At 45.5% G+C, this 144,179-nt stretch overlaps 2 protein-coding genes across 4 annotated transcripts; one reads left to right on the top strand and one right to left on the bottom strand.

Annotated features, from left to right (window-relative positions):
* The first annotated feature begins 12,457 nt into the window (after positions 1–12,457).
* Positions 12,458–120,756, top strand: LOC146178078 (reticulocalbin-2). 3 transcript variants are annotated; one of them, XM_084577926.1, is made up of 8 exons: positions 12,458–12,625; positions 13,725–13,845; positions 92,371–92,518; positions 92,813–92,960; positions 99,049–99,132; positions 100,356–100,472; positions 109,144–109,352; positions 120,307–120,756. In XM_084577926.1, the coding sequence occupies exons 3-8, from the start codon at positions 92,451–92,453 to the stop codon at positions 120,476–120,478; spliced, it is 798 nt and encodes a 265-aa protein (XP_084434052.1). In that variant the 5' UTR covers positions 12,458–12,625; positions 13,725–13,845; positions 92,371–92,450; the 3' UTR covers positions 120,479–120,756. The 3 variants fall into 3 exon arrangements, with proteins under 3 accessions (XP_084434052.1, XP_084434049.1, XP_084434050.1); XM_084577923.1 differs by lacking the exons at positions 12,458–12,625; positions 13,725–13,845 and adding an exon at positions 91,680–92,092; XM_084577924.1 differs by lacking the exons at positions 12,458–12,625; positions 13,725–13,845; positions 99,049–99,132 and adding an exon at positions 91,684–92,092.
* LOC146178079 (omega-amidase NIT2) lies at positions 57,712–60,121 on the bottom strand. The gene has a single exon (XM_084577927.1). The coding sequence runs from the start codon at positions 59,748–59,750 to the stop codon at positions 58,890–58,892; it is 861 nt and encodes a 286-aa protein (XP_084434053.1). The 5' UTR covers positions 59,751–60,121; the 3' UTR covers positions 57,712–58,889.
* Positions 120,757–144,179: the final 23,423 nt, after the last annotated feature.

Consider the following 144,179-nt stretch of genomic DNA (forward strand, 5'->3'; position numbering starts at 1 on the left):
CCTAAGTGATGTCCAAGTCTTGGGCAGACACTAATCGACGCAGCTCACAAAGCAACATTCCTGCCAAGGTGGTTGCTTACCATAAAAACCACATGCCATAGCTGCCATTCATGGCAGCCCAGAAGTAATGAAGTGCTGACGAAACATATTTCAGATGTTCAGTGAGTTTACACAAGAGGGAGTTGTTAATATGGTTAATTAGTCACCAGTGAAATTTACACTGTATTTATTTTGTTAAACAAAGCTCCTTTTGTGGAGTAAAACAAGCTAAAATTAGCCACAGGCACAAAGTAGGCAAATGGCAATACATATTGAAATACTTATTGTGAATTGTGTTCTATTGTCGGATTCCTTTGAAGGGACACTAAGGAGGATGGAAAGCAGTTTTCCTGTATTGCTAAGATACAGTGTTCTAATCTTAAAGAGACCACACGAGTCGCTTTGGGACATTAAACCCCACAAACCATTAAAGAGACCACTTAAAATGAAAGCAGAGGTTTTAAAAGGATGGAAAGACCAAGAAACAGAACAAAGATGCTGCCATTACCGGCCAATTTTGCAAGTAAAATGCATGCTTCCACACAGAAGTTTTGGTGCAGATTACTGCAAGATATATTGTGTCGTGAGCCACTCTAATGTGGCAGTGACACGTCCTTTTCAGCAAGGTCATCATGAATCGACTCATGGGAAGGCTTCCAATTTAAATTTTCTCACCAATAAATACTATATGCCACAATTGCTGCCGGACAACACAGCCATAATGAGTGAAATAATCAAATATTTACTGAGACCAATGACTCAATGGAGTTGTCCTCAGTGTCACTTTAAAAGGGTGAACTGAAGCATTCAAGCAAAGTATGCACTGATGCATGTGAGAAAATATTCTGAGGTAACACAATCTTTGCTCCAACAGAAGACTCGCAACTTCGCCACAAAGAGGAAAAACAGCTGCCCAGGTACACTGGTACAACACATACAGGAATCGCAATAATTAGCAGACATGCATTGCAATTCACAGAATGTCACGAAATGTGGTCGCTAGGTTAAATGTAATAGCATTAAATGTGCAAGCATATTTTGCAGATTGTCGAGATTTATGTTGCTTCAATTATTTATTTCATATATACGGCAACACCTTTGGTCAACAAAAAAAAGGGCGTGTAGGTGCCAGGAAAGGGGTCAGATTAGATGTGCTAGGTTTTTCTCCTGGAGGAGCAGCAAGGAGAGAATCATTCTCCTGTAACCAGTTGACGGTGGATTCATCCAAATGTGAAGGTCCGATGTTCGACGACCCAAAAGTTACCTAAACGGGCATCTCTGTCAGCCGTCGACCAGAGCATATGCAACAGAGGTGGTCATGTGTAGCCTAAGCACGGACATCTGCACGAAAGAAGGAAAAAAAAAAAAAAAAAAAAAAAAAAAAGAGCTCACATTTTGGGTATCGCATCAAAAATATGTGTAAGCCCACACAGCAACCAAAAATGACATACGACGCATGAATATGTCAGCGCAACTTAACAGTGTTGGCCGTTTATGTCATATCGTAATTATGGTGCAGTGAGGCTTGCTGATGAATTAAACAGGATCTGCTCATTACAAACCTCTCAGCAGCACCTTCCCACAATCAGTGTCCTGACCTTTCAATAAGACAGCTTTCTCGTCCTCGCAGTGCTAGAATGCATCAGAACGTTCTTGCTCACAGCATATAAATATGATCAATATGATAAAGCTCACCATGAATGTCATTACGGTTTCTTCCCCTTCCTCCTTATCATCTGCCTGTACTGTATGCACAGCTCTCTTGACCTATCCACATCCAAATGAGAACAACTTAAGGGAATAGTGAGGGCAAAATGAACTTGGTCTGTACCAATAAATTACTGTGTTCTAATAATGAAACACAGGCTTTTTCTATGGTAAAAGTTTTATAGATTACAAAAGTATGGAAACTAAAATACAGCTAAGCCACCAATGGCCACTTTTGTAAGTAAACCGCGGTGACGTTACTTAATGTTTACTCCGGCAGATCTCCAATGCACGACTACACAGCCGTTCACTACTGATTGATGATAAGTGTGTTTTGCAGCATGAGCTGCATCTCGTAAGGATTAAGGGGACTCTCCTGGAGAAATTTGTGATGGCTACATGACATTTTCTGAATTGTGACCATGTGCATGTACAACAGTATGGTGCATGCGCAGAAATAAAAATTGCCTGCAAGCAAATTTCTGGTCTGAAGCCCTGAGGCACTAAAGCCACTCTCTTGTCGTCGGAGTGTGACGCCACGCACCATGTGATGGGTGCATAATAAAAAGCATATAAATGGCACACGGCTACGAATGTGATTTGAACCCATGGCAAGCTATACAGGTCAGATTCTCTGGGCGCTGCATTAAACAACTAAGCTATAGCTTCACCTTGACATTGCACGCATTATACAGCCACTTTCTCATGCTGCGCATCACTGTCTTCATCAACTTCCACTTGTGCACAGTTTAGTCACAAAGCAAGACCATGCAGACAGAAAACATTTCAACATGTGGTTACTGAAAAAAAAAAATCGTCTAATGCTCATTTCATATGCCTTAGGGAAACCCTCCAAGGTTAAGCAGACTTGCAATAAAAAGTGATTACTCATTGCCATCCAACCGATGGCAGCCCTATTGCTACAAGAAAAGATATGCAGCTTTTTCAACCAAAGAGGTTTTGATAAAGCTGCATAGCTTTCCCTTGCAGCCTTATCGCTGTGCTTTGGTGGATGCTTATGAGTAATTACTCCCTTATTCCACTAGTCTTGTAGGTCAGAGGGGAAGGGGGTAGTTTGGTAACGCTGGGGGCTTCCATCGGCCGAGTCCGTAACTCTGTCTTCTTGGGCAGCCATGCTGTGCTACAGGCCACAACAATTTTTCAGACTGTTCTACGCCATTTCTGTGAGAGCAAAGCTTACTGCCTTCTTGTCGTTGTTTTATTCGTGCTGCGAATGGGTTTTACTCTAAAAGTAGTTCTTTTGGTCATGACACCACAGGTGCAAATCAAATGTTGCATTTTGATTGTTTTCGGAGTAATAAATGCACCTCTTGCTGCCAAAAAAATATCAACCTACCTGGAAGAATCCACATAACGATTTTGTTTAGATGAGTAGGATGAAGCTGACTGCAGCGTCCCTTTAGGGAAGCAGCAGTGCAAAACTTAAATAACTGGAAGGATGTAAAAGCTGAGAAGCTATTCTATATCTAATCGATAACTTAGACAAAAAAATTGAGTTGCTGCACATTAGTCCCACAGGCATCTGTACTTCGGTGAACCTCCGAAGTTTACTACTTTCTTTCTTTCTTTTTTTTTTTTTTTTTTACATACTGCCCATCGAAATTTCTCAGCTGTGTACAGCCCAGCCAAGGAACTGAGTGAAGGCATTCTTTTCATTACAATTTCTCAAGAAATGCAACTGTGGGTGTGTTTTCTCTAATTCTGCCTGCTTTCTTACTAAACATATGAAATTTCTAATAGTACTTAGCCATACAACAAGGGGAAGTTTGCTGCTGGAGAAGAGTAAAAATAATGGCATATTTCTGTAGATCTTTCCCTGTGATGACAATAGTAACAGAATATCTGTTTTGCAGGAATTTATATTTTCTCTAAGCTGGGGATGGTGGCGGCATTGCTATGGGCAAAATATTTTTCTTAGCTGTGGTAGATATGACCAGCCTTATTTAACTAATAGCTATTTTTAAATTAGTAACTGAGTGCTTTAAACTATAGCTGTAATGAAACATTATTCGTCTTATTTAAATCACCTTCAGGGGCTCCCCCACGCACTAACATTAGAGGAGAGGAGAGGTGTCAAAACCTGGGAATTCACGAAGTGCTTGCAAGAGTATGGACGGAGGTCTGGTTCCACCTGGAGCGGGCATGTCGCCTCTTTAGCGAGCAGTTCTCAGAGCTGTGGTGTCGGCCGCCTGTTATTTCTTTTTTTTATTTTTATTTTATTTTAAATATCTAGGTTTGGGGGTGTGACATGGATGGTATAAGTAGGATAGAACTTAAAGAAAACAGCAGTTGCTAACAATGACCAATGAATGTTTCCCGGCATGTGTTTTACTCCACTGAACGGTAAACAGTCAGTTTTTGATGTGTAAGTACACCAAACAAGCAAGAAGCATTGATGGTATTCTTCAGCTGGAGACTATTTTCTGTGACGAAGAAATTGTGCATGGCAGTTACTGCAGACTTAAGTTGTATCCGAGACTATAGAGGGGAAGCAGTTGTTATATTTATTTTTGTTGATGTGTCGCATAGGACAAGCAATATTTATGACTCCGACATTGATGAGAAATTGCAAATGAACACTTTACACAAGGGCAGAGGTCGTACTTATGAAAAAAAAAAAAAAGAAACTAAAGAACAAGGACTACATAAAATGTGTTGAGAAACTATATGCCATTTCAGGTTACTAGCAAACCTAAGAATGCTGCAAAACATGTGCACCTTTGCACCATGATATAACAGATCAACATAAAGCTATACACGTGCAGCCTTTTATGCAATGCACACAGAAATTCCCAGTGCTCCTGCTGCTGTTGGAATAAACGGTAGAATTTCACCTCTGGTGGGCACTTCACGCAGGTGCATTGAGCATCCAATGATGCAATATTGTATGCATGACATTGCAAAATCCTTACAACTGCAAACATACTGCCTTATGCCGCCGTGAAACAGCAAGGCATAGGCTTCCACTGGGGATCACATAGCGTCGCTTCCATCTTGTGGCATGATAGTTATACTTGCACCGTGGCTCTGTCGCTTTGAAGTTAGGATTGTTATTGTATTCGCCGTACTCTCTTTCATGAGGAAGTCATAGTTTCTTCCACCATAAGCCAGCTAAAGACAATGTGTCCCTTTGCATACATGCTCGTCTCCCAGCGCTATTAATAAAATTCTCAGTAGTGTGCAAAAAAAAAATAACAAAATATCTTAGAAAAACAAGGGGGCTGTACATACCCCTTAGGTTGAGTGTTGGGCATCACTGCATCACTGACCTTCATTTTAATGGTGGGCTCGTTACTGCCCGCTATCTAGGCAGCGGGCAGTTACATCATCTTTTACTGTCAAGTTTCAAAGATATTCAAAGCAACATTCCTATTTCGAAAATTTACATTTTAAAATGTCCTGCCGTGTTTCTTACCCCTAAAGCTAGGTATACTTTTTTTATCTGGACGCGGAGTGTTCGACTGCCACAAAGAAAATATAGTTGAAAAAAGTCAGCAGACTGTCCTTCAGATGTGAAGCATTTGCTACATTGTACAGAAAATGCTTTGGACTTCTGCACACTATGCCATTTCATACACAACATGCAATGCTGCCAAAGGCAGTATGCCTGAGTACCGACTGCATTCGTGCCTGAGGAACAGTATGTCCTACATCCAAGTCCAAAGTGCAGACATGGATCGTCCAACTGAGCTATGGAGACATCTATCTTAACACTGAGCGTATTCATCAGTGCCACCCTTGACTACAGCAACGGATGCAGAATTACCAGCATTACCGTATCTGTCATGTGGAATGTGATGAAACAGTGAAGCAGTGTGAGAACCTCCTTATAGTGCCAATGGCATCAAGACTACCAGAACAGAAGCTGTCATTAAGTTACTGGCCAGACAACAGAAAGGAAATCAGCCCTTTATGTAGCCAACAGCCACTGTGACTAAACAATGTTGAGGAGAATGTTTTCTCTTCTTAGTTCGTAGTTCTGGTAAGTGGAGAATGAGGTGTGCATTTTTTTTTCTTTTTTTACCAGACAGACTATTTGAGAGAAAATAAAACAATCCTACTCACTGAAAATGAGGTTCAGTCATTTATTCGTCTTAATAAGCTTTGGCGGGTCGCGATGGTTCGGTACATACATCGCCACTAACTGCTCAGATGCTTTAAACTGAAGGAGGAGTCAAGAAAATGTGCAATAAGGAACTGTTGGTTGGTTGGTTTGTGGGGTTTAACGTCCCAAAGCAACTCAGGCTATGAGAGACGCCGCAGTGGAGGACTTCGGAAATTTCGACCACCTGGGGTTCTTTAACGTGCACTGACATCGCACAGCACACACACGGGCGCCTTGCTTTTCGCCTCCACCGAAAAGCGGCCGCCGAGGCCGGGATTCGATCCCGCGTCCTTGGGAACAGTAGTCGAGCGCCGTAACCACTGCGCCACCCCGGCGGGGCGCAATAAGGAACTGTGGCATCAAAGTTACACAGGCCTACGCGAATGGTATATAACAACACGAGCCCTTTCAAAGCAGTTATTTTTATAGCTGCAAATAGATCAGGTCATAAATTAACGGCACTGCAGTGTTCTAAAAGGTGAGAGAATTGTGAATCTATGGAGCACTGACCTGTAGTAGATGATTTTGGTGCGCGAAATGCTGTTTTAAATACAAGAAAGGTTATACGCATATATTTCATGCAGAACTTTACAACGAACAAAACATTTTAGAAATGTTGCAAACAAGGTCCAGCCATATGTATACATTGAGCATTATCGGCAGGTGGCCAGCTTCCACGATACACACGTCTTAGGATCCGGGATTTAGAACTGACATGAAGAGTCGTTCCTTCAAGAAGAACGTTAGTCAAGTAGTGACTAACGTTCTTCCTGAAGGAACACCAACCGGAACGACGCCCCTTTTTATACTGGTATTTCGAGGTGATTAAAGTTTACCACTGCTACTAAATAGTGGTGTCGAAGTCGAGGACAACGATAAAAATGACAGCGAGATTCCATTCGACTACGCACTCGACCGGAGACGAGTTTGTCGCATCCCATGTGTTGCGCTACTTGCGCTGTACACCTTACTTCCGGATGATCCAAAGGCAGTGACTCTCGTAAATTTCGGGAAATGCAAGTAAGTACTTGACTTGCGACATACTGCAGGCATGTTCCATCGACAAGAGCGGGCTGACACGCATTGCAGAACTAGCGTCGCAGAATCCACAGGTCGGAGATGGTGCTATCTGTAACTAAGAGAACGCATGGGAATATCACAGCATGCTGCTTGACGAACAGCAGGCCGAAGCTCAAGGAGTATTATAACAAGTGGAAAGGAACACGTACGGCCACACGGCTACGATATTCAAACTACAATGCCAAGAAACCCGTCCGCCACCATCGCCACAGCCATGTCCGGCTCAGGGTTGCCAGGTCCAAAAAACGAAAAGTCGCCACAAAAATGGAAAAAGTAGCCAGAAAGTAGCCAACCAGAGGAAGAGCAATAAAAAGTAGCCAAAAAGGAGCCATGGGTACCATGGGGCCATGCATGGGGCAGTAAATAGAGCGCTCACTGCAAAAAGACAACCAAAAACATTCGTTTAATAGTCGTTTTATTCCAACGCTCGTGAAGAAACAAATGCCAGTTGCGTCTTATAGCAACTAAATCCCATAGAAAAGTTTTCCGAAAAAAAAAACTGGCTGCGTATTATATAAACATTATATAATATTGCGATATTATATAAACAGACATAAAACTAAACTGACCAGATAAACACACATGTTATCAGAAACTTCTCTGTGATCATTATAGAAACAGTATAAAATGCATAAAATTATGTCCACGAAAATGTAAGTATAAAATGTTAGTGGAGTTGGACGTCTCAAACAATGACTACAAAAGGAGAACACGACGAAACGAAACTGCAACCACTCAGGTGCGATGTTCAGGCCTGCCGTAAATAGTTGAGTTGACCTTCTCAATCATGGTTTGGGATTATCAAGGATACGGCCAATGTGCAGGGGGTGTTCACATGTTTACACACACTTCTTTTTGATCATGACTACTAGGCGTTGGACGGGAACCTTCGGTTTCTCAAGTATAATATTACATTATCGGGAGGCGTTTACCTTGCCTAGAGATATAGAAATCATTCTTTCATAGGTATACCAAGTATATTCGTAAGCTTTCTTGACACCAGTGCCCAATAATGTTCGGCGAATTGCGGTCAATGAATGGTTGTCCGCGCTGCTTGATCGCATTGAAAGTGCGCAACTGTTTTATTCACTGAACAAACTAGAGTGCAAAAGCCACTTTCACACTGATGTGACAAACCCATGGACGGAAGATGCACTCATGACTAATTTATTGTCAGCGGGTGCACGCTAAATAAGACCTACTGCACGCAAATATGCACGGGCAAAGAAAAACATTTCGAAGCAGTTCGTGGTAAGCCTAGTTAGTGTGTTAGCTCTGTTGTGATGTTTATCTAAGTTTGGCTAGCTAGCATAATGCGTTTACACTTGCCCTTTGTTGGCCATCTGTAATGCAAAATTTGGCTTTAAGTGCAGTTAAATAATTAACACTAATTAATTCGGTTCGATAACTAGCACAACTCATTTGCATTCAACCTAAGATTTCGAAAGGTCTATGACTCGGTATATGAAAGGTATACGGTTTTGATTGCATATAGCTCACTAACGCTAATATGGATCGCTAATTCAGAGCATTTAGATTCATCCTAAGCTTTTCAATGGTATGACTTGATCGTCTAGCTCAAAGTTAGGTTTTATACAAAATAAATATTTAACGCAGATTAATGAGGATCGCTAACTACCACAGTGTCATTACACTTGGCCTAAGCTTTCCAACGGTATATGACTCGATGCTGCAGTGCAAATTTGGGTTTCAAGTGCGGTTTACTAAATATCATTTAATTTGGCCCGTAGTTGGTCAAAGTAAGTGTATATTTACCAATGATCCAAACTAAAGGTTTATTACGTGACATACACTATGCTTACCCAAGATAGCTTGAAAGTAGCGAAATAGACTAAGCGGCCGCTTTGACTTTCTCTGATCTTAAAGTTCAAAGCACCAGCCTGGGTCGTTTTCTCGTTTTGCGAAAAAAAAAAAAGAAAGCGAAATTGACTAAGCAGCCGCTTTGACTTTCTCTGATCTTAAAGTTCAAAGCACCAGCCTGGGTCGTTTTCTCGTTTTGCGAAGTTTTACCGCGGTGACAGAGTTCACGCTAAAAAAAAAACAAAAAAAAAAAACAAACGGACAAAGTCAGAGGCAGTACTAGATCCTGGAGCGCAGACTTGGACCAAAAACGCGCGCTTCACTGACTGCTGCGGCCGGCCGGCGGGCACCAGGTAGAAAAAGCGTGTCGTGCGCAGAGCTCGCAGCCGCCCCGCGCTAGGAGAATTGAGGAGGAAAGCGCGGCGCGGGGGAGAGTGTCGCTACTTTCAAATTATCAAGGGGTTTTATTGGATGGATGTTAAGAGCGTCCCCTTTGAAACTGGATGGGGACAGCCGTTACCATGCACAGTTGGTTGTATTGCAGCGCTACCGTTATTTGCTATCTGTCTATCTATAAAAATGAGCATCCTGAACAGCGCGCAAACGGGCTCGTTGGAATAGGCGAAAATTTTTCAAAGTAGCCAGAAAGTAGCCAAGTAGCCAACCCAAAATTTTTGTCGCCAGGCGGCTCAGAAAGTAGCCAATTTGGCATAAAGTAGCCAAATCTGGCAACCCTGGTCCGGCTTGCGAGCGATCACGGAGCCGGCGACCAGCTATCGACCTATCGCTTGAAACGGCGACGAGAAGCAGCAGACATTTTACAAACAAAACAAAACAAGGCTACGTCACATCCGGCAAGTTATTCCTCCTCACTTTTTTCAGCTGGCGCATGCGCAGAAGCGACGGAGCATTCCAATAAAGAAGGTCTGGTCATACTGGAATCTCTCCGCGGCAAGTTCTAGCCACCCTACCGCGGCGGTCTTTTGGAAGCAGTGTTGCCAATTTAGCGGTTTTCCGGCTAAATGTAGCGGGTTTTTACACTATTTAGCTAGCAAAAATCATGTATTGCGGGAGGCGGAACTTTTAGCGATCTTTAAGAATTTCTGGCTGTTTTTTTGGCGGTTTTTGGTAGTTAAATGTATTTTATTTCTGAACAGAAAACATGTCTTAAAATTCCAGTCTCGTCTGCAAGAAAACGTCACCATGTCGCTGTGAGCGCATGACGTCGCTGAAATGCCGCTATACAACTGTGGGGAACATCGCAACACGCCTTGAATCGATTTCTGCGGCACTTTTGAACCTAGTCTTCGAACCTGCCGGGAGAAATGGGACCTGTAAAGTATGCACAGAAGTTCAGGAGAGAGTGGCTGCAGGACCCTAAGCTTAGAGACTGGTTACTGGAAGTTCCAAATGATTCCAGACGAGCGCGATGCCGTTACTGCAAGACTGAGCTTTCTGCCAAACGTGTGGATTTGGCCGCGCACACCACAACGAAGAAGCACCTCTCGGCTACAGCGCCGTTTTCGTCCGGAAGGCAGACGACTCTAGGAGTTGTAAGTCGCAAGTGTGACAAGTCACGCACTGCCGAAGGGTCCCCTGCTTTATTCGTATGCGCGCACTCCGAAGTTATTGCTTCAGATCACCTTAGTGAGCTGTGCTGTAGCCAGTTTCGCGACAGCGAGGAAGCTAAGCATCTCCAGCTTCACCGATCAAAGTGCAGCGCTTTGACCATACCCTAACTTCATTGAACATTTGCTGTCCGACTTAGGCTCTGGGCGATACAGCCTGATTCTTGATGAATCAACGGATATTTCTGTGACCAAGCAATTGGGAGTCGTCATTGTGTACTACAGCGAAACGATGGGCAAAGTAGTGTCGACCTTTATAAGTTTTGTCGAGCTCGACGACTCGAAAGCTCGGTCAATCATTGATGCAGTGAAAACATGCCTGGCTCATTTTGGAATTGACTTGCGTAGAATGATGGGAATAGGGACAGACAACGCCAGTGTGATGGTAGGTGTCAATAACGGAGTGTATCAGAAGCTTAAGATGGATGTTCCTCATCTCTTGTTGGTCAGGTGCGTTTGCCATTCGGTGCACTTGGCGGTTTCGAGTGCCGTGGCGGAAGCACTTCCCAGAAATCTTGAATATTTGGTGAGCGAAATTTACAACTGGTTTTCTCGGTCACCATCAAGACAGCTGTCTTACCGGGAACTCTATCGAAGACTCAACGACGTACACGATCCGCTTAAGATAATGCAGTCTTGTCAAACCAGATGGCTGTCGGTTGAAACAGCGGTCGGTAGAGTGTTGGAGCAATGGGAGGAATTGTCACACTTTGCAGCTGCAAGGATAACTGAGAAGTGTTACACAGCAGAACTCCTACATTCGATGAGGTGCGACACGACGAACTTGGTTTACCTTGTTTTTGTAAAGCCGATACTTGCAGAAGTACAAAGTGTGAACAAGGCGTTTGAGTCCAGCTCGGCTGACAGCCTAAAGCTGCTAAGTGACCTAACATTACTAATTGAAGGGCTGTCAAAAAAGCTCGTCGTGCCTACGTGCCGTGCAGACCCACTCAGTTCAAGCGTCGACGGCTATGTTAATATGACGTCGGACCTCGGCTACGAGACTCAAAAAAAGCTGCAAGAGCTGAGAAAGGGTGGTTTTTCGAGAAAGGCCGAGCTCGTATTTAGACAGCGGTGTGTCGGAGTTTTGTCTCATCTGCTGAAACAGCTCCAGCAAAGATTACCTGACTACGTGCGAATACTCAGACAAGTTTCCCTGCTGTCAGTTGGGGATGCACTTCGTGTAGTTAAAGACTCGTTGGTGCCCCTTAGCAATTCCTGGATCTGCCACAAGGAAAAATCGCTGCCATTAAACTGCAATGGGAGAAGCTCACTCTAGTCAGCTGGAATAACCGTGCGAGCACAGTTGCATTCTGGGACGAAGTCAACAAATACAGGGACGCTTCCGACAAAAATCCCTTCTCCGAATTGGCCGAGTTTGCTCTTGCCATGCTGGTTCTGCCCTGGTCCAACGCAGAAGTTGAACGCCTGTTCAGTCAGCTGAACGTTATCAAATGTAAACAGAGGAACATTGTCAACACATATGATGAATGCCATCTTGACTATTCGAGCCGGACTCCGGAGGCAGGGTAAATGCAGACTACGAACTGCCGCCAAATTTAGTTCAAAAGATCGGCACGATGGAAGCGTACGCTGCCAACAGAGCTGGAAGCCCACCTGGACCTGGGACCAGCGGTACGAGTGGACAGTCGCTTGTAGATGAAGCAGACATCTTTCTGTGATTGTGCCTGTAGTCAGTCAGGACTCATCAGTGTCTATTCAGTACTTTCCATTTCTGAAACTTAAAAAAAAAAAATATTTTTGAACTTTAGCGTAAAGTACGCAGTCTCTAGTCGATAAATACTATAGTCGACGGTTTTTAGTCGAAGAAGAAAAAGTTCTTTCTTTCTTTTTTATATTATTAGTTATATTTATTTACAAACATAATAAAATGTATAAAAATGAAATTTTTTGGCAAAAAAATACATTTAGCGGTATTTAGCGGGTTTTGGGAGTTCCTGTTGCGGGTTTTTAATTTTTGAGTTGGCAACACTGTTTGGAAGCCTGCTACCATAGAGTTAATACTCTATGCCTGCTACAGCTGGCGGCGCCTCAGTGCAACGTGAGATCGACTGTGATCCACGTAGTTACTTTTCTTTTTTTTTTTTTTTTCACATCCGACAGGGCAACGTCACGGAACTAGTTCCTGGCTCAGTTGTCACGAACAACGTCTGGTCCACCGTGGTTTGGTCATGGAGGAAGCTCCATGGGTTTGGTCACAAAGGTATACATTCGATCTCGCTGTATTCACTGTCGGCTGCCGCGCGGGGGACGACGGGAAAAATGACTTCCCGCTTTCGGTCCGCCATAGCCTTTGTCATCGTCGTCGTCTGTTGAGGTTCCGTTTGGGTAGTTCGGACGATCCAAGGTGCTGTGAACACTGTAATTTGCTACAGTAATGGTCAATTGCGCTGTCTACGGAGGCGGCAATAGGTCACGAGGGTGTGAAAACTCCGAGAACAGCACAGCTGTCAACTTTTTGGGGTAGACGCCTGCTGTGGCGGGTCTTGCACTGTTGCTTCTGCTACGTCGTTTTGATAAAGCATTGCTGGGCTGACTGTCCCGCTCGATGTGATATAAACGCGGTTGTGTATGTGCAGATGATCGCGCTTACTCAATGACAACTTCACCCCGCCGGGGTGGCGCAGTGGTTACGGCGCTCGACTACAGTTCCCAAGGACGCGGGATCGGATCCCGGCCTCGGCGGCCGCTATTCGATGGAGGCGAAAAGCAAGGCGCCCATGTGCTCTACGATGTCAGTGCACGTTAAAGAATCCCAGGTGGTCGAAATTACCCGTGTCCTCCACTACTGCGTCTCTCATAGCCTGAGTTGCTTTGGGACGTTATATACACAGTGTTCTGCAACTTTATCGGGCACCCTTCTGAAAAATTCTGCCGCTTCAACCGGAGGCTTATTTACGGCGAAACAGCGCGCAAAACTTGCTTGTTGTTGACCCTTTTGATGCGTATTAAGTTGGGCAATGGTGCTTGGCTGCACATGATGAAAAACCAGATCTCTCTGTGTAGAGTTTTTTTGGATGGTGAAGGGTGGCAGTTCCTGGCCCTACGGGGCTGGGACGGTAGATCAACGCCGCTTGCGGCGGGGGCTAGCCAGCCACTGATTTTTATCTGCTGTAGGCCGTCATTGCACCCGCCACCGCTTCGGTGGTGGCGGACGACAGCTGTTGTAGCGGCGCGCGGCTTTCTCTCCCTCTTCTTTTTTTCTTATCAATTTTCTCTTCTGTCCGCACGAGGCAGCGGAGGTGGCTCAGCTACAGAGCCAGTAGCAGGCCCGTGCATTTTATTTTCTTTTTTTCCTACAGCCACAACAACAACTACGTACGTAGAGTTTGAGGCGGCGAAAGACGCCAGCAGCGACTTTTCGGCGAGAATAACTGCTGGCGCCATCTGTCTTTGCTGGAGGAAAGTGCTACAACCACTGAGGTGAGCAATGCGCGTGGCTAGCTTTGAACGCAACGTTCCGGTCGAAAAGCCTATATATACATATATATATATATATATATATATACCTGTTCCCACTCGTGAAGCACTATTCGCAACTAGGCGCGGATGCCTTAACAGCCCAACTCTGCAATTGCTACATTCCTCCTCCCCTACCTAGTATTTATCCTCCGTACACTGGGGCTTCCAATACAGAACTCGATGAGCCGTTTACCCTCTGGGATCTTGACTGGGCACTAGAACAGCTAAAGCGAAAGTCAGTCCCAGGTGATGACCAGATTACACACTCACTCATTCGAAAAAAGAATATTATCTGAGCATTATAAACTTGCATTGGGAAGAAAGCACACTCCCAGCATTTTGGAAACAATCATTTATAACCCTACTTCCAAAGCCAGGCAAAAAAACTGTGCTTCGAAACCTCCACCCAGTTTCTTTAACATCATGTCTGGGAAAGACCATGGAACGGATGGTGCTCAGTCGGCTCGAGGCTCATCTTGAATCCACAGATTTCTTTTCCCCTCAACAAATTGGCTTCCGAAAAGGTGTGTCTACTCAGGACCTTTTTTCTCCTCACGCATAAATTTGACCCTCCGCCCTCTTCCCAGATCCAAGCCATAGTGGCCCTTGATGTGCGTAAGGCTTTTGATAACCTTGCCCACGATCCTCTATTAAAAATCCTTGCCTCTACTGGCTGTGGTCCAAAGATCTACGGCTACCTCGCGGCATTTCTCCGCGACCGCACGGCCAAGTACTGTCTCCTCGTTTCTATATCTGATCTTTTCCCCCTCACACGTGATACTCCTCAGGGCGCTATTCTGTCGCCCACCCTTTTTAACCTTGGAATGGCTCCCCTATCTCGTATTCTAGCGTCTATCCCAAACCTAAAACATACAATATTCTATGCAGATGACCTTACTCTTTGGTGCACTTCTGGGTCTCCTGGAGCAGTAGAGGAGACCCTACAGCAAGGTATCGATGTGGTCGTTAGCTATCTTGTTAAAGTAGGGTTATTTCCAGGACCTGAAAAATCCAAATTGCTGCTGATTGCAAAAACTCGCTATCAACGCCAACATAACCAGCTAATCAATCTCGCAATGGCAGGGTACCCCATTCCTCGCGTATCGTCCTGCTGGATCCCTGGACTTCATATCCATGAGTCAACTAATCAGGCCAATGTATCTACAACCGTTAAAGTGTGCAATCAGCTTACGCATCTAGTTCGCCGCATAGTCAATAAGTACGCTGGGCTACGTAAGGGTCAAGTCAGGCAGCTTGTCCACGCATTAGCACTTAGCAAAATTTTATATACAATTCCTTACCTCACTCTAACCTGTCGCCAACGATGTAAGATTGAGGTTGCGCTTCATGTATTGTACAAGGCTGCACTTAACGTCCCTGTACATACGTCCACGGAGCGCCTATACTCTACGGGGCTGTTCTTATCCCTGGGAGACCTCATACAGCAACATTGAGACCGGCAAATGGCACGTCTTTCTAGCACCAAACAAGGACATTGGATACTACAGCAGGTTGCACTCAAACCTATCGACCTCCCTATAAAAACCCCTCCTTCTTCGTTCCAGCATAACCTCAAAATAACCCCCATTCCAAAAAACGTTGCGCCCGATTCTAACCCAGGCAGACAATCCGCTCGCGTTGCAAATCATGTTCACCCTACAGATTCCACGATCGTCTACACAGATTCATCCCGAACTGACGTCGGAGCGGCTGCTTGCTCAATTGAGAGCTGTAGCTATGTAGTGACGCATGCCCTCGGTTCTTACATAGATCCTCCTCCTACAGCGACTCTCGAGACACTGCCAATAGTCGCTAGTATTCAAGACCTCGCACAAACACCCCCCATAACCCGTCGGGATATATCACATACACTGATTCAATACAGGCTATATGCGCCATTCATACGGGTCGCATTCCTGAAGAACTGCAGGATGATCTGCACAGAGCTCTAACCAAACTACGTGCCAACACTTGTCACGCTGAGGTGAATTCCTAGTCACGCTGGAATCCCAGGCAATGAGGTAGTGCATCGCCTCGCCCGCGAACTTCAACACCGGGCGCCTGGGATTCCCTGGCCTTGTCCACTCACGTGGGACCACTACTCTTCACTACAAAAAAGAAATCAACATTCACTATGACAACTATGACGAGAGAAAGGTACAAGGTTCTCGATGCGGATTTTCAGAGAATAGCAAGGAGAGATAAGAATGCCTTCCTGAACATACAGTGCCAAGCAGTTGAGGACAACAGCCAATTGAGGAACACAAGAGCTCTGTATAAGACAATCATAGATATCAAATGAAGCTTCTGTGCTAAGCTGGGCGTGATAAAGGACAAGCGAGGCAGGGATCTCACTGAAGCGTCAGAGATAAAGAAGAGGTGGCGAGAATGCATGGAAGAACTGTACAAGAAGGACCCAGGTGTGCAAACCCAACATAAGATGGTTGTGATCACTGATCTCGAGCCAGGCAACCTGAAGAGTGAAGTTGAATGGGCCTTAGCCAGCCTTGCTAAGAACAAAGCTAGTGGAATTGATGGCATTCTAGCTGAGTTGCTTCAAAACCTTAACTATGACGCTGTTAACGTTCTGTATACCTTATGTCAGCAAATTTGGGCAACCCTGCAGTGGCCACAAGATTGGAGGAGGTCAGTTTACATCCCCATTCCAAAGAAAGGCAGTGCCAAAGATTGTTCTAACTACCGCATGATCGCGCTTATTTCGCATGCCAGCAAGGTGATGTTGAAAATTCTCCAAGGTAGGCTGCAGCAGTATGTGGATCGGGAGCTTCCGGACTTGTAAGCTGGGTTTCGCAAGGGAAGAGGAACTAGAGACCAGTTTGCCAACCTTTGCTGGATCATGGAAAAAGCTAGAGAGTTCCAGAAATCCATCTACGTCTGCTTAATTGATTATGCGAAAGCGTTTGACTGCATAGATCACATCAGATTGTGGCAAGCTCTCCAAGAGATGGGAGTTCCAATTCACCTCATCTGTCTTCTCAGGAACCTATATGAAAGACAAGAGGCCACAGTCAGAATTGAGCATGGTCTTACTGATTGGTTCCCGATTGAGAAAGGAGTGATACAAGGCTGCATACTGTCACCCTGCCTATTTAACCTATATGCTGAGTGCATCATGAGGAAGGCCAGGCTGGACGAGTCTTCAGCTGGAGTGAAGATTGCTGGAAAACGTATCAACAACCTTGGATATGCAGTGGATACCACTTTAATGGCAGAAAGTGAAGTGGAAGTCAAGATACTTCTGATGCGCGTACAAGAAGAGAGTGAGAAGACATTAAGAAGACAAAGATCATGGCGTCTTGCCCTATCAAGGCCTGGAGCATCAAGGGACAAGAAGTGGAAGCCGTGACAGATTTTCTCTTCTTGGGCTCCAAGATTACCCCGGAAGGTGACTGCAGCCATGAAATTAGGAGACGCCAGCTTTTGGGAAAGAGAGCCATGACTAGCCTTGACCGCCTAGTAAAGAGCAGAGACATCAGACTGCCAACCAAGATCCGTATAACTCGTGCTATAGTCTTTCCAGTTGTGATGTATGGATGCGAGAGTTGGGCTGTGAAGAAGGCTGACCACCGAAGAGTTGACGCATTTGAATTGTGGTGCTGGCGGAGACTCTTGAGAGTTCCTTGGACTGCCAGAAGATCAAATCAGTTGATATTGTCGGCCATAAACCCAGCCTGCTCATTGGAGCTTCAAATTCTAAAGTTAAAGCTTAACTACTTTGGTCATCTGATGAGAAGAGAGGAGTCGCTGGAGAAAGCTTTGATGTTGGGAAAAGTTGGGAACCTCCCATGTGACGTCGCATGGGTACCGTAGCATGGGCTCGCTAGGCGTGCTCACTCATTGGACATTTCCAAGTTACGCGGGCAGGACGAGCTGTGTTGAGGCGCTGAGGCGCCGTCACGACTTTACTTTTTTTTTCTTGAGCTTTGGCATGGGCTTAGTTGAGGTATGTTGAGAGGGGAGAGCAGAAGCATCATTTTCGATCGCCCATATCTTTGGACCTAATAAAGGTAGCTTAATTTTTTTCTTTTTGCTTTGCGGTGACAACTGATGGCATACTTATAAACAAGCGTCAGCTCATGACATCAGTGGAGATGCAGCGGCGCTGGCGACAGAAGTGACTTGTGGTGTAGGCAGAAGCCCGAACTGTCTGCATTGGATGCGGGGCGCTTGCTGCGTTTTCGGGCATAATTACCGGTATTTCCGCAAGCTGTGGTGCGGTTGGTTGCGCCACGAGGCACAAAAAACAAAATGGCACTTGTTTTAACATGTTTTTTGCGGTCGGATAAAGATGAGAGCGAAGGGCAGCGGCATTGAGCGCGACAAGTAGACTTCGGTGACGGATTACCTTCGCGGCTAACGTGCGTTGCACTTCTGCACTGCAATTAGATGAGTTCGTTTGCAACCCTTAATTGTCGTGATTACTTTTCGGTGGCACGACGAAGAGTGCAATAACAATAAACGCCTGCAGCTCATGCCCATTTTGATATACTATTAAGTCATAATTAAGAATTTTAGACGCAATATTCCGTGTGCGTATGATCCCGCAGGAAAGCTGCACTACTTTCATTCACCTGCAGTATTGCCCGTCCATATTCAAACAGAAAAAGAGACAAAAGCTGCTGCGAAGGTAACTGCAATTACCTTGAGCGGTCACTCCAGCGCGATATTGCCGATATAACAGGCCCGCGGACTTAATTGTAAAGTAGCTTTTTCTTTCTATGTACTTTCGCGAGTTTCGGGTGACTCTTCATCACCGATTCTATACCAACATCGTTATGATCCGAGCAGTCCCGCACCGTTATTTCTCATTGAAGGTCATTAAGATGCAGACAAACATACAATATCTATGTAAAACCAGAATATTTAAGTATATATGGTACATGGAGTTTAATGTCCCAAAGTTAAATTGGCTATGAGGGGTGTGAAATGAGCATAATAGATGACGCGCATTCGAATAAAAAAAGCATCAGCAGATCGCGCAAATTTCGCTGCAAGCGATCGTGGAGAACATTAATTTGCATCTGCACTCATGCGTCTCTCCTAGAGAGCAAAGGGAAAAGAAATGAGAACATTCTCACAGGCCTTCATGTATATATTAACCTGTGAATGACCTTGGCTACGTATAAGATGAGACAGACGTCAAACGTCTTTTTTATCGAGCAGGCGAAAACAAGTTGGCAGCGCAATATGCGAACATGTTAATTACTAAAAAACTGAGTTCTTATTAAATATGAAATTTTATGACTTAAGTTGGCGGTAAAGCGAGCTAGAAATGTAATTTCTAGTTCACTATATATAGTTGCCGATAATATTGTTCCTTAAGAGAAAGTGCTTGAAGCAGCTACAAAGGCGCGCAGTCAAAAGAGTCGGCATTTGAAAACGCACTTCCAGTCATTCGCATCGTCGTCCTCCTTGCATGCGCTAGGAATAGGCCCGGGAGTTGAGCAATGTGGACTATTAGTCTTTCTCGTACATTGCGCTTGCTCGTTTTAATTTAACTTAATCACTCACTGCAGTCGCCGCACGCTGTTGAGGCCACGGATAAGGAAGCAAATGCAGCGCTCTTCGCCAGGTAATTCCAGCAGTAATCGGCTGATAACGTGCTGAAATACTCTCCAGCCATAAACCGAACTATTTCTACGCAGAAGCGAAGCTTACGCTTCAGAATATTCGCACGCGCAAACTCATTTCGAAGGCAACGTCGCTTGGCGCAGTGTAGGTGGTATAAGCACGCTGCTCTTTTGCCTACACCCCATGTCGCTGCCGATCGCAGTGCCACCTTTGTTTACAAACTTGCGCGTTTTCTTGTTTTCGTAATCAGCTTTTCATGGACCCTTTAAAGAACCTATTCGACCTATTCGCACCATATGTAATAAAACTGCTATTTACAGTTACAATAAACTAATTTTCCTGATAAACAGCATTTCTTCCAAGCAACTTATCCCCATTGTTCACAGAGGATAAGTTGTCTTCACAGCACAATGTAAACGAGAGTAAATTGAACACAATTGAACACCAACGGACAATTGAACACCAACGGAAAGGGGAAGAATGTCAGGGCCTTACCACAGCGAAACAAAACACACTGCGGAGCGAATAAAACGAGCAATGGGGCCAAAGCGCTAACGGCGACACAAGAAAGATTGCTCCTCGCGGGACAGCAACTCACAGGAATACGCCTAGGCTGTACCTGCAGGCACTGCTTCCATCTTCGTGTCGGCGATCTTCTTTTAGTCGTCCGTGCACACCCTGCTGGCCCATGACGCTCGCCGGTTGCTCCGCGCCGGCCTCTCCGCCGGGGCAAAAAAGCCCGGCGCCTACCCTCTACCCTCGTCTGTCGCCGCTAACATCACGCCCCCCAAGATTATCTGCTTGCTCATGCACACTCGCGCTGCCCGTGCAAACACAATACAAATAGAAAGACGCACGCGCGGTTTAAAACACATAAAGGGGCTGCGGAGCCCTACACAGTTTAGTGCAAAAACAGTGATCCAGCCATGCCTCTCCTCAACGTCATTACGTGTGATCGGTGCCGAGCCGCCAGTGGAAAGTGCAAAGTCCCAAGTTGACCAGGTCGATGATCTCGAAGAGGGAATTTTGCACGTGACTTTTCAGTCACGAGCCACAATCTTAATTGTATTGGAGCCGGCTGGATGCGACGGATTCACAGCCTCGGCCGTGAAAATGAGAGTCTAGGCAGAAAACCTTGAGACAATGCATTAATGGAATTTCTCGTTCGGATGTCGGGTCCTCTTTCTCGTCGCGCCCATAACAGCTCGACCATGCTAGCGATTGGTGTGTCAACCTTACAAGACAGGTTCATTAGCTTCGATCCACGCAGCGAGAACCAAGGCATTGGCGGTCACGGAGTTTTGTCTGGCGGGCGGCGAAAGGCAGAGGCACATTGTAATATTCTTAAGCCGTGGACAGAGTTGTTGCTTAACAGTGCCACATTCCGCTGAAATAGGAGCTGGCCGTGGAGCTGCCACTGCCGCTTCATCATCGTCCCTTGATTGAATCATATGATCGCTTGGAAGGGCGCTGTACCTTAGAACTGCATATTTTTATTTATTTATTTAGCAAATACTGCCGTCCTGTATCACAGGCCTTAGGCAGGAGTGGGGTACAAACATCCTTGTAAAAACAAGATGAACATTACAACAGAAGCAGGAAACAGTCAGAATCAAAACCAGAGCATGCCACACAAAACCGAGTGCAGAGGCAAGAGAGTTGACAAACGATGTCTAAGTTGACAATGAACAAAGGCATTAAACTTGGCCCAAAATGGGGAAACATAAGAGCCCTATGCTTCATTAAGAGCTTGTAAAAATAGATTCACGGATTCGCAATTGACAATGTCGGTGGTTAAACCATTCCATTTAGTGATGGTGTGGGGAAAGAAGGAGTATTTAAAAACATTTGTTTTACACGAAAACGTGGCGACTCTTTCAGAGTGGTAGGAGCGTGTAGGGTGACGAGATGTGTGCTCAACTAAAATTCCTACCTCTATTTTTATTTTAGTGTGATAAAATAAGTAGAACAACTTTACTTTTTCGCTATGACGACTCAAGGCCAGTTCTTCAAGACCTGCGGTTTTCAGTAGGGCTGTTGGAGAAACTTTCCAACTGTAACAATTAAATATAAACCTGGCTGCTTTGCGTTGGACATTTTCTAATTTAAGTTTGTTAGTTTCGGTCCAAGGGTCCCACACTGCTACAGCATATTCTAATATTGGCCTAACAAATGTTTTATAAGCTAAAAGCTTTATTTCTTGTGTGGATTGTGCCAGCGTTCTTCTCAGATAGTGTAGTTGTCGTAAAGCTTTTTTTTCTATACACGATATGTGCTCGTTCCATCGAAGATCAGAGGTTATGTGGATTCCTAAGTACTTAAAAGTGCTTACAACTAAGAGGGGTTCATTGGCTATGTGGTATGTAAAACTTAAAGGATTCTTTTTACGTGTCACAGTCATTGCTACTGTCTTCTTGGAATTTAGGGTCATTTGCCACGTGGAGCACCATTTTTCTATTGCAGATAAAGAATCGTTTAAGAGGAGTTGGTCGTCAGGGCTACTAATTCCTTGATAAATTATGCAATCATCTGCGATTAGTCATATTGTAACATGCACATTTTGAACTATGTCATTAATAAATACTAAAAAGAAAAGGGGCCCTAAGACTGAGCCCTGCGGAATACCGGATTCTACTGGAACAGCATCAGAAAGGATACCATCAATAACCACACTTTGACGTCTCTGCGAAAGATAGGCTTCAGTCCATGAGAGAAGACAATCATATTTGAGTATAGGTTTTAACTTCTGCAGTAATTTCTGGTGAGACACACTGTCAAACGCGGTCTCGAAATCAAGAAAAACAATATCAACTTGATTATGCCTATCTAGTGCTGCCGCTAAATCGTGAACTGTTGCAATAAGCTGTGTTATTGTGGACAGACCGCGGCGGAACCCGTGCTGATCATTAGGAAGGACGTGGTTCTCCTTGAAAAAGAGTGCTTGCTGATGATATGTTCAAGCAGTTTTACTGAAGTGCACAAAAGGGAAATCGGCCGGAAGGAAGAAGGTGCTGATTTGTTTTGTTCTTTAGGAATCGGAGTGATATTGCAAGTTTCCAATCACACGGCAATCCAGAGCGTTCTAGTGATTTTCTAAACATTAAAGTTAAGTATTTTGCACACCATTCCGCATATACTAGAAGGTGTTGGGTATTTCGTCAATCCCTGGCGACTTCTTTACGTCTAAGTTAAGCAAGAGAACTAGCACACCTTCCTCTGTTATACAAATGTTACTGATTGGAGACAAATTGTCAAAAGAAGAACATTGTGGGATGCAGCCGTCATCGTGCATAAATACGGAGCTTAAGTACTGATTGAGTGCCTGTGCTCTTTCTAACTTATCGTCCATAATTGCAGTATCTGCAGAAAGACCAAGAATCGATTTTTTGCGTGGCGCGAGATATCGCCAAAACTTGCTTGGAGAAGAAAGAAGGAGGTTTTTCAAACGAACTGTGTAGTAATGGTGTTTAGCCTTACTGATAGCGTTTCGCAACGACAGGTGTAGCACGGAAATCTTACCGGCAGTCCGCAAAGAAGGACGTCTTGAGTGTTGCTGTCTCGCTTTCTTTACTTTACGTCGAAGAAGCGCGATATCATTTGTCATCCATGGATTGCTACTGTGCAAAATTTCCCATTTTCTTGGAACAAACTCACGTATACATTGGTGAACTAAGTTTTTGAAGAATCGTCACATGCGCTCAACTGAGATGCTCTGTAGTTCGTACAAGCGGGAAAAAGAAGAGAATGAACTGTCTAGTAGATCTAAGACATCGACATCGCTTGCATGTGAGAATATCGGGATAATAGAGGCTTTACAAAAGTTATCGCCATCTAGTGAAAGAAACAGAAACTGTGCGCAGCGGCCATGTTTTGTTCAATCCGCCCGCGCCTCCCATCGAGTACGCTGCCAACGTGCGCCTTTGTAGAACCCGTGCATGCACCGAAAGGTGCATTGGAATGCTCACAAGCGATTGTTTCATCTTTTAACATCACAGCAGTCGCTGTTAGCTCCAAGCCCTATTCGGAACGATGCCAGTATGTTGTTGCGTCCCCTTCTGCAGCCAGCACACCGTCATAGACGCGCACGGAATCAAGGTATACGCGTGTATGCGACCGTTTGTTTGCAGTCCTAATCGGCTTTACAAGGGTCACTTACTGCACGTCCCTCTGACTGGGAGCTAGCTCACAGAATGGGCTATCACTTAAAACAGCAAGGTTGTTTTGCGCGCTATGGAGCCTTGTGAACTTGAAGGATAAGCTTATGCTGCGATGGAGGACACGGGAGAAGGAGCAATGCATGCATAACGAACGCTATTGTGCCAATATGTTCTTTAAAACATTTTGTACGTAGGTTGCATTTACCATTGTGGATTTAAGACATGGGCCTGATTACCAAAACTACTTTTCACAGTCGTACGAAATGGTAGTGCTTGGTGCAGAGAGCAATACGGTTGTCTAGTGCGCCCGAGATGCGTGTTTCACGCTGCAAAATCAAGCGGCTGCCAAACCCGCGACGCCTAGAAAAGCAGGAAAAAATGACATCCCACTAGTGTGTTGTAACATGCTCACGTGTAGCCTGTTTCGATCGGTCCACGTCCAGAGCGCTCAGCTCAGGTTTTATACCTGCCAGCGCGGCCGATAAAATAACGAAGCGTGCGCTTCACTTTTGTGTGTTTTTTCGAGTCACCCGATGGTTCACTAATTCACAGCTACCTGAAATTCACTGCAATTTTTAAATATGTCGATTTCTTGTTTACTCCCTTTGTTAGAAAGTAAACCTTTGAAGCCGTAATCTCATATGAAAGCGCTGACATTGGAAGCTTCGAGGAACTCGGAGGAGGAGGAACTCAGCTGAAACGAAAAGAAATTTGAAAAGTCAACTCACATCACTGCGAAGTGTTTGTGCTTTGTGCAACTGGCAGTGTTCATAAAATCAGATTTATATTATATCATATCGTTATAGAAAAATTAGGGGGTCACTTAAGCTCCGCCGTTAAAGGTATAACGCGATAGTGGCTCTCTCTCATACACACACACGCACGACGTTTTCTTTCTTCACATGTTATATTTTAGCTCTTTTATTTATTTATTTATTTCATTTACCAAATACTGCAGGCCCTAATTGGGCCCTAGCAGGAGGGGCGAAAAGAATACAATGCAGTGAAATATGAATTCATCAAAAGTAACATACTACACACAAGTGTAGTATGTTATGTATGTTATGTTATATTACTATCATTTCTTTATTTATTTTTATTTTATTTGACGTTTTATATTTTTATACACCAATACGCATGCGTCAGCAACAATCTGCTTTTGAACACATTCTTCAATTATTTCAATTAATCAATTACACATTCTAAATTTTCTTCCTTCGCATCACCAAGCACCGGTTTTTTATTCTGACACCTTTAAATCCTTACTTTCCATTTTTTTCCTTTTTTTTGCGTTTCTTTATTTCATCAATTGATCAATTCATTACAAAGATTTTATTAACTCGTCATCGCCTATCGCACACCAATCAATATTCAATCATAGGAAGCACAAATTACCATGGCACTTTTTTTTTAGCAGCCCCTGATTATTTCCGAGACTAATGCCAACTACTGCGTCAACGGCATGGGAAGGAAAGTGCTAAGCGCCAGTCCAACTTACGTCAAATTACGCACGATCCTTTCATCATAAAATAAAATGTATCCTCGCTCATTTCACCAACCAAGTATCTTCCAGTAGGATGAGCCACGGTGATTGCGCAAACCAAGCAAACAAACTCGCGATGATCTCTCATAAGCGTTTAAGTAAACAGCAAAGGTGCACAGCCAAAAAAAATCCTCATTACAGAACTCTGGATACTGTACCTGGATAGGGGTGACGCTGCGGATTGCTGAGGGGCACATGCACGACTCGTAGAGCAATTTGTAACTGCGCTCGACAGTGCGGCCGGTGGGCCCCGCCACGTCTTGGCTGTCAAAATATGCTTCTAGGCGTCGCTAACAGAAACCGCCAGGGACCGAAGAGAGGTTTAAGCACAGCACACTAGGTTAAAACGTGAAAAGCGCAAACAGAACGGCAAGCGCTGACGGACGGACACAAAGCGAACGGATGGAGCGAACAAAATATGGCGGCCAGCGCGGGATCAGCGTGCCGCTTACGGTTGCCAGACGTACTTTTGTAAACCCTCTATTACTTCTCTCTGCAGAAGCTTTGATGTAGGGTGTAGTTCCAAAGTTAGATGTAGCATTTTGTGGTCTGATATCCCCTCAAAGACAGTCACACGAGGCGTTCGGTGTAGCAGGTTGCCAGAAACAAGAAAAAGATCCAGAATTGACTGTGAGTCATCTTGTACACGGGTAGGCTCGGTGACTAGCTGAGTCAAGTTATGAAAAACACTACGTCGGGAAACAGTTGGGAGGCACCAGTAAGAGCCACTGGAGTATCAGGCAACCAATTATTGATGGAAAGTTGAAATCACCTGTTAACAACAAATTGGCTGAGCAGATTTCGTTCCGACATAAGAAATCATTAAGCTTTTCTGGGAATATGTTATGAGAATTCGGGGGGCGGTAGAATCCCGCAATAATTAAATGAAATTTCTCAAGGAATACTTTGAGTATAACACTTTCTATCCCGCCAATGCTTGGCAACCTTGACACCCGCAGTGACTCTTTGTACATAATGGCGACGCCACCACCGCGGCCATTTCTGTCACTCCGGAAAATATTATAACCACATGGTGTTATTTCACAGTCGCCAATATCGGGGTGCAGCCACGTTTCCGTCACGACCACAATGTGGGGATTATGCGCAAGGACCATGCTCTCTAAATCAGTTACTTTATTCAGTATGCTTCGGGCATTGACGTTGATACAACGGAAGGTCTCTTTAGAGCAGTCATCTCTTCATTGTGACCTTTTTGGACTGCGGCGTTCTTCAGTTACAGGAACCCTTTTCTTCAGAGTACTGTCTCACTGAAAGACATCATTTATTTTAACCTTATCATATAGAAGAGATACTTTCTTGCCTTCTTTCCTTTCCTGAGCTGTACTATCCCAAAGGTGCTTCGAATAGTTCTTGTAGCAGTGGAGAAGTCTTCAGATACAGAGATGCTCTCTCCTTTGAATTTGTGGCAATTCTTAAATATGCTCACTTTTTCGCAGTGATCAAATAATTTAAGGATTACTGGTCGTAATTTGTTAGCTTGTTTACGCCCTGTTCGGTGAATTCTCTCTATCGAAGAGACCTCCACCCCTAGTTTTTCCTGAAATAAGTTGGTTACAGTCTCTGAGAGTGATTCAGAAGTCTCATCGTCCTTTTCGATCATGCCATATAGAATAACATTGTTGCGGCGACTTCTGTCCTTGAGATCAACCAGTTTCTTTTCTAGGCTTTGAATAGTAAGTATTGAGTAAAATTTGTCGGGCTAGTTGGTTCATAGTTCAATGCAATAAAAAGCTGCGCTAATCAGACACGGACGAAGGAAAGGTAGGACACACACAAACGCAGACTGACAACCTTTATTTCGTGAAGAAAACCAAGGCATATATACGCGATCTCCGCTACTATCTAACCACAAAAAACAGCAAGCGAAAAAGTGACGTGCACTAAAAACACAACATATCAAATTCTGCTGCAGAGATGATAAACATAACTAGGGCCGGCCCGCTAAAAAAAACAAAAATCTTCCAGTCTAATTGATTATCAGCACAACCATCAAATGGTAATGCACAGTGGCTTGTTTAAGCTGCTTGTGTGACCTGGTTTTATACCATGCTTCGTTGTCCAGCCTGAAGAAGGTGGTATGTTGTACTATGGGTTTTGACTTGCATCACTGTGCATTACCATTTGATGGTTGTGCTGATAATCAATTAGACTGGAAGATTTTTGGTTTACTTAGCGGGCCGGCCCTAGTTATGTTTATCATCTCTGCAGCAGAATTTGATATGTTGTGTTTTTAGTGCACGTCACTTTTTCGCTTGCTGTTTTTTGTGATTAGATAGTAGCGGAGATCGCGTATATATGCCTTGGTTTTCTTCACGAAATAAAGTTGTCAGTCTGCGTTTGTGTGCGTCCTACCTTTCCTTCGTCCGTGTCTGATTAGCGCAGCTTTTTATTGCTTTGAATAGTGCTTTCTAAGTCAGTGATTTTGCCGCCTAGTTCCTTTATCGCTGATACAGAGTCTTCTACCTGCTTTAGCTTCGCATCTATGCCATCCAACCGGTTATGGATAGTTTTCTGTCTTTCGAGTAACTGCTGGAGCAGCTCTGTCGTATTACCAGGCCCAGGATTACGCTCGACATCACCGCAAAGCATGAGAAGAGCAACAAAAACATTGCGGATGCACAAAAATAATGTATACACACTGTGGGGGCACACCAGCTGGACGAAGCGACGATCACTCGTTCTAATAGAACCATATTTAATACTGACCTGCATAAAAGCAGAAAGGGATTCATGGTGATGTTGTTGGACGGCCAGCCGATGTGCCCATTAAAGGAATCCCAGATCGGACCGCTCCTTAAGTAGGGAAGTCGATAAGATTTGGTACACTGCTTCATCCGTCGAACTGTCCGTCACTGCAGTTCCAAACATCAATATCTGCATAAAAAGCAGAAAGGGATTCATGGTGATGTTGTCGGACGGCCAGCTGATGTGCCCACTGAGTGAACACTGTGTCCATTGTGTGTAGTGAACTGTGTGTAGTGAACAATGTGTCCATTTTCGGTTTTCTCAAGAAGCTTAACATTCTCCGTGTGCACAGGGCAGCGTATGGGGGGTATTTAGGCCCACGTGCACGACTGCACACGAAGAAAAGAAACAAAAATGAGCGCGTACGTGCGACGCACAAGCACGAGGATCGCACCTCTGCAGTGTACCCTGCAGCCAAAAACAGTGCAGCAACTTGTTCTCGTTTCGGAACACTTAAGAAATGAAGAAATGCTAGCGTATAATCAATGAACCTGAATGACTAAACAAATGGTTTGCTCTAAATTGACCTCGTCTTATTTCTTCAATCAGCCTTCGCTATAGCTATCAGCTCGCACTCTGAATGTGACACTAATTTTTCGCTTTGGCAGGTTTAAATAATGTTTTAAACATAAATGTTATCTACCACTTGATATCATTTGGTTTGTTATCTTCTAGGCCAGTCACTAAAAATATAGTGCGCTGTTAAGCGTCAAGTGGCCAGCATGTCACTGCTACTCCGTCAACCTGGTTGCTCTACTGAGCATCTTCATTGCTGTTGTGCAGAAATATTCAGTTCATTTCGTGTGCCATTAGCAGCACCCACTGGGACTAAGAAACAAGTGTAATAATTAAACAATGTACACCTAGTCAGACACAACAGCACTCAAAACAACGAGGGGCGGCCTTAAAATGCATCGTGTGGAAAGTAGTACAGGGAGAAGCACAGAAATAAATACAAAAAATGTGTAACATATGAAAGAGTTTTCTTCAGAAATGAACACTTTCAAAGCTTACAGAGAAGTGACAAAATTGGCAAGGGTTATTCCTGTTAGCAGGGGGCGGCAGAAAGTTAGGTGGGCGGATGAGGTTAAGAAGTTCGCAGGGGTCAAGTGGATGCAGCTAGCAGAACCAGGTTAATTGGAGAAATATGGGAGAGGCCTTCGCTTTACAGTGGGTATAGTCAGGCTGATGACGATAATTCCTGTTAAACCGGTTACAGTGCGAAAGCACTTTCTTTTTTCTTTTAGAATGACCCTGGTTAAATTTTTGCCCATGGCCGAATTTAGAGGTTGCTATTGTTTCGGGCACAGTCAATAATTATTAGGCATTGTTTTTGGTGCAAATTAGCCCGGTCAAACTTCGCAGGTGGCCCAGGCCAAATTTTGGAAATGAAGATTTGGAGGTTGCAAACATTGTGTCGGGGATGTTCAGTTATGGATGGACAGATTTTGGTGCAAATTGACCAAATTCAAATTTCTGGGATGGGTGGGCTAAACTGGGGTGTGGCCTGGGGCAAATTTGGTGGCAGCAAGTCATCGTGTTCGCCGTGGTTTTATGGTGTTGGACATCGATTTTGGCCCAAATCGGCCAAGGTCAGATTTTGGGTGTGGGTGGCTCCGATTTGCGGTGGCCTGGGCCAAATTTGGATGTCGTCATCGCGTTTGTTGTAGTCGCATTAGGTTGATCATCGTTTTTGGACCAGATAGATTGATGTCTAATTTCTGCTGTACCGGACTGAGTTTGAATTACCCGTGCAAAATCACGCGGGTGTGACCTCACCAAAATTTAGCCAAAAAGAAAGATTGGACCAGATTCTTAGACTGTGGTGGTGAGCGTAACTTTAAAAAAAATTAATGGTGGCTTAGCTTGGTTAAGGCTGGATATAAGAAGCGAAAAGCTTCGGCGATGCCATGGCTTAGCTTGTGGTTCCTTGGCGTAGTTATGGCTTACCTTGTTGCTCGCGGTTGCACCTTATACATGGCTTATCATCACGGTGAAACATTGATTACAGCTGTACATCATATAAGATTAAACTTTATTCCGATTCCACATCATCATCACCGTTACACTTCTGTATAGATATAAACACAGCCCGGTGAAAGCGCGTGGCACCGGCTAAAGGTCAACCGGTGGGGTCACGGCGGCGGCAGCGGCGGCTCCGACCACCTGCGCCTCTCCTGTGACGTCATGTGGTTTGCGCATGTGCAGCTGTGGCTTTTATTGCGAAAGCAATACTACGCCAGGTCTAACCGCTCGTCGCTGTGTGCCATGACCGTGGTCCCCTGGCAGGAAATGCCAACTTGGGTCTCTCGTTTCACATGGGACGTTAACTTATGTCAGACTCAACCTGCCAGGACACTTGCATTCACGTTACCCCTATAGGCCACTAAGGCACATTCATATGGCTTGGTTAAAGCGGGGCTTTATATGTGTTTCTAACGACGGAGAACACGCGAGACTCAGAGTTGACTAGCCTAGTGAAGCTTTTCGCTTCAAAATTATAGCTGTGGTTGAGCTTGTGGTTAAACCTGGAGTTACGCGCGAGCTATATGCATGGCTACGCTAGGGTCCCTAGAAATATTGCTAGTCTGTCGTCCGCCGGCCGCGGCGGGGGCTGCCGCTGAATGATCGCCACGGTGGCGCTGCGGTGAACCGGAGTGCGCCACTGCTGACGGAGCAGACGACGCGCGCGCCCGTGCGCTTCGAAATGCATTCGCTGCATGCTCATTGTCAGGTGCCTTGTACATGCGATGCCGCTCTTTAGTCTTTGATTTCAGTTTAGTCGTAATATTGAACTCGTAGCCGAGTTGTTGGCATAACCACGGATGCGACTTTTTTTTTCGTGAGCGAAGTTTTGCGCGCATGCCCCTGAGCCGATGTAGAAACGAAGCTGCTTTTTATACCCTATTATCCTGCTGAAGCTGCCGCCATGCCATATTGTAATGAAGACTTCTGAGGATTTTGTGCAAGCAATTGCGCTTGCATAGAGAACTATACTAGACGCACATTCTAGGCTCCAAGGACCATGTGTGCGAGCAACAGAGCGCTGTCGCCGGCGTTTTCATTCACGCTATAGTTTCATCTTAACTTCTTCGGACGTTTAGCTAAGTCATAACACGTATGTAGAACTAGAAACTTTCGGATGCATGCACAATTAAAGCACGCAAGATGGGAACCCGAGCCCTTCAAATCGCACCGCGCTTCAGGCAAACTGCTGATATGCATTCTTTGGTACTTAGGAAGCCTAGTAGCCACTCATCAGAATATGCCATCACTTTTGTTGACTTCCGTTTTGCAACCTCTAAAACATATTTTAACAGCCAGCTGTTAGTTGAGAGGAAGGGCACTAACACTCCTTTCAAACTCTGTCCTTGAAGGTGTTCATTTTCATTTTTCATTTCACCGAGAGCTTTTACCAGCTTTGCTACCTTGTCCTTCGTACGACAAACTGCTCGAGACATAGAAGTCTGTTTCTTAATTTCTTTTTCTTCTTGACAGGGTGTTCTGAGTTAACTTTCGCAAGTATTTGCAGGCTATATGCATGTTGCATCAGAAATAATGGTACAGTTCGTCGCAAATTAAGCAACGCCCATTGTAGGTGGGAAAGGTCTTGGTAATAGGCTTCAATCCGCTGCCAGGACACAAGCTGAGTTTCGCAATGTCCTGAATAAGATTAATTTCCTCTTCTGTCGACTTTGCAGCTATCTCCTTGACTTTGTTTCCTCGAATGCACACAGCAGCATTCATGGTAGCTTCACCACTGCGATGGAACAGAACTCGCCGATGGCAATTGCCTCCGGAGATTCGTCCTCGCTTGAGTGGAACTATGCGAATGTTCATTGTTCAACATCAGAAAGATCGACATTTGTCCCCAGTGGCGGTGGCATGCAGCTTTCTGCATTCCTGGAGCAGGCTCACGTCACACGATCCACCACCGCTGTATTCTTCAACTGGCTCCACTGATGCTTCAGGATCAGTGCACTTTTTTTCTTTCTCTGCAGGTCTCCCTGCTGACTGTTTTTGCTCGTACAAGTTGCGCTCCTTTCTCTTGAGAGGCAGGGGTTTCAACAAGTATTTTGGAGTGTCCGGAAACAGCGTTGAGATGGCATCCTTCGTTAGTTGCGTAACATCCCGTGGAATCTCAATTACCTTTACCTGTCTTAAAACTTCGCTCAATAAAGCAGGGTTTGAAGTGTCGCTCACAAACATCGACACTAGCTTATTCGTGTAACAGTAATGTGAGGGCAACCCCGATCCGGATCATCCGATATTTATATATACCGATATTTATATCAACGTCCAGGATTTCCCGTCTGCAACTCACAAAATAATGAGGAAGATATTCACCACTTGTGGGTTTGCCCGCCACTGAAGCCGACAATATCGGCACCTGACGGCAGTTGGGCCTTTCACCGAGCAACCCATCTTCGTACATTGCTTGCACGCAAGGGCCTTATCATCGTTCTCTCTCGAATTTTATTAGAACACAGCCAGTCTATTTTCTTTCATTTATTACGCATTTTAATTTTCGTTTTGCATATTCCTTTATGCCCTAGCTGAGACAATAAACAATGTTATTGCCTTTGCAGCCGCGCTTGATGGTGCGCTCCCACTCTTGCCTCTTCCCTGCGTCTTTCGGTGTCCTGAAGAGAGAACATTTCACCTTGCACGAGCACTACCCGGTCTTGCACCCGGGCAAGAAACACGTGCTATCACGCTTACTCCGTTTTCTGGACATGACGCGATCACATATCCATAAAAAAGGCACACTTGCACACATGCTAGCTAATTTGCGCGCATTCCGGCTCGCGAGCGAAAAAAAGTGCACGTGGTGCACGAGCCTTAATTGTCACGGCACCTACGGATCAGCGCGGCGCAGATTCGCAGTACGGCACAACCGCCGCAGCACCACGTACACAACGCGACCACGCTCCGAATGCGTACAGCGCCCCCTGCGCTTTCATCCGGGAAGCGGCCAACCGGTTCCATAGGGAACCCCGCTCGGACGGCAGACTAGCAAATACTTCTAGGGACTCTAGCTACGCTTAGGTTCGGTTTGAAAGTAGACATGGCTCTTAGACTTGCACATAGTAGTTTACTCTATGGTTTCAGCTTTATTTATGTCATAGGGAACGCTTTTGACCACTAAAGTGCAATGAGGCGAAAGCCTCTATCGCGCGGTGGTATGAAACCCTTCAATACGGCAGCTCTTTCTCTCTGTTTTCACTCCCACCTTTGCGATGACGCGATAGCGTAAGCTACCATACAATATATAAAGCGCCACTTTAACCCAGACGTATGAACGTGCCTGCGTGGCCTAAAGATAATGTGAATTCAATGGTTTTGACAGGCTGATTGTGATATATCACCTCCCCTATAAAAGGACAGACTCGAGTTGGCAGCTCCTGCCAAACGCAATTTCAGAAAGCCCTACTTCCAGTTAGCGCTCGGCCATGTCATCTGCCAGCTACCGCCTCCCCCAACTTCTTTCTTGGATCTTCGGACAGGCATGGACAGGCATGGCGAAACGGCGAGAATGTGGTCAATGTAGCTCTTGCTACAAAAACATTAAAAATAAGGTGACATGATGGGTTCTAATATCATTAGCCTGACACCATTACTAGCTGTGCATAGCTAGCCTTGCTCGTTCGGATAGCTTTGGACCAAGGAGCAGCTAACCCATGAAAGCATTCGTGAAACGTTATGAAATAAAGAAACAGCAAAGGCAGAGCCACGAAGCCGCAACAAAAGAGCGCACTAACGAGAACAAATGCTGCGATTAACCAGTGTACAGTGTCATAGCCAAAATAATTACTTACTAGGGAAAGAGTGAAACTGCTGATGTCATTGACTCCTTCAGGTGCTTATTCAGTATTAGAAGTGCACGGGCAACTCGTGTCCGCTAGGATGGTTTGGTTTGGTTCGGGGTTTAACATAAAGCGACTCAGGCTATGAGAGACGCCGTATTGGAGGACTCCGGAAATTTCGACCACCTGGTGTTCTTTAGCGGGCACTGACATCGCACAGCACACGGGCGCCTAGCTTTTCGCCTCCGTCGAAAAGCGGGCGCCGAAGCCGGAATTCGGTCCCGCGTCCTTTGGCACAGTATAGTCGAGCGCCCTAACCACTGCGCTACCCTGGCAGGGCTGTCCGCTAGGATGTATAGTTTCGCCCGATCGCTCAGAGTCATGACTGTTCAACCTCCAACCAAGTATTCACCTGATTTCTTAGGGACTTACTATTTCGGTCTTATGATGACTCAGATTATGAACTGAATGCGAGTCTAAACTCACGACTCATATCACAATCTAAATGCGAGTCCGGACTCACATTTAGATCATGACCTGAAGTGAGTCCGGACTCACTCACGGTTCAGATCATGATCTTAATGCAAGTTCGGACTCACTCACGGTTCAGATCACGATCTTAATGTGAGTTTGGAACTCACTCACGACCCAGATCACGATTTGAATGTATAGGTCCGGATTCACAGCTCAGGCAGACTCACTCACGACTCGGATCATGAGCTGAATGTGAGTTCGGACTCACTCACTACTCGGATCACGATCTGAATGTGAGCCCGGACTCACTACTTGAAACAAGATTTGAATGGAAGCCCGGACTGCTTCAAAACTCAGACCACGAACTGAATGTGAGCCCGGACTCATGACTTAGATCTGGATCTGGTCCCGGACTCACTCACTGCTCAGATCATAATCTGAATGTCAGTCTGGACTCGTTGAGGACTCAGATCATGATCCGAATGTGAGTCTGGACTCACTGATCACTACTCAGATCACAATCTGAATGCGACTCCGAACTTAAGCACGACTTAGATCACGATCTGAATGTCAGTCCGGACTCACTGCTCGGATAACATTCTGAATGAGCGTGAGCGAGCCCGAGTTAGTCGACTCATGAGTTCGCCGGTCTATGGTTGTAGAATACATGGCCGGGCACTGAATACCACTGATCCAGTTGCACGATGTCATGAGACAACATGAGATGGCCGAGTTGGCTGGAGCTGCCTAACTTCAAGCCTTCCGGTGTCCGATCACGCCAACACCAACGCGGAGTTTCCCGAAAAACAGGGCCGTTAACTCTGTTCCCTTCTTGCTGTGGCTGTTAATAGGGAGTATTAGAATAGGATAACCTACCGGTTAGGGGGATAAGGCAATTGCGCGTGCGCATTGTCGCCCCGCAATTACCCTACCTCACTATCCAATAGGGTCACCTTATTCTAAATCTCTCTAGTGTCCCCCTGTTCTAAAAAAACGGGAGGTCAGTGTGTGCATGCCTGCAATTTTCCTCACTTTATACAAGCATTGAAGAATAACCAGTATGCCATTATACACAAATGCACGCGAACAAGAATAAAATTTAACCTGACAGGATTTTGTTACTTTGAGGGAGTTCAATAGGAGTTTTTAGCTTGTTCTGGTGGGCTACATCTGCAAGTGCTGAGCCGTGGCGGAGTTTCCTGTCCTTCGCTAGAGCCCAGCCGAACGGCGCTCAGCGCTTGACGCCGCCTTTGGGCAACACGGACACAGCCTCGCTTTGAAGCTGGAGCGTTAACCGATTATCTGGTCAATGGTCGAGATATCTCGAGCGTTCACATTGAGTTTAAATTTTGTGCATATTGCTAATAGACGAACGGTCTTAATACATCTAAATGCATACTCTGGGCACATATTCATCCTTTTGGCAAGAATATAGAGTGTTGAAGAGCACGATTTCAGGCAATACCCAACTTGTAGTTTAATTATGCACTTTTAGAATGAATTATGGGGTTCACAAATAGTGTTACATAGCCAAATCGTTTATGAAATAGGAACACGCAAACGGCTGACCGGTTTGTCGACACGTTCGACCCGATACGGAGAGTCTGAAGAATACGAGCAAATAAGCTAGTTGGCTAAATCCATCATTTTGCCCAACCAGCATATATGCTATACGCGTTCAAGCGATGCTTCTTTTTGTTGTTGTTATTATTTGCGACCTCATATCGCTCACAGGAAGAGCGGGAACAAGGCCTTGTAGCCAGCGCGCCGGCAGCTGTCGAAGTGAGAAGGCCCGAAGGCCGGCGATGGCGGAATATATTATCACACGACTAAATATTGTCACCAACACACGTAGCAAGCAGCACAACAACCGAGCTGGCCCTTTTAGAGCGCAGCTCTTTGGCGCTCGTTCCTGGGTTTCGCGTCGGCGTCGGCCTCGTAACCAGCGCCTCCCCACTTTCATCCCCCCAGTTCGAGCCGGCACTTGGCAACCGAAGCCTCGCAGGAAGCGCGGAGCAGCCGGAGAACACAAGGAAAGGAAGGGGGTTTAGGGGGGGGGGGAGGGGTCGCCGGAGGAAGCGCTAGCAGCGACTGTCTGATGCCGCTGCCGCCGCTAGCGAGTCAAGACGTGACCGCGTAGATAATAATAGTTGGTTCACAGGAAGGGAAAGGCGCAGTATCTGTCACACAAGTTTGTGGACACCTGAACCGCGCCGTAAGGGAAGGGAGGAAGGTGCGAGTTAAAGTGTAAAGAGAGAAAGAGGAGCCGTAGCGGAGGGCTACGGAGTAATTTCGACCACTTGGGGATCTTTAATGTGCGCTGACATCGCACAGCACAAGGACGCCTCTTCGTTTCACCTCCATCGAAACGCAGCCGCCGAGGACGGGTTCGAGCCCGGGTATTCCGGACAGTAGTTGGGAGTCTTACCACTGTACCACCCCGGTGGGGCATGACCGCGTAGAAAAACTGATTTATTTTGTATAGGAAGGGAAAGGCGCGGTAACTGTCTCACTTGTTTTCTGTGGACACCGCAACCAAGCCATAAGGGAAGGGAGGAAGGCGAGAGTGAAAGTGGAAAGAGAGAAAGAGGAGTCGAAGTGGAGGGCTACGGAGTAATTTCGACCACCTGGGGATCTTTAACGTGCGCTGACATCGCACAGCACACGGACGCCTCTTCGTATCCCGTTCCTCTTGCTCGTAACGCGTCCCACGGCTGTGACAACCTTGCGAGGCACTTGTATAGATCTCGTCTGAGAATCAAGCATTGGTGTACCAAGTCGAACATATATCAGTCTATTTCTCCGACCACAAAGCTTCCTTCATGACTGTCAAGAACTGTTAGTGGAGTCTTTGTTAAAGGAATACGTGTGAAAAATAAAAAAAAATTCTGTGATAGCGCATACATGTGTTGCTCGATTTCTTTGCCTCAATCTATCGAAAAGGTGAAACAGCTTATTTGCTGCGCTCATATTTCGCATTAGGAAGTAACGTAATCGTCGGTAATTTTTTTTTCTTTTTAATCAAGCGAAAACCTGAGAGAGACGAGGATGACGCTTAGCCACGTGCCAAGACATTCGGCCACTTGGTGGCGCCAGAAGATGGTCAGCGGTAGTGTTCCTGTATACAGGAACACTAGTCAGCGGTGTGGCATTGCCCCCCTTCCAAGGGGCATCGACCCGATGCCGCAAGCGTAGGGGAATAGTCGAAAAGCGGGGCAAGTTATACGGGAAAGCCTCTGGCTCTGGTTTGGACCCTGAAATGGTTTAACGATTGTAATATGGCTTCATTCTGGCAATGTGAACTATTTCAGATTTCGGCTGCCGAGAGGAGCGTACAGTGCCTTGTGGCAGCACCTCGTAGTTCACTGCGCTGAGGCAGCGGAGCACCTCGTAAGGCCCAAAGTATCGCCGCAGAAGCTTTTCAGAGCGCCCTCGCAACCCTATTGGGTTCCATACCCCGACTTGGTCGCCGGGCGTGTAAGTCACCTCTCGGTGTCGCAGATTGTAGCGCTGGGCGTCGTGTACTTGTTGGTGCCGAATTCGCTGGCGTGCAGCTTCTGCGTCACGAATAAATTGGTCAGCCCCCACGATAGTGGAGGGAGCAGAATCTGGAAGAAGCATGGCATCCAGCATAGTCAAGGGTTTGCGTCCATGAACCAAATGAAATGGAGTGAAGCGTGTTGTTTCCTGGAGTGCAGTGTTGTATGCGAACGTGATGTACGGCAGAATTTGGTCCCAGTTCCCATGATCGTCATCTACATACATAGAAATCATGTCTGCAATTGTCTTGTTAAGCCGCTCAGTCAGTCCATTAGTTTGAGGATGATAGGCTGTTGTCCTGCGGTGGGTGGTGCCACTGAGTCGAAGTACCTCACTCGTGAGTGCCGACGTAAACGAGGTTCCTCTGTCAGTTAAGACGACTGTTGGCGCACCATGACGGAGTACAATGTTGTGAGTGAAGAAATGCGCAACTTCATCTGCGGTACCATGGGGAATAGCCTTGGTCTCACAGTAGCGGCTAAGGTAGTCAGTGGCAACCGCTATATACCTGTTCCCATGGAGGACTTCGGAAATGGGCCCAGTAAGTCCATGTCGACCTGTTGAAATGGGAATTTCGGGGGATTGATAGGCTGTAAGAGCCCAGCTGGTTTAATGGGTGGTGTTTTCCGCCGCTGGCACTCACGGCAGGTACGGACGTAGCGGTGCACAACGGCAGCTAGCCAGCCTGGGCCAATAGTACTTTCGGCGTATCTGTGCCAATGTGCGAGAAAACCCGAGATGGCCGGAAGAAAGGTCATCGTGGCACGCACAAAGAACTTCGTCATGTAGCGTTGTGGGTACTACAAGCAGATAAGCAGTTTCAGTTGGACCGTAGTTCTTCTTGTAGAGCACACCATCACGCAGGTAAAGTGACGACAGTCCGCGCCTGAAGAGCTGAGGAGGAGATAGCACGGTTCCTTTGAGGTATTCAATGAGGCGCAAAAGTTCAGAGTCAGCCCGCTGCTTTCGGGATAAGGTGGACGTCGCGATAACACCAAGGAAAACGGAATCGTCGTCGGAGCCGTCCGCGTGGCAGGGAGTAGGGGCGCGGGACAGACAGTCAGCATCACTGTGTTCCTTGCCGGACTTGTGCACGCTTGTAACGTCAAATTCTTGCAACCGAAGGCTCCATCGAGCAAGCCGACCCGATGGATCTTTCAGGTTTGCCAGCCAACACAGAGAGTGATGGTCGCTCACGACACGAAACGGACGACCGTACAAATACGGATGAAATTTCATGACAGCCCACACAACAGCGAGGCACTACTTTTCGGTAGTTGAATAATTAACTTCGGAACAGGAAAAAGTGCGACTGGCGTAAGCAATGACACGTTCTGCACCGTCCTGCCACTGAACAAGGACCGCACCGAGGCCAACGTTACTGGCATCCGTGTGCAGTTCCGTGTCGGCCTCTTCGTCGAAGTGGCCAAGTATTGGCGTACATTGGAGACGGGACTTAAGTTCCGTGAAAGCGTTTTCCTGGTCGGGGCCCCAAAAGAACGGCTCAGCGTCTTTTATCAGGCGGGTCAGAGGCTCAGCGATCTTGGAGAAATTGTTAACAAAGCGATGATAGTACGCGCAGAGGCCGAGAAATCGACGCAAGCTTCGTTTATCCGCCGGTTTGGGGAATGAAGAGACAGCGGCCGTCTTCTCTGGGTCTGGGCTAACGCCTCGAGCGCTGACAATGTGGCCGAGAAATTTCAGCTCGTTAAAAGCAAAGTGGCATTTTTCGGGTTTTAGAGAGAGACTGGCAGATCGGATGGCCTCGAAGACAGCGCGCAAACGTTTCAGGTGCTCGTCGAACGTGTCCGAGAAAATCACAACGTCGTCGAGATATACGAGGCATGACTGCCACTTCAGACCAGAGAGTACAGTGTCCATCATTTGCTGAAATGTGGCAGGGGCCGAACACAGGCCAAACGGGAGCACTTTAAATTCATACAAACCGTCCGGCGTAATAAAAGCGGTCTTCTCACGGTCTCGCTCGTCAACCTCTATTTGCCAATATCCACTGCGGAGGTCAAGGGACGAAAAGTAAGTGGCATGGCGAAGGCGATCGAGGGAATCGTCTATGCGTGGCAGGGGGTACACATCCTTTTTCGTGACGTTGTTGAGGCGTCTGTAATCCACGCAAAACCTCAAGGTTCCATCCTTCTTTGCGACGAGGACAACAGGCGAAGACCAGGGGCTCGTCGACGGTTGGATAACGTCGTCCTGGAGCATTTCTGTTACTTGGCGGCAGATGGCATCACGTTCTTTTGAAGACACCCAGTAAGGTCATCGGCAACTATAATTCGGTGCTTCGTTAGTGGCGTCTGTCGGACCTTGGAGGTTGATGCAAAACAATCTCGGAACGAATTGACAAGATTCACTATGCAGCGTTTCTCACTGGGCAAGAGGTTCGGGTTCACATCAGTCTGAATGGCTGTAGGCACCGCATTATCAGGGTCTGCCGTGTTGGATAAAGCGTACTGGCCTGTACATTCTCCAAGTTCTTCAAAATAAGCGACCGTCGTGTTCGCCGTCACATGTTGGGGTTCACATGTGAAGTTTGTCACTAGCACGTTGGCTTGGCCACGGACAAGTTCGACAAGGCCCCGAGCTACACAAACTTGTCGAGTTAGAAGCAGTGACATGTTAGCTTCAGCAATGCCACACGTGCCAGTGCTGTGATCACATTCGACTGTGACGAACTTGCTCGCACGCGGAGGGATCGTTATGTGGTCGTCACAGATGCACAACATCGTTTTCCGGAAGTCCGTGTTGCTATCAACGGCTCGCTTGGTTGAAAACGATACCATGAACTGCTCCCAAAGGTCTATAACAGCACCATACTCTTGAAGAAAATCCATGCTGAGAATCAGATCTTTGCAGCACTCTTGTAATACGGCAAATGTTCCAGTGAAAGTAAAACCGCAGATCTCTATGCGGCAAGTGCACATACCAATCGGCGTCATTACATGACCACCGGCGGTACGCAGCATTGGCCCAGACCAAGACGTCAGAACCTTACGGAGTGCCGTGGCTAGCTGGCTGCTCATGACGGAGAAATCGGCGCCGGTTTCCACAAGTGCGGTCACATCACAACTGTCGGCGGTTACAAAAATTTCCCCGGAAACAATGCGTTCGCAGCACGTCGGTAAGTTCATCGGATCGGGTCGTCGCGTTGAATCGTCGGGTGGAGGCTGTTTAATCTGAAATGTAGCGGCGGCCCCACCCCCGGAGGTCGCCGTGTTTAGTTTTCCCGGTGAGAGGACGTGCCTCTGATTGCCCAGAGGAAAAGTACCGACTGGGCGAAGCAAAACGCCTCGGAGATTTCGATCGCGGCCGCCGTTGTGGTGACGTTGGCTGCATCTCGTTAGCAGCCAGGTACTCCTCAATCTCCTGTGGTCTTTCGCCATAGCGGGGTCAAGGCGCGTTTAGTGGAAATCCTCTCAGGCCTATTCTCCGGTATGGGCAATTGTGAAGAATGTGACCAGGTTCGCCGTAGTGATAACGGAGCGGCCGTCTGTTGGGCGTGCGCCACAAGTGCGCCTTGCTGATAGCGGGACGCTGGTATTGCTGTGGCTCGACGGGGCGCAGATCTTGTTGCTGCTCGACGGGGCGCATGTAGCGAGGCGGTGGTCCGACAACGGGACGGAATGGATTTGGCTCGGGAGCAGGTCGACGCAAGACATCACTATAAGTCATGATGCATGGCTCCGGTTGTGGTGCTGGTGGTGGTGGTGGCTGCACCGCTCGCCGAATTTCGTCACGGATGATGTCCACAGTAGAATAATTCTTTGCAGAGGGAGCATTCAAGTGGAGGTTTTGCAGCTCTTCGCGGACAATGCTCCTCACAAGCTCCCGCAATGCCTCGTCCCTGGCTGCTGGCATGGACGCGCAGCAGGGTGTGGCCGCTACGCTTGCCTGGCGGCTGTATTGGGTACTCCTTTCTTGCAGGGAACGTTCCATGCTGGTAGCTTTTCTCGCGAAATCTGCGACAGTTCTTGGGGGGTCGCGAATGAGGCCAGCGAACAACTGCTCCTTCACCCCGCGCATGAGGTGCCGTACCTTCGTTGCCTCAGGCATGGTAGGGGCGGCCCGATTGAAAAGCCGCGTCATATCCTCGACAAACATGGCCACACTCTCATTTGACTGTTGAGACATTGAACGAATTGCAATCTCTGCATTTTCTTTGCACGCACTCGAGCTGAATGTTGTAACTCACGGCGAAAGGCTGCCCAGTTGACAAAGGACGCCTCGTGGTTCTCGAACCACGTCTTGGCCGAGTCTTGCAGCGCGAAGTACACATTCATTAGCTTCCGCTCGTCGTCCCATTGGTTAAATGCAGCCACACGGTCAAAACTGGCCAACCAGTCTTCCACATCCTCTAACCGGTCACCATGAAATGATGGTGGTGATCGCGGTGCGAGAAGGACGAACGGTGGGGCGTTGCTGGAAGGCTGGCTTGTCTGGCTGCTCGTCGTGGATGTCATGGTTCGTAGCGGTGTGGACAGCGGTTCAAACTCATGTTGTAGGCCTCGCAGGCGACGGCTGGCTTTATGGACAGGAGTCGCGTCCACGCGTTGATGAGCAGCGTCACTGACGTCTTCGGGGGCAACGTACATGGGATCTTATCCTGCACAATCCACCAAATGTCACCAACACACGTAGCAAGCAGCACAACAACGGAGCTGGCCCTTTTTAATCAAGCGAAAACGTGAGAGAGACGAGGATGACGCTTAGCCACGTGCCAAGACATTTGGCCACTTGGTGGCGCCAGAAAATGGTCAGCGGTGTGGCAATATGTCGATGCTCATGTTTCGCACTGTAAAGCGTCTATAGTTATGGAATCTTCCAGTAGTGTAACGACCTCATTTGTTGGTCATTTGTAGCCCACAAAATCCCCCTTTTCGAGTGCAAGTGACATTATTTGCCGTTAAAAGGGCAATCAGCCGATGGTCAATGGCTTCAGTTTTGTCCTTAGCGTTCCTTTCAGATGATGTCCACACTTTGCACTGTATTGTTCAAGATGGGCTACAAGTGGTATGCAGATAAGGCTTTTAATGATTACAAAGCACCAGGCTTAAGATGGCGACAACACGATCGGGTATATGCTCGAGGCGCATATATCTGTCGCACTCCTCGGTGAACACTTGATCCGAGCCGTAAGGGAAGGGAGGGAGGTGGGAGTCAGAGAAGACGTGCCGTAGTGAAGGGCTCCGGAAGAATTTCGATGCCCTGGGGATCTTTAACGTGCACTCTGACGTCCCCACGGATGGACGCCTTAGCGTTCCGCCTCCATTGAAAGGCGGCCTCCGCGGTTAGGATCACACCCGAGTACTGTGGTTCAGTAGCCGAGCGCCTTAACCACTGAGCCAGCTTAGCGGGTATGGCGGCTGAACCAATAGCAGGAGGAGGACGCGGGTGGCACAAAATGAATCGTCGTTATGTGCTCATCTTATTGATACCCGAATTTGGAACTTAGGAGTGCAATTCAAACATGCCTACCACTCAGTGGCGAACCGTTTTGGACCACTAATGCTCTTCAATCGAACGGCGATCGGTGGTGCGCTCAAATTTATATATTATGTGAGGGCAACTGGTGAGGACTGTAAATAGCACAGGGATATGGCGGTCGGCAATGGTGATTCTCGCAGTACACATACCAATCACAGTAGCTGTGTTGCCATCAGCAACACGAACGGTAGATGAGGGAGCGGGTGTGAGGACTTTGTTGAGGCGTTGACAGAGCGAGGAACTGAGGACGGAAATGTGGGCGCCAGTGTCAATAAGGGCACAAACTGAGACTCCGTCCACAAGAATGTCAATGAGATTACGTCTGGGTGCGAGGGTCAGTTCCAAGTTGACAGTCCGGGTCGGTAATGCAGCGTCACTTCCGGGCGCTGCATTCGCTAGTTTCCCGAGTAGGTGCCGGCGTATGATTGAGAGGAGCCGCGACCAGGTAGCGGTGAACGGGATCGATGAGCCCGGGGAGATGGAGATCGGCTGTAGCGACGAGCAGTTGGGACGGTTTCGGTGCGAGGTTCATCTGGTTGAGGAGGAGAGTGTGTAGGTCGATCATAGGTGGAGCGGGGCTCCTCTGGTGGGGCGACAAAGCGTCGAGGTCCATAGTAATACCGACGGTCAGTGTTGTAATAAAAGCGAGGGGTGGGGAAAGTACGGCTACGGCAATGAAGTGTGGCCGGCTCGACAGCAAATGAAGCAGATTGGCCTGTCGTCTGAGGTGTGCCACTCTGCAGGGTTGTGACCAAGGTAGCGACGTGGGGAGGCTGTGCTGGCGGTTGTAGCAGCCACTAAAGGAACAGGGTGCGGTGGTGGCGGGGGCGGCACGGAGCTAGGGGAGAGGCCGATGTTTGCAAGTTCCTGGCGGACAACGGCCTGTATCATGGCAACGGTGTCGGGCAGCGGAGACGAGAGTGGTGCAGGAGTTAGGGCCTCAAGTTCTCTGCGGACGATCCGAGTCACTGTCGTGGGATGGGAGGGTTGGTGCAAAGGGGCCAGGTCATCGCAGGATGAGGTAGCCGCCGTGTTCGGAGGACGCTCAAAGCGATGTACGAGACGTCTTTGTTTAGCCTGCTCGAATTTTCAGCAGACTTGGAGCACCAAGTCGACGGTAGAGCAATCCATTCAGAATAGGATGTGGAATGCATCATCCGCGATACCCTTGAGGATATGCCCTACCTTGTCACTTTCCGGCATGGAGGTGTTAATCTTGCGACACAGCGCAAGCACATCCTGAATGTAGGCGAGGTAGGACTCCGTGGGGGATTGAACATGAGAAGAAAGTTCTGTTTTTGCAGCCAGAGCGCGTCCAATTGGTTTCCCGAACAAGTCCTTAAGCTTGCGCTTGCAGGTATCCCAGGTAACGAGCTCTTGTTCGTGGTTTTGAAACCATGTTCGAGCTGTTCCCGCCAAATAAAATATGATGTTAGCGAGCATGATGGTGGCGTCCAGTGCTCATACTCATCGAGCCAATTGTCAACGTCTGGATTGTCGTCGCCGTTGAAGACGGGAGGGTGGCGTATTTTCGTTAGAACAACTGGCTGAGCCGATGTTCCCGCGGTGGTAGGGGCTGTTTCGGAGGTCATCGTGGCTGTTTGAGACGTGGTTGTGATCTCAGGTAGGTGGCGGCCGCTTCGTAAATCCAGCTTTTGGCAGCATAAATGGACTAATCGGCGCGTACGGGGATCTTGATTCACCTCCACCAAGATGATACGTAGCAAGGCTAGTCCACGAAGGTTAGTCCAGGCTGGCACCGCACACAGAACACAGAAACACAGCGTCGACCTTATTCTAGCATCAATCGTTGCTACCACCTTGTCTTCTTCTGTGTCACTGTTGCTGATCGTTTTCATCTTCAACTTCCAGCGATGCAGGACATATATGTCACAATATAAATATGTCATTACGCTAAAATTGTTACCCTGTGGAGGTTGATACAGAGACCGGAGTGGTGTCAATAATTAGTTGGGTTCATACGTGAAAAATTGCAATTATAAATCTTCTCTCATTTTGATGGGGGAGTTGCACCATAGGCTTTGGGTGTCAAAATGGTCAAAATTAAGGGGTCTCTCAGATATCTCAGATGTTAGAGATTAGAAAAGCGAAAGCCTAGCATTTCTATCCTATCATCTTCCTTTCATCATTTGCCTCATTTCCCTCATTCTCTAGTTCTACCTTGAAAGCCATGATGAGCCATGCTTAGTCACTGCAGTCATTATTACCATAATTAAGAAATTTACTCATTTCCAGTCAGTTGCAGTTATTCAAGTTGTCGTTTGACATACTGGTCTTATGTAGTCATTATCAGTCACGATGAGTCATGCCTAGTCATTGTAGTCATATCACGATCATTGCCAAGCATTTTTACTTCTTTCCAGGCAATTACGGTCATTTCAAGCCGTCGTTCGACACACTGGTTGTTTTGTAGTCATGATGAGTCATGCCGAGTCACTGTAATCGTTATCACTTATCGCTAAGCATTTTGATTCGTTTCCAGTCAGTAGCTGTCATTCAAGTCGTCGCTTGGCATATTTGTTGTTTCGTAATCATGATGAGCCATGCCTAGTCACTGCTATCATTACAAGTCATAGTTAAGCATTTTTACTCATTTCCAATTAGTTGCAGTCATTACAAGTTGCACTTTGGCATATTGGTCATTACAAGTCATTTTAGTCATTAACCATCAATATCACTCATTATGAGTTTGAAAGGCATGTGCGACGACTTACCATCTTGTTCACCTCGAAAATACAATCTGAGAGGCCTTTATACACAGACAGCACTGTCTTGCAGTATTTTTTGCTCTCGAAAAAGCCTATGACACTACATGGAGGTTTGGAATTTTACGCGAGCTTGGGGATTTTCCAATTAGTTGCAGTCATTACAAGTTGCACTTTGGCATATTGGTCATTACAAGTCATTTTAGTCATTAACCATCAGTATCACTCATTATGAGTTTGAAAGGCATGTGCGACGACTTACCATCTTGTTCACCTAGAAAATACAATCTGAGAGGCCTTTATACACAGACAGCACTGTCTTGCAGTATTTTTTGCTCTCGAAAAAGCCTATGACACTACATGGAGGTTTGGAATTTTATGCGAGCTTGGGGATTTTCCAATTAGTTGCAGTCATTACAAGTTGCACTTTGGCATATTGGTCATTACAAGTCATTTTAGTCATTAACCATCAGTATCACTCATTATGAGTTTGAAAGGCATGTGCGACGACTTACCATCTTGTTCACCTAGAAAATACAATCTGAGAGGCCTTTATACACAGACAGCACTGTCTTGCAGTATTTTTTGCTCTCGAAAAAGCCTATGACACTACATGGAGGTTTGGAATTTTACGCGAGCTTGGGGATCTCGACATTCATGGCAGAATGCTAAAATGTCTAAACGACTTTTTATTTGAACATTCTTTTCAAATACATCTCGGAACAACCTTTTCGAAAAACTTCATGCAAGAAAATGGTGTGCCTCAGGGGTGCATTTTGAGCATTATACTCTTCAACGTAAAAAACTCCACAGCAAATGTAATTCCAAAGTCCATTATGTGCTCTATGTTGATGACCTCCAAATTTCATTCACATCATCCGGCGTAGCAACTTGCGAGAGACAAACTCAGCTGACAGTAAATAAGCTAGCAACATGGGCAGATAGAAACGAATTCAAATTCTCTACTCAGAAATCAGTAGCTATGCTGTTCTTGGTAAGGCGAGGCCTTCAAATAGACCCCACCCGCTATCTGAATGATGTGGTGCTACCAGTAAAACATGAACATAAATTTTTAGGTGTTACTTTCGGGAGAAAACTCACATTCCTTCCCCAGATCGAAACACTCAAAAAGAAAGCCTCTCAGCCTTCGAACATACTAAAACTGCTGTCACGAAAACGCTAGGAATCCAACAGGACATGCCTTTTGCAGATTTATCGTTTCGTAGTACGCTCAAGCTTAGACTATGGTTGCATAGTGTCTTGGTCTGCAAGACCCTCGTATGTGAAACGACTGGGCCCAGTCCACAACCTAGGTTTGCGTCTATCAACTGGTGCCTACAGGACGTCACCAATAAACAGCCTTCAAGTGAATACAAATGAGCCGTCGCTTGCACACAAAAGAACCATGCTCACGGTTTCTTCATCCTGAAACTTAATTCACTACCGAAACACGTTTGCTACACAATTGTAACAAAATGACCATCCAGGACACTGTTTAATAATAATCCCCAAGTAGTCAAGCCACTCCTGCTTCGTTTTGAAGAGAAGTGTAGCGAATTAAACATACTCAATGCTGCACGTTGTCCCCACCCTCCGCCATCTTGGTACTGTTTTCCCGGTGTATGTGACTTCATGCTCACAAATTTTGACAAAAACCAAGCATCACATGAATACTTATTACAGGAATTCTCCCTCGACGGAAAATGCAGAATTTATAGAACATTTTATACTGACGGTTCTAAAACAGCATTTTAAGCAGGCAGTGCCATAGTAGAAGACAAACAAGAAAAAACAGTAAGGTTGCCTTAGTGGATTTCCATTTTCATTGCAGAGCGTTATGCAGTCTCTGTGGCAGTAGAAACCGCATTAAATGAGAATGTGGAGAGCAGTATCATTTACATAGATTCCCTAAGCGTACTCACCACCCTTCACCCTTGAAATGCAGTTATACCATTAACAGGCGATATCACATATAACATAACAAAAGCCACAATACGAAGACATATAAAATTGTGCTGGGTTCCAAGCCACGCCGGAATTAAAGGAAACGAGAATGCAGATTTGAGTGCTGCACAAGCTCAACACCAAGAAATTAAGAAAGTATCCATTCCCTACAAGGACAGCCTGAAGCTAGTACACTAGTCAGAATGGAATACTGAAGTAAAAAATAAGCTACACCTCCTAAAACCCATAATAGGAGGACAGAAGCCACGCTCTCCCCAAGAATGTTTCACTGAAGTCATTTTATATTGCTTGTGCATTGAACACACACACCTTATGCACAGCTTTATTATAGCGAAATAGGTCAAACCAGCATGCAGATTAAGCTGAGAAAAGTGACAGTAATAAACATTTTTATGCTCATGCAAAAAAGTCGACAAACTGAGAAAAGAAAACATTGCCCACAATTCTTCGATGTATATCTTCCTTTACATCCCAGCCTGCTCATAGAACAAGATTCACTGGTCAGTACGTCATGTGTTATGTCATTCTTAACGGTAGCAAAGGTTTTAAACCTGTTATAGTACTTTAAAACTATTTAGATGTCTCCTACATATATAACACAAAACCTTGATTTTGGCACATGGTGGCCTTAGTAGCCTATGTACCCTTAAACCCAACTCAACTCTACTGATTTGATGGAGCTCATACCAAATTATTTTCTTTCTCCCTCTGGTAATCGCAGCTCAAGTGTATCAAGCATAAATATTAACCTTGGCTTTAGGTCTGTCATACAGCAGTAGATGTTCTTGCTCAGCTCTGTCTCGTAAAATGCATGACTTCCTCTAGGTAGAACCAGAGGAAGAAGATGGGTAGCACACTATGAAAGAGCAGGAGGGGGGGGGAGGGGTTCTCAAGTTGAGCCAAAATTTCAACAAGTGGAAACAAACAATTATGATTTTCTCTAGTGTGACAAACCTGCTTCCCAAGAACATGATGCATGAAGTTGGAATAAAGTAATGCCACAGTCTTTTCTTGTTAATGTTTCCCTTACACATATACTGACTGGAACCGCCTTCCAGTTAGGAGCTGCATCAGTGACCTTAACTAATAATGCTATTATTCATGTCTTGATGATTTACAAAGCATGACCTAGCAGTATATGATGGGAAACTACTGCATCATTTATTGCTTGCATTACATAGTTTTGTATTTTTTAATATGCTTTTAACCATTCCTATTTGAATGTCTCTAGCCCTTAAGATATTATAAGCGGTAAATATATGACCAGGGGGCAAAAGCTTCAGAAATGTGACCTAGAGCAAAAACACTATGAATGTTCATAATAACCCTATAGAGAATGTGAACCCTCCTACTGGCACCCTCTGATGTAGCAGCATCCGTAAATAAACAACAACAAGGCCAAAAGTAACGCTACCAAAATGCCAAGCTTTATTTGGATAAATGGCAAGTATGTTGTGCTGAGCTCCCCTCAAAAGAGGGCCTCCAGCCAATGTTGTTGACCAGATGTCATGATGATTAGTCCCGTAGCGTGAAATCATAGGTGAATGACAGAGCAATCCATGAACTGGGATTAATCATGACTTTATGACAATCGGTTGATGGAATTAGCTGGCGGGACTTTCTTGAGTGGTGTTTGCCCCTGCATTATTGACTACCACCCAGTTATATAGCTGAAATAAGCATGTACTTTAGTATGTCAATAAATTGGTTGGCCCACTTTGACAGCAAAATGAGGAAGTAATGAAAAAAGAACATAAAAACGCAGTGGTCATGAAGTGCCATGATTTTCGGGCACATAAACAGCAAACAATCTGGGGAATTTAGTGGGTCTTCTATTCGCAAATAATTACAAGTGTGCCAACAGCACTTTTTTTTTGCTACTGAAGCAAACAAGAAACAAACAATTATAGAACTGGAATTCAACAATCCTTTGCTCCTAGAGCGAATGCTAACGAGAAACTAATTATTAATCGCACTGCTATACAACTCTACAACTAACTGAGTTAGGGTAATAGCTGTCAATAGATGCACCACTGATCTCCACTAGAGAGTATGCAGTGCTAAGTCTGTATAACATGACTAACAGGTTATTCTTATGAAACTTCATGGTCATCATGTAAACAAAATTTTCCCTTTTCCCGCAGGGGGCATCTGCTAAAGCAGATGTTTGGTGTACCGTGCGACACCACGGACCCCAGCACCCACGCTTAGCCGTGCGTGTCATCGCCGTGTCCGGGGAAAAGGGGATCCTGGTGGTTGAGCCGATGCCGAGTGTTCGGACCTTTAAGGCCCCTCGACGGAGGCAACACACCACTTTGGCCCCAGCTTCACGTAGACGGCACCTCCGGGCTGACCCACCCGGGGGAAATCGGCAGTCGCCTTTTCCTGTTCTCCCCTCCATCTTTCACTTTCCTATTTTCTTTCTTAGAACTGTCCGGTCCTCTCTTACCTTCTTCATTTCTTCCTACTTCCAGGCGGCGAGGGTTAACCTTGTGTGGCTAGCTACCCTGAGTTACGCCATATTGGGTTATAGTTACGGTGTACAGCTGGCGTGGGCAGGAATTGACAATTTCTGTCCCGTCCCCTCGTTGGGCTCCATGGTGGGTGGCTGGCACTGCAGCCGAACAATATACTTTTTTATGGCATCTAAACTCCTTAACCCCGATCGTCCTCCTTCTAAAAGGGGGCGCACTGAGACCACCATGTTTTTCTCAAAGAACATAAACAACTTTCCTCGTTTCCACGTGGTCCACAGTGACCACGAGGAAATCACTGCACGACTTGTGTCCCCATTTGTTGTTTCCCAAACATTGACTGAGGCCATTGGCCAGGGCTATAAGATAAAGAAACTTGGAAACGGTGACCTGCTACTAGAATTAATATACAATCATCAGTATCAGAAGCTAAGTGCAGTCGAATCATTTGGAGAAATACCGGTACAGATTAGCCCGCACCGATCACTAAACACTGACCGAGGAGTCATCTCTGATGATGACCTTAGGTACGTGAGTGAACAAGAACTTCTTGAAGGCCTGAAGGAACAAAATGTCACAGATGTTTACCGGATAAAGATCAGACGAGATAACAAAGAGATAGAAACAAAGCACATTGTACTCACCTTTGCTGCAAGCACTCTCCCAGAATCTGTCGAAGTAGGCTACACGAAGATAAAACTGAGGCCCTACATCCCTAACCCACGCCGTTGCTTCAAATGTCAGAAATATGGCCATGGCTCTCAGAGTTGCCGTGGCCAACTCACATGTGCAAAGTGTGCCTCGCACAAACACCCTACAGACAACTGCGAAGAACAGCCGCTTCTCTGCTTAAACTGTGAAGGTAACCACCCAGCTTATTCACGCTCATGCCCGTACTGGAAAAAAGAAAAAGAAATAATTACACTGAAAGTCACCGAAAACATATCTTACGGAGAGGCACGAAAGCGGCTTTCTCTTCCTCAAAAGCCACACTACTCCGTTGTGACGCAGAAGGGCGCGGCATCACAGCGGTCGTCGGCACCTGCCCAGGAAGCACACAGTTCTTCCAGGGCAGCGCCACCTGCGCCCTCGGTGGAGTCAGCTAGCGCTACTCCACCACCACCCGCAAAGCTGGCTGCGCGGACCCCCAGGTCAGCCGGCCCAAAGGCCTCGACCCATGAGTCGAGGCCTAAAACTGACAATCCTGTGCTTTCTGCACAGTCGTCCACCGCATCTGAAGATGCGATGGACACAACTTCTTCACCCCAGCTGCTTAGGCGGCAAAGCTCACTGGAGCGAAAAAGAAGGGGAAAAGTCCCAATAACAGGTCCCAAGGACCTACAAACCTAAGTTTAAACTTGTCCCCTAAATAACTTTTAATTATGGCGCTCCTCATTTATTGGAACTGCTGAGGACTCTTTAAAAATTTAGATGATATATATGAAATTCTTGCGGACTATCAACCAAACATACTTTGTCTGCAAGAAACCCATTTAAAACCAGCAGACTCAAATTTCCTTAAGCAATATAATGTATTCAGGAACGACAGGCAAGGCAGCTCTCACTCCTCTGGTGGCGTTGCCATTGTAACACAAAAATCAATCCCCTCTCGAAACATCTCACTCAACACAGACTTAGAGGCAGTGGCAATCAGAAGCTTAGTTTATGGTAAAATAACGGTATGTTCCCTGTATATTGCTCCAACTTATAAGCTAAGTAGCGAAAGTTCTGAAAAATTGATTGATCAACTTCCGGAACCTTGGTTGCTGGTCGGAGACTTTAATGCTCACCACCCATTATGGGGATGTACAAGAACGGACTCCCGAGGTGTTCTAATCGAAAAATTCTTATTGTCCTCGGGATCATGCTTACTAAACACGAAACAGCCAACTTACTACAATATAGCACATAACTCTTACACATCCATAGATCTAGCCATTGGCTCCTCGATGTTCCTGGCAGCTAGAGAGTGGACTGTCATTAACAATCTATACGGAAGTGACCATTTTCCGATCTTAATAAAATATACTGGGAATGGAAATGAAAATGTGTCGAATCCCAGAAAATTCAAAGAAAATGCAGCCAACTGGAAGATGTTCAGGGAACACTCATCACTGCCTTGTTCATCCATTAGCGGTCTAGATGTAGATGAAACTCAGCGCTTGATCACACTGCACATTATAGAAGCTGCAGAAGAATGCATCCCACAAACGTCAAGTAAGCCACGAAACAAACGAAGACCCTGGTGGACTGCAGAATGTAAGACTGCTCGTGAAGCTGGCATGGTCAGAACAAGGCATGGTCGAACTTGCGACGACACCCCACAGCCTTTAAGCGGCAAAGGCAAATGGCAGGTGTGTTCGACGCATCTCCAAGCGAGAAAGCTGGGCCTCGTTCCTTTCGTCTGTGAACTCTTATACTGACGCACACAAAGTCTACAACAGAATAAGAGCACTCAAAGGATATAACACTCTCACAACACCTCTTGTCAGCACCAGTGGCGACACACTAGAACATCAAGCAGACACACTAGGGAAACACTTTGAATACATATTTAGCTCGGCACACTATACAGATTCCTTTCTGCGGCACAAGGTGACCGAAGAGAGTAAACCTATACATGATAAGAGACCATGCACAGGAGGGTACAATGGCCCGTTCACACTACAGGAGCTGAAGAGTGCACTAGACACATGCAAGAACACAGCAGCTGGTGCTGACAGGATCACATATGCAATGCTCAGGCACCTCCATGTGGACACCCTCGAAACCCTACTCTGCCTGTATAATAAAATATGGGCCACAGGACGCTTTCCTCAAGCATGGAAGGAAGCAATCATTGTCCCGATATTAAAACCTGGCAAAGAACCCACACTTGCAGCGAGCTATCGGCCAATCGCCCTAACCAGTTGCTTATGCAAGCTTTTCGAAAAAATGGTAAACCGTCGTCTTGTTCACTTACTAGAATACAATGGCCTTCTTGACACAAACCAAGCTGGTTTTAGGGCTGGGCGATCAACAGACGATCAGCTCATTGCATTTGAGTCCTATGCAAGGGATGCTTTTGTACACAAACAACACTGTCTATCTGTCTTTTTCGATCTTGAAAAAGCATATGATACCACATGGCGCTATGGTATCATCCACGACCTCTTCTCTCGGTATCACAGGGAACGTGTTGAACACGTTAAAAAGCTACTTGTCTGAACGAACCTTCAAAGTTCGTGTTGGCAATACATACTCGAAGCTGTTTATACAGGAAAATGGTGTCCCTCAAGGTGGTGTCCTCAGCTGCACGCTTTTTATTGTCAAAATGAACTCGCTAAAAGGCGTGCTGCCAAGAACCATCTCTTATTCTTTATATGTCGATGACGTCCAGATAAGTTTCAAATCTTGCAACCTGGCCATCTGTGAACGCCAGATTCAACTAGGCGTCAACAAACTGTCTAGGTGGGCTGACGACAATGGGTTTAAGTTTAACTCTGCAAACACCGTCTACGTGCTTTTCACTAAGCAGCGTGGCATTAGACCTGAGCCCAACATTACACTGAGTGGTCAGAGCCTTGCAGTTCAAAAAGAACATAAATTTCTCGGTGTAGTTTTTGATGAAAAGCTTTCCTTCATATCACACATAAAACAGCTGAGATTAAAATGTCTGAAGGCAATGAACCTGCTAAAAATTCTGTCCCACCAGTCCTGGGGCACAGATCGTGACTGCCTCTTGAGCCTTCTGAATAGCGTAGTTTTGTCTCGTATTGAGTATGGCTCAATGGTTTACGGGTCAGCATCACCTTCTGCCCTAAAAATGCTCGATCCAGTGCACCACCTTGGCCTTCACCTTGCCACAGGTGCTTTTCGAACTAGCCCAATTGCTAGCCTCCTATGTTGAGGCTAACCGATGGTCATTACAGCGAAGAAGACAATTTACTGCTGTAAGATATGCTACCAAAATATTGTCTCAACTGGACCATCCTTGTCGCCGGCTCCTGCTTGACACAGCTAACACAGAACTTTTCACAAGAAAACCGTCACTAACACCACCATACCCAATAAGACTAGCCACTCATATTGAATATCTGGACATCCCGGTTGGCAGCCTCCATACAACTTCCATAAAAGACTTCATCGCTCCGTGGGAAATGCACGCTGTTAATTGCGACCTAACATTCCTTCAAGTCGGAAAACATGCCCTTCCTATAGCCATACAACAGCACTTCATGTCTCTGCAGCCAAAATACATTTGTAATGAGTATTACACTGATGCTTCAAAGTCGACTCAAGTCTCATGTGCCGCACATGGACCACAATTTTCACTAACAAAAACACTGAACAGACATACAAGTATATTTACTGCAGAATCCCACGGTATCCTGTTAGCTGTGAGACACATTATAGAAAACAAAATACAGTCATCGGTCATCTACACAGACTCCCTTAGTGTTTTAACCTCCCTAACTACTTGGAAACGGCACAATAAGAACCCAGTCCTGAATACTCTATTTAACAACCTTATGACTGCCCATAAATTACAACTTGAAATTACACTTTGCTGGGTGCCAGGCCACCGTAGCATACCAGGTAACGAGGCGGCTGATAGGCTTGCTGTGTCAGCTGCCTGTCGAAATACTACAGAAATCGACAAAATAATATACCAGGACCTCAAGCCACACATTAAAAACAAAATTCGACAACAGTGGCAAGAGGAATGGGACACAGCGACTGAAAATAAACTACACACTATAAAACCTATCATAGGCAGGTACACTACAGACAAAAGAGACAGATTCAAAGAAGTAGCCTTGTGCAGGCTGAGAATAGGTCACACACATACCTTTTAACGAACTCTCCTGCACCACGCTGCTCGAGATGTGGTGGTCATCTTACAGTAATACATATTTTAATTGAATGTCCAACACTTGAAAAACAAAGGCGACATCATTTTCCCGAAATACACAAAAAATATATACCGAAACATCCGTGCATATTTCTCGGCGATGACCCAATGTTCTCACCCGAAAGAGTTCTTAAATATTTTTCAAAGGTAGGCTTTTTATGTCAAATTTTTTATCAACGTGGGCTTCAACCCGTCCCTCTTACTTAGATAACTAGCGTTTTAACATTTACATTTCTTCTTTTAATATTTTACTCAGACCACTATACATCTCGGAACGTTTTAGGCTCTATACACCACTGTTTTTAGAGATCATACACTGCAAACGAACTTTTAGGCCCTATACACCATAGCTTTTAGCACATCATCATCATAATCGCCAAAGCTATCACATCAACCGGAGATGGCATTTCACCTTGTGTTTGGCGCTCTTTGGCCATAGATGCCCTTGCGCCAGAAAAAATCAGTTCATCATCATCAATTTTTTCTTTGTTCCTTTATAATGACAGCAAATAAACTATTGTAGGATAAAGCATTAAAAAAAAAACAGCAATTGCAAACTATGGGCAATGGTACATGGCGTGTCTGCTGAACAGCAAACAAATTCATTTTCTGCAAATTGACCACAAAAAAAAGAAAGCCAGAGGCATTAAAATTCTTGAGCTTGTAATCTAGTCAAATGCATAGCAAGATATGCTTGAACAGCGCACTACCGTCTGTCACGGAGAAATTGTGTTTGACGGCTACTGTAGACTTCAGTTGTATCCGACTAATGGCCGTCAAGACATAATGAAGCGCTACCTCTAACGCCAATAACGCCAGCATGACACACTAAGTGGGATGAAACTCGTTGAACTGCTGTTATGTGACACTTTCCTAGGCAGTTTAGCTCAGCGTTACCATTTCATTTATATACTTATTTATTATACACATAGCCCATGCCTGTTTAAGCTTAATTTGGGGTATAAGACCCACTCATTTGGCAACAAAGCACTTCAATGAGTCAGCGAGCTGCCAAAGCATAGCCCGGCAAGTTTTGGCTTTGATGATAGCACCAGCCGATGTTATTGTAGCTGTTAAAAGAGCTGAAGCGAATACACAACCAGCCGGAGGTAAGTGGTCATTGAATCTAAGTAATATGACTCCTCTGCAAGAGGATCTGAGTTGTCAGGTGCCCAACAGGTGCGGAGCGCCCTCGGACAGCGCAGGCATGCGTGGTGCCGTTCAGCTGCTCCCTTGAACGCTGTAGGGCAGACAAATTAGAAAACGAGGATGACGTAGAGAAATTATTTAATGCAGCTGTGTAGAGCAGCTGTGTTCCATGCTGAGAATTCTTGTGCACTGACTGCGATCATTGCCACTCGGACTTTGGCAAATGTTTGTCTTCCCTGCACAGAGTAGTTTTCTTGACCCTTAACACAGCAAATCACGACTTGTATTCTTCTTGGTCATGTTTATTTGCTTTCTCGGTCATTTTAAATGCCTATTTCACAATTGCTGAAGCTGCCTAACACCACTCATCATGCGTACTGCTGCACATGAAAGGAGGATCATTTAGGTCGTTTCAGTAAACCTTTTGTTGTCAGGCATGAATACCTTATTGTGATGAAATTTCAGATCTCCCAGTTTTCGGACGAGCCTCCCTTGCTTTTGGAAGGTATGGCACCATGAAAAAATAAGCATACCTTCCATACTGCCAGCAATAACACTTTGTTACCTTCTCAAATGACAAGCGCAAGAACATAAACATGCGTGCTAGTCCTTCAGAGCTACTCGCCGAACTATTCAGCGTCGACTCGACAAATAAAATTTTGCTCGCTGAAATGCTTGCTGCAAGACATGAGAACGAACATTCACTTCTTTGTCCATTCACAGCTTGATTAACCGAGCTAGAAATGGGCGCATACTCTGTGTTCTGTAGTGTACATCCAGCATTGAGGTCCCAAGCAGTAACAGACCACAGCAGCAGCTTATGTAAACTGCGACGAACCAAGATCAAAATTTACAATGGTTGCCTGCTGCAGCAGCAGTAAGAGTAGTTATATGAACCCACTTGTTCCTCTAGGTCGACGCCGTTCTCTCCAGTGAAGCAGCTCGCACCCAATAGCACATCACAGAAGATTGACAGAAACAAGTGCTACATAAAAGCCATCGCCTACAAGTTTGCATAATAATGGTAAACCTACGCTAATTTGCAAAACCTGATTGTGCACTGCAGTGGTGTATAATCTAGTGGTCATCCATGAGCATTCTGCATTCAGCACACAAACACATCGTACAGCTGAGTGCTTTTTTTCTCCATGCAGACTAAACGAGGCAGCATGCTGCATGGCTTACATTATTCGAACCTCGTGCCAATCATCTGCAAACTATTCAGGAACTTCAATGCATTTTGATTTGTTTAAAAAAATTTTGAATTAGCACTATTTTATTGATTCACTAAAATAAAGAGGTAGATATTCAATTTTCAATCCAAATCCAAAATCCAATCCAAAAATCCAAGGAGTGTTTCAGAATCCGGGCCGCCTACAAAGGCTGCTGTAAACAAGTGATCTGGTGCCTAAATGTTAAGTAGAGGACTGTCATTAGTATTGCAAGTATATTAGCACATTGGCATTATGTGCCCATGGAGGTCAACATTTTTATCATGGGAAGCAAAAGGTATGATCCAGTGTGGCTCAGGCAGCTGAAAGGGAAGGAATTGCTGATGACAGCTTTCAGGCATGAACATCACTGTAGCGCTACAAAGACACTAAATGAGGACGTAATGGCCACGGCACGGGACAAGAAGAAAATGAAGATCTTAAAAATGAAACTAACAAATTCAGAAAGAGTTTACCAGGGAGAATGCTTAACAAACTGATTTATGAACTTTGTAAAGATGCCAAAGTTGAAGTAAATTAATCACTCTTCTTAAATGAGGAAGGGATACATGTGCACATGTTTATCAACGCTATGGTAAGGCTCTCAGGGCCAAATACTATAAAAGAATGTTTGACAACATTCACTATAGTTAAACTGTTTGCTGTATGGAACACAGTGAGATGGCACAGCATAGTAATTTGATGCTACTTTGTGCAGACAAAAAAAAGTGGATATAAGTGACAAATTAAGACAAGAGATATGCTGCCAGTTAGAGATATGTCAGTTCCCCGAGTATGTCGTCAGCATGCTGTGCTTGGTCAACACTCAGTGAATGGCAAATAGCAAAGGCACTATCTAAATCTGAAATATAAAATTTCGGTCACAAACTCTATACTCGCTCATGTTGCTACCACTCGACCTTGGAAGACGGACAAGGCTGCAAATATAGCCGAGGTAACATCGTGCCACAATAGCTTGCATGGCATTCAAAACAGCAATATGAACTCAAATTACCCTTTATTTTTTAAAAAAAGTGCGAAATTCATTATCGCAAGAACTGCTAACTTCTCAAACACAAGGTAAAATAGCGCAAAACCACACACAGGACGCAGAAAGGTGAGACGAGCACAGGCACTAAAAAGACAACTAAAAAAAGTCTCCTAAAGCAAAAGCACAGTTAATAGCACCTGACCGTACTATTCACTCAGGGTGCACGGTTACCATCACCCGCACAGTCCACACTCACTATGTCATAGATGTCATCTCTCTTCTGCTTTGTAATCGGTATCTGATTCCTTACGGATTCCAAGTGCTCGAGGTCGACATCACCTATGACCAGCTCTTCCGCGGCGACCGCCGAAGCGACGACTTTGCCCAGGGGGTCCACCAGCATGCTGTGACCCCAAGCGACGTAAGACGCGCCATCGTCTCTCGCCGGCGAAGCACTGGCCACATAAAGCTGGTTGTCGACGGCCCTACCGCGCTGAAGCAGCTCCCAGTGAAGAGGTCCCGTCGTCATGTTGAAGGCGCCGGGATAGAAGAGAAGCTTGCAGCCCTGCTTGGCGTAGAGCTGCGCCAGTTGTGCGAAGCGCAGGTCGTAGCAGATTCCGAGGCCCACCTTGCAGTAAGGAGTGTCGAAAGTCGCCAGACTGTTACCTGCCGTGAAGCAGTCCGACTCCTTGAACGTTATCTTGCCTGGAATGTCGATGTCGAAGAGATGCAGCTTGCGGTACTTGGCGAGCAGATTGCCATCGGGACCGTAGACGAGGCACGTGTTATAGAGTTTGCCGTCTTCAGTTTCGGCCATGGAGCCGCCAATTAGGTAAACGTCATTTTCCTTCGCCGCCTTTGACAGCATTTCGCTCGTCTCGCCCGGGATCGACTCGGCGTACTTCGGAAAGTACTGAACGCCGTACGGGAAGCCAAAACATTCCGGTAGGCATACAACCTTAGCACCGCTCGCTGCCGCCTTCTGGATTTGATCACCGGCCCTAGCGAGGTTCTCGGCTTTGGTCGCCTTTACAGCGAGCTGGATGAGAGCGACACGAAATGTGGACGCGGCCATGCCTGATAAGCAAACGCAACTTGTCGGCGATGCGAGGAGCGCGCTGACTAACTGATCATGTGCGCTTGTACACCAGAACAGAACAGACAGATGGAAACTACCGAGGTCACTGCCTTAATCTGCAGGTGTGGGCTCACCTGCGTGGATCATACAGAGGTTTAAAACCGAACCACCAAACGTCAACGAAACAGCTGTGCCGCTTTTCACAAAGGTAGATAACGCGAGCGGGCCGAGAGCGCCGCTCCCATAGAGAAAGAGATTGGCCGTTCCTACGTTTCATGCCTCGCGTAGGTGGCGCTGAGGGGCGTTGCAGTCGAAGATTACAGAGAATGCAGTTGACATGCGATTATTTAACGTGCGGTTACGTCGCACTATGCGTCGCACACGCAGAACCGAGAGAAACGGCGACAACGCTCTGTTATAGTGTTCTAGAATTGAGAAGTGTGCCGTCTGCCGCCGGCGAGCTGGTCGTTTCAGCGATGACAGGAGAGAGGGCGCTGTGTGCAGGAGGAGCGCAGTGAGCGCGGAGCAGACAGCTGGGTGAACCGCCTTCGTCACCGCTAGTTCAAACGGACTCCGAAGGGGCGTAGCAATAAATTGTGTCGCTTTAGCTCCCACACGCTTGTCTAAATGTATTAAAACGGTTATGTTCATGAACAAAACAACTAGTTCCCTATAAAATAAGCGGCCGTCGTCAGGGAACGGCAATACAAATACAGGCAATGTAAGATACAGGTTGCCGACGAACTGACAAGCAACGGCAAGATATATTTCCTGAACGTATTGGGTGCTCTATTTCTCGAACACTAGCGGGAGGTTCAATGACGAATGTCAAACGTATTTCTATGATCATGTAAATTTTTTATATTGGATGCACCGGTTTATGCGGGCTAGACTGAAGTCTTCCATCGACGCTCACACGTACTGAAAACGCAGTGAATGGTGTTTTAGGCTAGGCTAGCGTGCTTTTTGCGCCACATGTAAATAGAGGTATGCGAAGATTGCTTGAAGACAGAAATTATGGTAGCGCTTACCGATGACTTTATTTAAATGTGGGCGCATACATATGAACTGGCAGTCCTACTCAAAACGATATGAATGAATGAGAGCACATAGCAATTGAACGAAACCACATAATGGACGACGTGAAAAAAAAAAAAGTCGCGACTTAGTGCAAGAATATGGTACAAACGTATAAAACTGTACACAACTATATGAGAATTAATGAACTGTACTAGGCCGTGAATAAATTAAGCTGCCAAATTTGAAAACACACAAGAGAAAGGCAGAATGATTCAAGTCCTCAAACACGATTACTTGCACCTCCTCAGGTGCTTTACCTTCTCTGCTTTAGAGGTCTGCTCTTGGTTTAGCGACTTGGCATAAAAACGCAATCGCATGAGGACGTAGAACTAGTGTGTTAAGTGTCATTTCGTTGTCATGAGTAGGGCAACCAAACTTGGAAACCTCTGCGCTTTGCAAACACAAAGCAAATTCACGCATGCTATTTGCGTTAATCTTTCTTGAACTGAAAAAAAAAAAAAAAAAACCGTGAAAGACTCTTCCAGCGTGTGCACGAGCTTTGCAAGCTCCGAGGACGGATAAAGAAGACCTCCGTGGTCGAAGTTTGAGATATTGATTTTCTTTACAACGAGGGAGAAGAAGAAGAAGAAGATTTTCTTCTTTTTGTGCCGCGCACGATTTGCTTGAAATGAGATGAGCGGAGCAAGTACTGCATTTTGACTTCTTCATGAACTTTCTAGCGACGTATTCTGCAATATAAGCTATGAGACGGCTAGAACTGTGCCTAGTGACGTATCTGTGGTCATCTGAAAGAAGGGTATTCAAAGTAGCTTCGACGTCCTCGAGCCTTCCCTCGTCAACCAAACGGTCAAGCTCATCAACAGGATTTGAAAGAAGCTGGGTAGGTTTCTCGCTTATACGGCTAATTCCAAGTAAGGCATTTACAATTTCAGCATTACAATTTCCTGTCTTTTGGGGGCCTCGCTAAGTTATTAACTGTCACTAAACATTGATCCGGCGTGGGATGATCGTTGCAGCCATTAAATTGCCTCACGATGCCGAAGAGGTTTTCTAGTTTGTCTTGGCTTAGTCTCGATGCGATAATGTATGCAAAACCGCATTTTGCAGATAAGTAGTCAACGAGATTGACTGTGGACTGCAAAGTTACCCGAAGGCCTTCCGCGGTGCTGTTGCTTAGAAAACCATGCTTTTAGTGTATTTCGAGAAAGGAAGGGTTCGAATAGGGAAGGCAGCAGAAAGAGCGCGCAATGAGCAAGAAGAAAGAACGAAAGGAAGGATAAGAGCATTCAGTAAAAGAAGGGGGGGGGGGGGGGGGCGAAAGTCATACGAGACGGACGGAACTGTTACTGTGCTCTCTGCAAACATGTGTTTTCCTGCTTGACCAATCATTGCTCTTCGCTCAACAACGCGTCATAGTACAACAGCCAGAGAAGCAACGCGATGCAACAAAATTCACGCAGGAAACGAGCTGCAGAAGCAGACGCCCCAAGCGTTTCCTCTGCGGTGCGCGCGCTTGTGATGCGCTCCTACGGCTGACAGCGCCACCTACGCTTTTCATCGCTCCGGCGACCACGTCGCTCCCATTGCCGCGCGCCGAAGACGGCACACTTCCCAATTCTAGAACACTATAGCTCTGTGTTGTGTGGCTGGCATTTGGCTGGCATATGGCTGGCATAGTGGCTTAGTGCACCGCAAAACTATTGCCAAATCCAACAACAGTCATAACGATTGCAAGTATTAAAGTTATTTTGCGACAACATGGCAAAGTAAAATGTATTTACAGCAAACCGTATCGAATGGGTGTGAACTTGCACTGTAATCAGCACGAATAGTCACGTGACCCCTTGCTTCTATTGTTGTTTCGGTTGCGATTAGACGTTCTTTGAATCCTTGGCTATCCACCGTTGTTCGTACAAAGCGAAATGTTTACGCGATAATGCACAATCACAATGCAGCACAGCAAAATAAAGAAAGCATGCGAAATGAGCGGCAGTGACGTACGGTTACTTCCGGGCGAACGAGCGAAATTTTCTATTTCGGCTGATCCGAGCGACGAGCCAAGCGACGCATGCATTTCTGTTCGCGCGAAACGCGTGCCGCCGTCGCGTTCGCGTGAGTTTTCGCGTGCATGCGATTCAGCCTTGACTGGCTGAATTGACTGGCCTTTTGCCTGACAACGATGCTTTCTTTTTTTGTTGTTTAGCAATTGAAGGTAATTTTGCCTGACAACTGTTCTTTCACTTTTTTTTTTTTTTTAACGGGGGGTTTCTGAACGCAAGAGAAACAGAAAAGTACGCACATGTACTACTTATTCGCACTAGCACCTCGGCAAGAAAAACTACATAGGCACCAACAAAACAGGATAAACTGAGCTAGGGCAAAACCGAATGAAAAATAGCACAACAGCTCAAGCAGCATCCTGCAGCAAACTACATAGGCACCAACAAAACAGGATAAACTGAGCTAGGGCAAAACCGAACGAAAAATAGCACAACAGCTCAAGCAGCATCCTGCAGCATCTACAGGCAAACAAAAACGAACGCGCCGGCGTGCGCCGGAGAGAATGCATCCGGGATGGATGAAATATAGGAACGTCCCCTTTGAAACGGGGTGGTAGCAGTAGCTATCATGCTCATTTTTCTCCCTATATCATAATTATTGACTTAGAATGGTTAACTAAACCATCATTCTGTTTATTAAATTTTATTCCTACATTACTAACATTATGTCACTTCTGTGCTTTTAAGCCACCAATCTTCCAGTCGTTTTTTGCTAGTTTCCACCGCCGGTTTATTCACCCGGCCACTGTTATCTCTAAACCCCAGAGCTTCAGGAACAGTGATTGTGCCTGCACCAACTTCTGGATGGATACCATTACATTCGAGTATAATATGGTCAATTGTTTCACTGGAGTTTCCACATACAGCACATGCGTCATCTCCATTGTTAAATTTCTTTTTGTAGCTGCGTGTTCTAAGGCACCCTGATCTAGCTTCAAAAAGTAGGGCACTGCCTCTTGAGTTATCAAAGAAATCTTCCTTCCTGATCTGCATTTTCCACTTTCGGTATAATTCCACACTCTGTTTCTTTTCCATCGAATTTATCCAATTTTTACCTTCTGTGTTTTTCACCTGTTGCTTAATGCTCTTTATTTCTCCGTCCTTGTTACTAGCATACTTACTAGTTAGTTTCCTAGTTCTTTTCCTCCATTGTGAGTCAACGCTTTTTAGGTACAGGTATTTAAATACTTTAGCTGCCCATCGGTTACTGTCCAATTTCCTCAGGCGTTCCTCATATAATATTTTACTCTGAGCTTCCTGTACTTCGAAAGATGCCCAGCCCATATCTCCCTGTACCGCCTCATTTGTAGTTTTGCCGTGGGCACCTAGTGCTAATCGTCCAACGGATCTCTGATTTTGTCGACTGTACCTCTGATTTTAGGCACAAAACCGCATTTCCGAAGTCCGGGCACCATAATTCCTTTCCCAATACCCCTCAAAACCTCATACCTATTGTATCCCCACAATGCCTTATGCTTCATTAACCCGGCATTCCTTCGCCCTTTTAAGTAATTGCTCATGCTTTCCAATGTATGCCAATCCTTCGTTTACCCATACCCCCAGATATTTATATTCTGCTACTCTAGGTATTTCAAGGCCTTGTATTTTAAGACCTTGATCAGTTGAGCCGTTGAAAATCATCACACCCAACTTAACTGCGCTGAAATTGAAGCCTAGAGCGTCCCCTTCGTCTCCGCAATACTTAACTAGAGTTTGCAATTCTTCCAGACTCTCAGCTAGCAGCACAATATCGTCTGCATACATCAAACCGGGGAGGCGCTGCTCTACCGCCTTTTCACCTAATCTATATGACAGGTTAAAACCTAGGTTACTGTCTTGTATATCCTCCGTTCCAGGTTTATCATATAAAGCATGAACAGCACCGGTGATAGAGGACAGCCTTGTCTTAATCCTTTGCATACTTTGACATCCTCCGTACTTCTTATCCCTTCCCACGTAATTTCTACTTTGTTATCCCGGTATATTTCCTGTAGGAACTCTATTACCTCATAACCGATACCTTCTTGTTTTAATATGTTCCACAGGAGTTCCCTGCTTACGTTGTCGTACGCCCCGTTTATGTCCAGGAAGGCCAAATACAAAGGTCTATTTTCCGCTCTAGATATTTCGATGCATTGGGTAAGCACGAACAGGCTATCATCTAAGCGCCTACCATTTCTAAAGCCGTTCTGAAGTTCTCCGAGTATCTTGTTACTTTCAACCCATGCTTGCACCTTTAATTTCACCGCCTGCATGGCTAACCTGTACATAACGCATGTTATGGTAATTGGCCTGTAGGATTTTATGTGCATCCTGTCTCCTTTCCCTTTATAAATCAAATTCATTTTACTCTGCCGCCAGCTGTCCGGAATTTGCTTATTCGTTATGACAGTTTCCAGAGCTTTTAACAATGTTTCCTTACTTTTTGGACCGAGTTCATTAATCAGCTTGATCGGAATTCCATCTATTCCTGTAGATGTGTTTTTAGGAATATTTTTTCTGCCTTTTTCCAGTTTAGATTGGTCAGTTCTAAGCTGCTTTGTATTCTGCTACCTTTTGTTGCTTCCTGATTTGCGGAGATTACCCTATCGTCAGTTAGGGATAAGGGTAGATAAGGGTAGTTAGGGGAGCAGTTAGGGATAAGGGTAGATGGAGAATACCTCAGTAATCTGCGATTTGCTGATGACATTGCCTTGCTAAGCAACTCGGGGGATGAACTGCAAATAATGATTGATGACCTAGACAGTAAAAGTAGAAAGGTAGGCTTGAAAATCAATATGCAGAAGACTAAGGTAATGTTGAACAGCCTCGGGAAGGAACAGCAGTTTACATTAGGTAGCGAAATACTGGAAGTAGTAGGCGAATATGTCTACTTAGGACAGGTAGTAACCGCAGATCGGGACCACGAAAAGGAAATAACAAGAAGAATAAGATTGGGATGGAGCGCATTTGGCAAGCACTCGCAGATTATGACTAGCAGCTTACCGGTATCGCTCAAGAGGAAAGTATACAACAGTTGCATCTTGCCTGTACTCACCTATGGGGCTGAAACGTGGAGGCTAACCAAGAGAGTTCTACTTAAGTTGAGGACAACCCAGAGGGCTATGGAACGAAAAATGGTAGGGGTAACTTTAAGAGATAGGAAGTTTGCAGAGTGGGTCAGAGAAATAACTCAAGTTACCGACATTCTAGTAGAAATTAAGAAGAAGAAATGGACATGGGCAGGACATGTAGTGCGAAGAGAGGATAACCGATGGTCGCTGAGGGTAACAAATTGGATTCCAAGGGAAGGAAAGCGTAGCAGGGGGCGGCAGAAAGTTAGGTGGGCGGATGAAATTAAGAAGTTCGCAGGGGTCAAGTGGATGCAGCTAGCACAGAACCGGGTTAAGTGGAGAAATATGGGAGAGGCCTTCGCCCTGCAGTGGGTATAATCAGGCTGATGATGATGATGTTGATTACCCTATCGTCGCTTTTAAATGACTCGGCTATAACTGATGTAATGTAGTTCACTGCGTTATCTCCCTTTAAAAAATTTCCCTTGTTATCTTGAATCCGATCCTGCTTTCTTTGATTCTTCTTTCCTAGCCAGCTTATATGGTTCCAGAATTTTCTTGCTCCGCCTCTCAAGGCATCGTGTATATCAGCCATCCAGCGGTCGGTGGACTGTCTTATTTTACTTTGGACGAGGGCCTGCACTTGAAGTTTCTTTTGTCGATATGATTCCCATTTTTGGTCGATTTCCTCCTGAGATACCTGTGCTTTCTTTGCCATTTGGTGGTCCCTTGAAGCAGCCCGTCGTTGTTCAATAGCTTCTCTGATTTCCTTATTCCACCAGCTCCGTGGCTTCTTCTTTCCATTCCAGCGGTTTGCTACTTTAACCTCCTGAATTTTCCTCCTTATGAGTAGTTCTACCTGTTCATAATCCCAGTCTTCCATGAGGCTTTTCTCTATTGCTTCCTCTATGTCTGCTGCTATTTGATCGTCTAATTTTGCGTTTACGTTTTGTCTAAGTTCCATTTCTCTTTTCATCAAGGGCCCCATCGGCAGACTAATACGTTTATGATCACTTCCCAGTCTACACTCCTCTTCTTCGTCTATTTCCATTTTTGTGACCTTGCTATAAATTTCCTGCGACATTCGACAATAGTCAGTGGTCGTCTGCCTGTTGCGGAATTCCCACGTGATTTGGCCTTCACATTTTGTTTCTCTATTTACTAGAACTAGATCGTGTCGCTCACAGAAATCTAACATTAGCTTGCCGTTACAATCCGTGTATCCATCCAGATCGTCGATGTGGCCGTTCATGTGCCCCAGTAGAATAATAGTATTGGCCCCGTTTCCAAACTGGCTTATATCGTCACTGAGACATTCAACAAGATCCCTGTTCTCTTGCCTGCATTGATGTCCTGTTCCTAAATAAACTACCCCTAGCCATGTCCTTATGCCAGCAATTGTTCCTGAAACCCAGATATGTTCTTTACAAGATGATTTAATTCTTTGCCAATTTGTTCCCTGGTGTATCAACATACCTACCCTCCACCCTTTTTTTCCGTTCTCGTTCTGCTGCACCCTTCCCAGACGTAGCCTTCTATAAACGGCGGATCTTCTAGATCCTTGAGATGAGTCTCGCAAAGAGCGTACACACCTATTGTGTCATCCTTCAACTGCTGTTCTATCTCTAGCCATTTCGCTCTTTTTCTACCTCCTTGCATGTTTATGTAGCTGATCCTAGTGTTAAATTTCTTTTTTGTACTTTTCTTTCTCGACCTACTCTTTGCCATTTTTGGGGGCTCAGCCTCCATTATTACACTTTCTTCTGCTTTACTTCTAACTGCCTCTGTGCACGGAGTCCTCGCGGACCCCCTAGAAAAGCTACAGCCCTGCCTGCCAGGCGCCAGCCGATCTCTGCTCCCACCCTTCTGTTAAAATGAATGCCATCTCGCAGCCCTACCAAAACCTACTTTATGTACCTCCCTGTTTACCTCAACCACTTCCAACCGTACCCAAGAGCTGACAGCAGCGCCACAGCGGCGACCAGTGGCGGCGGCTTGAACCGAAGGCGCGTTTTCTGCAAGCGGCGGAATGCGCGGTCGCGGTACACTGTACTAGAATACACTGTAGTCGCGGCGCCGGTATGATAGCGTGGCGTTCCAAAGCGTTCAACTAACACTATTCTGACGGATCCCAGCCGAGCGCTTTACCAACTGCGCCACGCCCCGGATTTGTTTTTTTTATATTGCTTGGCTTTGGCACAAGACAACACGAAAGGAAACTCCGATCAAAATATGAAAAAAGGACACAAAAGGCAATATAAATGAATGAATGTCATAATCACCAGTGTTAGGCTGTCCTAGCGACAACAAAGGCTCTACTTTTGAGAGCCATTCGGGAGGTTCTGCAGCCACTTTTCGAATGGCAATAAACCACTCCATACTCTCTGGAAAATAAATTCGAGCAGGTCTGGCATCCCTTTCACAGTGGTAGTCTGCCATTCTGGAGCGCCATATACAGTGGAGGCCCATAAGCATAATTACGTCAAATGGAACCCCATCCTTATTCTCTTTGCTTAAATACCAAATGCCGTGCGAGTCTAATGGAAAATCCTTCTTTGCGGTCCATTGAAATACATCCCTAAAATATACCCCTTCCCCAATGTAAAAAAAAACATGATCTATTGTTTCCGGCCGCTTAAGATTAAACAATGTGCTCCCCACGTTAAAAAAAGGCCCCTTCCTTCCAAAAATTTCTTTACTGGTAATGTCCTGGTATGTATTTAAAAAAAAGGGGGAGGGGGGGTCTTAGCTCCTGGCGGAACTTGCATTTTATTGACTCTCTTTAATACATCTGTGCCAGGACCTCCACTGTATATGGCCCTGTACAAGGGTCTTGGGAAGACAAATTACACACATCGCGGTACAACTTTTTCCTGTTGTGTTTGTTGTTGCGACAGAAGGAAGAAGGAAAATAAAATGCACGGGCCTGCTACTAGCTCTGTAGCTGAGCTATGGTGGCTAGCTGAGCCACCTCTGCAGCCAGAGAGAAGAAACCTTTATTTAGCCGGAGCCTGTTGGCGACCTCATAGACACGCTTGAGGATCCGGTCTTGTATGCCCGGGCGCGAGCTGTGCAGCAGAGGAGAAAATAGACAAGAAAAAGAAGAGGGAGAGAGAAAGTCGCGCGTCCTAACAACCGTCATCCGCCACCGAAGCGATTACGGATGCAATGACGGCCTATAACAGCTAGGTACAACCGCCTGGAGCCCTCGCTGCTTGCGGCAGGGGCCTACCATTTCCAACCCGGTAGGGCCAGGAGCAGTCACCGCCTCCCCCAGCTTCAGTACGAACATGTATGAGCCAAGGTCAACCTGTCTGGCCGCTTGAGCTTCAAAAAGGTGGTGTGGCCTTAACCTGATTAAGTGTAGGTGCCGACCATTCCAGTGTCCATCCTAAAATATCCAGCGCCTTCCTTTCCCCAAAACCTAATTTAAAGAAGAAAAAAATCGCTGATTACAACGGGGGCTATCGCACCTACTGTCAAGGCGAACCTTGTTCATCCCCCTATACAAACCGTCAAACTACTCGTAAGCATGCTGAAAACAGCTTTTGCTCGCATCACTAGCTCCAAGTAATGCTTAACTCTTAAATCTTTCACGATAACCATGCAAGTGCTGTATACACACGTTTCTTCCTCTTACGTCACGCAGACGCTGTTTTTGTCGCTTACATGTGTGGCCAGTCATCCTCGTAAAAGAGAGAGAGTTGGGGGGGGGGGGTTGCGGTGCTGGAAGGCTGAATTCCAATCTCACCCTTCCGCCTCAGCGGCGAAGCCCGCGTCGTAAAGAAGTCACCTGCCGACCACCACCTGCCAGCGACATCCTGGCTCTTCAAACTACCACCATGTTTCAAGCAGCTGTGCTGTTTATGTTCCATGTCGAGGGTACTGATTATCTATAACTGGAGGTTTGTCCAATAGCTAGGTTGCTGTCTTTCAAAACACAAGCCGAAACGAATAACATCTGGGCATAGTTTTGGGGCTGATGTGGGGTCTGGTTTAGCCATGAATTGTGGCTCACAGGGTGAGAGTTCATGAGGAGTGCTGAAGGGTTGCCCGAAAGGAATCCATGTGCTGCTGGAGGCCATGATTGTATTGTGGGCATCTCAGCAGGATGAGTTCTGTATCAGCCAGGACCCTGCAGGAGCAGCAAGACACAGGGAGAGAAGGTTGAAGGGATGGGTGCAGGGCTGAAGGTGCAGGAAAAGAAATGTGTGATTTTGGAGATGTGTAATGGCCGAAGCGCGGGTTTTCGAGGTGTCTCTGGGCGAGGGAACTGGATTATCAGAGACTGAGAACAAGCTTCACATTGGCGGGCTCTTCTCTTTCGCTCTTTCTGTCTTCATAAGTGAAGTCACTAGAGAGCTAGTGAGCGTGTAAGGGTGGGCTAAGGGTCCTCGGTCCTGGGCCTGCCTTTGCAGGGCTTGGAAGTTCGGTTGGTAACTTCAAGAGGCAACTGGTGTTTTTTTTTTATGCGCGTATATGTTAGTATAAGGCAACTGGGGTTTTGAGTAAGACAGTGTGAAAAGCAATAATTATTGGTGGGAAAATATTCGCAAGCGGTTTAGCTTGGAGCTAATGAATTATTGTGTGCTAGCAATTATTGTGGGGATTCGCAGCCACAACTGCACATGTGTAACTCGTGTCCTTTGCTGTTATAGATCGGCGTACCTTGCCTTGTGCCAGCCAAGCCCTATTGATTCATCTTTGCTATCTACCGAGGACCAGCTCGCCATCTTATCTGGCTCTCAGGTGTGCCAGCTGAGGACCGGCGATCATCCTGCATCGCACCGTGACTAGGGACGCCGGCCAACCACGAGAGGTCGCCACGCCATCAAACCCTATAAAAACCACCGCCTGGCATCATCGCCCTGGGATTCGCAGCCACAACTGCACATATGTAACTCGTGTCCTTTGCTGTTATAGATCGGCGTACCTTGCCTCGTGCCAGCCAAGCCCTATTGATTCATCTTTGCTATCTACCGAGCACCAGCTCGCCATCTTATCTGGCTCCCAGGTGTGCCAGCTGAGGACCGGCAATAATCCTGCACCGCACCGTGACTAGGGACGCCGGCCAACCACGAGAGGTCGCCGCACCATCAAACCCTATAAAAACCACCGCCTGGCATCATCGCCCTGGGATTCGCAGCCACAACTGCACATGTGTAACTCGTGTCCTTTGCTGTTATAGGTAGGCATTTTGTTTCTTTGTTCTTTCAAAGTTCCTGACCACAGTGGCTGCCAATCCCTATTACTGTGTCTTGATATTTGCTTAAATGGGTATTGACGTGTGTACGTACCGTGCTCGCATTGGTTCATTTTTTGCTCGTCGGTCAATTCACTGCTCCCGTAGTGAGCGTTTCGCATCAGAATGTGGCCTTCTATGTATGCTGTGCTCTTCGCTTATGTTATCTATGTGTATTGCAATGCTCTTACTCTGTGCGGGCGACGTAGAGGCTAACCCAGGTCCTAAGATTGACGATGTACTCACGCTGCTAAAAGAGTGCCACGCTGAAACCACTACGTCGTTGAGAGAAATCAATCAGCAGATCAACTCCATAAATGCGCGAGTGTCCTCTATTGAACAATGTCTAACTGGTGTATCGGGGCTCAAAAACGGCTTTGTCACAATGAGCGACTCTGTGCAGGAATGCAAGGTGAACATTAACAAAACAAACAGTGAATTGATTGGTGTGGTAGAGGACATGAACAACCGCATGCGAAGAAATAATTTGATCATCAAAGGCCTTCCTGAAGTCGAACAAGAAGGATATGCTGAATCCGAGCGCATTGTCAAAGAATTTATAGGTACCTATCTTGGTATTCAAGTCGGCGACATCGAAAGAGCCCACCAGTTAGGACAGCGTCGTGCTGATAGTCACCGGCCAATCATTGTTAAATTCCTTAACTTTAAGTCTAAAACCGAAGTTCTAAGTAATGCATTCAAGTTAAAGGATGTCAAAACACCAAAAGTATGGTTGGATGAGGATTTTTCTCCTAAAGTTCTTTACGAAAGAAAAAGGCTACGCGACTTCGCCAAGGATCAACGCAGTGCAAACGAGCGTTTCAGTGTACGCTACAACAAACTACACATGAGGGGCGGCATTTATCGCTATGGTTCAGCCTCAGACTGTGTTATTCGTATCTCTGCCCCTCATGTGCAAGAACAAAGCGCCTCTGCTACTGTAATCGATACTTCTGACTCTCAAAACCAAGAGGAAACCACTGAATGACAGTATGTAAAACCACGTAAGAAAACGGCCACACCCAATCCGATTTCTCTGCTCTTGGCAAATTTCCGCAGCATATTTCGTAAACTTGATGTTTTAAAAACAATAATTCACACTTGTTCTGCCGATATCCTTGTGGGAACTGAAACTTGGCTTTCTAATGACATCGCCAGCAGCGAACTAATGTTCCCATCGTCGTTTGTACTTTTCCGTTGAGATAGGATCGGGGCTAGAAGAGGAGGAGTGCTTATTGCGGTAAAGGAACAGTTCCAACCATCGCTCATAGATATTGAATCGCCTCTAGAAATAATCTGGGTCTCTGTTCACTTTTCGCACATTCATTGTGTCCTTGGTGCTTGCTACCGACCGCCAGACTGCCGCTCTAATTTCTCTGAACTGTTCAGTGACGCAATTGATCAAATCTCGATCAAATTTCCACGCTGTTTTCTAGTCATATGCGGTGATTTTAACTATCCAGCCATAGATTGGAGCACCTCATCTATTAATACACAGCATGATCGCGCAGAAAATCTTCGGTTTCTTCACTGCCTTCACTACCATCACCTCACCCAGGTAGTCGATAAACCAACTCGCGGAAATCACATATTAGACCTCATCCTGACAAACAGTCCTGACCTTGCATGTACTCAAGTCATGGAAAAAATCAGCGATCACAGAGCCGTTCATTGCTCATTGTCTCTACCTCGCACTGAAAAAACAAAAATAAAAAAACAAATACTAAACTAAGCGCGCGCAGATACCGAAAGAATAAATATCATGTTAGATAGTTTTTTAACCGAGTTTCACTCCAGCTTCGCGAGCCGTTCAACTAATGAAAACTGGTGCTTATTTCGAGATCAGCTAAAATATTGCCACCTGGTGCCCCTGATGTTCTTAGGTGGCACCTGGAAGAAAAGGACGCCGAAGTTCTCGCGTGCTGTGCGCGGAACTTTGCCTGCTGGTTCAGCTTCGTCCCGTCGTCTTAGTCACGTCTATCCCTGTTGTCCGTGACAATATATAGAAGATTCATGTGTGCCCAAATGTACAATAACATCTTGTAAAAGCGACCCATGGTTCTCTCGGGATGTTGGAAGACACCTAAACAGGAAGAAGAGAGCGTATAGAAAAGCTGGTCGGTGAAATGCCCATGAAGATTGGCAGAAATACAAGGAAATTTCCAGGCTTGCCGAAAAAACAGTTGCTGATGCGAAAAAGAAATATTTTAATTGCACTCTCCCAAATCTTTTAAAAACAGATCCTAAGAAGTTCTGGAATATGGTAAATCCTAAGCAAAATCAGTCCATTCCAGACATGACAGGGACAGATGGCAACATACTACCACCAGAGGAGTGCGCCGAACACTTTAACAGGCACTTTGCCAGCGTATTCACACAAGAACATCCAATCTCCGATTCCCTTACGCTTCCCAGGCTAAGCATCCCGTTTGCATACCCGTCCATTACCATCACCGCACATTGCGTGAAGTGCGCTATAGACCGTCTACCGTTGAAGACTAGCCCAGGGCCCGACGGCGTGAGTGCTAAACTTTTAAGGCTAACAAGCGAGTTTTCAGCTGTTATACTTTCCCTTATATTTCAACAATCAGTTGATTCTGGATGTGTACCTGATGACTGGAGATTAGCCTATGTTCTACCAATACCTAAATCTGGCGATAATACACTTTTCAGCAACTACCAGCCTATTTCGATAACTTCAATCAGTTGTAAACTGCTCGAGCACATTCTTTACACCCACATCATGGCCCACCTGAACCAAAACAATCTGCTGATAAACAATCAGCATGGTTTCCGTCCGAAGCTTTCATGCCAGACTCAACTTTACGAACTAGTAACAGACATTCACACTTCATTGCATCTGATTCATTATGTGGATGGCATCTTTATCGATTTTTCAAAGGCTTTTGACCATGTACCTCATAAACGACTACTAATGAAAATACGCAATCTGGAGTTAGATAATAAGACAATAAGATGGCTTGAAGCGTTCCTCACCAATCGTCTTCAGGCGGTTAAACTGAACAGTACTATTTCCAGTTCAGCACCAGTCAGGTCTGGTGTCCCTCAAGGTTCGGTAATAGACCCGCTTTTATTCTTAATATACATTAATGATATAACTGAAAATATTACTTCTACAGTTCGGCTTTTTGCCGATGATTGTGTAATCTACAGAGATATAAGCAGCCCTAACGACACAACTACTTTGCAATCTGACTTAGACAAGCTAACGGCATGGTGCTGCAACTGGCAGATGCAAATTAATGCAGAAAAGACTAAACATATAAAGTTTTCCATAGGTTCAAAGTCTTCTCCCAATATCTACACTATAAATAATGGTTTAATAGACTCGGTCTCCTCGATTAAATACCTTGGCGTTTACCTAAATTCTACATTAACATGGACTGACCACATAGAGCAAATTACGTCTAAAGCACAAAAGAAACTTGGCTATCTCAAGCGTCGCTTATATATCGCCGACAGGGACACCAGACTTGAAGCTTATAATTTCCTTGTACGTCCTTCTCTGGAATATGCATCAATAATTTGGCACCCTTATCAAATCACCCCAACTAACATTCTTGAATCCGTCCAAAATAAAGCTGCTCGATTCATCTTGTCATCCTGTTCAGGATATCAAAGCGTTTCATCTCTGAAGGAAGCACTCAACATGCCATGCCTATCGGTGCGCAGAAAAATCACCCGTTTATTGTATTTTCATACACTTTATCATAATAGCACTCCGTTCACCCGGTCTCATATTTCTCCAGCCACTCATACGTCGCATCACGTTGGTTGATCATGCCCATAAAGTTAAACCCATTTTTGCCCGGATGGAAAAGTACAAACATTCACCATCAATCTTATCAATAAAAGAATGGAATGAACTGCCACCCAGAATCGCCACGATAACGGAATCATCTTTATTTCAGTCAGCATTGAAAACCTACCTTGAATCATTACACTCACGGTAAATGTTTTGGACCACTCTGCCGTCTCTTTTCCTACCGCTGTCTTCTTTCTTTTGCATGAATTTTCCCCGCGATTGCATTAAACTCAGTTTCTAGGATATAATGCTATGCTATCTCTGGGTGTGTTATTTATGAGTGCTACTTCACCATCTCCACTGCTCTGTTTGTTCTTTTTTGTTGTTTGTTTGTTTGATTGATTGTTTCTTTAACAATGAATTGTATACTGGCTTATGTCCCCCCCCTATGTAATGCCCCCAGCGGGCCTTTAGGGTATCTGAATAAATAAATAAAAAATTATACCTGGTTATTTTTTATCTTGATTTTACATGGTTTTGCTTGAATTGAACAGGCTTACCTTGATTGAAATATCATACCAATACTGTCCAAGTTGTCGTTGCCTGGCCATGTAACCTGCATGCCGTCTACCACCTACCAGATTTGTGCTTGTGACACATAGACGGCTTTACGATGGAGAGGAATCCCTAGCACACAAAAATTCTCATGATTTACTATGGGCAATAGAAGCAATGGCCACAATTTATTCCATCTCATTAGTGTGCATGCAGTGCACAGTTTATTTATTTATTTCCAATACCTCAAAGACCCCAGGAGTGTGGGGTTTTACATGAGGGGTAGGCTTGACAGTATTGTCGAGATTAACAAAATTTTTTTTTTTCAATGGCGGTTCTGAGATGGCTTGGGTTAGGGTGAACGACGATGTCAGCGGGAAGATCGTTCCAGTCGATGGCTGTCCTTACAAAAAATGAGTTGAGGTGCGTTGTCGTTCGGGCATGTGGCGGATAAACGGCCAAGGTGTGGCTGATGCGACTGGATGTTCGATGAGTCGGCATGATGACTGCTGTGCTAGATGACAAGGCATGTTAAAATTTATGAAATAAACAGAGTCTAGATATTTTACGGCGTGCTTGCAAGCTTGGGAGACCGGCATTAGCTTTTAGATTAACGGCGCTAGTATTACAAGAATAGTCAGACAAGATAAATCTAGCTGCACGGTTTTGTGTTAATTCAATGTATAGATATCAGGTTTTGAAGATGCGGGTCCCACAATGCGCATGCATACTCCAATTTGGGCCTTACAAGAGTTACGTAAGCTAGATGTTTAACAGAATAATGTGCCTGAGCTAGGTTACGCCGAAGAAAGTCAGGTGTGCGGTTAGCATCGTTAGTAACGGATGTAACGTGAGAATGCCATGTAAGATCACTGGAAATTGTGACACCTAAATATTTAAAAAAAGATACCGAGGAGATAGTAGTTCCGTTTAGTAAGTATAGTTGTACGAAGAAAAGTGTTGGCGTCTGTGGAAGGTAATTAGGGCCGTTTTGTTAACATTTAGGGTCATTAACCAATTTCGACACCATTCCTCGACTTTTGCCAGATCGGCCTGAAGAGTCAAATTATCAGTAGGGTTGTGTATGGGACGGTAAATAACACAGTCATCGGCAAAAAGGCGGATATTAGAAGAGATGGAGCTGGGTAGGTCATTAATATAAATAAGGAAAAGAAGAGGACCAATTGTACAGTACCTTGGGGTACACCGGAGACAACAGGGGTGAAGCTGGAAGAGTAATCGTTAGTGAGAACAAACTGGGAGCGGTTATAAGGAAATCTTCGATCCAATTAAATACAGATGCATTCAAGTTAATTTTTGACAGTTTTAGTAATAGTCGCTTGTGGGAAACCTTATCAAACGCTTTTTCGAAATCTAAGAAGAGTGCATCAGTAGGAATATTAAGGTCTAAGTTAGAACTAATTTCGTTTAAAAACAATGCAAGTATTGTGGGTCACAAGAAAGGCCTTTCTGAAAACCGTGCTGATTGGGATGGAAAAATTCGATGGATGTTAGGAAGTTGATGACATGAGAGTAAATAACATGTTCCATGATTCTAGAACATACGCTTGTGAGAGAAATGGGGCGAAAAGTGTTACCTGAGCCCTTCTTAGGAACTGGAACGATCTTGCCCACTTTCCAGTCTTGAGGGACTGTGCCAGATGATAAAGACTGCTGAAAAATGTGTGTTAGGATTATGCTAGTTATATGTTTAGTGTTCTTCAAAACCTTTGTGTTGATGCCGTCAACTCCTGCCGATGATGTGAGCTTCAAAGAGTCAATAATTTTTGCTATGCCATGAGGTGTAAACGTGATGTCCTTCATGTTCGGATGAGTTAAAATGGAAAAGGGAGGGAGGTTTGCGTCAGTCTCTCGAGTGAAAATCGCACTGAATGTACGATTGAGGGCCTCAGCAATGTCGCAATCAGATAAAGCAATGCCTGACTCCTTAGTTAAGAACACGCGTGTAATTGAACATTTTGGGTTAATAATACTCCAGAACTGTTTAGTGTTTTGCGGAATGATCAAGGTAGTGTCGATGAAAAGAATAATCGTTTAGACTTTACTAGGAGTGGGCGAAAAAGTTTTAATGTAGAATGATACTTCTGCCATGCACGTGGGGTGTTAGTAGATTTTGCCACTCTGAAGTGTCGTTTTGTTTTGGTTTTTAATCGTTCAAGAGATGATCAATGTAAACCATGGTGATAAAGGACGGTCGCGAATAATCTTCACAGGTATGTACTTTCATTTCATTTTTCATTTCAGTTTATTTCAGACATTTACAATGGCTGAGGAGAAAGGAACTGCATATTAGTTTTAAACATTGACCAGTTTACTTCAACTGAACGTTCTTTAAACTCAGAAAGGAATATGTCGCAGAATTCTTCAAGCCCAGTGTTCATAGATATGTAATCACCTTTATCGTATAATGACATTGTTTAAGTTCTAGCGTTCGGACGTTTGCGTATGCAGTAAATGTTCCGTGGATTACCATGTGGTCGCTGACAGCGTCAAGGCAGCTGAGGGAAGAGAGATTATCGGGATGCGATGTTAATATGAGATCAAGTATGTTAGAAACGCGCACGGTGCTTCTAGTTGGTGAATTGACCATTTGTGATAATCCAAATGTTAAACACGTGTGAACGAAATGACTTTCACTGGTTTGCTTCGAGGCTGTAGCTGCGAGATCGGACCAGATAACTGACGGAAAATTGAAGTCACCAAACCTGAGGATGGGTGCGTTTGGAAATTGGGACGTTACAGCATGCAGGGCGTCGTGAAACTCGGAAAAAAAAGTATTAGTTGTGCCTGGAGGGCGGTAGCAAACACCGATGATTAAATGTGGATGCGCAGTATTGCATCTAATGAAAAGAATTTCCAGCGGAGAATTTATTCGGACACGAGTGCACAGCAGTGTGGGATGAGCAAAGTACGCCGCCGCGCCTCTCCGGTCAAAGCAGTCGCATCTAAATATGTCGAAATCTGGAAAGCAAGATTCAACTTCGGAGTCGTTAATAGATGCGTTCAACCAGGTTTCCGTTAGTACTATTAAGTTTGCGTGGGATGTGCTGATAAGGCTGTTTAGTGCATCACTCTTCGGCAGGAGGCTTCGGATGTTAGTAAAAAGAAATGAGATGTGGCCTCTGAGGTTGATCATCCTCAGAGGCCGCATTAGCTCGAGCTAATGCGGTTTGCTATGGTAAACATTCTAAAACTTTCTGGCTTTTATGATCGAACTTGTAATAAGCTTTGTCTCTAATTTCTCTAGTTTGTAGCATTTTCGGATTTTGCAAATTGTAGAAGGCGTTTTCGGGCAGAGCGAGTTCGAGGGCAGAAATCTTCGGAGATGCTAACGCCAGATCCCTTGCAGTTTTTGGCAACCCCAAGAACTGACTCTTTATCTTTGAAGTGGGAAAACCTGACGATTACAGGTCTTTTGCGGCCATCTTAATACTGTCCTAGCCTGTGTGCACGTTCGATATCGCCTGGCTGGATAGTGATTTTCAACTGCGTGGAGCAAAATTCGGTGACCTTTCTCTCGGTCTGTACCCATGTTTCGCCTTCGGCGTCCGTCAGCCCGAAAAACACCAGATTTTGTCGGCGCGCCCTATCCTCGGCGGCATCAAGGCGGCTTGTCAAAGCGGCAATCTGCTCTGAGTTGCTCGCAGAGAGCTGTTGGACAACGTTGACACTTTCCTTGATTTGATGGAATGCGTTACATTCCTTTCCATTTTTGTTAACTTTAGTATGGAATTGCAGTAGTGCAGTATGTAGTTTTACAGTGATAGACAATTTATTCCATCTCATTAGTGTGCTTGCTGTGCACAGTTGAGTGCAGTATGAAGTTTTACAGTGATAGCTCTACTCCTCACGGGGCAAACCCGGGAAACGCCGTGGTTACGTCACGGTGACTGTAGCTCAGCCAAGGTCAAACTTAGATTTAGCCTGTTTACCGACAGTGAAGTCTCTCCAAGTGTGTTATGCTATGATATAATAAAGATGCATAGCCATATGGCCATGACTAATGAACTTTGACCTTGAAAGGTGATTGATCGTCAACAACGTCAGAGATTACGGTGATAGGCGGGCGATGACGGCAGCTCAAGATGCAAACCAAGCAAAGGATAGTTATCACTTGTCAAACTTGGCTCAACCGCGTTTAATCAATGCTAATTTTTGTAAACAGTACCAAGTTCGTTGTTGTTGTTGTTGTGGCTGTAGGAAGGAGGAAATAAAATGCATGGCCTGCTACTGGCTCTGTAGCTGAGCCACCTCCGCTGCCTTGTGCGCGGACAGAAGAGAAAATAGAGAAGAAAGAAAAAGAAGAGGGGGAGAAAGACGCGCGCCGCAACAGCCGTCGTCCACCACCGAAGCGGTGGCGGGTGCAATGATGGCCTACAACAAATAAAATTCGGTGGCAGGCTAGTCCCCGCCGCAAGTGGCGGTGACCTACCTAGGACCAGAATCAGCCACCCTTCACCACCTCCCCCTTCAGTACCAAGTTCAAAATGCTTGGGACAATATCGGCTGGTCGCACGCATGTTGTTTTCAAAACAATTAACGGACCGACGAGAACACTTCATAAACTCTCTATATGGTAACAAGTTTAAACTTCTGGCTAGAATTTCTACGGGCTAAAAGTCCCGCATAAGCCTTCGATGTTATCTGGTAACTTTGTTTTCCATAAGGTCGAGTAATTTTTAAGTGAAAGCTTTACTAAAGCCCATTACGCGAAAATCCGATCGCTGGAGTGTGGACTCGATGGTATATAGCACAAATAGACTTCAGGTGTCCACAGAAACAAGTGTGACAGATACCGCGCCCTTCCATTCCTGTGAACCAATTTTGAATAATAATAATAATAATAATAATAATAATAATAATAATAATAATAATAATAATAATAATAATAATAATAATAATAATAATAATAATAATAATAATAATCAATCTTTATTTAATGTGCGCAGGAACAACCATGTGGTCTTCGTGCTGCAGCACAAAAAAAAATTGAAAAAAAATGAAAATGCACACAAGAGAAGAAATAACACATGAAATGAAACTGAGATGAAAGGTGTCAGGAAAATGAAGAAATCAATGAGTAGCATGTCTTATATACACATCGAGAGAATTGTTAAGCACATCACGAAAGGAAAAAAAAAAAGATAGAGAGAAAAAAAACAAATAACTAACATTTATTAAAGTAATTAGAAATATATATAAAATAAACAACCATTCCAGGCGCAACAAGTGCGTGGTACTTAAAACACAGGCTAGAAATACAGGAAAATACAATAAAGAAATAGAATTGAATGCGGGACAGTAAGATTCGTATATGAAGCTATGAAGTCTAAAGTTAAAATATAATTAAGAAACAGATAAAAAGTAGTTCAAGATACAGACACCATTTAACAGCAGAAAAAGCAAAAAGTGAAGTCAATATAATATTTTAGACTAGAAAGGGGGAGTTATATGTGATAAAGTACTTGAAATGTGGATTTAATGGTTGGCTGGAACGTCTAGCACTGGCAGTACTTCGGGCACAGCAGGGTCGAATTACCAGCCGCAGGGCACACCTTCAGCGCGAGCGAGATGGGCGCCGGAGACAAGCGATGGTGATGGCGATGCCGCAGCGTTTTTCTGTTCTTTGTCTTCTTTACATTTCCCCCGCGTGAAGAAGTCGCCATCCTGGCGACTCAGGGAGAAGAGACGACCAGAGGGTTGTAATATGGCTTGAGGCGGCTAACGTGGACAACCTCGCGGCCACGACGGCGGTGGTCGGAAGAAGGGGTGACTGGCTCGATGACGTAGTTCACAGGGGATGTGCGTTCCAAGACGCGATAAGGTCCGTGGTATTTGGTGTCTAGTTTGTTGGTGGCAGGAACGCATAGCCAAACGAAGCTGTCGGCCAGGAACGTGGGAGCAGGAGTATCGGTATCATGCTGATCTTTGCGATAGCCTTGAGTGTTGGAGGTAAACGTGCGAGCTAGCTGACGGCATTCCTCGGCCTTCTGTGCAATATCTGACAAAGCACTGTACTCAGAGGCATCTGGATGGTATGGCAAAATTGTGTCCAGAGTACAAGATGGTTCACGGCCATATAAGAGAAAGAAGGGCGAAAACCCAGTTGTTGCTTGGGTGGCAGTGTTGTACGCGAACGTTACGAATGGCAGTACCTGGTCCCAGTTGGAGCTTCCCGATTCAGATGTAACATACATTGCGAGCATGTCCCCAAGCGTACGGTTGAAGCGCTCCGTGAGGCCGTTTGTTTGCGGGTGATACGCGGTTGTAGCCCGATGTATCGATTTGCAAGACGACAGGAGCTCTTGAACTACTTCGGAAAGAAAGACACGACCTCTGTCACTCAGTAGCTCGCGAGGGGCGCCGTGTCGAAGAATGAAGTGGTGCAGAAGAAAATGGGCTACCTCTCGGGCTGTCGCCGCGGAAAGTGCAGCAGTCTTGGCGTAACGGGTCAGGTGATCGACTGCGACGATGACCCATCGATTACCAGCGGCAGTGCATGGTAGCGGACCATAAAGGTCGATTCCCACGCGATCAAACGGGCGAGCTGGACACGGTAAAGGCTGGAGAGGGCCAGCGGGGTGGCGAGGAATCTTGCGTTGTTGACAGGTGGTACAAGAGCAAATGTAGCGCCGTACGAAATTTTACATTCCCCGCCAGTAGTACCTCTGACGAATTCGATCATAGGTTTTGAGGACGCCGGCATGAGCGCTTTGAGGGTCAATGTGATGGTGGGCACAAACCTCGGAGCGGAGGTGGCGCGGAATGACAAGAAGCCACGTTCTGCCGTCTGAGTTGTAGTTCCTGCGGTAGAGAAGGCCGTCCCGAATGGCGAAATGGGAGGCCTGTCGGCGGAGTGCCCGAGGATGCGTAGCCGCGGAAGTAGTGCCAAGGATATCCAGCAGGTTAGAAACCCAAAGATCTTGTCGTTGCTCGAAAGGCATATCCTCAATGGTGAGTGCTGACAAGAATGCTTGAGGAGGGGACAATGAGTTAGGCGAGCGCACCGGTGACCGAGAAAGAGCGTCGGTGTCAGAGTGCTTGCGGCCAGAGCGGTACACTACACGGATGTCGTATTCCTGAAGCCTGAGAGCCCAGCGCCCGAGACGGCCAGACAGATCCTTGAGAGACGCGAGCCAGCAGAGAGCGTGATGATCTGTAACTACCTCGAAGGAGTGGCCGTATAAGTAAGGGCGGAACTTCGTTACAGCCCACACGATTTACAATACAACACTATGAACATCCAATATAAATGAACAGAGCAAGTTTTGGAAGATGTCAAGGTGAGGACAAAAAAAGTTAAATAACCGCTGCATTCTGTCCAGAGGGGAATGGGAATGAAGAGACGGAGAAACTTGAAATGGTCTGAATTTCCTCAAGCTCTTTCGCGGAACACGCAGTGGGATGTACTCTGATAGCTTAGGGCACATAATGTGGCCATGAAGGAGTTTGTACAGAAAAATGATATCAACTCTGACACGATGGCAGTGAAAAGACTGAAGATTCAGTTGGGTGCTCCTAAAGTTGCGCAAGGAAAGCGATATCGAAATATTCGCAAAAAAGCTTTTTGTACTCTGTCAACCTTGTCCAAGTTCGATTTGCAAGTGCCATTCCAAACAGCCGACGCATACTCCAAGAGCGGCAATCATATGGACAGGTATACAGTTTTAAGAACAGGAGTGGAGTACGAAACTCTCTCGAAAGTCTGCAAACAAATCTGAGTGTCCGCATAGCCCGCTGAACAATGCGTTTAGTATGAGAGGAGAAGCTGAGGGTGCGGTCAAAAAGTACACCAATTGGTCATTAATTTCATCAACCCTGTCCAACAGCACAGAATTCGCAGAATAATGGTAGAGAAAGCTGTGTGTTTTACGAGTAAATGAGACAACCCTAGTTTTGGAAGAATTGAGGGTAAGTTGATTCTTCACACACCAATCAGAAAAGGCATGTCCGATTGCAACAACTCGCAATCTTGAAAAGAATGTATTACCTTGAATATGTTTATATCATCAGCATAAAGAAGAAACGAGGAGTTCCTTGATCGCCGAGGAAACATCAATAATAAAAACGTATGGAGAAGAGAAGCGGGCCTAATACAGAACCTTGAGGAACTCCACTGGTTGCAGGGTAAACGAAGGAGGTCTGTCCATTGACACTGACAAAGCAGGAGCGATCAAGGAGATAGTTTCGTAGGAGGGCTATGAGTGAGGCTTTGATGCAGAGAGTAGAAGCTTTTCAAGAAGTAGTGAGTGAGTAACAACGTCGAAAGCTTTGCTCATATCACAGTACACAGTGTCAACCTGACCTCTCTGAAAGACTGCTGCAGAGGCATACGTCATAAACGTGACTAGGTTGGTAGAAGTAGTAGAGCGACCCGATAGGAAGCCATGTTGATTCGGTACTATATTACATGTTTGATATGGAAGGAAAGTATGTTGTGCAAAGCTAATTCGAAAAGCTTAGAGGTTGCACATGGAAGAGAAATCGGACGATAATTGTAAACATCAGATTCGTTTCCTGACTTGAAGACAGGAAACACGCGTGCCATTTGACACACGCGAGGAAAGGCAGCATTTTTTAAACAGTTATTAAATGTGGAAGTCAATACTGGTACAAAAATACAACTGAAGGCTTTTATTATGGCGGCTGGAATACCATCAGGTCCAGGAGACAAAGATGGTCTCAGACGCTTAAGACTCACAGTTATCACCTCCTCGTCAAAGAGAACGGCATTAGATGGTGCACCAGATGGGAGGCAAACGGAATCACAATGTGGATGTTTGTAAACGGAGGAAAAATGTTGGGCAAAACTGTCGGCAACATCACGAATTTCCGACCCCTGAGAGTCGACTAAGCTGATACTCGAATCTGATTTAGTGGAACGCTTGCGAACGCATCGCCAGAACTGACTAGGACGATTTGAGGCATCCTCTCTAAAGACTCAAGATAAGAGTTGTGGTCCCGCTTGTATAAATGTTTGCAAAGAGAACGCATGCGGCAAAACTCCTCTACTAAATTGTCAAACCCAGGGTGTTAATAAAAATAATAATAATTGGTTCAGAAGAAAGGAAAGACGCCGTATCTGTCACAGGCGCTTTAGTTTTCTCTGGGTCTAGCAGGTGTCGCATTATGCTCCATGTCTTAGCCATACCCATTTCGTTTTCGATTTGATTGCATCTGTCTCCCCAGTTGTTGTTTATTTTAGTCGATATTTATGCTTGCATAGGTTACTAAAGGTTGGGCACCATCATGGAGGCAGTGATGATGACTTTCTCAAAGAACTTAAAGACAAATAAATTGGAGAAGTAAGGAAAGATAAATTAGAAAACTACAAAGGACACCAAACCAGCGACTAGACGCTCCCATAACGGTAGCTGAAATGGTGGCAGAAATCTATAGACTAAAGACGAAATCGTCCTCACAGGGCCGGATGGGATTACAAACTAGATGCTAAGGAACTTGGATAACGACTCAATAGTGGAGCTAATTTCCTGCAGAGATGCTGGGAAACGGGGGAAATCCAAGAGCAATAGAAGTTTGCTTAGATAGTGCTAATACCCAAACCAGGAAAACCTCCTACGGTAGATAATTTGAGACCAATATCACTCACATCATGTGTAGGTAATCTTTTCGAACATGTGATTCAGACAAGACTGACCAGATATATGGAGGAGAATGAGCTATGGCCCCGGGAGGTCATAGGGTTCAGGCAACATCTATAGTACGCAAGATATTATGCTCCGGCTACACCATGATATAGAAAAATCAAGATGAAAATATGGTAAAGTTATCTTAGGATTGGACCTGAGGAAGGCATTTGACAGTGTAAAACATGATGCTATTCTACAGGGATTCACGGAACTAAACATAGGGGAAAGGATGTATGAATATATAAGAAACTTTATAACAGACAGAAAAGCAAAAGTAAGGTACCAGAGAATAGAATCTCAGATATTCGAACTGTGGAGCAGGGGCACACCAGAAGGAGCGGTGCTATCCCACACTTTTCAACATAGCCATGCGTGGACTCCCAGAAAAGTTAAGAAAAATAGACAAAATTCATCCTATATGCGGATGACATAACCATTTTGACAAAGGTAGCGATGCTGAAATCGAGCACAAATTGCAAGAGGCAGCAGACAACAGCACAATATGCAAAAGAGAGGGGAATATGAAATGTTCTTCAGAAAAATAGGAGTTGTTTATATACAATCTGAAATACCTAAGGCCAAAAGAACAAGCGGACGTCAAAATAGAAGTGGAGGGACAAGCGGTCCCGAAAGTCGAGCAAATGAGGGTGCTAGGAATGGTCCTCCAAACAAACGGATACAACAGAGAAATGATAAAGAAACTGGAAGGACAGGTCATACAAACAACAAACTTTATAAGGAGAATAGCGAATAAAAAAGGAGGGCTTAAGGAAAGTAACCTATTAAGGGTCATACAAGCTTAAGCAGGGTCGGGTATGCCATGCCATACTTACACCTGAAGAGGGAAGAAAAAGATAGGATCGATAGCATGATAAAAAAAATGCATTAAAAGAGCACTACATCTCCCGACAAGTACCTCCACGGACAGGCTAACGATGCTGAGAATACTCAACACATTAGATGAAATTATTGAGGCAATACTATAGCTATAACAAAGAAGGCTAGAGAAAACTAAGGGTGGAAGGAACGTAAATGGGTATACAACCGAAGGAATACTGGGACAAGACAGGAAATGAAAGGGGAGGACCGGAAATGGATCCATATCCTCCCATTACCAAAGAACATGCACCCTGAATATAACAAGCAAAGACGAGAGAAAAGGGCAGAATTACAGACATGGAGATTCGAGACAGAAAATCCAGGTAGCATTGCATATGTAGACGCTGCATACTGCGGCAAAGCAAAAATGAATGCAGTCGTAGTCAATGACAAGAGAGAAATGCATGATTACAGCAATCTCTGTAAAAACAAGACCAATACAGACAGTGGAAGAGGCTGCAATAGCACTGGCTCTTGCTCAGACCAAGGCAAAATGCATAGTCAATGACAGCAAAAGCACAATCGAGAGCTACACCGCAGGAGTCATAGCGACGGCCAAGGGTAGAATCCTCGACCAAAAGCCAATAGAAAGAGACGTCACTCTTGTTTGTACTTCAGCCCACGCAGGCGTTCCAGGAAACGAGGCGGCATCCCAAACTAGCCCGAGATCTCACACATCGGGCTGGAGGAGTGCCACCGGAGTGAGGCAGACAAGAGCTAGGACCTGATTAACTATAGCGAAATAACGCACTGCGGACTGAGCAAGAGGGTCCTACCACCACAAGACCCCACGTTAGGCAAAGAGGAAGCATTAGCATGGAGAAAGCTACAGACAAATACATACCCGAACCCAGTTCTAGTCAATCATATATGGCCGGAAATACGATCAGACCTATGCTCATTATATAAGGAAAGGAGGTCACTAGATCGCATAATATGGGAATGCGCGAAGTCACCAGGCAAGGCTAAAAATATAACTTAGGACACCTGGGAGACCCTTCTGCGAAGCTCAGACCCAAGAGCCCAAAGAGAAATCGTTCGGCTGGTCGGAGATGCCATCGGGGTCTAAGAACTACCGGCCTGCAACTAAGGCGACTGTCCCACCTTCCGGGTCTAAGCACTGGATAGCTGGATAGTCACTCTTTTGGACAAATAAAGTTTCTCTCTCTCGCTCTCTCTCTCTCCCTGTCACACTTGTTCTGTGGACACCTGAAACGCTCCGTAAGGGAAGGGAAGGAGGTGGAAATGAGAGTGGAAAGAAGAGCCGCAGTGGAGGGCTACGGAGAAATTTCGACTACCTGGGGATCTTTAACGTGCGCTGACATCGCATAGCACACGGACGCCTCTCAGTTTCGCCTCCATCGAAACGCAGCCGCCGGCGGTCGGGATCGAACCCGGGTGGTGGTGGTGGTTGTGGCTGTAGGAAGAAGGAAAAGAAAATGCACGGGCGTGCTACTGGCTCTGTAGCTGAGCCACCTCCGCTGCCTCGTGCAGACAGAAGAGAAAATAGAGAAAGAAAAGGAAGGGAAATAAAGACAGATTGATTTATAGGAAAGGAAAGGCGCAGTAACTGTCTCACTTGTTTTCTGTGGACACTTCAACCGCGCCGTAAAAGAAGGGAGGAACGTGGGAGCGAAAGTGGAAAGAGAGAAAGAGGAGCCGTAGTGGAGGGCTACGGAGTAATTTCGACCACCTGGGGATCTTTAACGTGCGCTGACGTCGCACAGCATACGGACGCCTCTTCGTTTCGCCTCCATCGAAACGCAGCCGCCGATGGAGGCGCGCGCCGCAACATCCGTCAACCACCACCAGAGCGGTGGCGGGTGCAATAACGGCCCACAACAAACAAAAATTCGGTGGCAGGCCAGCCCCCGCCGCAAGCGGCTTTGACCTGCCTCTCCCAGCCCCATCGTGGGTGGTGGTGGTGGTGAAACGTTCATTGAAGCGAAAAGCTTACAAGGGTCAGAGTCGAGCTTCGCGTAGTTGTGGCTGTATAGGAAGAAGGAAAAGAAAATGCATGGTCCTGCAATTGGCTCTGTAGCTGAGCCACCTCTGCTGCCTGTTGTGGCTGTAGGAAGAAGGAAAAGAAAATGCACGGGCTTGCTACTGGCTCTGTAGCTGAGCCACCGCTGCCTGATTAAAAAAAAAACTGATTTATTTATAGGAAGGGAAAGGCGCGGTAACTGTCTCACTTGATTTCTGTGGACACCACAACCGCGCCGTAAGGGAAGGGAGGAAGATGGGAGTGAAAGTGGAAAGGGAGAAAGTGGAGCCGTAGTGGAGGGCTACGGAGTAATTTTGACCACCTGGGGATCTTTAACGTGCGCTGACATCGCACAGCACACGACGCCTCTTCGTTTGCTGTGCGATGTCAGCGCACGTTAAAGATCCCCAGGTAGTCGAAATTACCGCTGCCTCTGATTTATTTATAGGAAAGGAAAGGCGCGGTAACTGTCTCACACCGCGCCTTTCCTTTCCTATAAATAAATCTGCGGACAGGAGAGATAAAGTAAAGAAAAGAAGAGGGAGAGAAAGAGCACGCCGCAACAGCCGTCGTCCACCACCCACGGTGGAAGAATATTCTTGCACCGTGCCACCACCTAAGCGGTGGCGGGTGCAATGACGGCCTACAATAGATAAAAATTTGGTGGCTGGCTAGGCCCCGCCGCAAGCGGCGTTGACCTACCGTCCCAGCCCCGGAGGGCCAGGAACTGCCACCCTTCACCACCTCCTCATTTCTCCCCACCTCCGCTGCCTGTTGTGGCTGTAGGAAGAAGGAAAAGAAAATGCACGGGCCTGCTACTGGCTCTGTAGCTGAGTCACCTCCGCTGCCTAATTGATTTATAGGAAAAGAAAGGCGCGGTAACTGTCTCACTTGTTTAATGTGGACACCTAAACCGCGCCGTAGGGGAAGGGATGAAGTTGGGAGTGAAAGAGGAAAGTAAGATGAGCCGTAGTGGAGGGCTTCAGAGTAATTTCGGCCACCTGGGGATCTTTAACGTGCGCTGACATCGCACAGCACACGACGCCTCTTCGTTTCGCCTCCATCGAAACGCAGTCGCCTAGGTCGGGTTCGAACCCGGGTACTCCGACACAGTAGTCGGGCGTCTTACCTCTGCACCACCCGGGCGGGGCGCACCTCCGCTGCCTCGTGATTGATTGATTTATTTATAGGAAGGGAAAGGCGCGGTAACTGTCTCACTTGTTTTTCTGTGGACACCGCAACCGCGCCGTAAGGGAAGGGAGGAAGATGGGAGTGAAAGTGGAAAGATGCAAACAGAAGAGAAAATATATAAGAAAGAAAAGGAACAGGGAACGCGCGCCGCAACAACAGCCGTCGTTCACTGCCTGATTGATTGATTTATAGGAAGAGAAAGGCTCGGTAACTGTGTCACTTGTTTTCTGTGGACACCGCAACCGCGCCGTAAGGGAAGGGAGGAAGATGGGAGTGAAAGTGGAAAGATGCAAACAGAAGAGAAAATATATAAGAAAGAAAAGGAACAGGGAACGCGCGCCGCAACAACAGCCGTCGTTCACTGCCTGATTGATTGATTTATAGGAAGAGAAAGGCTAGGTAACTGTGTCACTTGTTTTCTGTGGACACCTCAACCGCGCCGTAAGGGAAGGGAGGAAGAGGGGAGTGAAAGTGGAAAGCGGACAGGAGGGAAAGTAGAGAAGGATGGATGGATGGAAAAACTATTTTCGTCAGAGAGCATGTGTGGACGATTCCGTGTTAGATGGCCATCAACCCATGGATGACGGCGACCTGGGTGGCCCGCTCCACGGCCCTGGTCTGGACGACCGGGTCTGAGCTGGCCAACACGGCCTCCCACTGCTCGAGGGAAGGATCACGCATAATATCCGCCGGTGGCGGTGCTATGCTGCAGCTCCATAACGTGTGGTCATAGGTTGCCAATTCCTGACACCATTTGCACTCCGGCTGAATGTCCGGGTAGATTTTGCTTTACACGTATGGGTTGAAGAAACATCTAGTCTGCAATCGTCGCCAGACGCATTCCTGTGCCTTCACCAATTGCTTGTCCGGGGGTGGGTAAATCCTCCGCTCAAGTTTGAAATGATTAGTAATGTCATGAAAGGATACTAGCCCATCTCTCGTGGACCTTCCCGGAACGTCCGGCTCACATACTCGGCTGACGAAACCTCGACCTATAGTGAACTAGATCTAGTTCACCATACCTCGAGCATTCATGTGAGCCGTCTCGTTCCCAGGGTTCCCAGAGTGTGCAGGTACACAGACAATTTCCGCCTCCGTAGTCTCTCGCCCCGTGGCCCGATTCAGCAATCGCGCCGCTGTGACAGATATTCTGCCCCTCGCCAAATTTCGGATGGCGGTTTTTGAATCGCTGAAGATCAAGTCAGCATTACTACTAGTAATAGCTAGTGCTATCGCCGCTTCCTCTGCAGCTTCTGGGGAGCGGGTTTTGACTGATCCGGAGGGGATCAAGCGTCCCCGCCCGTCCACCACCGCAATTGCAAATGCGTCCTTGTCCTTATACTAGTTTCGAATTAGTTCTAAATATATCTCTGCTTGTGTCATTCTTCGTAAAATCGCATGTCTAGTGTAATTTCAATGAAAAACTCCCGGCTACTTACGCGAACATCTCGCCTCCCGGCCGTTGCAAATGTTCTCGACTGGTTATTTCAGAAAACGTTTACAGTCCTTTTTTTCATTGCCCCGCCGGGGTGGTGCAGTGGTAAGACGCCCGACTACTGTGCCGGAGTTCCCGGGTTCGAACCCGACCACGGCGGCTGCGTTTCGATGGAGGCGAAACGAAGAGGCGTCGTGTGCTGTGCGATGTCAGCGCACGTTAAAGATCCCCAGGTGGTCGAAATTACTCCGTAGCCCTCCACTACGGCTCCTCTTTCTCTCTTTCCACTTTAATTCCCACCTTCCTCCCTTCCCTTACGGCGCGGTGCGGGTGTCCACAGAGCAAGTGTGACAGTTACTGCGCCTTTCCCTTCCTGTGAACCAATTTAACTTATTTAACTTTTTTTCATGATGACGTTCTCATTCCCGCATTGTATATTTCTTCGCGCACTGATCGTTCAGAAGAAAAAGTTGCCATTATTTATTCTATCACACCAGAAATTTTCTTTACTTGTCCATTACGCTCACTTCACATAACTGGAATCGCCTTCAAGGATATTGCTCACCTCCACTGTTATTCGCTTCTCCGTAGTGCCTCAGAGACAACTAGGAATGCAACAAAAACCACCTTTAGCTAATATTATGCAACCAGGAATCATTCATGGCTGCATTTCATACATTTTTTTCTGACCAACTCTGTACGTATGATGCCCTTGAACCGAAGTGTAATCCAAATATGTAAAGAAAAAATATCAAATTTGGCAGGTTAGTCTCGTTGAGCGAGCTCGGTTCCGGCTTGAATGAAGGCCTGTACAGCAGACAGTAGTTTTATGTCTTCAGAATGCCTTACCAACTAGCCTCTCATCAGACACTTCTGTACAGCAGCTGAACGTTATTATTTTTGAGCTATGGATTACCGCTCAGTTTAGCTTTTCATTTCGGTAAAGGATTTGAAAGACGCGCCGAATTAAGCAGTGTGTTCCAGTTCCACTATGGCGCTGCGGTTGCTAAAAAAAAAAAAAAAAAAAAAAAAAAAAAAAAAGCAAAAGAAAGTGGCATGGATTGAAGAGCACGTTATTATGTTATTGTGCTGTCTCGCGGCGTCGGCGGCTGTTGTTGTGGCCTGTGAATGTGATCTGTGGCAGAAGTGGCAGAAGCGCGACCGGCGGGACTGAGGAAATATTTAGAAAGTAGTGCTGAGTCGTCGGTGTCAACAGCTGGTTATTGGCGATCTAGTAAGAAAAGTAAGAATACACCACACTGCGAGATGCCGAGGGGCTTGGTTTGGATAGCGGTGGTGTTCCACGTTTTGGTTATCGTGTTCGACGTGTCGTGTCACGACCACAGTCATCGCAACGAGCTCAACAAAGAGCGGGTACAAGACGGAACGATCGGATCCCGTGGTCACGATCATCTCGACGCTAAAGACCACGACGCGAGTTTTGATCACGAAGCAATCTTGGGTAAGCTAAGTGGGAGGCTTGTTCGAAACATGCGATCTCTGAACAGTCCGCGATGCTCGACCGATTCTTACGTAAACCCATTGCTAGCGTGCTCACTTACTGTCATTTCTTCCTTGCAGACCCGTGGACTTGCGAAATCTGACCGAGCGCTAGATTTTGATATGGTTATGCTAGCCGATTCTTTATTATCCGATCCGATCCGCCTTCGCTTTTTTTTTTTTTTTTGTATTTTTAAGAGTAACAGCCGTATGATGTAAAATGTCTCGTTTTCATTTTAGGTAGCAAAGATGCGGCTGAAGAGTACGACCAGCTGCCCCCTGAAGAAGCCAAGGCGAGGTTGAAAGAGCTGGCACTCAAGATGGACAAGGATAAAGATGGATTCGTAGATAGACTTGAGCTAATTGACTGGATTCTGCGATCTTTCAAGTGAGTGGCTGGAAAACTAGAAAAGTTTGAAAACTTTCCCCGCTGGATTCGTCCAAAGCCTAGCGTAACACTCGCCGTTACTGTAGACGCTCATGTTAGCCCAAATCTGTCTTATTGACAGGACCATTCCATCAGCATGGCACATGCCATAGTTCCAGTAGCGTGAGAATAATGCGCTGACTAAAGTTGTGACGATCTGGAGACTTAAGCTTCTTGAGTCCAAGCTTTCTCTTGTCATACTTAATTCTCACAGTTCCTGTGTGCTCATGTGTGTTTGTCTTTTGCACTGTAAAGGTTACTAACTCAAGAGGAAGCACAAGAGCGATTCGAAGAAGAAGACAAGGATGGTGATGGCAGAGTAACTTGGGATGAGCATGTGAGCGAAGCCTTTGGTTCCCCGCAAAAAATTTCAGACAGCGACAGTGAAGACAACGACTTGAGGGTGAGTGGCGCAAAGCATCCTTTCTGCTCTGTGTAATATAAACCTGGTTGCTTTAACCGCTGCAGCTCTTAGCACTGGAAGTTCGGACTGCATGATTTGGCCTGACATAAAGGCAAATTTATGCCAGATGCTGATGCAAACTGAGTGATATTAAGCACAAAAACAATGTAGGTTCACGGCATAAACTTAAATTATTTATCATGTCAAAAGCCCCTAACATTCAATGAGAGTGCATTGCAGAAAACCATTTCCTACTTCGCATGAGTCTGAGGACGTGGGATCAAAACATAGCCGTGGCTGCGGCGCCTTTGTGGAGGAAAAAATGAAAGAAACCTGTGTGCGGTGTCATGTCACGTTACAGTGATCATTTTTCTTGGACCCTCCACTGCAGTGCTTCTCTCTTTCTTCTTGCACTCACACCTTCATCCCTTCCCTGGTGCATACTGCAAATGAGACAGCTGTTGTTCCTTTCGGTTCCTCATAACGAATTTTCTTTTTTCATGACTTAGGAGCATGCATTGGACCTTTCGGTTTCCAATTTTAAAAAGTTCATTAGACTTTTCTCAATGTTTGGTTAGTTGGTTTGTGGGGTTTAACGTCCCAAAGCAACTCAGGCTATGAGAGACGCCGTAGTGGAGGACTCCGGAAATTTAGACCACCTGGGGTTCTTTAACGTGCACTGACATCGCACAGCACACGGGCGCCTTGCTTTTCGCCTCCATCGAAAAGCGGCCGCCGAGGCCGGGATTCGATCCCGCGTCCTTGGGAACAGTAGTCGAGCGCCGTAACCACTGCGCCACCTCGGCGGGGCTTTCTCAATGTTTGTTTCGAAACACTGTTTTCATTTTTCTTTTCTAATATTATCCCTTATGTACAAAGTTTTGTTGTTTTTTTTTGGAGGGGGGGGGGAATATATGCATTTCTTTGTGTTTAATAGATGTAGAGTTTATCCTTGCCTTCTTTTAGGACCAGCAGAAATAATCATATTGAGGCCCATATTTGTAAAAGAAAGCGGTATAGTCGTAGTAAGAATGCAGGAGGTAAATGATTGGGCCATGAGACAAAAGCGGAAGTAGAAGTTTAGTCCTAAGTAAATTCAATCAATCAATCAATCAATCAATCAATCAATCAATCAATCAATCAATCAATCAATCAATCAATCAATCAATGAGTTTATTTTCGCATACTATGTACAGCGAAAAAGGGTGACAGGAGTAAAAGCTGCTTTTATTGCAGCTTGACTCAGCTCCAGTCACCCAGCAGCATTGACAAACGATGCACTAGTTACGTTTATAGATAATTTGACTACGATAATTATACATAATACAGAAAAATGAGCATGCAAAATACATAAGTAAAAAGATTTACATGATCAAAGAAAAATGAACATGCAAAATACATAAGTAAAAAGGTTTACATGATCAAAGACTCCAATTACTAGGACACACATAGTATATTATACCCCAATACATTATATACGGGGCAGTAAACAACACTATATAAACAGTTCAGCAATACCCTTTTACGACGGTTGTGCGATATCAACCTGAAGCGCATCATACTGATTTAGTAGTATTGGTAACATATGTTGAGTCATCATTTTACCACAATTAGTTTGTGTTGATGGAACCAGCCAAGTTGATGGATTACGAAAACAATAGTTACTGGAAGATTTTGTTAGTTGGGCTAAATCTAAAAATGGGTCTAAGGTACCTTTAATGGCCCGTTTATAGGTGCAAAGTAATTTATGCATATATATATATATCTTGCGCCATAATGATCCTGTGTGTACGAAAAAGTGGTGCTGTGTGCCCCAAGGCTGACACATTTCCAACTGCGTGGAGAGCTCGTTTCTGGAGGACAGAAATTTTTTTTTTTTTTTTTCAAGTAACTTTATTGACAAAACCAAATAATATGTACAAACACTGTTTGGACCGATAGCTCAGTAGGCTAGTGGCCGGTCTAAATACAAATATTACTCTCTGGTTCAGCCATAGAGGATCAATGATTGAAAGGAACAATAATGATATAAACGCAACATTACTGCTACAATTGCATACATATGCAAGAATACAGCAAACTGCAAGTAAAATAAAATACCCACATAATTATGAGTACCAAATAAAATCGATAAGCATAATAATACTACAATGAAGAAAAGGAGAATTAGAAAGAATAGGGTTACAAAGTACAATAAAGTGCAAGCGAAGTACACAATACACTCACAAAAATTATTACGCACACGTAATAGCATGTGCGCAACAACAAATACCATTGTAAAGCATGTTTCAAAAACTAGGCAATATATGTGAATTTCACTAAGAAAGAAATTCAGGCAGGATTTGATTAGACTGGTAATACAGTTTACATGTCAATTTAAAATTTTTGGCGGCTTTCACCTCGATAGGCAATTCATTCCATATTTTAACACCATTGAACTCCATCAGTTGCTCACCATATATATTTCTACATTTGGGAAGGTTAAAATTACAGTTAGATGCCTGCCTAATATTACGCGAAGGCTGGACAAATAGGCTTAATGGAAGGGGGGAGTTAGTGCAAATTATATTGTTGATCACAAGCGCAACTTTGTAGTTACGCAAGGTTAGGTACGATAGTATATTGTTGGCATCAAAAATGTTTCTGCTGGATCGATCAAAATTACTAGTTGTTATTGCATTCAATGCCCGCTTTTGAAGACGATGTAAAGGCAACAAATATGTTTTATATGTTTGACCCCAAGATTCACAGCAGTAACTGATATGTGAATGGAAAAACGAGAAGTAGAGGGAACATAGTATATCGTATGGAAAACAGTATCTTCCCTTAATGAGTGTGTAGCACCCAAAGGCTAATTTTTTGCATACGTTGTGAATTTGTTCTTTCCAGTGTAAATGGCAATCAAATATAACCCCTAAATATTTAAAAGAAGAAACTGGTTCTATTAACGAATTACCTAGAGTAAGTGTAAATGTATTGTTAATAGTCTTGTGTCTAGAGTGAAAAATTATATACTTAGTTTTGGCAATGTTCAGCGTTAAGCGATTGTTGAGGAACCAGGAAGACAGCATTGTCAGCTCATTCATTATGATCGTCTGAATTGCCTGAAGAGATTCTCCAGTAACTACAAGAGCGGTGTCATCTGCGTACAATAGGACTTGAGAAAAGCGTAGCACTTGCGGGAGATCGTTTAGATAAAGTGAGAACAACACGGGACCCAAAACAGAACCCTGTGGCACACTACAGGTTACATAGTTGACATCTGATATAAAATTATTAATAAGTACTCTTTGCTTATGGTTAGATAGATAGTTGTGAAAAAATTTAGACGAGTTATCGACAAAACCGTAACTTTCCAATTTCTGCAACAATATAGGATGACATACCGTATCAAATGCCTTTTGAATATCTAAAAAAACAACAACAGCTATTTTGTTCTGATGCAGGGCAGAAATAATAGCTTGCGATAAAGTTAACACTGCTGTGGAAGTTGACCTATTTTCGTCAAATCTATGTTGCTGAGGTGTAATGATATTATTGTTGTCAAGAAATGTTTTTACTTGTTTCACTATTAGTTTTTTGAAAAGTGTATTAATCACACTTAGTACAGATATCGGCCTGTAACTACCTGGCTGGTTACGATCTCCTGCTATTGGAACTTGGAAGTGATATTGGAACTATTTTAGCAACTTTCGGTGTATCAGGATAGCGATTATTTTCTAGGGAATGATTGAACATGTGGCAAAAGTAAGGGCAGAGGATATCTATGTTATCTTTGACTACCCTAGATTGAATGCCGTCAAGACCGGTTGCTTTGTTTACTGCCATCTTTCTTACAACAGCTTTTATGCCTTCAGTGGTAATAGCGCGAAAATGAAAATTATTGCGTACAGTTGTTGGTACAGATGTATATTTGTTGCAGTGGTGTTGCCCCAAACTAAAACACAATAACACAGATGGGAATGAAAAAGAGCATAGTAAATCATGCGTTTTACTGTAGCTGGAAGAAAATGGTGACAATGGTTTGGAGAACAGGACGCCATGTGCTCATGGTGAGGTAACAATGGAACTGCTGCTTAATTGTAGTAGAAGCCAGAACTTGACACTTTGTGATGTTTATGTATTGCTTCACGTTAGTGGTCTCTTCTTCCAGTTCCAAATGTTGTTTCTGTCATTATATGTGCAGAGGACACACCTTTTTAGCTCCATGCTAGTAATAAGTTTGACTTGATGGTACTAGGCTACCCAGTAAACTTATTTAAGCAGTGGAGTTTTCTCATGGGTGACGGTGTGTTTGATTTTGTAGATCAGTTCCTCATAACACACAGTCACAGTACCACATTTGTCTCACTTTCTTCTTGTTGCGTTCCTGGTTCCAGAACTTATTTAATTTTGTGTTTTGATCTACTGTAACTGGGACTGAATAGCTACTTAGTTGTAACATTACAGGCCAGAAATACTGCCTTTTTTTTTGTTAAAACTGAATTTCAGAAAGTGAATTTGGTGTACTTTTAGTGACATTTTTCAGTTTAAGCTGAACGACCCAATCCCTGCCTATGCACGTCTTTTCATTCTAATTCCAGTGAAACATCAGAGTAGGTCTCCTAGTGACTTCATATATGACTGGTGATGCACTGTTGTGTAAACCGTGGCATGCATAAAATTCTTTTACTCAGCCAGCATGCTTCAACTTTTTATACAAATAAAGGCATAATATTATGATTTACAACTGCGCATATGCTAGGCACATACAGCCAACCTCTCACTGATTGATTGTTGGTGATGCATTGTTAGTGAAAAAAATTCCATAATTTTTGGCTGCTTCCACCAGTTTAGCTTTTGCCATTCTAGATTAGAATGACAGTAATGAGAAATGGCCGTATCATTATGGGGCCTGTTTGGATTGGCCCTGGAGGCCCAATTCATTGTTAACTGAATGGAAGGTGGCAGCAAATTCTCAGTGCAAAAATAGTCGTGGATGTCTTCTTAGGTAGCTGATTATAAATGCAACAAAGCTCCCTTGCAGCAGAGAACTTCAGGCTTGAAGAGGAAACCCAGGATGGTCGAAAAGGTTGGACTTTGCATAGGAGCGGTGGTAGTTACACAGGCTTAGATAAAGCAGGCCTGTATATCTGTATCATGTGGTCTCTATAAGTGTCCTCAAAGTTTTGTATTTATTTTCAGCACACTGCAAACCTTATGAAACACAGGAGTAGGTTGAGAGAAATTGACCCTTCATGACAATTACATTTGTGACTGATGTTTATCATCCTTGTTGTCTGACCTTAGTGACTGCTAATGCAAGGTCCTGAAGAACTTCTACGCATTTCAGGGCTGCTCAGTTATGCAACGATAACTATAATTCCTATACAGTGTGTTTTAGTTTCATTTGCTGTGGTCGAGACACGTTTGCGTGGATTGGTTGGACACGTTTTCTCTTGGTGTTTCCACTGTAACTGTAGGCACTGAAAGGGAAGATTTTCTTGCATACGAATATGTTTTTAATTTCTGAGTTTGTGTCGTTTTCTTCGGCCTCATATGATTGTTGGAAATGCTGGAACCTGATGTGATTTAAACCGAACTAATGTCCAGTTTGGGTATTCTCGCCACTCAGATGACTCGAGATGATGGCGAACACGACACTTCTGAAAATGACGCAAACTGGGAATACAGGCCCGGTTTTCAGATTTCCTTCGTTCATCGTTGCAACTGCTGCCAGCTGTGACAACAAAGATATATTGAGCTGTACAGCGCCTATTGTTTAAGCTGACTTTAGAGGGACTAATGACTTGGCTAAGATAGGATGAGGCGGCCAACCTGCATGCTATTTTGAATTTTATTGCTTTGCCATTGTTTCGGGCCATTTTTAGCTCATCACGCCTTGGCCAACTTGAAGCTGAGAACAATACCCAGACTGTCTGGCATTTTCTGTTTTTTTTTTTTTTTCGTAATGTGACCTGTTCTAGGCCGCAACAGCTGCATCAGTCACGCTTCCACCTGGGCTTCTATTATTGCTGGTGTTCACAACTGTAGTGGGCGAAAATGTATAATGACTCTTTGCTAAAGTGATGTGACATTTTAATTTCAGGCCCAGTATAATACGCCAATTACACAATATCCAGATGAATCATTGACAAGCCTTGCAGAGTCCATAAGAAGCAGCCAGAAGCAAGTGTGTATTTTTGAGACAGCTATGGGCAGTCAGAGAATGTTACGCTGAGTAGCAAAGCATGGCTGGAGGGCTAACCTTATATTAGAGCAAGTGCAAGAGGTACTGCCTGTCAGACCTCACAATGCCGCAGGCTTCCTTTCTTGTAGTGAGCTTACGGGGGCCGTTATGCACGAGTGACAGCGCATGTCATTGACAGCAGTCATCCTGTCACTTAATGTTGACAGTATAAACAGCTAATGTGTGGATGTGGCAGAGGATGAGACTTCTTCAGAGAAGGCACTCTTAACTACAGCCAGTTGCAAAAACCGGTCAACAATAATTTTTTTATATGCGAGATCGATATCCTAAAATTCTGAATGAGGCTCTCCACATCAGTCTTCGATGCGATGCTATAAAGGCTGGCTAGTTGGAGAAAACGGTTCCATGAACAAATGCTTGCAAATGCATTGCCAGTTATTCATTAATTTTTGGCGTTGCAGATAAAAAGATGTGCTGACTGTATGCTGCACATTACTAGTGGGTGCAAGTAGTTGGTGTAGAAACTTGGTTACCGGAGAAAGGTGCGAAGTATTGGCATAATGATTGAACTAATGCACTTGTTCTGCGCATGAATAAAGTCACAGTAATAATGTCGCTCTGATCAGGTCCAGCCATAACAAAATGCACAGGGCACCAACTTGGACCTCGAGATGTCACTAGCATTCTTTTCCCATTTGCCTCCCTCTGAAAACGAAGGGCTTTCACCAACTCTTAGTTATGGTTCCTTCAATAGCCTGGGCGGTAGGGTACATGTATATCATGTCAGATTGCCAGATTCTGCTGAGGAATAAAAACACCACTAGTGGCAGTTAACAGAAAGGAATTTCTATATTTAGTTGGAGGTAGAGAGGGAAGGAGTAGCCATGCATGCATGGAATGTAATATTCATTATTAAGGGGCCACAAAAATTTACCTTTGTTTGTTATAGAACACCGTTTGAAAACATGTTATGAACAGAAAATATCAGCAGTGAAATTAAAAAGTAAACTAAAATGCTTTATTTGGGCAATACTAGCTGAGGGCTTTGATCCAAATGAAAAATTCCAGCTCCATATTGCAATTCCCAGTTCACAAAGTAAAGGATATTCATGTGGCCTAATATGCAATGCAAAACCTAAAGGCCTTGTTCAACATTTTAAACTGCTGTAAAGTGATGTAGGCATAAGTTGGAATTCTCATTTCAGCTGCTTGAAGAGGATGACCGTTACTTCAAAGCAGCCGATGCCAATGGTGATGGGGTCCTTGACAAGGACGAATTTCCCAAGTTCTCTCACCCATCAGAGTTTCCCGAAATGAAAGAGGTGAGCCAGGACTTGGCCGACCTTGCTTTTATTTCAGCCTGATTATGTTGGCATACTAGGATGTGCCTAATAGAGGGTTTACAAAAGTAAGTCTGGCAACCGTGAGCGGCACGCTGATCCTGCGCTGGCGGCCATATTTTGATCGCTTCATCCGTCTGCTCCATGTCGGTCCGTCAGTGGCTGCCGTTCTGTCCGCTCTTGTCACTTAACCTAGTGTGCTGTGCTTGGGCCGACCTTTCGATGCCAAGAGAAGACACTGCCTGGTCGAGGGACCTCTCTTCTGTCCCTGGCGGGTTTGTCAGCGACGCCTAGATGGATATTTTTTAACAGCTGAGGCGTGGCGGGGCCTGCCGGCCGCACTGCCGAGCGCAGTTACAGACTGCTCTGCGAGTCGTACATGGACCCCTCGTCGATCCGTGTAGCATCACCCTTATCCAGTTACAGTATTCAATGTTTTTTAATGCTGAGATTTTTTTTTTTTGTCTGTGTGCCTTTGTTGTCAACTTAAACGCCTATGAGAGACGATGGAGAGTTTGCTTAGTTTGCGCAGCACCATGGCGCTTCGGAGAACACAGCGAAACTTATCAGCGGATGCCTGTTGGGTTTCCGGGTTGGTTGATGCTGTTTGACTGTCCGTGCTAAACTCTGACGAACCGAAGTTGTCTTCTGTGTAATTGATTAATTGAAATAATTGAAGAATGTGTTCAAAGGTGTCAAATTGCTCAGAATGGAAAGCCAATGTTTGCTGTTGCTGAGTATAAGTGCATAAAAATGTAAAATATTAAATATGATATATATTGCCGCAATGTTATCTTACTGGCGCCGCCATGTGGCGAGCTCGGGAGACTGGCACGCGCTTGTCTTCTTCGCTCTCGGTGCTCGCCCGCCAGTCGGTTCCGTGCTTAGCTTGCCGGTGCATTTGCTTAGTTGTGAGTAAATCTGCTTAACCAGTTCCACTGCCTCTGTGACATTTTTGGTGGAGGTGCGGTGTAGATCCCATGTACGAAGAGCCTCTGGCTGCCCCCTACGCCCATCTACACACCGTGGACACGACACCTGTGCACAAGGCGAGCCGTCGCTTGAGAGGCTTAGCTCCCGAGTGTGGTCCTCTTGTTTCTCCACCGCGAACCACGATGAATACAGCGGCAATCCAGACCATTCAGCTTCCTGTGAGTGCCCACCTGCTTATCTGCCATACTCCGCGTATGCCCACGCCGTTCCATGGCGGCAAGTTTGAAGACGTTGAGGACTGGCTGACCAGCTACGACTGGGTCGCTGTGTTTAATGCGTGGGACGAGGAGCGGAAATTGTAGAATATTTATTTCGCACTAGAGGATGCCGCCAAGATGTGGTTCGAGAACCATGAGGCTACCATTACCACCTGGCAGGATTTCCAGCGGCAGCTGGTCGGAACATTTGGCAACGATGCAAGAAAAGAGATGGACGAACTCGCTCTACAGTCCTGAGCACAGCGGTCTAATGAAAGCGTCGCCATGTTTGTAGAAGAAATGACTTGCCTTTTCAACCGGGCGGGTCCGTACATGTCGAAGGTAAAGAAGGTACGCCATCTTATGCAAGGCGTCAAGGAGCAGCTGTTCGTTGGCCTTGTATGTGACCCTCCACATACTGTGGCTGATTTTACGAAAGAAGCAACAAGCACCGAGCGTGCCTTGAATCAGCGATCTGTACATTTTGATTGCTCTGCGAACATCGCTGCCGTAGACTTTCGCTCGCCAATGACCGGAAACGATAGTGAAGCCCTTCGCAAACTTATCCGAAGCATTGTGCGCGAAGAGCTGCAAAAGCTGCCCTTTCTCGAGCAACATTCACATGTTGGGGGCATCTCAGATATTGTGCACGAAGAGCTCCGCCAAGTAGTGACATCAGTACCACCACCCCAGCCGCCTGCGCCATACATCATGACATACAGCAACGTGTTGCGTACCCCTGCGCCTGAACTATCGGCCACCTGCATCCCTGCTCCTCCCGCTCGTCCTCCACCCCAATATCCAGTTTCGACTGGTGTGCCTGAAGCTCGACCACCCGTTTGCAAAGCACACGCGTGGTGCACACCAAACAATCTGCCTTTGTGCTTTCACTGCGGCGAAGCCAGTCACGTTCTGCGCCACTGCCCGTACCGTCGGATGGGCTTGAGCGGATTTTCCCCGGATGCCCCTCGGCCGCGCTATGGCGAACGACCTCGGGACATCGACCAATACCTCAGCGACCACGTCCCACCTGCGTCCCTCCAGCGACGCCAGTCCAGGTTACCACCGCCGAGACAGTTTTCAACCAGCCGCCGTTCTTTCCTCAGGCAGTCCCCAAGTCTGCACCGGGAAAACTGAAGACGGCGACCCTCGGGGGTAGGGCCGCCGTCGATGGACACTACGACCAACATCCTCCGCTCACCGATTCGATCACACAGACCGACTTCCGACCCTTCGCTCCGACCAACAGTCCGACCACTTTTCGACGATCGCCGAAGCTTTCCTTCGACGCCCCCAATCGATGCACTGCACGACCAACGAGTCCGATGACCTCCCGACGATCAAAGAAGCTTACCTTCGACGCCGCAATTTGACGCAACAAACGACCCGTCAGCCTGACGATCCCTGACACGCCGCACTTTGTCGGCGGTGAGCTACATTCCGCCGAGATACCGATCGTCGTTGATAACCACAACACGACTACCCTTGTAGATACCGGCGCTGATTTTTGCGTTATGAGTCATGGCCTTGCTACCATTTTGCGAAAGGTCCTGACTCCTTGGCACGGAGCCCCGATAAGGACAGCCGGAGGGCATGTGGTAACGCCGCTCAGAGTGTGCGCCGCTCGCTTCGAGATTAACCACGTAACTTTCTCGTGTGGCTTTGTTGTGCTAGCAGAGCCTGGTTCTCGGCCTTGATTTTCTTAGAGAAAACGACGCAATCATCGACCTCCGTGACTTCATGATGACTTTTTCCACTCTCCGCGCAATTCCCGACGAGTACACAGAGCACAGCGTCGACTACACAGGCAGGCCAGTTTTCCGAGTGTGCGACGATCATGTCACTCTACCTTCACGCACCAGCTTGTTTGTTACAGTGCCATGCGACAACCCCCCCTCCCCCCCCGCCTTTCAAGGCCTCGCGGAAACAAACGTGAATTTATTGTTGAGCCTACAAGTCTGCGTCGCTCGGGGGGTCTTTGCCTTGAGAAATAAACGAACTCAACTGCTTTTAACGAACTTCAGTGCCGAATACCGCCATTTATCGCAAGGTACAGCTATCGCTTATTTTGACGAAGTCAGTGCACCATCCGCCCATTGTGCCCTTTCGCTGGCCAACGAGAACCCTCCCGAGAGCACTGGACATACTGTTCAAACTGACGTGAATCCTGCTTTGCCTCTTATCCAGAAACGCCGCCTTCAAGCAATTCTGGACACTTACCGTGACTGCTTTGCCGTCACTTCCAAAGTGAAACAGACGTCAGTAACCAAACATCAAATTATAGTTGATCGCACCGAGCGCCCTATCCACCAACACCCCTACCGAGTATCGGCGAAAGAACGAGAGGCTATTCGGGTGCAGGTTGATGAAATGCTTCGCGATGATGCGATCCAGCCGTCCACAAGCCCATGGGCCTCACCAGTTGTGCTGGTCGCTAAAAAAGACGGAACACTCAGATTCTGCGTTGACTATAGGAGGCTGAACAAAATTATGAAAAAGGACGTCTACCCATTGCCTCAAATCGATGAGTCGTTCGACTGATTTCGTCACGCCCGATACTTTCATCGCTCGATCTACGCAGTGGGTACTGGCAGATCGAAGTCGATGAACGTGATCGAGAGAAGACCGCATTCATTACTCGTGACGGACTGTACGAATTTAAGGTGCTTCCCTTCGGTTTGTGTTCCGCTCCCGCAACCTTTCAAAGAATGATGGACACTGTCCTAGCCGGCCTGAAATGGCAGACGTGCCTCGTCTATCTTGACGATTTCATTTTCTCTGCCACCTACGAGGAGCACCTCAGACGATTGACGGCCGTGCTAAATGCCATCCACGGGGCTGGACTCTCACTAAAACCAGAAAAATGCCACTTTGCATTTCAACAGCTCAAGTTTCTGGGTCACGTCGTGAGTGCAGGGAATTAGTCCTGATCCAGAGAAGACGGCTGCCGTAACTGCTTTCCCGACACCCACTGATAAAAGTTTTGTGCGTCGGTTTTTGGGCCTCTGTGCCTATTACAGGAGATTTGTGCATGACTTATCTCGAATAGCAGAACCATTGACTCGTCAAACAAAGGATGACCAGCCTTTCATCTCGGCCGACGAGCAGCAAAGGGCCTTCGAGGAGCTTCGCAAATGCCTTCAAACAACACCCGTACTTGGCCACTTCGACGAGGAGGCCAACACAGAATTGCATACCGACGCCAGTAACGTTGGCCTCAGTGCAGTTCTCGTTCAGTGGCAAGAAGGCGTTGAGCGGGTGATTGCTTATGCCAGCCGCACCCTGTCCCATTCCGAAGCGAATTATTCTACTACCGAAAAGGAGTGCCTTGCAGTTGTGTGGGTGGTAACAAAATTTCGGCCGTATTTGTATGGTTGGCCGTTTAGAGTGGTCAGCGACCACCACTCACTCTGTTGGTTAGTGAACCTTAAAGATCCTTCAGGCCGGTTAGCCTGCTGGAGTCTCCGCTTTTAGGAGTTCGACGTCACTATTGTGTACAAGTCCGTCAAGAAACACAGTGACGCTGACTGCCTATCCCGAGACCCTATCCCGTGTTCTTCAATTGAAACAGATGACTCCGTTTTTCTCGGCGCTCTCTCAACGCCAGATCTCACTCAACAGCAGCGATACGACACTGAACTGCGGCCCCTCATCGATTACCTCGAAGGAACCGCCTCATTGCCGCCTCGCCTTTTCACGCGTGGCCTGTCGTCGTTCTGCTTGCGTGACGGCGTCCTCTACAAGAAAACTACGCTTCCACAGACATTCAGTATTTGCTGGTTGTCCCAACGCCGCTTTGTACCGACGTTTTGCAGGCATGCCACGACGAGCTTTCTGCCGGACATCTCGGTTTTTCTCACACCTTGGCACAAGTACGACAAAAGTACTACTGGCCCAAGCTTGCCGTTATGGTTCAGCGCTATGTTAGGACGTGCCGTGATTGCCAACGTCGGAAGATACCACCTGTCAAACCGGCTGGCCTGCTGCAGCCTATTGTTCCTCCGCGAGTACCTTTTCACCAAGTCGGTATGGACTTGCTTGGGCCATTTCCTACGTCATCATTGGGCAACCGGTACATTATAGTCGCCACAGATTATCTAACTCGCTATTGTGAGACGAAAGCTCTTCCCAGCGGCACATCTACTGATATTGCGAACTTTTTCATCTTTAATCTAGTCTGTCACGGTGCCCCTGCGATCGTTTTAACTGACAGAGGCACGGCATTTACTTCAGCTCTAACCCAAGAAGTGATGCGGCTCAGTGGCACTTGCCATCGCAGAACAACAGCTTACCACCCTCAGACGAATGGCCTTACTGAGCGACTCAATAAGACCATCGGCGATATGCTTTCTATGTACTTTGACGAAGACCATAAGAACTGGGACCAGAAGATTTGCGTATAACACCGCAGTCCAGGAAACGACCCGCTTCACACCGTTTCGTTTGGTGTACGGTCGCGAAACTGTCACCATGCTGGACACAATGCTACTGCCAGATGTTGCCCACCCATCGATTGCCGGTGCCGACCAATTCGTGCAGCATGCCGAGGCCGCTCGCCAGCGGGCTAGACTCAGAGTCCGGACACAGCAAGTTAAAGATGCTCGACGTTATAACCTTCGTCACAGGGAGGTTATTTACAACCCTGGCGGGCAGGTTTGGGTGTGGACACCTGTTCGCCAGCGGGGTCGCTCCGAGAAGCTTCTGTGCCACTACTTCGGCCCGTACGAAGTAGACGTCACCTACGCAGTGACCTCGCAAGGAACTGTTCGCTCATCCCGACGGCAAGCACAATCGGAAAGCTACATGTGTTTTTTTTTTGCTTCCTTTAACTGCTTGATGTGAATGCGGCATCCTCGCCGACTACGGTTATCCTCAATCTCTCCACTCGGCATTGGGACGATGCCTTTTCCACCGGGAGGGGCAATGCCGCAATCTTATGTTACTGGCATCGCCATATGGCGAGCTCGGGAGACTGGCACGCGCTCGTCTTCTTCGCTCTCGGTGCTCGCCCGCCACTCGGTTCCGTGCCTTATCTTGACAGTGCTTTTACTTAGTTGTGAGTAAACCTGCTTAACCAGTTCCACTGCTTCTGTGACAATATAAAGAAAGGAAAGAAATAGAGGAAGAAGTATAAAATAAATAAATACCAAAAAAATTAAAATTAAAATTTAAACGTGAAGAAAGAAAACATATCGTCTGTGTGCATGTGTGTTTGGAGATAGAGAGAACACTATCTAGTCATACTCTTAACGACGGAACTTAAGTGTCCTCCTAATTTTTTTATACCAATATAATAATAATAATAATAATAATAATAATAATAATAATAATAATAATAATAATAATAATAATTGGCTCACAGGAGGACGAAGGTGATTTTATGATTTTATGATACAAGATTTTATGAAATCTGATTTTATGAACATAGCCAGTTGCACCAAGCACGAACACGGTGCACTAATGTAAGTTGACTTTTCAAATTTATTTTCGTTTCAGCCGAGTTCCTCTTTACCGATCGAATCTTCCCACGTTAGCGCTTGCATATGAGGTTAAGGCTTCAGACTATCTGACAGAAGAAATAAACAAGAAATTGGCATGTTTACAAAATCAACTGCATTTCAGGTTGCTGTTAATTAGTGAACCATAGGGCGACCCGAAAAAACACACAAAAGTGAAACGCAAGCTTCGTTATTTTATAAGCCGCGCTGGCATGCAGGCATTCTTAGGCGCAGAATGCAAACCTGAGCTGCGCGCTCTGGACGCTTAATGGACTTCGCACGCATCATCACGCGATAACATCTTTCGAAACGGGCTGGACGTGAGAATATTGCGGCACACTAGTGGGATGCCATGTTTTCCGACTTTACTAGACTCCGCGGGTTTGGCAGCCGCTTTTGCAGCGTGAAACACGCAGCTCAGGCATCCTAGACAATCGTATTGCTCTCTGCACCAAGCACTACCATTTTGTACGACTGTTTCGGTAATCATGCCCGTGTCGTAAGTCAGATACAGAGTGGCGAATGCAATCTACGTACAAACGGTTTCAACGAACCTAGTCGCATTATAGCATTCGTTATACATGCATTGCTCCTTCTACCGTGTCCTCCATTGCAGCATAAGCTTATCCTTCAAATTCACAAGGCTCCATAGCACGCAAAACAACCTTGCTGTTTTAGGAAATATCACGTTCTGTGAGCTAGCTCCCAGCCAGAGGGAGGTGCACTAATGCTTGACATGATGCAAGTAACACTTCTAAAGCTGATTAGGATTTCAAATGAGCGGTCGCAAACACACATACTACCTTGTTTCCGTGTGCGTCTACGACGGTGCGCTGACTGCAGAAGGGCACGCAGCAACATGCTGCATTCGTAATAGAGCTTGATTATAGCGGCAACTGCTACGATATTCAAAAATGAAACAATCGCTTGTGAACATTGCAACACAGCTTGCGGTGTATGCATGGGTTCCATGAAGGCTCACATTGACAGCGTACTCTACGAGAGGCGCGGACGGACGGATCAAACCATGGCCGCCATGCACAGTTTGTGTTTCTTTCACTAGGTGGCGCTAACTTTTGTAAAGTCTCGATGGAAATTCGATGGAAAAGAAAGAGTGTGGAATTATACCGAAAGTGGAAAATGCAGATCAGGACAGAAGCTTTCAAGAGGCAGTGCCCTACTTTTTGAAGCTAGATCAGGGTGCCTTAGAACACGCAGGTACAAAAAGAAATTTAACAATGACGATGATGCATGTGCTGTATGTGGTAACTCCAGTGAAACAATTGACCATATTATACTCGAATGTAATGGTATCCATCCGGAAGTTGATGCAGGCGCAGTCACTGTTCCTGAAGCTCTGGGGGTTTAGAGATACCAGTGGCCGAGTGAATAAACCGGCAGTGGAAACTAGCAAAAGACGACTGGAAGATTGGTGGCTTAAAAGCAGAGAAGTGACATAATGTTAGTAAAGTAGAAACAAAAATATAATAAAGAGAATGATGGTTTAGTTAACCAATCTAAAACAATAATTAAGATATAGGGAGAAAAATGAGCATGGTAGCTACTGCTACCACCCAGTTTCAAAGGGGATGCTGCTATATTCCATCCATCCATTCATCTCTATTACGAAAACACTGATTTTTGTTATGCATCATCAGATTAGGAGAAAAAAGTGAATTCTTGTCTGTAAGTCTTAAATCAGGCTTCATTTTCCACTGCTGTAAGGCATGCTTCTTTGTGTGCATTGAATGTTTCTAGCTGTCACAAGTTGTCATAGTGAGGCTTCTTTTATTTGAACAATCTTTTTTACAGCTCAACGACTGGCTGGCTTTGTGTTCCCACTGATGTTTTCCATTTGCAAAAGAAAGCTTAAGTTTTTTGTCCACCTTAAGGGTGCAACATTTTGCTTTCTGCTGTTACTTGTTGCATCAACTTTACACACACCCACTGCTGCTCTTCAATTAGACACTGTACGAGGAGACAATGAAACGGAGGGACCTGGACAAAGATGGCTATCTGAACCTCGAGGAGTTCACAACAGAGGACCCAGACAAGCCAATGACCAACGAGCAGTACATAGCGGAGAAGGAACGGTTCGAGGTGGACTACGACAAGAATGGCGACAGGAAGCTTGACAAGGAGGAAACGATGAACTGGTTGTTGCCTGGAAACGAGTGAGTGTATCTGCTTGTCTCTTTTGCAGGGTTTAAATGCTGGGACAAATCTTTATGCAGGATGTTTGATACAAAGAACTGTTGCAGCGACCTATTGTCTTTGTATGCGGGACTTTTGAAAAGCATTGGAGTTTGTTTGTAGTATCGAGATAAGACACATATGTTAAAAATAGACACACTGAATTTTACATGTGTTTTCTTTCTCTAACGATTCACAAGGAATTTTAGTTAACATTGTGGTTGTGACGAATTCACTAATGGCAGTTTGATAATTTATGATTGACTTTCTTCTCTTATGTTATTTTGATTTCGGTTTAAACAGCTGAACGATGACTATTACGTGAAGGCAGCCTTCATGTTCCATGAAACATAAAAAAAGAATATGGTGGTGTATTTTGTTTTGCTCATATATTTTCATTCCTGCTTTTGGGGCAGGCTGGCATAAAAGCGTAGTGAACTAAAAAGGTCAAAGCTACGGTTTCATCAAATTTTGTTTTATGCATTACATGACTTCAAGTCCTGGTTGAGGTCATAGATATATTATTTGGCTGCCAAAATCAAGGTAGTATTGGACAAGGTGTTCATTGTAGGTTACTTATAGTAAAATTTCATTTATTCGGAACATTGTATAATTCAAGACACCTCTTCCAGTCCTATTGAGCCTATCTGCTTTCCAGTCATCATCATCATCATCATCAGCCTGATTATACCCACTGCAGGGCGAAGGCCTCTCCCATATCTCTCCACTTAACCCGGTTCTGTGCTAGCTGCATCCACTTGACCCCTGCGAACTTCTTAATCTCATCCGCCCACCTAACTTTCTGCCGCCCCCTGCTACGCTTTCCTTCCCTTGGAATCCAGTTTGTTACCCTCAGCGATCATCGGTTATCCTCTCTTCGCACTACATGTCCTGCCCATGTCCATTTCTTCTTCTTAATTTCCACTAGAATGTCGTTAACTTGAGTTATTTCTCTGACCCACTCTGCACGCTTTCTATCTCTTAATGTTACCCCTACCATTTTTCGTTCCATAGCCCTCTGGGTTGTCCTCAACTTAAGTAGAACTCTCTTGGTTAGCCTCCACGTTTCAGCCCCATAGGCGAGTACAGGCAAGATGCAACTGTTGTATACTTTCCTCTTGAGCGATACCGGTAAGCTGCTAGTCATAATCTGCGAGTGCTTGCCAAATGCGCTCCATCCCAATCTTATTCTTCTTGTTATTTCCTTTTCATGGTCCGGATCTGCGGTTGCTACCTGTCCTAAGTAGATATATTCGCCTACTACTTCCAGTATTTCGCTACCTAATGTAAACTCCTGTTCCTTCCCGAGGCTGTTGAACATTACCTTAGTCTTCTGCATATTGATTTTCAAGCCTACCTTTCTACTTTTCCCATCTAGGTCATCAATCATTATTTGCAGTTCATCTCCCGAGTTGCTTAGCAAGGCAATGTCATCAGCAAATCGCAGATTACTGAGGTATTCTCCATCTAGCCTTATCCCTAACTGCTCCCATTCCAAGTCTCTGAACACTTCCTCTAAACAAGCTGTGAATAGTACTGGGGAGATTGTGTCTCCTTGCCTAACACCTTTCTTTATGGGAATTTTGTTACTTTCTTTATGCAGAACTATGGTTGCTGTGCAGCCACTATATATATCTTCCAGCACTTTCACGTACGGCTCGTCTACCCCCTGATTTCGCAATGCCTACATCACCGCCGAGGTTTCAACTGAGTCAAATGCTTTTTCGTAATCAATGAATGCTATGTATAAGGGCTGGTTATATTCCGCGCATTTTTCTATCACCTGATTGATGGTATGGATATGATCGATAGTAGAGTACCGTTTCCGAAACCCTGCTTGATCCTTTGCTTGATTGCAGTCTAAGGTTGTCCTGATTCTATTAGTGATTACCTTAGTAAATACCTTATACGTAACAGACAGTAAGCTGATTGGTCTGTAATTTTTAAGGTCCTTAGAGTCCCCTTTCTTGTGAATGAGGATAATGTTTGCATTCTTCCATGCTTCCGGTACCGTCGATGACACCAGGCACTGCGTATACAGGGTGGCCAGTTTCCAGTCATGGGTTACCTTTATTTACGAAACGCTTACATGATGTAGTATTATGATTCTTGGAAAAGCATTTCTTTCCAGCTCGCCAAGTCAAAACCTGAGAAGCTTCTTCCCTCTTGATACCCGTAATCACAGAGTTCATGATCCAGGGCTCATCATTGGATTTCATCCTCTTCCCACCTTCGTTTTCAACCCCTTGGGTCACGAGTTTTCTTCTAGCTGGCACTATATGCGCCGACGCAGCCAAGCTCCCAAACATTGCGTCCTCGCGATGCCATCAATACCGTCAGTTACTTGGTGACCTAATTTCTAAACCATTATGTTGATTTCCTTGGATGCATGGGATCATCTCCGATGTCGTGTGGTGTCTATTGAAGTTCTGCTTCACACAGATGTTCATGCGTGAATAATTATCAAAGTTCAGATGACTGTGTCGCTGTGTTGAAGTCTTGCATGCGGTGGTGCTTCATTTTTCTTGCTGCGGCTGTTTGTGCATCTTTATATCTGTTGCTTTTCGATACTTTAGTCATTGGTTGATGTTCGTTTCTTGTGCAGAGTTCGACGTTAATTTCTGGACTATGCTGATGCTGTCCCATTTTGCTTCATTCATGCGTTCTTTTGGAATCTGCTCCAAGGTGTGAATGCCGTCAGTGCACCCACTCGATGTAATCGTACCGAATGCACTCACACCAGGCAGTGCCAAATATTGCCATAAACAGCAGGTGTTCCATCCTATTCACTTTAGTGGTTGTTGCCATTCTGTCCTAAAAGGTCCTTTAAGTAAGATGTTGTTTCCCTTTGCCACTTCAAAGTTGTGATGACTGCTTGAGCCACTTGGGAGACTGCTGAACCTGTGTCTCAGAGTGCTGTTGTTTTGATTCCTTTCATGTTGATCAGAGCATTATTTTACCATGTGATTCTGCCTTAATGATGCAGTTAGTATGCTCTTGATTTGTTCTTGCCTCTTTGCAGCATGCTGCAGCTGTTTTCTTGCCCTTTAGTGCTTGTGTCTGTTTGTGGGCAATTTTTGGTGCAATGGCCTTTCATTTTGCAGCGTGCGCAGGTGTCTGCTCTTAGACGTTGCTGCCTTGAATGCATTGCACTCATAGCATCGGCTCTATTTCTGTGTAGGAATTTTGCAGTATTGACTGGTGGTTGGAGTTGTGCATGGTTGTGTGATAGTGTATTGCTTGAATCTACAGGTCCACCACATCGTCATTGAAAAGGACATTTGAGGCATGTCCGGTGCGTTTGTTTTCACTCTCGATGGTTGCCAATCATGCCTGCCATTGCTGAGAATCTGGAAGCTCGCGGGGTCTGCAATCCGAAGTGCAGCATGGCTGTGTATTCTCAAGAATGCTGAATTGTGCTAGTTGGTGCATTTGCATTTAAGGAAACGTAGTGCAAAGAAGACAAGGACAAAATGAGGGATACACACACGAGCGCTTACTCACTACTGATATTTTATTGGAAATGCTAACAGAATATATAGGATGCAAAAAAAATTATCAAAGACATGAAATAAAAGAAGTGAATTGACAAAGTTGTGAAAAAAGCAAGACTGGAAAGATACACAAAACACGAAAAAAAACTACTTGACAACTGATTCAAAGTATGTAATCTCTACGCTAACACACTTATCCCCTCCTTTCTTGATATGATATGCCTCTATAATTTCTCTTGTACATTGATTGCGCGATGTGCCAAGCACGATAGCTTTATTGAAAATGGGGTGGCATTTACATTTCGAGCAATGTTTAGGCAAATTGTCTTGTGCTGTTGGGGTTAAAGAATTTCTATGTTCAAAGAGCCGGACATTCAAACAACAGCCAGTGTGCCCTATGTAGTATTTTTCACAAAAAAGAGGAATTTTGTAAATTACCTGCGTTCTGCACTGTACATACCTAGATTTATGGTTAACATAGCAGTGGTGCTCACTTTTTAACACGTCTGCCTTTTTTCTAACCAAAGCACACACACCTGACAATTTCATGGGGGCTGACATTACTGTGCCTACATCATACCGATTGGCGACATTCCGCAACCCATGTGAAAAAGGGTGCATGTACGGCAGAACCACTGGTTTCCTTTTATTGCTGCACAACTTAGACCTTTTCGTGTCCTTTCCCTTCACTCAAAGCAGGAGTTTATCACATCTGCTACTGATTAACGGGAGCGGATAACCAGAATTACTCAATCTGTTGACTTGATCTAGAAAACTTTTACCAATTCTATGCTCGCAAGATTTAATTAAAGCAGAGCGCAAACAAGACGAGACAATTGCATTTTTCACCACTTTGGAATGTCCAGAGCGAAAATGAAGTAAAGGCTTAGATGATCTAGGGTGACAACCCCAACACAACATGCTTATTCCTAAAATTAAGAGATAAGTCAAGAAATTGGAGAATATCATCATTGGGCAATTCAAAAGTAAAGTTCAAACCATGACCTCTTTCTTTTTAATAAAATATTAACGACAGAATGATTGAACCGATTGGAAGGGAGAAGAACTAAATAATCATCAATGTAACGGAAAATGTTCAATGAAAGGCCATCTAGATTTTTTTGAATAGCTTTGTCTATTTGGCCAAGAAAAATGTCTGAAAGATGTTGCCCAGCAATAACGGGGTTCACCGTGTACCGCAAGCCCACACACACTGGACGTTATCTGGATTTTAACTCGAACCATCCAATGGCTCACAAGAAGTCAGTCGTTTCTTCACTTGTAACCCGGGCCAGAACGATCTGCAACGACCAAAACAGGGAGTCCGAGCTTAAGAAGGTACGGCACGAGCTTCGCAAGAATGGATATCCCACCCATTTTATTTCGAGGATTGAGAAAACTGTTTCGCAACCAAGGATAACCACTCCCAAGACTTTTTCGGCCAGCGCAAGGATCCCTTATATGCGTGGTGTTAGCGAAGCTCTTTCCCGCGTATTTTCAAAATATGACTTGCGTATTGGACACGTGCCGACCTGCAAGCTTCGCAATATGCTTGTCAATGTTAAGGACCCCCTGCCTTCTGTTCAATTCCCTGGTGTGGTTTATAAGATACCATGTAGCGAATGCAGTGAAGTTTATATCGGTGAAACTGGGAAATTCACACGAAGATTGAAAGAACACCAGCGTGATGTCCGGAACAATAAGATTGCTTCAAATGCACTGGCAGAACACGCGCACAAGACGGGACACCAAATTGCCTGGGATGATGCTACAATCTTAGCTAAAGAAAAGAATCTGACAACGCGGCTGCTGCTTGAGTCGTCTTTCATCCAGACGACAACAGGAATCATGAATCGCACAACAGGAAACATGCCATTAATTTATTCACAATCATTACGTCACCAGCTTCGCCTTTAAATTTCCATTCCCTCGCCTTGTCCGCCTCATTGTGATCAAGGAAGCCGTAGGGGTTCCGAAACGTCTTCTTTTTTTCATATTGACTTGGTCAGTGACTGAAACTCTTTTTACTCAATAACGGTGTGTTTATCTTTTGACTTTAGCTCCAGCAGGGGGGAGGGGAAGTGAACTTGGCATAGTGCCAGCACTTGTCCTGTTGTGCACGCCTCCTTTTCAGTACGTTCGCTTGACCATGCTATCAGCGACTGTGGCGGTCCGCAGGTGGTCTACTGCCACTCCTCCAATCATCGGAACACGCAATATCATCAAGGGGCTTTTGAAGCGAACCGTGCTAAAAGCGAGATCATAGCCTTTCATGGGGGTTGGCTGGAGCTGCGCTGACAGTACTTATATCCGTATTTCCAAATTAACAGCGTTGGAATTAACGAGTATTTAGTTGCGAGCTACGGAGGTTGCGCAAAAGAGAGAGCAGGCAGCCGCCGCCGCGGCCATGCACTGACCTTGCCACGGCCGCCGCGCCGGTCATGGCAGCGTTTAAGTTTTACCCACTCTTCCATGGTTTTATTGGTTCTACTGGTTTTACCTGGTTGTATCTTCTGTCCCTGTCTTAGACGTTCGCAGCCTCTAATTATGCCTTCCGATCGCAGAGGTGTTTCTTCACTTTTTTTTTTTTTTTTTTTTTTTTTTGCCGCTTGATGTGCGCCAAGCCGCCTAGACGCGGCAGCGCGTAGTTCGAATTATCCGTAGTGGAGCCGACTCGCGTTCGAATTAATGGGCTTTTTATACACAGATCTCTATGGAGCTTGGCCGGACCAAGTAGTGTAGTTCGAATTATCCAAAAATTCGAATTATCGAGGTTTGAATTAATGAGCTTTCACTGTAATTCCAGATTTGTTTTGTGCTTGTTTTTTGCCATCGATGGAGATGGCAGAGGCAACAGCAAAGGTCTGCCGCTTCCACTACATGGCCGAGAAAGACTTAAGACGCTCACAGAGAGATCACAAATAATTGTGCGCGTTAGATTTTGGGGATGTGCTTCTCCTTTTTTTTTTCTTCTTTATTATAAAAATCGGTCCTTAGAATCTGGGATTTACTAGAGTCATTGTGTAAGGTTATTGGAGAACTACTAAGAATTACTACTACAATGCAGATTTATCATTTGAGGCAATTAACAGTTAACAAATTTTATCAAGAAACTCAGGCATATTGATATGATACTTTGTTGTATTTCTGTGTATGTTGTCCCATTGATAATTTTACATTCAGTTACTTTAGGCACTTTTACTGGTCCCATAAGATCCTATTAATGAGGTTTCACTGTACAGTAGAACCCCGCTGTTACGTTCCTCACTGCTGCGTTTTCCTGGCTGTTGCGTCGTTTTCATCCGGTCCCGGCATAGCTCCCATAGTATGCAATGTATTAGGAACCTCTGTGTTATGTTGTAGCTGTGAAAACATTCCCACATGATACGTCACAACCTGGTTCCCTGAATCTGCCTGAGCAATGAGCGCCAGCTGCCTTTTTGGTTTTTGACAAGGCTTGGCTACGGAACTGGCAGCAAGAAGCCGTACATGTGTTGGAGAGGCTGGCACTAGATGGCCATACCATACACGTCATGAACGTTGAACCTACTTTTTTTTTTCTCCACCGTCGAAAAAGTCGAACCGTCAAACTTGTAGCATCTTTGTCGTACTTTGATGGTGTCAGTGGCATTATGCAAGCGGAAAGCACTTGCTTTTGAGGAAAAGCTAGCCGTACTCAATGCAGTCAACAGGCAGCCAGCACGGAAAAGAGTGGATATTGCGAAAGACCTTGGTCGGCCACTCTCTATGCTTAAGAGCATAATCTTGAAGCATGCTGATATAAAGGGGAGTGCCACACTCTTTGGCCCGAAGACTAAGCAGGCTTGTGGCGCCAAGTATGCAAACCTCGACGAGGCTCTTCTCACCTGGTTTAAGCTCGCGCTGCCGGTGCTAACTTCGACTGGAGCATTCTGCATGAGAACGTGATGAACACAGCCAACAGATTGGGCATCACAGACTTCGCGGCGTCGAATGGCTGGATCAGCCGTTTTCAAAAGAGGCACAGCATCGCTTATAGGACGGTGAGTGGAGAAGCAGCAAGTGTCAACTTGGAAATAGTCCATGATTGGAAGGCCGCACTATCAGCTACAATTGAAGGATATGAGCCTCATGGCATTCGTAGCGCTCACGCAACGGGCCTTTTCTTTCGGGTGCAGCCATCCAAGTCATTAAGCCTGAAGGGTAAAGCATGCCATGGAGGTAAATGCACCGAAGACCGATGGACGGTGCTTTTTGTTGTAACATGGATGGCTCGTAACAAGCTAAAGCCATGGGTAATTGTAAAATATCAGAATACTCGCTTGCTGCCATGTCAGTACAGAAGCAGCAGTCATGCATGGATGGTGTGTTCTTTGTAACCAGATGGGTTCCCAGTGCAGAAATGATCATTTTCTGGACAACTGTGCTGCCCACCCAGAGACCCGCCATTTCTTCGGAACGTGACGCTTGTGTTCTTCTCACCTAACACTACAAGTCATTTGCAGCTGTTGGAGGCCAGCATCATAAGGAATTATAAGGAACTTAAGGCATGCTTACAGGAAATACATATTGAAGCGCTGTCCCGCTCATATTGATCACGGGCAGTAGGCTATGGCCATTTTAATACTTGGCACTATGCACTACTTCGCTTCAGTGCAGACTGCTGTGAGTGCGTCAGCTGCACAGCACTTCGAAGCACTTCACAGCACTGCTCCGCTCTGTGTGGCTTCCGCATAGACGGGGAAGTGGAAACTACCACGGAGGCTGAAGAGTCTGAAGTAGCATCTTGTGATCAAGATCTAGCGGTATTAATACCGTTTCTTGGGCTAGTTGGTTCATATTTGTACTGTGAAAAACTCGATGCGTTCTCAATGGTTGATTGATGATTTCCCCTATCTTTCTCCCCATCCTTCTTTCCCTTTGGAAACTTCACCTATATAAGATCACTCGTGGCTTTCAATAAATTCGGTTGTGAGTAGCGCCTTTGTCCGTCTTCTTTCTTGTGGTGTGTTTATTTCGGCGCAGTTTTTCACAGTACAAAGATCTAGCGGAGGCTATGAATGCTCTGGGTGACATGGGAGTCGCATATGACGACTACGTCGCCGTAGATGCTGCAGTTTTGACATCAGAGTGCCATAGCATTGCCGAGATTGTTGTGAATTCGGTCACGAGAAGTACGAGCTGCTTGATTCTAGGGAGTTGACAGAACCGAACTTCGGAGAAGTCATCGTAGCTCTGGACCTCCTCTGCAGGTACGTCGCACCTCAAAGCGACGCTGACACCAATACGGCCCACCAGGCTATTGAAAAACGCGTGGTGCTTCCCAGCGAGCGAAAGAAATGGCAGTCCACCATTCTCGATTTTTTAAAGATTTTTTTCGTTTTCAAGCTAAATAACTAGTTTCAAGTCAAAGCTGAACTGTTTTTATTCATTTTCGGAACTTTCTTCACTGTTGCGTTTTCCTGGCTGTTACAGTTTTTTTTTTCGGGTCTTGTAAAAAATGTATAAATGGCGTTCTACTGTACTGATTATCAGTGAGTTCTGCTAGTTAAACCTTAGAATAATATTGCATAGAGGCCAGAATGTTAAACACTGAACAAGTGTGTTTAGGCATCAGAAATAAATATGCAGTTAAAGGTACATTTTCGGTACCGAACGGAGAAAAATAGCCTTTAAAAATTTGAGCAGTGCAAATGATTCCAGATTTTAATATCTGTGCATGATACCTGCCTCATAATTTTGACAAAAAATGGCACCATTTGGGGTCTTAAAAGAGGTGGAAACATTAGAAGCAGCTTTTTTGAATAGGTCTGCACGAACCTATACGTTTGCGGAGCGCCATTAGTAAATATTGTTAATCTATAACTGTCAAAACTTTGAAAGCAGTGGCTTAAGAGCACCATCTCCAAGCTTTTGGGCTCGAGGTTTTTGATTGTCTTGCTTGTAACAAGGTTGCAAGCTGAAAAAGAATGCTCGACGTTAAAGACGTGATAGAAGCGTGCTTGTGCTTTGAAGCATTTGAAGGCTTTGCTTTCTTTAGTATCCTACAACGTTCACCAACAAATACTCCTCCAGTTTCCTTGTGGACTGTAAAGCCAGACCTTTTTTTTTTTTTTCATGGCTGAACTGAAACTTGGTGCTGATATTTTCAGCAACTTACCCATTGAGAAAGCAATTTATTTTTGTGCATATTTGATTAGTCTGAGGTCAGTAGTGAGGTCTTCAAGTGCACATTCCAGATCTTGTGTTTGCAACAAAAGTGAATTTGGAGCACAAGTATGGGAGCTCTCCTTACAGATTGTCTTGAGAGTGTAAAGCTGAAAGCTCTGTAACCCGTTTCATGTACACTCTTGAAAATACGGCACCATCCGGTCGGTTACCACTTTTCTGGTGGTGTACAAACTCCTGCGGTAGAATGACGGGAGACAGTAACGTGAATATGGCTGTGCACTGTTTTGCCCTACAGTGCATGTGTGTGATGCTTACAAAGTAAAGTTGATGCAGTGTGCACCGCTGTCAACTGATGCAGTATCTCATGTTGCTATTATGTGTTGGTACTCTAACCTTGAAATGGATCCAAAAGCAGATGGAATGTGAAAAGTAAACAACACTGCACTTTTGAGGACCTTTTTAAAAAAAATGTTCATTTTGGGGTAGAAATTTCAAGCATAGGCATGTATATATATTGGTAGCAGCGGTCTAAACTAGGCACTTATGGGCATCATGGAAATGGTGTTATTGTCAACACCCAATTTATGGTCATGTATATAAATATGGCATGGCTATGACACATTAGAAAAGAGTAAAATTCAGTCTTTACTGGTGCCTATGAGCTATTGCAAAGGAGGAAAGATGCAACCAGAAATTTCATTGCGTATACTCTAACACTTTACTGGTCTTCGGAAAAAGTAGCAGTTCTTCGGTGGTGTTGGCAATATTTTCTTACATTTAACAGAGCATGCTTGAAAGTAGACACTATAGCACCATGTTCTAGAAGAGGAAATTATATTTTAGTTGGTAATACTCTCACTTGTCATGTTTATTCAAAGTGAATGAAAAAGTAAGTTTTCTCGAAAACTTTTTAACCACGAAGAAAAAAAATGTATAATGACGTTGATATTTTTTTTACAGAAAAAGTTTAAATATGCATTTGTTGCAGGAGGGACTTGTGCATTATACCACTGAATATCAACATTTTATGTTGAAAATGTTTTCAGTTTGAAAAAATGTAATCCTCACTGAATATATCATGCAATTGGGCACCGCCGGTCCCAACATCGGTAGACACCTGTTAGTGTTCTGGTTTGGCTTGACGCATCGTGTCATCGTGTCGGGCAAGGAGAATGTTGAATTCCCACAGTCTTTTGCCTTCAGTGGCTGAATGAAAGAAAGCCAGCATTTGTATATTCATTATCCTCTGTGCTGAAGTACCTTCTTTCTTTTTTTGTTTTGCTCTTTCCAGCGAAATAGCTGAACAAGAGGCAGAGCACCTTATAGCCAATGGTGACACTGACAATGACGGCAAGCTTTCCATACAAGAAATTGTTGACCACCATGAACTTTTTGTCGGAAGTGAAGCAACAGACTACGGGGAGCACCTACACAACACCAGTCGGTTCACTGACGAGCTTTAGGTTGAACTTCATTGTTTCCGTGTCACGTGTGCATGTGTGTGTGCATTTGTCCTCGTGCAAGTTTGTGAATGATGAAAGAGATGTGACTCATTGAGTATTTTTGCTACATGCGAAATCTGTTTTCTTTTTTTTTTGACTAAGCTGTTTTCGGTTTAGACATAGTCAGGTCTTGTGCTATGCATTATTTATCTTTCTGTTACAAATGCCCAGAAGTGAATCTTTCACAAACTGTTCATGACTGAGGAGGGAGAATAAAGAATCTCTGCTTTCTTCTACTATGCTGAATTTATTATTTATGGCTGCATGTATGTAAAATCAGTACTTTCTTCTTCAATAACATAGGTTCGCATGAAGAATAAGTGCAATATCATGACTGCGTGTCTGTTTTCTGCTAAGGCATTACTGTCAGATACTCTCAGTCTGAGTTTAGTAACAGCCACACTTACTTATTATGTAAAGAAGAAGTTCCGATTAAGTGGGCAGATCGCTGAGAAAGAGGAGGAGGAAGTGATTTTGCGAACCAGCTGACTGGAAGTTAGGCCACCCCCGCTCCGGTCCTGCTCACTACCAGTGCCCTCTACCAGTGCCTGGATCCCCGCTTAACACTTGGTGGAGGTGCGAGATTTCTCTTCCATTTCCTCGCCCTGAAGCTCCACAGCCGCCGAATTCCGACCTCAATGACTGACTCCAGCACTAACACCACCGCTACCTCAGCCCTTTCTATTCCATGCTTCGGGGTGCTTTGCCAGCGGGACCCGCCAGTCTTCGGCGGTACCGACGATCAGGACGTGAAGGACTGGCTTTCGTCGTATGAACATCTAAGCACCCACAATAAGTGGGATGACATCTTGAAGCTTAACAACGTGATATTCTATCTCACACAAGTAGCAAAGTTGTGGTTCACAAATCACGAGACAGACATTCCAACTTGGGCCTCGTTCAGATTTAGCTTTGTGGATGTCTTCGGTGGCCCTGCGGTCCGCGAGCTTTGTGCCGAACACCGTTTGCGTGAGCGGGTGCAGCAGACAGGAGAAACCTTCACTAGCTACATCGAAGACGTTTTAGATTTGTGCCATTATGTAAATGCATCGATGACTGAAGCTCAGAAGATTCGCCACATCATGACGGGCATCCATGAAGGCGTATTCAACATTCTCATGGCTAAAGAGCCCTGCACTGTAAGTGATGTTGTCACGATGTGTCAAAGCTACGACGACCTTCGTCGCCAACGCATCGTCCCTCGACAACCTGAAGGCACGACCGCGGCTATGTCTGACGGCACTGTCAGCTCCACACTTATCCAGGAAATCAGACTTTGTACGGAAAGGAGTTGCCCGGAAGTTATCACTAATTTCAAACGTTCCGCAATCCAGCGCACACCTCGCTTCGAACATACGGCAGGTTATTCAGGAAGTGTTTAGCGGGGATTCAGGCACTGGTAGCGAGCAGGACCGGAGCGGGGGTGGCCTAACTTGCAGTCGTTGTTGTTCTCCTCTAATGTGATGGCACATACCCTCACAGGGGGATCGGCCAAGAATTGGGGTTCAGAGATATTAGATTTTGAGATGTATAACTACGTCGGAAAAAAAAAAAAAAATAAATGCTAGGGAATAGAAAAGGAAATGTAGATATGATAAACCAAAATATATAATAGTAAATACTAACGCACGCAGTAAGAGAATAGTAAGATTTATATGTACAGAATAAAACTTCAAAGCATATTAGCCAAGTAGACGTTTTGTTTCTATTAAGAATTTTTGAATGGCGTTGAAAACATACATGTGGCTGTACCCAAGCATGGTGGCACCGAACAATAATAAAATTTGGCTGCTCAAATTAAGACCCAGCTGTTGTAACGGCTTCTCTAAGTACCGCTTTCTCATCATGGTAAAACGGCGGCAAAATATCAAGAAATGGTCTATTGTTTCCGGTTCCCCGCAGAATGCGCAGACAGGAGAAAGCGCCAAACGAGACCTATGCATATAGAAATTTAGGGGCGGAATACGACAGCGTAGCCTGGTTAGAGAGACCTCAGTCTGCCTTGACTGACATGATTTCCTATTCCAGGAATACTTGAGGTGCAGGTAGTCATCCGAGGATAAAATCGATCCAGACTGCGTGCTTAATAAGGCACGCCGCCGAAATCGTGCTGCTGTTATGTACGCTGTTGCCGGGAGGATGGGCAATACAGGGCCGTTCAGAGAATCTTTGGCTAGTCTGTCTGCAATCTCATTGGCTGTCACATTGCTGTGTCCTGGTACCCACACTATATGTATGAGGCTCAAATGTGAGGGGAGCAATGAAAGAAAGGTGTTTGAAATTGGCGAGTCCATATTAGAAGAAAGCGACAAGCACAAAGAATAAGAGTCTGTAATTACAGCCACTGTTGAGTATGTTGGGTCTAGTTTGCGCAGAGCAAGCACCACCGCCAGCAACTCCGCCTGGAAAATTGGAGTAAAATCCGGAAGACGGACTGAAAAAGCCCAGTCTAAAAGCGGACAGTATATTCCAACGCCGGCTTTTTTATTAAGTTGAGAAGCATCCGTTGCTATCGTTATGCTAACGGGAAGACTTTGTAAATGATCTTCTAATAATCCATTTAAAATGTGAGGTGCTAAGTGTTTCGCATTATTTGGGAAAATGTCATCATAGACAATTTGAACCGACGATGCACTTACTTTTGTTGGAAGGATGTTAGAAAGGACTACGTGCAAAGGTTGTAACAGATTTTGCACTAGAATTACCTGCGGGGTATGAAACCGAGGCCATACGACTCCAAAAAAGGAGTCTGGCTCGCAACAAAAAATTGATATGGAGCGGTGGAATTGTGATTCATATATTTTCAGATACGTCTGGACAGTCAAGAATTGTAATCTAGTTAATAACGGTGGTATTCGGGCTTCAAGGTATAATACATTATTAGCCACGAATTTGGGGAGCCCAAGGCATAATCTAAGCGCTTCCCGCTCTAAAAGAACAAGCTGACGAATTTTGTAAGCAGGTGAACCAGAAAATAACACAGATCCAAATTCTATAATTGGGCGGACATACATAACATAAATCATTAAAAGTGCGTCTCGCCGCATCCCAGACCTTGGATTGCTTAACCTGCGCAACATACCCACAGCACGTGCCCCCTTCGCTGCAACATGTTCAATGTGATCCCTCCATGCCAGATGGTCATCGTAAATCACCCCTAGATATTTCAAAGACTTAACTTGAGGAATCATTTCCTGCTTAAATGTTAGAGCAAGAGTTACTGTATCCTGAATTTGGAAAACAAGGAACGCGCACTTTTTAACATTTAATTTAAATCTTAAGTCATCTAACCAATTTTGAAGGGAGCTTAGGTACGATTGCAGGCGCCTGTTGAGGGATTGAATGTCAGGTGCAGCCGTAAAGAATGCGATGTCATCCGCATAGACATATGTGCGAATCTCCTGATGAGTGGGAATTGAACTCATTAAAATGTTAAAGAGCACGGGCGAGAGAACTGCCCCTTGAGGGACACCTCTGGTTTGTTGATATTTGCCAGAATGTACTCCATTCAATGAACAGTAAAATTGTCTGTTTTGTAGAAATGTAGATATCCATTCAATCAAGTATTGTGGAAAACATAGCGATTCTAATCTGTGCAATAAAATTCGGGGCTCTACACTATCATAAGCCTTCTCTATATCTAGAGTCACCAATGCAGCATGCATGTTTTTGCGCCGCGCAAGTAGACATTAGATTAACAACCGTCAACAACGGGCCTCAAGGGATACTTATGCCCAGTTGCAGTCAGTTGCAGTCAGTTGCAACTTGCAGTCAGTTGGTTCACAAAATCACTTCCTCTTTCTCGGCGATCTGCCCACTTAATCGGAACTACTTCTTTACAATTATTCATAATAGTACAGTTGGACCATGTCATAACAAAGCAGAAATGCTGCGGCTGAAATATTTTGGAAGCTGTAAACCTCAGAGCCAAGGAATGAAAACACAGTGAAAACAAAAAAAAATCGCAAATAAATATTGGAGTTTTAATCACAGTCAAGTATATGTGAGAATATGTTGCTATTTTTTTGATATCTCGTAGCCTTTCAGTAGCATTGATTGTCATAGTCCAGTATGCCTACCTACCACAGTACTATTCATCGATAGCAACATTATAGTACTTTCATTTAATCTGCTATTTATCTGTGCTGGCACCATTGTGGCCAGCTGAATTGAGCAGAGACCAAGAGGCTTGAATGTTAAGCACCGTTTACTGAGAATTAGAGCCACGAGGTGCCAACTGCAGCTCTGCAGCTCTGAAGTCAAAGTTTACTTCATAACTGCTTCTACCTGTCGCGTGCGCATGTTTGCAACTTGAGCTGTGCTTCAACACAGCGGTGGCTGACTCCTACAAGCTGGCCTCCATTTCTCCGAGAGAGCCCCGCGTGGCCCATATGGAGATGTCCGCGTACAGCGCGTTCTGCACACCTGAGATTTTCTCCAGGTGGACCGGGAGATTTTTCAGTGCCACGTTGAAAAGCAGCGGGGATAGCACCGCTCCCTGTGGTGTACCTCTCGTGCCTAATAGAAAGGGACCGTGGTCTGCGTTCTGGATCCTCATGTAGGCCTGTCTGTCTGAGAGGAAGCGTTTTATATACTCGAACGCGTTCTTTCCACACCCAGTCTCCGAAAGGTGTGTCAGGATGGCCTCGTGCGTCACATTATCGAAGGCTCCCTTCAGATCTAGGGCCATCTTATCCCCGTTCGGATGTTCTATCGGATTTAATATCTCTCTGCTAAACTGTAGCAGGACGTCCTGAGCCGATTTATTTGGCCTGAAGCCATACATCAAGTCGGCGAAGACTCGCATGTTTCAAGATACTCGGAAAGGCTGTCTCTGACCATTGTTTTCATCAATTTGCTCACGCACGACGAGAGAGAAATGGGCCTGAGGTTGTTCGTATCTCTGGCTTTGCCTGCCTTTGGGATGAAAGTTATGAGTGCCGTCTCCCATTCGGTGGGAAGAGGATGGGAAGAGGACACTTCAATTCGATCTGGACGGGCGAAGTTCGAAATCGAATTGAAGTGTTCTAGAAGGGATTGGTACGCGTGCCCTGGTAGGTTTGCTAGGTGTTTTACCGTGATCCCATCCCTTCCTGGCGCGGTTGTGCCCGGCTACTCTAAAACATTTTGATCCGCAATTCGACGGGCTGTGCTCGCACTGTGGGGTGGTGTCTGACACCTACCACATGGTGTGGGCCTGCCAGAAAAACCCATCTTTGCCCCCTATCCCCAACCCCACCCGAGAGAACTGAGGCGACCCTGTCCGGCTGCAGCACCCTAGAGGCCCAAAAGGTCTTAACGCAGCGCGCCCGGGCTGCGGCAAACGGCGGAGTGCCTGTCTAGGCATCCCACCTAGTGTACATACCTCTATGTATTATAATAAATGTTTTCACCACCACCACCTGCGTTTCATTCTGGCTAGGGCTGCCTTGAGCTTGTATAGTTTGAAAAACTGATTGATTTATAGGAAGGGAAAGGCGCGGTAACTGTCTCACTTGCCTTCTGTGGACACCTCAACCGCGCTGTAAGGGAAGGGAGGAAGGTGGGAGTGAAAGTGGAAAGAGAAAGAGGTATAGTTTGTAATGTTGATATAGCTCAACATTTTCGTCTCCACTACAACTAACAACAACAACATTTTCGTCTCCACTGTACCTGTAAGCTTCTCCCCTTGGGTCTTGGGTCGTGCTCAAGTACTGGTCTCGGAGCTTCAGCGCTAGCTGGGCCGTATTTCCTTGAAATGCGTGTATTGCTCTCTGCAGGTGTTTCTGCGACTCGGTGCGCGTCTGGTTTGGATCTATGTGAGCTCGGAAGAGACGCCATGTGTTTTTGCCAGACATCTGCCTAGCTGCCGTGTTGCACCTCTCTACCCAGTTAGCGTCCGCGAGTTGCGCCGCGTATTCTGCCGCCTCTTGTGTTATCGCCGCGATCCGGGTTTTTAGCTTGCGGTTATGTTTCTGCCTGCGCCATCTTTTACCCATGCTGCGTCTGGCTTCCCAGAGGTGGAGGAGGTGGGTGTCCACATCCGTCACCGCCTCAGAGAGCTACTTTACCCGCGTTTCCGTCGAACGGAGACTGGCCAGCAGCTGTTTGGTCCAGGCTTGGTATCCCTGCTCCTGGATAGAACTAACATTATATTCTTTTCTGAATTTTGGCCAGTCCGGCATCCTAGTCTGCCCCGTCGGTCTGGTAAGGGATTTAGTGCGGATCGTTATGTTGATCAGACAGTGGTCGCTACCGAGTGTTTCCTCCGTATTCGTGCACTCCACTCGCCTCGCGTTTTTTGAAAAAGTTAAGTCCGGACAAGTGTCCCTCTGCGCCGAGTTCCCAGTTCGCGTGGGGTACGCCGGGTCGGTGTGTAGGGTTAGGTCTAATGTGGACGCTGCCTCCGCTAGCTTCCGTCCTCGTATGTCCTCTCGGTTGTAGCCCCATGAGAGGCTCGAGCTGCCCATTGAAATCTCTTAACACTAGTAACGGATCTCGTCCCGCTTCCCTGATAACCCTACTCAGGAGTGTGGAGAACGTTACATTTTTTGCTTTAGGTGGGCAGTACACGTTCAGGATGTGGAGCAGGCGGATCATCCTTTTTTATGGGCAGGAGAGTCACCATCACGTATGAAAAGCTGGCTTGTAATTCCAGATCTATTAAATTTGCTGTGAAAGTTTTGTGCACGAAGATGCATGTTAGGGGGTCGAGTTGTAACGTTTTGTGGTTTGTGAGGCTCGCGTTCCCGCCTGGCTCCTGTACGGCCACCACTGCCGGAGTATGCTCGTACGTGGACAGGTGCATCCTAAGGTCCGCTCTCTTAGTCTGATTTAAAGCTTCGACTATTCCACTGTGTTAAAATTATAGGACTCTCCTTAGTTCGTCCCGCCATGTTGTGCCTGGAGATTGTTATCCCGCCGGGGTGGCGCAGTGGTTACGGCGCTCGACTACTGTTCGCAAGGACGCGGGATCGAATCTCGGCCTCGGCAGCCGCTTTTCGATGGAGGCGAAAAGCAAGGCGCCCGTGTGCAGTGCGATGTCAGTGCACGTTAAAGAACCCCAGGTGGTCGAAATTTCTGGAGTCCTCCACTACGGCGTCTCTCATAGCCTAAGTCGCTTTGGGACGTTAAACCCCACAAACCAACCAACTTATTCTGGAGGGGGAGCTGTAGCAGCTTCTCACCCTCACTGATCACCCTATGCATCTTGTGAGTTATGGGATTCGTGGGTCTCCTTGTGTTAGCATACCTGCAAACCGTCATCGCTTTCGATATCTGTCGTGATACTATGGAGGGAATGGATTTTTGTATCTTCCTCATCATAGCTTCTAGTTTGTTTTCCATGCTAGGCTCTGCGTCGCTTTCCATCGCCTCCTCTTGCTGAGGTGGCTGGGATTTAGCTAGTGCAGTTTCTAGTTTGATGGTTAGCAGCTCTATTTGCGCTTTTAGGGCTGCTATCTGTTTTCTTAATTCAATCTCTACCAAATTTGGTGTAGGTGGAGAGGTAGTATTGGGAGGAGGAGGGGCGACCCCACTCACCTGCTGCTTCCCGTTCTTGACCATGCTGGCCCAGTTCCTCTCTTGATTGTTTTGTTTAGAATTTGGCTCCATGTTAATCGAAGGGGGCGGGAGATTCCCGCTCCCTTTTTTTTCTTTTTCTTGTTTTTCTTTTTCTTGTTACTGGATTGTTGCTGCTCGTTCCTTCGGAATTTCTCAGTGCAGTTTTTAGAGTTCGTGGCGTGTTCGCCGCCACATACCGCACATTTCGGATTGTACTCGTGAGGGGCCCGCATCCCCTCCACAAACGGAGCTTGCGTTCCGCAGAATCCGCAGTTTTCTTGCCTCGGTGTCGGGCAGGTGTATGCCCTATGTCCCACCGTGCCCCACAGGTTACACGTTGGTATGGTGCGACGGTAAGTGGCTACCGGTATAACTAGCGCGTTGTACAGCACAGCTCTGGGCTTGTACTTCCCTTCGAAGGTGACCCTTGCTTTGTTCGAAGTGCCGAACTTTCGGATGTCCAGGATTTTGCTCTCTCCGCGAAAGCTTCTCATCTTCCCTCGCAGGGATTTGGTGGTCTCCGGACTGGCCACAGTGATGACTCCGTGTACCACGTTGTCCTCTTTGCTTTACGTGTCCACTCAGTTAGAGGTCTTGCTCTTGCGTTCGGATTGCAAAGTCGCCGACCAGTCTGTCTGCCGCGTGGATGCTCGACGTGCCCACAGGTTTTGGTCCGGGGACACTGTGAAGTAAAAATTGTCTGCTTCGGTCTCCCCGACTCGCTGTCGTATATATGGCTAGGCCCAACTCGCCGTGTTGCAAGTTCTTCAAGTTTGTGGCCGTTAGTGGTTTGATGATTAGCACCACGTCGTCTTGTCTGAATCTGTACAGAAACTAGGGGCTTCCATGCAGCTCTGACTTGCCTTGGGCCTCCGGTTGTGCGCTCACCGGCTTCTGAGTCGGGTTGTGCGTAGCGGCCTCCGTGTGCGGACGTGCCCTCCCTTTGCGCGCAGGCATGGAGTTTCTGGGCTCGCTCTTCAAAAGCCCAGATCACATTTTCACTGCAGGCTTGCTCTCGGCTGGTCTGCGGCAAGGTTATCCATGTCATGCCTTCCGGGTCGTAGCCGCGTTGCTGGTTGGCGTCTGCCATGTTCGCCGGGAGCGGCCTTCCCGCCGTGGGACGCCGGCGTTCAGCCGATAGGCTGAGCCTCGGCTCCACAATGGATGGGAGAAAAAGTGCTCCAAAAAGTCGAAAACTCGGTACACCGGGTTGAGAGTGGTCTCCCTGCGTTCCGGATGACTTGATGCCCCTTCAAGGTTCAATAGTTTTGGAATTAGACGCCGGAGCCGATGTTTCATGCGTCCGCTCGCTACGCGTGGTAGTGCTAAGTCTCTAGCTCATGCGAACTAGCTGCCTCTGCGTATTCTTCCCAGTTAATGGAGAGGAGTTTCTCCGTAGAGGTATAGTGCCTAGAATACACTTGTAGAGGTGCACATGGGGAGCCCTAGGGCTCTCTTGATACATCTTCGGATGAGAGTCTAATTTCCTCTTTTCATCCGCTCCAAGATTTAGAAAGGGTGTAGCGTAGCACACTCGGCTAAAGATGTAAGCCTGTACTAGTTTCAATAGGCTTCTCTCTTAAAGGCATCTGCCCCTGAGGGAGATTCTCCTAAATATGCCGAGAACTTGCGACGCTTAGTCGTCTAGATTTTTCATCTAAGTTCTGCCCTAAGTTTTCTAAGTTCTAAGTTTTCATAAAAGTTCTGCCCTCACCTCTGCCTCCGTAATGGGAGCATCGAGTATCTCGTTCGCCGCTCTAGTGTACACTGGGACGGCGCAGAAGGTGGTGTCTCCAATGGATATTTGCTTTAATTTATCCATGAATTTCGCGTCTGTGACCCCGTACGCGTGTCTGGCTTTAGCCAACCTGATGCCCGATCGGATTTTGGACTTTGTTGGATCAGGTGGCGTAGCAGGCCCAATGTCTTGGAAAGGCTCATATCCCTGCCCATTTTGTTCGCGTTATTTAATCGCGTAATTCTCGGTTTCTTTGTTGTGTCTAGCTAGTCTTCTGCGAAGGTTCCTGTTCCATTTTTTTGTTTTTAAGCCTACGTTCTATAAAGTGTTTCGCCTCCCACATGTGGAGAAGTTTGCATTTCTGGGGCGTCGTCGCCTTCTAGCGTTTTCGTTGCCTCTTGAAGACTTCCGCCCATTCCTCGATATCCGTAATTTTGCATCCGTCCTTCTTTTTGTCTCTGATTTCTCGAAAGCTAGCCCATTCCGTAACCTTTGGTTGACGGTTCCTGCGCGACTTTACGCCTTTTCTAAGGGTAGACGCCAGGATAAAGTAATCGCTTCCGAAGTTCTGTTCCGTATTTTGCCAGTTTAAATTTACTGCGTTTTTAGAGAAGGTTAAGTCTAGGGAGGTGTCTGCGCTGACGCTATTTTCCACCCTCGACGGACAGCTGGGGCCCGTGTGAAGGGTTAGTCCTAGTTCGTGCGCGTCTTCCCATAACTGTCTGCCTTTCACGTTTTGTTTAGCGTACCCCCACTCCTGGTATGCCGCGTTAAAATCTCCTGCTATTAGCAGGGAGCTCATTTCAGCCGCCTTGATCGTTTTACGAAAGAGGGCTCTGAAGCGCACATTTCGCTGCCGCGGGGTGGAATATAAATTTAGGAGGAAAATGCTGGGTACCTCCTTTCTCCCGGTTAAAATTACTAGTAAGGTTGCCTCTATGTCTTTAGAATTTTCATCGTGCTCTATGACTAATGTTTTTCTTAATTAGCGTAGCGACGCGGGACTTCGCTCCTCTATCACTAATGTTTAACTTTCTTGCCCGTCTGTTGAAGAGCAATGACTATCGGTTTTTCATCTATGAGTTTAAGGTATTGCTGCTCAAGAGTTCGCTTGCGTTGGAAGCCTCGGCAATTCCACTGCCAGATGAGAGATTCACTTGTTTCTCCTCTAGCCATCTTGAAGCTGTTGGAATTTTTCTTGTATTTTCTGTTGCCATTCTCCGATGGCAACCAATTCTGCTCTATGTCTCTGGACGTCGACCGTAAGGGCTTGGATCTGGCCTTGAATCTGATTTATTGGACCCATGATCTGACTCATGAAGGCCTTTGATTTTTTCTCGATTTTGACTTCTATTCTGGCCTCGATTTGGCCTATTCTAGATTCTATTTGAGTTAATTTAGCTTCGAACTTAGTTTTTGGTCTCTTTTCTAGTGCCACCAACGGATCGATGTCCTCCCCTTTGCGTTTCATTGGGGGTGGTCTAGTTGCAGGTTCTACTACCATTACCTCATCCGAAGACGACGACAGAATCGGCGCCATGGGAGGCGGCGGGAAAGTCGGTATTGAAATAGTTTTTGGCTGCGGTTTTGTAGGGAGGGAGAGGGGGATGCCATGTTTGCAGGTTTTTTAGGCTTATGCAATTCTTGAGCAGCTTTTTAATTACTTCCTCATGCTCAAAAATTCTGTCTTTAAGTTTGCCAATTTCCTCATCTTTCTTATCTTTAGGCTGGGAAGCCTCGCTAGCAAAGCTTGCATTTTTTTCTGTCTCTGCTGGGGCTCCGCTGCGTGTTCCCGGAGTTGGCCAGGTCCCGGGAGCTTGAGCGCCTTCTTCCGTCGCCGTGTCTGAAGCCGGAGCGACCTGTGATGCTGGAGCGCGAGCGGTCCCGGCGCTTCTGCGGGCGCCGTCCCAGGTCTCCTAGGCACGGGAAGGAGTCGTCTCTGGCGCGGTAACCCTCGTTGTCGCCGCGCCAGTCCTTGGAGCGACCCCGGCGGAGAGAATCATGGCTGGAGTTTTGCTGCTACTGCTGTTGGGTGATTTTCTGTTCCCATTGCCGTTTTTTGATCTGGTAGGGAGTCCTGTACAGCTCTCTGCATTTTCTGTCGCCGAGCGGATGATCTTTACCACACAGCTTGCATTTTACTTCGGAGGTATGTTCCATGTCCGGGCGTTCCGCTCCACATCCTTTGCGCTTAAGCGTTCTTGGGATCTGGGCAAACATATTCGCGGTGCCCGCATGCGTTGCAAACTTCGTACTTCTTTCTGTATAGAGTACATCTTTGCCATCGCCTGGTGACGTCATGACTTGTCTGACGGTACATATCGCGCGCCCCTTGTCACACAACCAGCATATCATTGAACGCATATCAAAGTTCACCGACGTTCTATAATTCGTTTACAGGAAAGACGCAGTATCTGTCACACGCGGAATCCCGCTATCATGCCCCGCCGGGGTGGCACAGTGGTAAGACGCCCGACTACTGTCCGGAATTCCCGGGTTCGAACCCGACCTCGGCGGCTGCGTTTCGATGGAGGCGAAACGAAGAGGCGTCCGTGTGCTGTGCGATGTCAGCGCACGTTAAAGATCCCCAGGTGGTCGAAATTACTCCGTAGCCCTCCACTACGGCTCCTCTTTCTCTCTTTCCACTTTAACTCCCACCTTCCTCCCTTCCCTCACGGCGCGGTTCAGGTGTCCACAGAAAGAGTGAGACAGTTACCGCGCCTTTCCCTTCCAGTGAACCAATTATTATTATTATTATTATTATCCTCACGGTAGACAAGGGGATTTATGAACGTTCAGCGTTTCACGATCCGGCGCGTGGTGCAGTTCTTAAAGCGCCGGGCTCCGGTTGGGAATCTAAGGGATGGAGGTTCGATGCTTGGTGGAGACAAGGTTTGGTAATTTTTAACTCTCGCTTTCAAAAGCGTGACACGAACTAATATCGGCTCGCGAGAGAGACCCCACGTACAGAGGAATAACGAATTGGCACAAAAACAACAGACTGAAATATCCAGAACCCCACCCAACACTGAGCAAATTCAATCAATCAATCAATCAATCAATCAATCAATCAATCAATCAATCAATCAATCAATCAATCAATCAATCAATCAATCAATCAATCAATCAATCAATCAATCAATCAATCAATCAATCAATCAGTCAATCAATCAATCAATCAATCAATCAATCAATCAATCAATCAATCAATCTTTATTTCAGTTTGTACATGCAAACTGGGGATGGTGAGAAAAAAGCAGTGAATTATGCACCGCTTGACGGGCCTCACCACCCCTACAAGACAGCAGTAGGCACAAGGCAAAAACAACCACTGGTAAAAAAAAAAATGAATACAAGTGCATCTACAGAACAAGGTTGACAGAACATATCTCATAACTGGCAGCAATAATAGACGCAGAAGACCGTGAGGCTATAACACAGAGTGGCACAGTACGTTCAAACACAATTGACATCACTGTAGCATAGATTGCTGAATAAAGCTTTTACGAATGGAAGAAAAAGACATAATATTCACTTGGTCACTCAAAGGGGTATTTAGGAACTTTGGCACAATAAATCTCAACATACAAAACCCATAGTTAGTTCTGCACTTTGGTAATGCAAACATTCTCTGCAGTCTCATGTCGTATGATGAGTGGCGACATGTAATAGGAACAATTTCAGAAAAAAAATGAATCACTCTTTTTTATCGTTGATTTATAGAGACATGCAAATCTGTAGTCAAATAATTTGTTGAAAGGTACAATATTATAATGTAGGTAAATGTGTCTAGTAGGCGAATCATACGTCCCGTTGACAATTGCGCAAAGCATTTTCTTTTGTAATGTTTGCAGTTTAATGACATTAGATACCGTTGTATGGCCCCAGACAAGGAGGCGATAGCTAAGGTGAGAATAAAAAAAATGCATAATATAAAGTAATTTTAGTTTTGATAGGTAGAATATGCCTGTTACGTGAAGTAATTCCGAAAATTCTAGAAAGCGTTAACACAATATTATTAACATGGACATCCCATGTCATCGTACTGCTAAACGTTACACCTAACGATTTGAATGTGTCCACTTACTCGATTTCACTGCCATTGAGGTATAACGAGGGGCGGTAAAGTACTTGTTTTCCTTTAGGAAGGAAGAGTACTGCTTTAGTTTTTTCTTTGTTTATCTTTAATGAGTTGGCTGATGACCATGTGGCAAGCGATAAGAGCGTGCGGTTCGCGGTGTCTACTAAGCTTTGTACGTCATTGGAAGAAAAAAATAGGCTGGTGTCATCTGCATATATAATGTATTTTGCATGGTTACTGATATTAGGGATGTCATTTATATGTATATATATATATATATATATATATATATATATATATATATATATATATATATATATATATATATATATAAATATATATATATATTGGACAGGAGTGGCCCTAAAATGCTGCCTTGATGGACGCCATTCGAAATTCCTAGAATCTGTGAAGAGGAATGATTAATCACCACATACTGAGACCGTGAATTCAGATAAGATTTGATTAGGCTGAGAGCATGTCCGCGTATGCCATAGTTCTCTAGTTTTGCAAAAAGAATATCGTGATTTAGGCAATCGAAGGCTTTACTGAAATCAACGAAAACACCGAGAGTTAGAAGCTGTGACTCAAAAGTTTTTAAAATGTATTCCTTCTGGACGAGTAGCGCATGCTCCGTGGACCTATTTTAACCGTATTCTAAATCCAACCGTATGCCTCGAGCCAACGAACGAAACGGAAATTTGTAGCACGTTCCTTAACCTGAAAAATACCAGCTCAACTGATGTTGACTATATTCAGATCAAGCCTGTCAAGTTCGTAATTGACGTTATCTCGCCTCACCTAGTATATATTTTCAACCCGGTCCTCACAACTGGCTGCTTCCCATGAAAGAAGCAAAAGTATCGGTCATATTTAAAGGCGGCAAAGAAAATGACGTTACGAACTACAGGCCGGTGTCTATACTGCCAGTATTTTCAAAGGGCTTAGAAAAAATTTTGTTGGTTTTTCACTAAACATAATATACTACGAGAGCATCAGCATGGTTTCCATCGAGGAGAATCGACTGAAACAGCGCTGTTAACGATAAAAGAACTTATCATCAAAAACATTGAATGCAAAATGCTTACTTTGGGTATTTTTGTGGATTTTAGCAAGGCCTTTGATTTCCTGAACCACAAGCTTTTGTTGAAAAAGCTGAGCGCTTACGGTATCCGCGGTGCATCGCATGTGTTGTTTGAATCGTACTTGAGTGATCGGAAGCAGTGTGTCAGTATTGGGGACCACTCCTCATCTTTTAAGAGTATTTCTTCTGGTGTGCCACAAGGCAGTCTACTGGGGCCATTGCTTTTCAATGTATATGTAAACGATATTGTTCAACCGAATTCTGATGCCTGTTATGTTCTTTATGCCGATGATACCAGCATGTTTGTTTCTGGTCATGATATACAGGAAGAAGTTGCAAAAGCGGAAACTGAGATGTCTAAGATAATCAATTGGTCCAACGCCAATGATCTTAAGATCAACGCAAATAAATCTAAAGCCATAATTTTTAAACCAAGAAACAAACAGGCTGCAATAGATCGTATTTTAACGCACGGTACAGCTACTATTGAAGTTGTTAACCAACATATGATTTTAGGAGTGACATTTTCGGCTGACCTGACATGGTCGCACCACATTGATTGTTTGAGCAAATCACTGCCATCAGCTTTGGGAGCACTTGCCAGATGTCGTTATTATCTGCCTGAAAAAATAAAAGTTCACGTTTACCACGCATTATTCATATCACATTTAAACTATTGTTCGCTTGTTCGAGGAACGACAACGATCGGCAACATTAACGCATCTTTCTTTTACAGAAAAAAGGTCTTCGTAATATTGTTAATGTATCGTATTACCATCCGACAGAAGCACTGTTTCTCAAGTATCATATAATAAAAGCACAATATTACCTACAATATCCCTTAATATATACTTTCTTTTTTTGCAAACAATGATCTTCAAACGTTTTTAAAGAGCTCCGCAAGTTTAAGCAAACAAAAAAGCGACGACCGTACCCGCAGCTGTGACAAGTGGTTTGTTCCGCATCGGCGTACCGAATATCTCTGTCAATCCTTACAATACCAACTTCCACTTCTTCTCAATGACTATGAAAAGCGGGCAATATATTTCGAGACTTTCAATAAAAAAAGATTGCGACATTATTTTTATAACCAAATGAACTACTTATGGTTCAATAACCATGCTCACTTTGTGATTAGAGTTGTACTGGCATGTTAGAATTCTGTAGGGCTTTATAAGTTTTATTGTGAATGGAGGCATAACGCAAATTTCTTATAATTTCCGTGAATAACTACTGTTTTGTTAACTACTGTACTTTGAATTTTTGTTAGATTTTGTTTGAACTGATGTTAAATTGATGTGAGTCTACACTGTAATTTACTGTGGGACAATTGCTGCCATGTATGGGCCCTCAGGCACTCTTCAAGCTGTTTTAGAACAGCTTTTTTCGCCTGAGGGCCTTCAACCTCGAGTTGAAAATAAATTCAATTGAATTGAATTGAATACAGCCCCTCATGCTCCTTTTGCGGTGATCAGAGAGCAGATCTAGAACACATCATGTTTAAATGTGAAAAAATGCAACCGTCGGAGGGCCTGCAGATTACCAATGCGGAACAGAGGGAGGCTGCATTGCTTAGCTCTGATCCAGGCGGACAACACGCCATCACGGCCTGGGTCAAGGAGGTCGTCGAGCGCCACTGAGCGGCGACCGCCCCTGGGGCGGCTTGAGGAGAAGCGGCCTCCCACAAACAAAGAACGCATCAATTTCATCTGAATAAAGTTTCCTCCTCCTCCTCCTCCTCCTCCTCCACCACCACCGCTGCTGACAACCTGCCGTCGACAATGATGAGGGATTAAAGGCTTTCGTCTTAAAAGGAGAGGGAGCGCTAGGTGTGCGCCTCGCCATGGAGGAGAGCCTTGCAGAGCCGTTTTTGGCGGCCCCTACAGCGGTTGACTTGTCGTGCAGGCTGCTTCAGATCACCAGACATATGTGGATCGCCGAGCTGCTTCGCTAAAAAAGACGCGCGAGGTTAAGCGTGATAGGATATTACCTGAAACTGTAGTGCACTACCTGAAACAGGCGACCAACGTGAGAAAGGGCTTGCCACGACGGCTGCAAAATAGGGAACGACGTTAGTGGAGAGCATGCAGCTGAAGCTGCTATGTCAGCGACGACCTCTGCCACCGCTTTGACGACGGACAAGGTCCGTGTCAACGAACGGTCAAGCAATCGCACCAGTTGTTTGGCCGAATTTTAATCCGCAAGTATAGACGAATCTACAGACTTCATCGACAAACCATTTGACAATGTGTGTGAAATGGTGTGGCATCCCAGACTTGTCAGTGGGGAGTGAAAGGTTGTTGCCCACTTTGGAACTGGCGCCTTCCCAGAGTGGGAACTTCAGTCAGCCGCTCGGCTAATGTGTGCTGAACGTGAAGAGAGGTCTTGAAAGAAAAAAAAAAAAACGACATTGTAGGTTTAGCTCAATTCTAATACAAGACAAAATTCCTTTTGAACTCGGCTACACATTGCTAAACCTAACAAAAGGGAAACGTGTAGTTAAATGTAAGGGAGGTTTGCCCTGTCATACTTAGCTTAGAAGAGTTAAATGAAAGAGTTTTTGCACGGCATGAGTTGCAAAAAAGCCACGTGAAAAGTGTCCCGTGATTCAAGATGACGCAAGAAAGTGATTACGTGTACCGGTGTCACGTGTTTCAGAGAATGACTTGCTAATAATGAGGACGTACGTCGCACCCGAGACACGGGACAGGTAAGTACTTTGTCACGTGACTCGGGTGTGACGTCATCACTTTTACAAGTCATTCTGAATCCCGTCAAATTTTGTTACGTGATTTCGGCTGGTCGCAACACTTATAACGCGATAGCATTAGGTCTATCTACTCAGAAAATCCGTGTCGGCGTACCATGTGAGCGAAAAATTACGGGCGTGATGCTAGCAGGTGGTAGTTTTCTGCTGGCGTGGCTAAGCATGAATTCTTCCATGCGTGTGCGACTTATGAAACCACGTGACGCCAGAAAGTTGGTATGAGCTGCCAACTCGAATGACTCATTTGATGTGGGAGGGTGGAATACGAATCAGTCTTCCAGGGCGCGTATCAGGCACTCGCCCTGGTTATGTTATGTTGGTAGCTGGGCTGCGTGGCGGTAGTCATACTTTTAAAATCAGTGCTGCAAGGGCCCATAAAAAACTGTTTATTAATATTATAAAACGCGCACTAGCAATCGATATCCCATCAATCCTACCGCAACGCAAAAAAATTGAAGCTAGCTTCATTAGCACCGAATTATGAGTGATCGAAAATGAGGCTCCTCCTTTCCTCTCTCAACTCAACCTATGCTAGCAAGCAAGAGAAAATAAATTACGTGGGACTTTAGCGATTAAAGTAGTGAAAGGTGAAAGCTTAAGGGCTGCATACTGGTATGCAACTGGCACTGTAATTAATTATTTGATTAATCAAATAGTCATAAAGTAGGAATTTACTCAAATAAATAATTAATTAAATAGTCATTATTTAGTTAGTTAATAAATTATTTATTAAGTCATTAATTAGTAATTGTCCATTGATTGGTATATGGCCATATAAGGCACGCATTCGAAACAACTGTGGTGGTGCTCTGTGATTGGTCAAGAGCTCTATGACGTCATCCCGCCTCGGCCAATCAGAGCCGCCGCAAAAGCGGGACGCATGTTGTCCACGACAACATGAGCCATTAAAGGCTTTCGCCTTAAAAGAAGAAAATGAGTCGCGAAGGCGCCTCATCACGCCCCGTCCCGCCTCGTAACTTGGCAGCGTCCAATGAGTGGGCGCGCCCAGTAACCCCATCGGCGTTAGTGGAGGTCTGTGCACGGAGATGTGTCGCCAAACTCGGTTGCGAGCTGTCACCAGTAGCACGTTTGAATATTATTTGTAAATTAATTATCATCATCATCATCAGCCTGACTATACCTACTGCAGGGCGAAGGCCTCTCCTGTATTTCTCCAATTAACCCGGTTCTGTGCTAGCTCCATTCACTTGACCCCTGCGAACTTTTTAACCTCACCCCCAACCTAACTTTCTGCCACCCCCTGCTACGCTTTCCTTCCCTTGGAATCCAGTTTGTTACCCTAAGCGACCATCGGTTATCCTCTCTTCTAATCTGTAAATTATCGGTTCGCAAAGCTTTAAAACTTAACTCGAATGCCCGCAAAGACCAGCTGTATGAATGTCTTGCATTAGAATTTTGCCGCAAGTAGCATTTCTGAAGCCCTTTAAGTGTCCCCCATAATTTATGAATCACACCGCACTTTGTCACTTGACTTTGGAGGGACGTCATCGCTTTTTGCAAGTCATATCCTGGATCACGTGACACATATATGACTTAGCCATGATGTCACATGATCAATATGAAGTTACAACACACACGACGCTATATAAACCATTTCCGCCTTTATTTTTGTGTTTTATGACACATGACTAGTCATGATTACACGGGTTGGTATAACGTCCTATGACTGATTGTTACGCTATTACAGTCTGCGTATTTGCGGCGATAATGTTTGCGTCTCTTGAGACATAAGGCTTTCATATGCCGGCATTTGAGGTTTACAATGATGACGTTGCTCACCCAACCGCTCTGAGCATCCCTTAGTGGAACGAGCAAAGGTAACGCCCCCCAGCACTAGAGTTACCAGCTCCGATCCTTGACGACATTTCCACAATGTGTGATCAGTAAATGCTCTCACCGCCACTCCAGCTTACCATCTTCCTCCCAATGATTGCAGCCGATGCCGGACCCTCCTGGACTACAGATGTCCCGCTATTGAAAATGCGCACATCCAGCTATAGCAGGTGATTTCGTTTTAGTCCTTCAGGTCATTGAATGACTCAGCCTATGTCTTTTGTGGCTTGTTCTTATCTTTCGCTGAGGTCGAAACCTGGCATGGTAACGAGTCGCGCTGAGAAGTATAGCTGTTACGTAAAGTATATAGTTATCATCATAATTGCGAAACTCTCAGTTTTAGTTTCCAATATCGCGCTCTACAGCGTCATTTTGCTCCCTCAAGCTACCCTGAGACACCTATACAGCAAACGAAAGCTGTTGGAAACAGTCCTACACCCCAGCAGCTATCTTGTACTCACAGATCCACAGAATGCCTGTCAAAACTTCAACAAGGTGATCCGCAGTTTCGGTTGCCATTGCTGACTATAAGCATTACCCTGCCAAGCCTCTCCGCCGTCATTTGGTTCCCTGATCACCTGGAACCACCAGGAGGAAACGAAGCCGTTCAAAGGCATTTCCGAGCTCTTCTATAGCGGGCGTTTCCCACTGATGACCATGGAGGATGGTAACCAACCATCTTCAGCAATGTACAGGGTCATCCACTTCTATGTAGCTATAACACGGTCACTGCATTTATGAGACCAGAACTGCATTTAAAGCAACATTGCGTCTGACGCAAGCGCATGTCAATGCAAAGTGATGCAAGCACAGAGAGAGCCGGATGTGCTGCTTCGCAAGGCCTGCTACCTATAGCTTTATGGCGCCACCAGGTCGGACTCAAGGACGCTTGAAAGAGAGAAAACTGACCACTCTGTATACGCAGTGCCTGGTGTCATCGACTGTACCGGAACCATGGAAAAATGCAAACATTATCCTCATTCATAAGAAAGGGGACTCTAAGGACCTTAAAAATTACAGACCAATCAACTTACTGTCTGTTACGTATAAGGTATTTACTAAGGTAATCGCTAATAGAATCAGGACAACCTTAGACTGCAATCAAGCAAAGGATCAAGCAGGTTTTCAGAAACGGTACTCTACTATCGATCATATTCATACCATCAATCAGATGATAGAAAAATGCTCGGAATATAACCAGCCCTTATACATAGCATTCATTGATTACGAAAAATCATTTGACTCAGTTGAAACATCGGCGGTGATGCAGGCATTGCGAAATCAAGGGGTAGACGAGCCGTATGTGAAAGTGCTGGAAGATATGTATAGTAGCTGCACAGCAACCATAGTTCTGCATACAGAAAGCAACAAAATTTCCATAAAGAAAGGTGTTAGGCAAGGAGACACAATCTCCCCAGTACTATTCACAGCTTGCTTAGAGGAAGTATTCAGAAACTTGGAATGGGAGCAGTTAGGGACAAAGGTAGATGGAGAATACCTCAGTAATCTGCGATTTGCTGATGTCATTGCCTTGCTAAGTAACTCGGGGGATGAACTGCAAATAATGATTGATGACCTAGACAGAAAAAGTAGAGAGGTAGGCTTAAAAATCAATATGCAGAAGACTCAGGTAATGTTCAACAGCCTCGGGAAGGAACAGCAGTTGACTTTAGGTAGCGAAGCACTGGAAGCAGTAGGCGAATATGTCTACTTAGGACAGGAAGTAACCGCAGATCCGGACCATAAAAAGGAAATAACAAGAAGAATAAGATTGGGATGGAGCGCATTTGGCAAGCACTCGCAGATTATGACTAGCAGCTTACCGGCATTGCTCAAGAGGAAAGTATACCACAGTGCATCTTACCTGTACTCACCTATGGGGCTGAAACGTGGAGGTTAACCAAGAGGGTTTTACTTAAGTTGAGGACAACTCAGAGGGCTATAGAACGAAAAATGATAGGGGTAACATTAAGAGATAGGAAGCGTGCAGAGTGGGTCAGAGAAATAACTCAAGTTACTGACATTCTAGGGGAAATTAAGAAGAAGAAATGGGCATGGGCAGGACGTGTAGTGCGAAGAGAAACAACTGATGGTCGCTGAGGGTAACAAACTGGATTCCAAGGGAAGAAAAGCGTAGCAGGGGGCGGCAGAAAGTTAGGTGGGCGGATGAGGTTAAGAAGTTCGCAGGGGTCAAGTGGATGCAGCTAGCACAGAACCGGGTTAATTGGAGAAATATGGGAGAGGCCTTCGCCCTGCAGTGGATATATAGGCAGGCTGGTGATGATGGTGATGATGATGATACATTATGAAAGCCGAGCTATAGGTTTCACCAGTGGTACTATCCGCAGTGCCCGTACTGTAGCGAGGTAGCTAACGCTTGCTGTGGATGTTGTGTCGCGCATGTAACTGGAAGTTTCAGTTTCATTCAACTTCCGGTCACATGTATGTGACGTAAGATATGTGTACGGAGGGATGGGAATGAAGGAAAGGCAGACGGCGACATGACGCTTGGCGATAGGATAGGATAGGATAGGAAATACGTTTGTTTCTCTACGAGGGTCTTGTGCTAGTAGCGGAAGAGTTCCATCTTCCGTCTTCTCACAGGGTCGGTGCCCCTATTCCAGGGCTCCGCTGAGCTTCGCTGCTCGCTGGGCGTGCTGGATTAAACCTAGTTGGCAATCCAAATCGCCGCTAGAGAGCCGGCTCTCCCACTGTTCCGCACTCGGGTCTTTACGAAAGCTGTCGTTATTTTTACATTGCCACGTGATGTGGTATAGCGAAGGTTTGCTACCACACCATGGGCAGGTGTCTCGATATTGTGACGGGTAAATTTTGCTCAGGGTATGCAGGTTAGGGAATGTTCCTGTCTGCAGTCTTCGCCAGTACACGGCCTCTTGTTGTTTTAGATCCCGATGAGGCGGCGGATAGCGGATCCGTACCCCCTTATAGTAGTTAAGAATGTCGGAGTACGTAGGGCCGACTCGCTCGGGTAGATCGTCCGATTGGGAGGAAGCTCGGCTCGTGTACCCTCGAGCTACCTGATCGGCGCGTTCGTTCCCCGCTATGCCGGTGTGTCCTGGCACCCAGTAGATGTTGTGTTTGACTTTTGATGGGGTCGTGCTATGGAGGAGCCTGAGGGCGGCGCGACCTATGCGGCCGTTCATGTAGTTACGGCACGCTTCTCTAGAATCTGTAAGAATGGTAAGGGACGTGTTGCATCGATACCCGGCTACCACCGCAAGAGCAACGGCCAGCTCCTCCCCTTCGGTTACCGTGCATTCCCTGACTGAGGCGCTAGCTAGTTCCTTTAGGTTGGAATCAATAGCTACCGCCACGGCGCTATTATGTGAGCTTCTTGTATACGAAGCCGCGTCCGTGTATACCGTGGTGGATCTTGTAGCTAAATTTAGTTGTACATACTTCGCCCGGGCTGCTCTACGGGCCACATGCAAGTTGGGGTCCATGTTCCTGGGAAGGGAGCTAACCTTTAGCGTCTGGCGAATTGCATGACGCTTGGCGAGTAAAACTCGACTCTGTGTCAGTGCGTTACTTCTACAATACAACAAAGTGGCAACGAGGTAAACCTTTTACATTGAGTTTCGCGGGATTTACGCCTCCTCCTGCATTCCTGGAGACCTCGGGTCAGCCACCAATACCATGACTGGAAGGCATTGTCTTCTACCTACTTAGAAGCGTCTGGTACCTCCGAATTTGCTGCGTCCCGGCGCAAAGCTGTACTTCTGAATTCGCTTGGCTTCGAACGTCAGCGTCGGTTCCGCAATGCGTCCACTTCTAGCACACCAGCACAAGTTTAATACGAAGGAGCTGCAACCTTAAGTGAAGCTATGATTGACAGTTGATGTTCTCCAGGCCGCGTTCAATACTTGCGACCGCCTGTTCTCAGCCACGACGAACATGCTCGTCGAACGCCGCCGGTTCAAGAAATGTCTACAAAACCCTGGTGAGCCTGCAGAAGTCTATATTGCTCATTTATGCGACCTTGCAAAGAACTGCATTTTTCGAAAATTCCGTGGACGCTGCTGTTCGTGAGTAGCTTGTTTCTGGCGTTGCATCAGATAGGCTCCGAGAAAGCTTGTTGTTCGAAGGTGCAGGGCTGACTCTGGAAAAGGCGACTACAATCGTGTGCCACTAACAAAAGACAAAAGTTTGCATGAATTCACCTCTTCTGCCGCCGTGAACACAATATGTAATGCAAGTTCGAGCACCTCGCGTCAGACTCGAAACGCTGCTCACGTGCCGTCGTCAACTCCGGTGTGTAATCAAGGAGGACGTTGCTAGTGCCGATGCGGCTCCAATCAACATTTGGCCGATTCCTCTAATTGCAAGGCGAGAAATAAGGTTTGCTCCAAATGGAAGAAAGTTGGCCATTTCCAAGAAGTATGCCGTAGTACGAAGTTGGAACAGATCGTCAAGGATAGTGCGTAAGGAGGGAGATGAATATGAACCAGTGATGCTTCTATATGTTGGGGCCCGCCATGGGTATGTGCCATTTTGACAGAGGACATCATCATGCTGTTGGGACCAACACTACGCGCTCCGGAATTCACATCGGTATTCAAGTTGAAGGTGTTGTTG

Source organism: Amblyomma maculatum, chromosome 9 (genome assembly GCF_055883805.1).
Source record: "Amblyomma maculatum isolate TAMU_Amacu chromosome 9, ASM5588380v1, whole genome shotgun sequence".
Lineage (NCBI taxonomy): Eukaryota > Metazoa > Arthropoda > Arachnida > Ixodida > Ixodidae > Amblyomma > Amblyomma maculatum.

Bases quoted from the DNA above. Each gene is read 5' to 3' on its own strand.
- LOC146178079 (XM_084577927.1), bottom strand. From the start codon at position 59,750: ATGGCCGCGTCCACATTTCGTGTCGCTCTCATCCAGCTCGCTGTAAAG.
- LOC146178078 (XM_084577923.1), top strand. From the start codon at position 91,897: ATGCCGAGGGGCTTGGTTTGGATAGCGGTGGTGTTCCACGTTTTGGTT. The intron at 92,961-99,048 runs GTGAGTGGCGCA...TTTTAATTTCAG, and splicing joins GTGAAGACAACGACTTGAGG to GCCCAGTATAATACGCCAAT. The intron at 109,353-120,306 runs GTGAGTGTATCT...TGCTCTTTCCAG, and splicing joins TGGTTGTTGCCTGGAAACGA to CGAAATAGCTGAACAAGAGG.